General features: G+C 51.3%; 2 protein-coding genes and 1 long non-coding RNA gene across 7 annotated transcripts; 2 read left to right on the forward strand and 1 right to left on the reverse strand.

The window, feature by feature from the left end:
• Nucleotides 1–25,137: 25,137 nt before the first annotated feature.
• On the forward strand, nt 25,138–48,774 carry LOC100465807 (plasmanylethanolamine desaturase). Of its 4 annotated transcripts, none has more exons than XM_034640934.1 (6): nt 25,140–25,394; nt 32,977–33,096; nt 42,181–42,272; nt 43,415–43,559; nt 44,929–45,141; nt 48,538–48,774. In XM_034640934.1, exons 1-6 carry the CDS (start codon nt 25,271–25,273, stop codon nt 48,621–48,623), a joined length of 780 nt encoding a protein of 259 aa, XP_034496825.1. In that variant the 5' UTR covers nt 25,140–25,270; the 3' UTR covers nt 48,624–48,774. The 4 variants fall into 4 exon arrangements, with proteins under 4 accessions (XP_034496826.1, XP_034496825.1, XP_002913047.2 ...); XM_002913001.4 differs by having other exon boundaries at nt 25,142–25,394; nt 47,302–48,774; XM_034640935.1 differs by lacking the exon at nt 32,977–33,096 and having other exon boundaries at nt 25,138–25,394; nt 47,302–48,774.
• An 8,820-nt stretch (nt 48,775–57,594) lies between these two features.
• Nucleotides 57,595–87,995, forward strand: UBE2V1 (ubiquitin conjugating enzyme E2 V1). Of its 2 annotated transcripts, XM_011225015.2 has the most exons (4): nt 57,595–57,702; nt 75,463–75,611; nt 84,836–84,961; nt 86,199–87,995. In XM_011225015.2, the coding sequence occupies exons 1-4, from the start codon at nt 57,681–57,683 to the stop codon at nt 86,343–86,345; spliced, it is 444 nt and encodes a 147-aa protein (XP_011223317.1). In that variant the 5' UTR covers nt 57,595–57,680; the 3' UTR covers nt 86,346–87,995. The 2 variants fall into 2 exon arrangements, with proteins under 2 accessions (XP_011223317.1, XP_011223325.1); XM_011225023.3 differs by lacking the exons at nt 57,595–57,702; nt 75,463–75,611 and adding an exon at nt 75,657–75,798.
• Nucleotides 87,996–102,789: 14,794 nt separating this feature from the next.
• Nucleotides 102,790–110,765, reverse strand: LOC117795694. The gene is made up of 4 exons (XR_004619809.1): nt 110,284–110,765; nt 107,807–108,091; nt 105,095–105,998; nt 102,790–103,137 (listed from the first exon to the last, which is right to left on the reverse strand). It is a non-coding gene; the product is annotated as an uncharacterized LOC117795694 (long non-coding RNA).
• Nucleotides 110,766–136,833: the final 26,068 nt, after the last annotated feature.

Genomic DNA, 136,833 nt, shown 5'->3' on the forward strand with positions numbered 1-136,833 from the left:
GGCGCGGGCGGAGCCGCCTCGAAGGTGTCCGTGGCTGTGGCCGGCGCCGGGGCCTGCGGCGCGCCCAGCGGCTCCAGGTACGGGCTGAAGTCGATGGCGCGCTCGTGGTCGCCGATGCTACCCAGCTCGCCGGCGGGGGGGCGCGGCCCGGGTCTGGCCGCGGGGGGCGCCGCGGGGGCCGCCTTGCCGGCGTACGCAGCAGCCAAGCAGTCCGCCTCGTAGTAGAAGTTGGCCACTTCCATGGATTTAAAGGCAGGCGGCGGCGGCAGGGGCAGACATGCTGGGTCCCAGGCCACCAGGCGTTGCATGAACGCGGGTGCCCGGGGAGGGGGCCTGGGGCTGCCCGCTCCGGCCGGCCCGCAGGTGGCGCGGCCTCCTGGCTCCGAACTGTCGCCGCTGTGTCGCTGCTGCTGCTGCCGCTGCCTCCGGGGTGGCCGCTACTAGTGCGGGGGCTGACGGCTGGACCCTCGCGTGGGTCCCCTTCCCGGTCCCGTGCGCGGCTCTGACTCGCTAAAGTTTCTCCTGAGCCCGGTTATTTATAAAGGCGGCCCATGGCAACGGCTGCGTCACGCTGGCAGCCGCCCCGGCCCCTCCCGCCGCCGCCGGGACGCGGTGTGGCGGCCCAAGACCCCCGGGAGGGCGTCGGCGGGGCACGGCTGCCAGACCCGAGACCAGGAGTGCGCCCTCGGGGGTCGGCGGGCCCCGGGGGGGGCGGCCTTACGCCCCCTGCCCACCCCCACCCGGCGGCCCCGGGATTGGAAGCGAAAAGGGGAGGTGCGACCCCGCCCCCGGACCGCCCCCTCTGGGCTGGAGGCTGTCCTGGAAGGGGGGGGAATCCGAGGAGGGGGCAACGCGATCGCCTTCCCCCACCCAAAACACGGCCGCCGCCCGCCCCCTGCTGGAGGAGGAGGTGGCTTCAGGATCGGCGGCGCCAAGCCCGGACGCCCCACTGAGGAGGCGCTCCCCATGCCGGATCCCGGAGACCCCAACCCCCGCCCCCCAGGTCTGGCTCCTGAAGAAGTGACCCATCTCCACGGCCCTTCCCCGGGCGCGGCCCCGCCCCCAAACTTGCCCCCATCCCCAGCTCTTGGGAGGAGGGGATTCCACGCTGGTAGAGACTCCCCTCTTAAAGCCACGTCCAATACAAGGACCCTGATTGGGGGGGGGGTGGAGGGCAGTTCAAGGGAGCACTCCACTCGGGCTTCTGCTGTGGCGGCTGCGCCCCTCCCCTAGCCCCGCCTACCGGACCTGCCCACCCCCTTAGACCACACCTGGGTCCTCTCTGGCCCCACCCCACCCTGACCTGGTCCCAGGGAGGTGGAAGGGGGCGGGGGTGCTAGACTCTACCACACTATGTGACCTTGGGCGAGTCACTTCACTTCTCCAACCTCCAGCCATGAAGGTGCCGTTACAGTTATTATTAACTGTATTACTGTCTCCACCACAGATTTCCAAACATAAGGCTTCATTTTTAAGTCAACTCTGGGAGGCACATTGGAAAGAAGCCACCCCCCACACAGGGTACAAAGAAGCCCGGGGGAGGGGGGGGAGATAGGACACCCAAGGTCACATGGTCTCATGTCCCCCACTAGTCTCAAAAGAAGAGCTCTTGTCAGGGCACCCTAAGACCTATTTGCCAATCTGAGACCAAATAACCTACTTCTGATGCTGAAGATGGGGATGCCAAGCCAGATGCCACTGAGAGCCATGCAGAAAAGAAGGGACTTCCCCCATTGTTAGCAAGTCCCCGCTTTGTATTGAGGGTGGGCCTGGACACAGGGTCCACTTTTCCACCCCGGCAGGAGGATGCTTTTGCTACTCCTGGTACACAGATGGGAAAACAGGCCATGGCCCATCCTGGATTGGAACAGTGGGCTGCACGGGCTCAAAGGGCTGCTTCGCCTCTCCAGCCCCATTCCTAGGCCATTTGGGCAGCTCCTTGGGCCCACCCTTCTGCCATTCCTGGTCCAGGTGGCCCAGGCAGGAGCTCCCAGCCTGCCTGGGGATAACCCCCGGCCCACTGACCCCAGCCCTGGCCCTGGCAGGCCAGCAGGCATTGCTCAACCTTCAGTGTTATCTGCTGAGCTGGGGTGACCTCCGCCCCAGAGAGCTGGAGAAATGACATCTCCAAGAGCCCTTGGGGGGTGGGGGGAGCAAGGAAGAACAGGATGAAACACTGACCGGGCCTGCTGGCTTTCTGGGCCTTCCCAGCAGCCTCTGGGCCAGGGAGGGATCTGAGGCCCAAGGGCCACTCAGTCAGGCCTTCCAAGCTGCAAAGTGGGACGCTCATACCACCTCCAAGAGGCCCTCCTGGCCCCACCTGCTGGTGAATTTCCTTCCCAGCCTGTCACCAGCTACCATTACCCTACTGGTCCAGTCTACCTCAGTCTCCCCCCACCCCCGCCAAAAGACTGCCCATTCCATGAGGGCTGGCCCACGAATACTAGACCTCCTCCACCGGGCATGATCAAAATTTACCAGTGGTGAATGCATTTGCTACTACCTGGACCAAGAACACTGTTCCCCTAGCTCTGTCCACTCCTCAGGGCTCAGCTCAAAGGTTACCTTCAAGAAGCCCTCCCTAACCTCCCCGTCGAAAGTCCCAGACCCTCAGTCTTTCACATTCCCATATTCTTTTTACAATCAAAATCATCTCTCCTATGCATGTGGCTTTCTGTCCCCACTGCCCTGTCCCCATGTCACCCTGTCAACAGGGCAGGGATTTTTGTTTTGTTCATTGCTGTGCCCCAGTGCCTAGAACAGTGCCCGACACAGGGAAGATGCTCAATGTATGGAGGAAGCGGAGAAAGTGAAGTCACCCGTGTGCTGGGCTATGTACCCTCAGACAGGATGGCTTCCCTTTCTGAGCCTCAGCAGAACTCCCCCAACACACACACCTATCAGGGTTCTGGGGAGATTGCAGTGAGACCTGAGGGGGTCTGAAGCTAATTAGAGGATTTGCTGTGTGTCCTCAAGGATGTCTTCCACCCTCTCTGAACCACATTTTAAGGTGTCTGCATGTATTAACTCATTTAATCCTCTTGATAATTTGTAGGAAGCAGATCCTATTATCTCCACTTTACAAATGAGGAAACTGAGGCCAAGGTCACATTTAAGGGGTGGGAAGGACTAAAGTCTTTCCAGGCTCACCTTCCTCCTTTGAGTTTGTAATAAAAATGGGTCTGGGGATGTGAACCCCATTTTCTGAATAGAAGAGCTGAGAGCCAGAGGTGGGGGCCCCGGAGTCACACAGTGAGTCGAGGGGCAACCGGATCCTGGTGACCAGCCCCCAGGGACCAGACTCAGCCCATCCGGGTCTCGTTCTGCTGGCCTCCAGGATGGACTTCACCCAACAGACACTGAGCCTTTTGCTTCCTGCCCTTCTCTGCTCAAGATTCCCCACTCTGGCCTGACGGTGAAATCAGCGGCCACCGCAGTGCCACCCCAGGTGCCCGCACAGAGGCTGCCTGCTTGGGTGACGTAAGCCCTTGTTTTTACAAGCCTCGTTGCTCAACAGGCCCTGCCTGCTGCTGCACCATTAACGCTCAGCCTCCCCTCCAAGGAGGGTCTGATGGGTGCGGATCTACCAGGGCTCAGAGGCCACCAGCCCACCCCATGGCCCTGCGCCAGGGAGAGCCCAGAAGCCAGGTTCCACCTGACACCACCCACAATGCCCTCTACCGGTTACCATCCCACCTGGGTGTCTGTAGGAGCCAGGGGTGGGGAAGGGTCTCAAACGGGCAGCCAGGAGTCACATCTAACCCACAGACATGCTCAGTGTGACCCCCTGGTGTTTTGCTTTATTGTGGGGGTTTTTTTTGTCCTAATGAATTTATTGCCAACATTTAAAAATCAGGAGACTTCACATCAAAATTCCAATTTTCAGCTTCTCTTAAAACCAGAATCCGTGGGCTGGGCCTATGTGGCTGCAAGTGTGGGCAGAAACCCGGTGAGGGCTGTGGAGGAACAGGCTCTTTCCTACCCGGATACACACCCTCCTCTGCCCCCAAACCTCTTTCAAAATCCCTTCTCCCAGCCTCTGCAGCTTCTCCGCAGCCCCATTTTCAGGAGGAGAAAACCAAGACAGCTTGCCCAAAGGGAGTCCCAGTGTTGCTCCCTTGTTGGAGAATGGTTAATTAAAGGTGTTCGCAGGGGGCGGAAACCAGCCAGCAGGTAGAAACAAGACTGAAAGAGGAACCATCAGAGATGGTCCATGGAGCCGGTCTCTAGTGGCTCTGGAATGGCAGGCCTGCAGGGGTGGGCTTTGGTTCCTGTTCTTTGCCCTCCTGCCTGGCACAGTCCAATGTGTTCTCTAGACCTCATTCCCTGGACTACAGAATGGGATAATAATATCCCCTCTGTCTTGGGGATTCTGAGCCACAGTTCCCCCCCCCCACTTGCCCACTGTGGCACATGGGAGTGCATCCCCTTGGCCCCCAGCGGGCCTGGTAAGTCATGAAGCCTCACAAAGTAGGCTGATGGGAAACAGGTCCAAAGAGGGTTAGGACCTCCCCCTAGATCACAGTGAACCAGTAAAAGAGCCAGACTGAAAAGCCAGATCCCTGATTCCAAGATTTTCCCCACTACACCTCCTCTTTAAAGCTTCACTTTTCCCATCTACCAAATGGGGCTGAAATTAGATCCCAGAGGGCTGCCAAGCCAAATACCCTGGGATCCAGAGTTTTGGAGACCTAGGAGATGCTCAGGGCTGGCTCGTGAAATTGTCTGTGCGTGTGCTGCCACCATGTGGCGTGTTCTGGGAATGCAGGAGTGATTTAAGTGAATCCTCTTGCTTTGGGATACAGATGCCGGCACTATGGCTATGACAGATACTCAGAGGACAGAAGCAGGCTACTGAAAGAATTAAAAATGTCCAACGAAACAATGTCTACAGACAAAAGGTGCTCATTTGCACTTAGTCATTCATCAAATATTTTTTGGCACCTACGGTGGTTCATACCCTAGAAACATATTCATGAACAAGACAGAGCGATTCCTGTTTTCATGGTGTTGACATTCCCCTTGGGAAGACAAACAAGAAACAAGATAAATGAGTAACGTATACATTGTGTTAGATCCTGGTAAACACCCTGGAGAAAAATACAGCAGAGGAGGGAAATGAGGGGTGCGGGCAGGGCAGTGGGGGCAGGGGCGGTGGCGGTGATGTGGATTTTAACTTTAGATTAGAGTGGTCAGAGGACGCCTCACTGAGGTGACATCGGAGCAAAAACGTGAATGCAGATAGCTGTGGGGAGGGTGGGTCAGGCGTGCAGGGGAGCAGCAAACGCAAAGGCCCTACCGTAGGAGCATGCCTGGCCCATGCAGTTGCTGTGAGTGGAGTAGATGGACAGTAGGAGAAAATTATTTCAGAAATAGTGGGGACCAGCGGTGCCTGGGTGGCTCAGTCCATTAAGTGTCTGACTTGGGCTCAGGTCATGATCTTGGGTCTTGGGATGGAGTCCCACATCAGGCTCCCAGCTCAGCAGGGAGCCTGCTTGTCCCTCTCCCTCTGTCCCTCCCCCCGCTTGTGGTCTCTCTCTCTCTCTCAAATAAATAAATAAATATTTTTTTTTAAAAAGAAAGAAATATTGGGGCCTTATCACACAGGGCTTTGTGGGGCACTGAATAGACTTTGGCTTTTACTCCAGGTGAGCTGGGAGCCATGGAGAGTTCTGAGCAGACGAGGAAAAGGAACTGACTTGGGTTCTAACGGAATCCCTCTGGTTGCAAGTGGTGGGGTGGGGAGTGGACACTCCTAGCAGTCAAGGCTGAAGCAGGGAGCCCAGGGAGGAAGTAACCACAGTCCATGCAGGCAGCTGATGGGAGACTCTACCAACGGGGTGACTGTGGAGGTGGTGAGAGAAGGGGTCAGATTCTGAATCTGTTTTGAAAGTAGAACCTTCAGGAATTGCTGAAAGATCAAGTTATAAGACAGCCACACACCACATGGACCACTCCGTAGCCATTTAAAGGGATAAAGGTATATGACTACCAGAAGCACTGGCCCCCAAAAGAAAGTAGATAAGTCAGACGATGTTAAAATCAAAAACTTCTGGGGCGCCTGGGTGGCACAGCAGTTAAGCGTCTGCCTTCGGCTCAGGGCGTGATCCCGGCATTATGGGATCGAGCCCCACATCAGGCTCCTCTGCTATGAGCCTGCTTCTTCCCCCTCCACTCCCCCTGCTTGTGTTCCCTCTCTCGCTGGCTGTCTCTATCTCTGTCGAATAAATAAATAAAAAATCTTAAAAAAAAAAATCAAAAACTTCTGTGCAGCCGAGGGGAAAATCAATAGAGTGGAAAGTCAGCCCTAAAGAATGGGAGAAAATACTTGTAAGTCATGTATCTGATAGGTTAATATCCAGAATACGTAAGGAACTCCTACAACTCAACAACAGAGAAACAACCCAATTAAAAATGGGGAAAGGACTTGAAATAGACATTTCTCCAAAGAAGATATGTGAATGGCTAATAAGCTCATGAAAAGATTCTCAACGTCACGGATCGTTAGGGAGATACAAATCCAAACCACCACGAGAGACCACACCCCACACCCACTAGGATGGCTACTCTCAAAAAAAATAGGAAATGACAAGTGTTGGTGAAGATATGGAGAAACTATGCACCACACCGTTGGTGGGAACGCAAACTGGTGCAGCCACTGTTGGAAACAGTACAATGGTTCCTCAAAAAATTAAAAAGATGAACTACCCTATGATCCGGTAATGATCTAGGTATGTATCTAGTATGATCTAGCGATATATCCCAAAAGAACTGAAAGCAGGGTTTGGACAATATATCTGCACACCCATGTTCATAGCAGTGTTATTCACAATAGCCAAAAAGGTAGAAGCAACCCAAGTGTCTATTGATGTATAAATGGATAAGCAAAATATGGTCTATACATACGACAATTATTCAGCCTTTAAAGGGAAGGAAATTCGGATATACTACAATATGAATGAGCCTTGAGGACATGATGCTAAGTGAAATAGACCAGGCACAAAAGGACAAATACCGTATGATTCCACTTAGATGAGGTCCTGAGAGCAGTCAAATTCATAAAGACAGAAAGGAGTGTGGTGGATGCCAGGGGCCAGGGGAGAGTAGAGTGGGGAATTGTTTAATGGGGACAGAGTTTCCATCTGGGATGATGAGAAGCTTCTGGAGACAGATGGTGGTAATGGTTGCACTACAGTATGAACATATTTAATGGCACTGAACTGTACATTTAAAAATAATTAAGATGGTAAAGTTCACCTTATCTGAATTTTACCACAATTAAAAAAAAAAAAAGGACAAGGCAGATCTTCATATGTCAACATGGGAAGGTGCCCAAGGGCCCTATGAGGTGAAGAAGCATGTGGTGGAGCAAGATCCTGGTGAAGTTGTGTTTGTCTTGAAAACATTTGCCATTAGCTTTTAAAAAAATGTTTTTAATTACACATAGTGTTGATGGTGCAGGAAAACAAACACTCTTACAAACTTCTATGCCATGTAAAGTGGCAGAACCTCTAGTTGTACTTTGGCCCAGAAGCGTCGCTGAGCCCAGAAACGCTGGGCTTTTATACTACAAAGATACTCACAGCTGCACAAAGAAGAATGGCCATAGTAATAGCAGGAGTGTGTGGACAGCGTCAGTGGCTACCATCACCAGGGAATACTGTGCCGCTGCTGGGGAGGAAGATGAGGGAGAGGATCTAGCCCAGCACTATCCCACAGAACTTTCTAGAATGATGGCAATGTTCTACATCTGTGCTGTGCCCTATGGGAGCTACAAGCCATATGTGGCCAGTGAGCACTTGAGGCTAGTGTGATAGAGGAAATGGATTTTTAATTTTATTCAATTTTAATTAAATTTAAAGAGCCTCCTGTGATTGGTGAGTACCGCACTGAACAACACGCATCTAGAACCAAGATCTCTCATTAAGAGAAAAAAGCCAAGTGCGGGCCAGGATGCGTGGTGTGCAAACCCCCACAGAACTGAGAGGAGGTGCAGGAATTCACCCATGTGTGTGTTTGAGGAGGTTTCTCCCAATGGAAGGGCCATAAGAAACTGGCGACCAGGGGCAGCCTAGGGCCCAGGGTACTCTGAATACTGCTGTGTGATAACACACCCCAAAACTTAGAGGCTTAACACAACCGCCATTTGGGTTGCTCCCAACCCTGTGGGTCAGAAATCTGGGCAACTGTCTCTGCTCCAGTGCCAGCTGCTGGCTGGAATGTCCAAGGCGATGCCTTTACCCCATGTGTGACATCTTGGCTAGGATGGCCCGGATGGTTGATGGTGGGCTGGAGCATATGTCTGCCAGCTTAGTCCTCGGTCCCTCGGTTCCCCGTTATGTAGTCTCTCCTTCCCCACGTGGTCCTCCCAGCACAGTAGCCACCCCTCTTATACAGCAGTTGGCCTCCCCCAGAGCACAAACACGAAAGCTGCTAGGCCTTCTTTAGGCTTAAGTCCAAAACTGGCACCACCATTTGTCCTATAGGTGGGACTACAGAGGGGCACGCACCCCAGGGGCAGGTTCACTGGAAGCCACGAAAGTAAGTCTTCCACGGGAAGAGGGCTGGGGGCTGACGTGGGAGGTGGAGGAAGACCTACATTTTTTTTTCTAGCTTTAAAACGTTCATAACAGATATGTGTTACCTTATTATGTGTTTGAGTTTAGAAAGCCATGTTACATGGTCCTGCCTCCACACCTTTGCCTGTGCTGTTCCCTCTGCCTCAACACCCTTCCTTTCCACCTGCAGCGGAGACAATGCCCGGAAAAGCTTTTCCCTGAATGCCCAAGTCAAATGACTCCCTGTTTCCTCTGCACTCCCCACACTTTGTGCCTCCAGAATCTCATTCTGCCCTTACTGGAGTTAGTTTCAGGTAATCTGCCTCTCCGGGCGGCCATTTAAGGTCGGCCTAATCTAGGTCATGTCTGTACACACGTATACATACACACAGTGAAATCATGCAGGTGCTGAGTACGTCCTCAGTGATTTGGGGACCCAACCACTTGCCTGACCCACAATCTCCCCACCCCACTGGGCCTTTGCGGGCGTCTGTGGGCGCACTGTCTAGAATCGCCACCAGGTGGCAGTAGAGCCCAGCCTCCGACCTCCCCAGCGTCTCTGAGCTGAGAAAGCCCCCTCCCCCCCCGCAGGCTGGAAAGCTGAGAGGTCAGAGAGGCCAGGGCAGGGGGCCCCAAGCCCAGCTTTGAGGATAAATTGCCCATCCTTATTGCCCGCTCCCCTCCTCAACTTCAAAATTTGCCTCCCCCCAAGCAAACTGACTTTAATTAGTGGTGTACCAACTACTGGTGGATGCGAACACCTACAAAATCTTGCATGGAGTGAAAGATACCAGACACAAAAGAGTACACCCTGCATGCTTCCTTTTATATGAAGCTCTAGAATAGGCAAAGTTCACCTAGGCGGCAGCAAACATCAGAACAGTGGCTCCCTCAAACTGGGGGATGGGCAGGCTTGAATGGGGGAAGCATGAGGGACTTTCTGAGGTGATGGTAGATGTTCTGTACTAGTATCCTAGGGGGGCCATAACAAAATGCCACCACGAATTAGGCAGGTTAAAACAACGTACATTTATGCTCCAACAGTCCCGGAGGTCGGAAGCCTGAAATCAGGGCCACGCTCCCTCCGAAGGCTCTGGGGAAGAATCCTTCCTTGCCTCTTCCAACTAATGGTGGTTACCAGCAATCCTTGGCATTCCTGGGCTTGTCGCGGCATCCCTCCAGTCTCTGCCTCTGTCTCTGCATGCCTTTCTTCCCCCTATGTGTCCATGTCCAAATCTCCTTCTCCTTTCCCTTATAAAGACGCCAGTCATCAGATTTAGGGTCCACCCTTATCCTGGATGATCTCATCTTAACTCGGTTACATCTGCAAGACCCTATTTCCAAATCAGGTCACATTCACAATTACCAAGAGTTAGGACTCTCTGAGGAACTCGATTCAACCCACTTCATGTTCTCTATCTCGGAAAGAGTTTGGGCAACACAGGTAGATGCACTCACCAAAAATAATCAAAAATACACCTAGGATTTGTGCATTTCACTGAATATAAGTTTTCCAGACAGAAACAAATGTTGAACTCTAGCTAATGATAGGCATGCCGAAGTGTTTAGGGGTGAGGTGTGCTGGGGTCTGCGACTCACTGCATTCAGTTGTCCTGGCTTTTTTAATCGGGAACAATCCCTCAGTCTTTCTCATTCATGACCTTGACACTTCTGAAGAGGACAGACCGGTTATCTTGCAGAATGTCCCTCCTGTGGCTCTGTCTGAAGTTCCTCATGGTTAGACTCAGGCTCTGCACCTTTGTCAGGAACCACCCAACTGGTGGTGTGTCTGTCCTCCTCGATGCTTGCCATCAGGAGACACCCAAGAGCCATTGTCCCCTTACTGGTGATGTCAATATTGATCACGTGGTCAAGATGATGTCTGCCAGGTCTCACCGCTGTGAAATTACTGTATTTTCTCTTTATAGCTTATGGGGAGATATTCTTAAACCATCTAACTATTCTGTTAATCCTCCCACGTTCACTAATTTTTCACAGTTTCGCTGATTTTCACTAATTTTAACATCATGTATGATGTTTGCCTCAATCGGTCTATTGCTACGTAATAAATGATCCCCAAACACAGCAGCTTAAGGCAACAATCATTCATTTTTCTCATCATGAGTTTGACTAGAAGGTTCTGGCTGGGGGTGTCTCAGGAGGCTGCAGTCAAGATGTCAGCTGGGGCTGCCATTATCTGAAAGCTCAACGAGACTGGGGCCTCGGCAGCCAAGAGGAATATAATGCGAGCTGTACGTGAAAACCACATGCTTAACTTTTAGTTCTCCAGTAGGCACAGTTTAAAAAGCAGAAAAAGATAGGGGCGAAATTCATCTTTGTAATATACTGTATTTAATTCAATGGAACTCAAATCGCATTCCAACACGTTCTCAATAGGAAGAATTATTGACGTATCTGACATCTCTTTTCTCAAGCTGTCTTTGAAATTCAGTGTATATTTCTCACGGCACACTCTGATTTGGACTGGCCATAGCCAGCGCATAACAGCCATTGGTGGCTAGTGACTCGTGTGGGACACCTCAGCGCGGAGGCACTTACTTCCAAGACGACTTACTTACAGGGCTGTTATGGGAGGCTTCGGTCCCCCACCATGTGGGCCTGCTAGTTGGGCTGCCTGAGTGTCCCCATGACATGGAAGCTGTCTTCCCCTGGAAAGAGTGATGGCAGAGAGCGGCAAGGAGGAAGCACCTGCCTTTTATGGACCTCGTTCTCTGACACAGCATTGCTTCTGCAGTATTCTACCATCCAAACCAAATCACTGAGTCCAGCCCCCACACAAGGGAAAGTGAATGAGATTCCACCTCTTGAGAAGAATGGAGATAAAAGAGTAAGTCAAAGAATTGGTAGCATATCTTAAAATCGTCATACTCCCATTTGTTTATTCATTTATATCAGGAGGGACCTGTGGATTTTATGTGATCCCAGGGGTAATAAATCCATCACTACCATTACTTATTTCGATGCTCAAAGTGACCTAGATTCAGCCAGTCTAAGTCACTTTTCACTGGCTCCCGGGTCTTTCCACCACGTCCCCAGCATTCTCTGGGCATTCCCTTATTTCTGGGACAAGATGTTCCAGGCTCCATTTCTACTTGTCTTAACCCAGCCCCGGTTCCATTTACAGGAGAATGGTATTTTGAAAACAGAATCTGGGTGCTGTCCAACTTTTTGATTTTTACCAATCTCATAGGCGTAAAGGGATGTTTCCTGGTTGTTTTCATTCACATATCCTATTACTAATGAGTTCGAGCCTGCTTCATTTGCTGGTAGTTTTCCTCTTCTGTAAATTGCTCTCCATATCCATTGTCCCTTTTCCTTGGGGCTGCTGTCTTTTCCGCTGTTGTTCATTTGCAAGTTTCCTGTATATTCTGCAATGTCTTCACACTCTGACACCTGCCTATTTACTCTGTCTGTGACATCCTTCAGCCAGAATTCCTTAATTTTTATGTTATCAGGGTAATGCCTTTTATACGTTTGCAGGGTTTTTTTGTTGTGGTAAAATACAGACAACATACAATTTACCATTTTTGTGGCTTTTAAGGATACAATTCAGTGGCATTAGCTACAATCACAGTGTTGTGCAACCATTACCACCATCCATCTCTGGAACTTTCTCATCTCCCTAAATGGAAACTCTATCCTCCTCCTCCCCCAGCCTCTGGAAACTTCTATTCCACTTTCTGTCTCTATGGCTGTGACTGCTCTGGGTACTTCAAGTAAGTGGAACCATACAATATTTGTCCTTTTGTGTCTGGCTTATTTCCCCTGGATAATGTCTTCAAGGTTCATCCACGTGGTAGCCTAAAGGCTAAATAATATCCCATCATTCAGACAAACCACATTTTGTGCATCCATCCACCTGTCGACGGATATCTGCATTGTTTCTGCCCTTTGCTGTGGTGAATGATGCTGCCGGGAGCAGGTGCACGAGAATGTGAGTTTATGTTCAATTCTTTTAGGGATAAACCTAGAAGTGGAATTGGGGATCATATGGTAATTCTATGTTTTCACTTTTCAAGGAACTGCCAAACTGCTTTCCACACCAGCGGCCCCGTTTTGCATTCCCACCAGCACTGAGCAAGGGGTCCAGGGTCCTCACATCCTCACAGGTACACGTAATTTTCCACTGTTTTTTTATGAGAGGCATCCTATGGGGCGCGAAGTGGTATCCTCTTGCGGTTTTGACTTGCGTCTCCCTCATGATACTGAGCATCATTTCATATGCACACTGGCCATCAGAAGGGTTTTTTGGGGGGAGAGGTGTCTATTCAAGTTCTTTGAGCATTTCTGAATCAGGTTCTTTATGCTTGTGGTTGTGAAATTTGCTTAATTTAAAAAGTCCTTTCTCAGGGCGCCTGGGTGGCTCAGCCATTAAGCGTCTGCCTTCGGCTCAGGTCATGATCCCAGGGTCCTGGGATCGAGCCCCGCATCGGGCTCCCTGCTCGGCAGGAACCCTGCTTCTCCCTCTCCCACTCCCCTTGCTTGCATTCCCTCTCTCGCTTCTCTCTCTGTCAAATAAATAAATTTTTAAAAGATTAAAGATTTAAAAATCTTTAAAAAAATAAAAATAAATAAAAAATCCTTTCTCACCTCTAGGCATAGAGTGACTTTCTGACTATTCTTCTACCAATTGGAGAGTGCTTTTTTGGAGTAAAATATATATAATATTTATCATTTTAACCATTTGAAAGCGTACAATGCAGTGGCATTAATTACATTCACAATATCTTGTACCCATCACCTCTGTCAATACCCAAAACTTTTCCATCGTCCCCAACATAAACTCTGTCCCTATTGAACACTAACATTCTGTCCTCCCCCTCTCCAGCTTCTAGCAGTCACCATTCTACTCTCTGTCTGTATGAATCTGCCTATAATTGTTCTTCTGTGTCTGGCTTATTTCCCTTAGCATTACACTTTCAGGAGCCCTCCACGTTGTAGCATGTGTCGAAATTGCATTCCTTTTTTTTTTTTTTTAAGATTTTATTTAGAGAGAGAGAGAGCGTGCACACGTGCATGCAGGGGGAAAGGGGGAGAGAGAGAATTTCAAGCAGATTCTGCACTAAGCACAGAGCCTGATGTGGGGCTCAATCCCATGACCTATGAGATCACAACCTGAGCTGAAACTGAGAGTCAGATGCCTAACCAACCGAGCCACCCAGACGCCCCTAGATTAGTTATTGTTGGAACATCAAGTACTTATGATGGGGGTGACTGAGAATCTCACCCAGGCACTAAGTTACACCAAGCCCTGAGTCCTGCCCTCACGGGGATTACAGTCTACTGGCAGGGCAGGTGGGGGGAGACAACAGACAAACATGCATATGGGATAATTTCAGGTATTGACAATATGATAAAGGAAAATAAAGCAGGAGCTGGATCTGTGTGGGTGGCAGCATCATCATAGGGCATGTCTGAGGAGGTCTGAGCAGAAGCCAGGAGGAGCCACATCCTGTGTGTAGAGAATGCATGTAAAATACCAGTGGAAGGTGCGGACACATAGTAAATGCTCAGCTAATGGCGGCTCCTAGTCCTATCATAGAGATGTGTTTCCAGTTTTGCTGAGTGGCACAGGCCCTGGGCTACTGTAACATTTCCTCCTCCCTTGCTCCCTCCAGCGTAGAGGTGGCAATGACTTCTGCTGCAAATTTCTGAGCTTTCTCACACCCTCCTTTTTGACTTTTGGGCTCCGCCACCACCGCTGTCACCCATTCCCTGTTGGAAGGTCTCTCCGTTTAAATGCACAGTGGTTTCCTCTCCTGCTACAAGAAAGGGGTCTGAGAGCCAACTGGCAGGTGAGCAGTAGAGCAGACTTTTAAGTAGCCCCTTCTCCCTTCTTGAAGCTAAAACCCTAGTGGGCTGTAGACAGGAGAGGCAGCTGGGGGCTGGGGACCAGGCCCGGTTTTGTCCTAGCTCTGCCATTTGTCAGCTCTGCAAACTTTATCAAGTCCCGTACCTTCCCTGAAGCCTGTTTTCTCCCCTGTCCTGTGGGGAAAAGGATTACACTCGTTGACACAGTGCGTTCCTGAGGGTTTGATGGGGGGTGGCATGGACAGCCACAACCTTAAGAAAGAATAGTAAAGAGGAGACTTCCCGTACCAGCCGAAAGAGGCATATGCCAGTATAATATAAATAGTGGGGTGCTGGCACACAGAGACACAGGCCAACGCGGGGACGCAGGGGGGCTGGAGCTGACCACAGTTGCCTGAGAACCTCAGTGCATGGAACCATAGCCTGCCCAGGAAAGGGGAGATGGTTCAAGGGATGCTGTTGGGAGACTGGCCCCGAAAAAAAACGGCAAACAAAGGCAGACTCTCCATGTGGATTAAAGTCTTAACACAAAGGGTGGAAATCATAAAATTAGTCAAGTTATAGACACATGGTGGAATATTGCTCAGCCATATAAAGGAATGAGATTTGGGGGTGCCTGGGTGGCTCAGTCATTTGAGCCCTATATGCTGGGCGGGGTGTCTGCTTGAGATTCTCTCCCTCTGCCCCTCCTCCCACAAGCTCACACGCACTCTCTCTGTCTCAAATAAATAGATCTTTAAAAAAACTAATCTAATGAATGAATTCTCTCATCGAATCCTTAGTAGACATCCATAAGGTGGGCCCATGGGCCCGTATGTTATACAAGAAGAAACTGAGGCACAGAGAAAGTGCCAACTCGGCCCACGCTCCCCTAGCTAGGAAGTAGTGAAGCTGGAATTCGAACCCACCTCCTTGCCTTGGTGCCTTCCTTCCAAATGTCTCCTTGCTCTGTGGCTTCCCACGCTACCCTCACAGCCACCCTGAACCACTCTGGTTCTGGAAATTCCCAGGGCGCCCCTGTGACACCCAGGCGCCCCTCACCAGAGAATTCTTGGTGGTCACAGTCCGCGGTCAGCACCCCAAAGCATGAATGTGCCATCGCTTATCTCATTACCTTAAGGATATTTCCAAGTCTTTCCTCCACAAACGAAGGTGCAGCTATACCCTAGCACCTGTGGTCACGAGCTCGGAGGTGAGAATTTCTCTGGGAATGGATTTCTAGAAATAGCATTGCAAAGATCAGCGAACAACTTTAAATTGCACGGATTCCACATGAACTTGCTAAGCTGGGTGTACAGCTGAGGCGGGTGGGGCCCACAGAGGGCACATGGGTTACCCAGGAGTCCACGGCAAGTTAGTATGATGGCCAGGTCTGAAACTGGCTCCTCTGGCCACAGATTTTGTACTGCATTTGGTCAGACGCTCCCACCGAGGCACAAAGGCCATCTCTGCACTTTTATATGTGTACGGACCTGTATCTGACCGTTCCTTCTGTCATTCAATCATCCACTCATTCACTTAACAAATACATTGGTGAGATACCAGATCCATGCTGTTCAAGATCAGCTCAAATACACTGGCTATTATATAAGACTGATGAATCACAGACCTGTACCCTTGAAACAAATCATACATTATATGTTAAGTAATTGAATTTAAATTTTAAAAATAAATAAATAGGGGCACCTTGGTGGCATAGCGGTTAAGCGTCTGCCTTCGGCTCAGGGCGTGATCCCGGCATTATGGGATCAAGCCCCACATCAGGCTCCTCTGCTGGGAGCCTGCTTCTTCCTCTCCCACTCCCCCTGCCTGTGTTCCCTCTCTCACTGGCTGTCTCTATCTCTGTCGAATAAATAAATAAAATCTTTAACAAAAATAAATAAATAAATAAATAAATAAATAAATAAATAAATAAATGGCTCAAACAACAAGTGTCTCCTAGACAAGAAAATAATTTATCTTCCTCTCTTACATTAATCTGGAGAAAAGCAGGCCAGGGTTGGATGGTGGCTTTATGGTATCAGGGTCCCAGGCTCTTTCTTTTTCTCTTTTTTAAAGATTTTATTTATTTATTTATTTATTTATTTATTTATTTATTTATTTATTTATAGAACATGAGTGGGGGGAGGGGCAGAGGGAAAGGAGGCTCTCAAGCAGTCTCCATGCTGAGTGCAGAGACCAATGCAGGGCTCCACCTCATAACCTGAGCTGAAATTAAGAGTCAGATGCTCAACCGACTGAGCTACCCAGGAACCCTGGGACCCAGACTCTTTCTATCTTATAGCTCATCCATCTTCAACTGGCAGCTTCCATCCCATGGCCCAATGTGGCTGCTCTAACACTGCCATCACATCTACATTCCTGCCAGTGGGAAGTAGAGAAAAGGAAGCAGAAGTCAACCTCTTTAAGGGCACAAACCAGAATGTTTTGTGCCGCTTGCACTCTCATCCGATTGGCCAGAATTAGTCACATGTCCTATACTGCTGCAAGGGAGGCTGGAACAGTAGTCAGTAGCTAACATACCTGGGCAGCTATGCTTTCTGGGGTTTACAACCAATGAATATATTGTCCACTCTCTGCCACCCATAATTTTTCTGAACACCTACCACGTGTGAGAGAAGTTGCAGCAGACTAGAAATAGCCCAGACTTTGGAATTTGACTCATCTTGGGTTGACTCACAATTCTGCCTTTCCCAGCTCTGTGTCATGACCTCTCTGAGCCTTAGTGTCCTCATTTATAACATGGAGATAAGAGAGTAAGTGTGCTAGTGCCATGCGAGAGCATGTGGACTTAGCCTTGGGCCTGGCATATAGTTGGCACCAAAGGAATGGCAGCTGCTTTTCCAATGAACTAGACCCTAAGCTGGGCCCCCAGGGGCCAGAGGTGACTCAGCAGAGGCTCTGCCCTCGATTCCAATGGGGAGACATTCCCGGGCAGCCTCCTGTAAATAAAAGCCCAGAGACTGGTCAGCACATAATCCCAATGCGTCAATTGTGCATGAGTCAGAAGCAGTTATGCCCATAAGTCATAAAGTAGCAGCTGGACCCAAGACGACTGGCATCCTTCCAATCCCACCCCCCCAACCCCGTTTTACAGAAGAGCAAACAGAGCTGAGGGAAGAGCCGTGACCACAGCGTGACTCCACAGTTTTATTTTATCAGTCTTCTCCTAATAGGACACATGGATTAGTTCCAGTTTGGAGCGATCATAGAGTTTTGGCTGGGCCTCCCTATGCCTAGAGGAGTGGGGGTTTTCCAGGGTAGCTGGGGAGAAATAGAATTGCTGGGATGAATTGGAGGCCCATAGGGTGCTCCAGGTGCAGCAAAGGGAGGTGTCTCTCCCCCAACTTATTTGCAGGTCAGACTTTCTCAACCTCAGCACTACTGACATTTTGGGGCAGAGAACTCTCTATCTTGCACATGGTAGGACATTTAGCAGCATCCCTGGCTTCTCCACCCATGAGATGATAATAGCATATCACTCCCCCCACTTGTGACAATCACAAATGTCTCAAGATATTGTCAAATGTCCCACGGGGTCAAAAGCATCCCCAGTTGGACACCACTGCTTGAGATATACAGAGCCTACAAGTAGGAATTCTAAGCACAGATTCTCTAAGCAGATTTATGGATGTTAATGATTTTCTTCTCTTCGGGCAGGTGCATATTTTTTCTCTTTGGAAGGGGCACCATGACCTTGGTGGTCACTAAAGATTTCAGGTCATTATGGGTACAGTTAGTGGTATTTGAATACGGACAATAAAAATTATATTATAACCTTCTGAGAATGTTAAATTTCCTGATTTTGAAACCTGTTTCAAACGTGTGGCCACATATGAGAACGTCCTTGTTCTTAGGAAAAGCACAGTGAAATATTTAGGGGTAAAAAGGACATTGTGTCTGTGACTGACTCTCAAATGGTTTAGAAAAATTATACACACACAGAGAAAGTGATAAATCAAGTGTAGCAAAATGTGGATGATTGGGGGATCCGAGTGAAGGAGATATGGAAGCTTTACTGCACTGGTCTAACAACTCTTCTGTAAAATTAAAATTATCTTAGAAATTATGATTTTAAAAGGATCTTGTCATACTCAGCTATGTTTTATTCTAGTTTTTAAAAACATGGCTTTAGGGGCGCCTGGGTGGCACAGCGGTTAAGCGTCTGCTTTCGGCTCAGGGCGTGATCCCGGCGTTCTGGGATCGAGCCCCACGTCAGGCTCCTCTGCTATGAGCCTGCTTCTTCCTCTCCCACTCCCCCTGCTTGTGTTCCCTCTCTCGCTGGCTGTCTCTCTCTCTGTCGAATAAATAAATAAAACCTTTAAAAAAAATAAAAATAAAAACATGGCTTTAATCTGTTATTCCCGGGACTCTGAATTACTCCTGTTTCCTGAATAGTACACCGAGTACGTTCACAGTTCATGGCCCTTGATCTTGCCACACCTGCTGCCCAACATATCCTCCCTCACCTTTTCTCCCTGATGAAATCTTACTCATCTTTGGGCAAGTTAACTTTCCTGAGCCTCAATTTTTTTTTCCTGTAAAATGAAGCCAAAGAGCAAGTGTGCATAAAATATTCAGCTCACAGAGACAGCCACCTTCAAATACCAGCCCCCTACACCTTTCTCCCCAATCCCACACTGATATTGATCCCTATGCTCAGCAAGTAAGAAGGAGGATGTAAAATAAAAACAGAGGATGTATTGGTTTCCTATAACTGCGAAGTCCAGAAGAAGATCACACACAATTCAGGAAAGGTTTGCTCTGGGTATTTATTTAATGCTAATAATAATAGCTAAAATGTATCACCAGGCACTCTTCTAACCACAATTTATGTATTAGCTTATCTTCAAAACAGCCCCACAAGGTAGGCATACTCTTATTATCCTCATTTTCCACATTAGGAAACTGACATCCTGGGAGAATAAATAATTTGCCCATGGTCACACAGCACACAAGTGGTGAGGCTGAGACTTAAACCTAAGTCTGTCTGACTGGTAGGGAGGACCACTTTCAGGTAAGGCTTGATCCAGCCACCCAAAGATCTCACCAAGGACCTGATTTCTCTTGGTCTTTCCTCTCTGCCTTCTCCAGCAAACTCACCCTAAAGATGACCCCCTTATGGCTGCCAGCAGATTCTGATAAAACTTGCTTCTCATTCACATCCATGGGGGAAAAGCATCTACATCCCAAGACACTTAGATTCCTGGATCCATGAAATTCCATAGCAGGATCCTGAAACTCACTCTGATTGGGCCATCTGAAGTCACACACCCATCTCCGAACCAATCACCATGTCCCAGGTGGCCAGATAATGTCGCTTGGCTTATATTAAAGAGGCAGAGTGCGTCCCATACAAACCACAGGCTGAGAAAGCAGGCAAGAGAGATTCCTCCAAAAATTCAGGGTATTGTTTCCATGAAGGAGGGGGAATGGGCGTGGGCAACCAGAAGCAGATGTCTCCATCCCCATGACTCACACATACAATAAAACACTTTAAAACGTAGGAAAAAGGAAGGCTTAGTTTGGGGATGGCTGTGCCATAGCCCAGGCATGCGCCATCTGGTCAGTGTAGTCTGGCCATGACCCTCCAGGGAAGGCCTTCCTGTCCATAGCCACGCCCTGTGGTGGTAGCAGGGTCAAGAGGCAGGCACCCTCAGAGGTTGGCAAACAGCCTGCCCCAGTCTAGAGCACAGCATGGGGCACTTCCTTCCGGGTAGGAGGCCCTGCTGGAAACAGGGGAGATGGTAAGAGAGGTTCCCATAGACTGACTTAGGGAGCAAGCAGCCCAGCTGGGCACACAGAGCCTCTAGGGGTAGCGGGATAGCTGGCATCCTGACCACACAGCAGCAGCCCCCACACCCTTGTCTCTGAGACTCTTTTCACAGCCAGGAAACTCTGACACCCTTGGTCCTTCCACCAGGCTATGACCTAGACCTTTTAAGGCCCCTGTGGGCCCCAAGCCCACTTTTTCTTAACAGCCCACACATTCAGTCAATCATTAAAGCTCATAAGGCTCCTTCCCACCCCAGGGCTTTTGCACTGGCTTTTTGCTCTGTCCAGAACACTATTCCCCTGTAGTCCCACATGGCTCCCTCCATTCCCTCCTTTAATCTGCTCACCTTCTATCTTTAGTCTATCACCTTCTCAGTGAGGCATTCCCTGGCTACCCTGTTAACTACTCAACCTGCCCTCCATCCTCCCAGTTTCCAAGCCTCCTTACCCTGCTTTGTTGTTGTTGTTTTGCTGTTTTCCCATGTCAGCGTAGTTTAGTACTTAGTAATTATTGTCCATCTCCCCCTCCCACCCCCCAGGTGTCAACGCCAGGAGGCAGAGATTTTTGTCTTCTTTCTTTCCTGTTACGTTTCCAGTACCTACAGCAGGTCCTGCCTAGTAATACATGCTCAATAAATGTTTGATGGATGAATAAATGAACGGTAAAAATTAAAATTATAGTGAAGCTCACTTTTGCAGTCAATTTGTGTTGTTTGGAGCCTACGTAAATACGCATGAGGTAGGATCTTAAACGTTTTCCTCAACGTAGGGCGCTGTGTGTCACTAGGAACAATTCTCAGGAATGAGACTCCATTCCCCACAGGTCCCTCAGCCCCCAGCACGGGGCCAGCTCAGGGCAGGTGCTGAAAACGTTCACCCAGCATAAGCACACTCAGACGGATAAAGAGGATGCATAAAGAGGTGGGAGAAGGAAGTCTGCTGGCACAAGCCCCCATCACAGCCTCCCTTGACCTCCAGCCCCCTCAGCCATCATCCCTGCAGACCTTTCTTACTCATCTCCTTTCCCTCTAGATTCACCTCATTCTAATCCACCTCCTCTCAGCAACTAGAGGGAGCTTCTCAAAGCACAAATTGGGTCTTCAACTCTGCGGGCGCCCTGGTGCTGCCTTTGGAAAGGTCACAATTCCTGTGTGGGGCAACAAGCATGCCCGGGGCCCCCATGGAACTTCCATATCTCTACAACTCTCCGCTCATGCTATACTCCAGCCTAGCTGATCGTTTTTTCTTCAATTCAGTGAATGGAACAATTTCTCACCACTGGGTCTGTGCACATGCTATTCCCTGTGTCTGGAAGACCCTCATACCTCACCTGACTCCCCTTCCCCAGCCAGTTCTTACTTAACTTCAGATGTCAGCTCAGGTATCCCCTCCTCCAGGAAGCCGTCCCTGATTTCTCACCCTGAGGTAGGTAGCCATTATGTATGCATTCCAAAAACTCTCTGTTTGCCTCTTTCATTCATGCATTAATTCAACACTTATTTGGCCTATATGGTGCGTAATGATGTGGCTCCTTCATACCTCTCTGATCCCACCTTCCCCCATTTTCCTCTCACCCTCTGCTCCATCTATACAAGCTTCCTTGCTGTCCCTTGAGCACACCAAGCATGCTCCTGCCTCGGGGCCTCTGCACTTCTTCTCTGGGTATCCTCTTGGCAGCTCCTTCACTTCCTTTAGGTCTCTGCTCAACTGCCACCTCCTCGGAGAGGCCTTCCTGACACCTTCTGCTCCCCATCTGATGAAGCACTCCCCGTCATTCTCCACCCATCTCTGAAGCCTGCTTCACTTCTCCACATCATTGGTCCCTACCTGAAATTAGATTATCTTTTTACCTGTTTATTGTCTGTCCCTCTTCCATATCTAAGAGCAGGGCCCTCACGTCTTGTTTGCTGCTGTACCATCAGCATTTCTCAAAATATCTGGCCCACAGCAATTCTCAGTAAAGATCTGATGAATAAATGAATGGAGCGATCCAGATCAACAGGACTTGATGCAAGCCAGCAGGGTTCCATCCCCCAACACTGTGACACCTTGGGAGTGTCCATCTCCAGCAGCTTTGTAGCAAGAGGAACCAGAGAAGAGAGACCTAAAGGAGGAGAAGGAGCCAGCCACATGCCTCTCCAGGGAGACCATTCACCAGGAAGCAGGTACAGCGAGTGCAAAGGCCCTGCGGCAGGATGACAGTGGAAGATGTCAGGAGACAAGGCTGGAGAGTCAGCAGGGCCCAGATCAGCAGGGCCTTGAATGTCAGGTGAGGGTGTGGATCTCATCCTAACACCTTCATAGTCAAGTGTAACACACAGGGGAGGTGATGAACATTTCTGCAGGGTCTCCTGCCTGCCAGGTACCCTACCTCTCATTGTGTTCACTGTGAACCTTACAAAAGCCTATGACGCATCTCTTTCCATTTAACGAAGAAAAATGAACCTACATAGGCTCAGAAACAGACTCCAAGTTTCGAAAGCTGGGCTCCTTCCTTTGCCCATCACTGCCTTTGACCTTTGCCCCGCTCACCCATCCCCAGCTGAGGCCTGTGATTCCGCCTCTTCCCTCCTTTCTGGGTTTGCTCTAACTTGGTAACCAAAAATGCATGTCATTCTCGAGGCCAGAAAAACAACTTGATGCCCACTTGACATCTCTGCTTGGAACATCCACCATGCATCTCACGCGCAATACACCCAAAACAGGACTGCTGGTCTCTCCCCCTCCCCAAACATGCTCCCATTGTGTTCTCTCCCAGCTCAGTCAACAGCACTTCCACCCTCCCAGTGGCTCCAGCCCGGAACCTGGGAGTCATTCTCGACTTCCATTTCCCTCACCCCCATAACTCATCGACCAGCAAACGCTGGCCACTCCCCCTTCAAAAACACATCCAGAATCAAGCACTTCCCCCACGTCCACGATCACCCCGGTCTGACCCTTCATCCACTCCTACCTGAGCCATCACAGTCACCTCCTTCTGGTGTCCTGTCTCTGCACGGTCCCTGAGTCCATTCCTTGCGGGCAGCCAGAGAGACCCTATTAAAATGTAAAGTCAAGGTCACTGCACTACTCTTTACCAGAACTGCCCAACAGAACTTTCTGTGATGATGGACACGTTCTACATCTGTACTGTCCAATTCGCTTGCCACCTCCCACATGTGACTACTGAAATGTGCTTAGTGTAACTGAAGGTCTGAATTTTTAATCTTACTTAAATAGCCACCCTCTGTTGGCAAGGCTGTGGGAAACAAGCACTCTTGAACACAACTGTGGGAGTATAAATTAGCATGTGATTCTAATCCCAGTATCCACGTACCTAATGATGGTTTGTCTATATCTACCAAAATGACAGAGGCATTTAACATTTATCACAGTGATCCCACTTCAAGAGTGTGTTGTCTTGATCCACCTTCACATGCAACTGTGACATCACATAAAAAGTTGACAACATCCAAAGACAGGACCATCCAAAGATGGACCAAGCGTCCATCCAATAGGCAGCTAGTTAAATGAGTTATGGTCCAGCCACACAATGGAATACGATGAAGTTGTTAATAAATAAATGGAAAAAAGAATAAGGAAATACGACACCTAGGGCACAAAGAAAGGAAAAAACACAGAAACTGGACTTCATCGAAAGTAAAAACATTGTTGTGCATCAAAGGACATCATGCAAAAGTGAAAAACAGGGGCGCCTGGGTGGCGCAGTCGTTAAGCGTCTGCCTTCGGCTCAGGGCGTGATCCCAGCGTTCTGGGATCGAGCCCCACATCAGGCTTCTCTGCTAGGAGCCTGCTTCTTCCTCTCCCACTCCCCCTGCTTGTGTTCCCTCTCTCGCTGGCTGTCTCTCTCTGTCAAATAAATAAATAAAATCTTTTAAAAAAAGTTAAAAACAAAATGAGAAACAATATTTGCAGATCATGTATCTGATAAGAGTCCAGTGTCCAGAACACATAAAGAACTCTTACAATTCAACAATAAAAAGACAAATAATCCAATTCTTAAATGGGCGAAGAATTTGAATGAAAGCATTGGGCTGAGCCTTAGTTCACTCAGCAAGCGTTTACTGAGGTTCTACCATGTGCCGCATGCTGATCCAGACATGGGGATTCAGCTGTGAACAAAGCAAGTCCCGGCCCTCAGGAACTGGTTTTCTGGTGGGTGAGCCATGAACTGCAAGTTCATTGCTCGTGACAAGTGCTGTGAAGACAAAACATGATGATGTCACAGTGACTGGAGGAGGGAGCAACTTTGAGCAGGGAGGTCGGGAGGGGCCTCTGAGGAGGCAACATCACTGGTTATTAGGAGCCAATGGAAGACTGTTGACTAGCTCTTGGCCTGGCGTCTAACAGATATTAAGCGCTCACCAAATCTTACAGTGACGCTTAAGGTCATTCTCATCAGTTTACTGTCCTCTTCCTCAGGAGAACAGGAGGTCCTGGGGCTCAGGCTCGACGGTTCTCCTCCCTGGGCGCTCAACGCCAGCGGGCACACAGTAGGTGTACGCACGGTTCTCGTAACCTCTGCACGCGGTAGGGCTCAAGAAGCTAGCCCAGGCAGAGTGGGCCTCAGCCAGGGAGCACTGTTCGAAGTGTCCACCAAGCGCTGGCTCCCTGGCCCCGGCCCGACGCCCTTCTCTCCTGCTCCTTCCACACAGGAGGCGCTTGACAGTGCGTGCTGAAGAAACGCCTGTTTCTGGGTCCGGCGGCACACGACCTCGGCCCATTGCACCGGCCGGTAAACCTAGGGCGAGGTGGGCGGTGCCGCGCCGGCTCTTTCCGTGGCGCCGGCGGCTGGCCCCGGCCGGGGGCGGATCGCTGCGGGGAGGGACGCGCCGCCGCCCCAAGCTTCCGTGCCCAGCTGCGCCCAGCTGCGCTCCTGCCCCCCGAGCGCCGCGGTTGGCTGCGGCTCGGAGGCCGCTGATTGGCCATCGCGGCCCCGGCGCGGTCCCCGATTGGCTGTGACGCGCGGCCGGGCGAGGCCCCCGCCGGCGCCTCCGCCGAGCCCGGCGCTGAGCGGTCGTTGGGCGGCGTGATCTCGCCGCGATTCCGCGGCCCTGCCGCCGCCGCCGCTAGCAGAGCGCACCGGGCGGGCCGGTCGAGTGGTCATGGCGGGCGCAGAGGACGGGCCGGGGCAGCAGCCGGAGCTCGACGAGGATGAGGCGGCTTATTGCCGGCGCTGGGGCGCGCAGCACGCCGGGGCCCGCGAACTGGCCGCGCTCTACTCTCCAGGTAAGACCTCCGGGCCCCCCCACTCCAGGCCTGCAGTCACCAGCCCGGGCTACGGACAGCGACCCGGGTTCCCCAGATCGGAACCCCAGTCTCAGGCCCCGATGCAGAACTCCAGCCTCGGCTTCTAAACTTGCAAATAGCGCCCCCACGTCTGGGGACCCCACCCCGGGGCCCCTTCCAAGCTCAAGCCAGAGCTCCAGCCACTGGGCTTTCTAGATGCACAGACAATCCTTATATCAAGGAACTGCCATTTCAGCTCCCCGAACCGCATACAGAGCTCCCATCGCATGCTCAGATCCGGATCCTAACCTCTAATCATCCGCGGCTGCAAAGAGCGTCCCTAGACTTAGGGACCCCCATCCCAGGCAGCCTGTCAGCTACATGCATGCACTGCCACTCCCTCCTCTTGAAAGTCACGTCCCATCCCAGGTTCTCCAGATCCGGAATTCACACCCTAGGGCCCCATCTGTGCCCCAGCCTAGGGCCCTAGGCAGCAGTGACCTCACCCTCCAAATCTGGGCACGTCAGCCTCCCTGCTTCTAGGAACCGCAACTCGGGAATCCCCAGCTACCTAGAGCCCCAGTCGCCGCCCTTCCCTCAAGCCCCATTCTAGTTATAGCTTCAGTGGCCACGAACCACCCCCTCCCCCAGCAGAGAGGAGCCTCAGCTCCCACTCTATTCCGGTATCCCGAGTGGTGAGGGCACTGTAAATTTTCCAGTTTAAGCTCCTCCCATATGCAAGCCTCAAGTCCAGTCCTTGCCCCTTTCCCATTGCATATATTAGCCCCCTCAATTCTCCAAACCAGACCACAGTTTAGAGACCTTTACCCACCGCTCTGCCCCTAGATCATGGTCCCTGGCTCCCTCCTGCTGTGCCTACCATTTATGCTCCGGGGAGCACTAGCTCCCCCACCCTTTTCTGACTTCCAGTAGAGCCCAAGGAATCTCATTCCCTGGGCCTTCTGTCCCGAGGGGTTAAGGAAGTGCCATCGAGAACTCCAGAGTCAGGTGACTGGTTGCTGCAGGAGGCCCCTCTGCCTGGATGTCGCCATCACGCCAAGCTTTGTTTGTCAAACATTCTGACATCTTTCCTTTTGCCAGGGGACAGCCACCATGCACAGCCCTTGCCTGGGGTCGGCATGGATCCACTACGACCTTCACTTTCTACTCTGACTGGCCCGGGTTTGCATACCATCTCTGCCATCACTGGCTATGTGACCTTGGGCCATTTGCTTTCTTGAGTCCTAGGTCACCAGAGGCCCTTTCTGGGCTTGCAGTTCCATGCTCTGGGTGTGATTTTTTTTTTTTTCCAAATGACTTGGGTACCTGGCCCATGATGCCACGGTTTCTTTAGCTTGTTTCCAAAGCACCTAGCCTATGGACCTAAAACCTCCCGCACTCCCTGGGACAGGCTGGGCTTGGCATCCCGACTGCTTCTTGCTATGTGACCTGAACCAAGCCACTTTCCCTCTCTGAGCCTCAGTTTCCTCACCTCTAAAATGGACATAAAGTTTACCTGTTCCTTAGTGTTTGGGGGAATGAGATCATCCACTTTGATGCAGTGCCTGGCATACAGTAGGTGCTCCCTGTTGCTACCCCAGTAGTCTGGTGTTTCCTGTGAGTCTTGGAATAAGGTGTTCCACCTCTCTTGTCCTCAGATTCACCACCTGAGATTTGCGGGTAAGTATTCAAAAGCTTCTTCCTTTGGTGTCCAGCTCTGCCCACCTGGGTAAACCCTACCCACTTTCAACCAAATCATACTCAGGCATTCTGAGCTCCCCCAGGAGACTGCCATTTCTCCATTCCCCCATGATTGCATCTTTGTCTCGTTCTGATTTCCCCAAATGCCCTCCACCCTCTGAAGAACAGCCATGCAGGGATCTGAGGCTGCAGACAGCCTCCAGATGCCCCAAACCTTCAGTAAAGGCCTTATCTCCTCTTGACTTGGAGCTGGGAGGAGGCCAGGTGGTGAGGAGTGGAGAAGTGGAAGACTGGTCAGACTGGTTTCTCCAAATTTCATAGGGCTCCCTTCCTCTCTCTGTTCCATTCCTGTATGGCCTTGCAGAAGTACCTTGACCTTCTCTGGACTTGACTTATAAAATGAGGGACCAGGCTCAATACATATGGAACATCTTTGTCCCAGTCTCCATTCTAAGCCCTGAGGGCAAAGCAGTGAATAAGAGGAAAAATAGAGCTGGCATTTTACTAAGCCCAGTAAATAAGGAAAATAGCTCCCTTGCCCAGTGGTGGCAAGCATTATGGAGCAAATATATAGCAGAAAAGGGGGAAGTGAAATGTTGTTGGGGGCAGGAACATTTTAGAGATGGGGCAGTTAAGGCTTCACTGAGTGAGTAATATTTGAACAGAGACATGAAGGGAGGGAGGCCTGAAGATATTTGAGGAAGGATTGGTCCAGACCAAGGACCCAGCAAGTGCAAAGGCTCTGAGGTGGGAGCATGCCCGGAGTGTTTGTGGATATAAGGAGTCCCATGGGCTGGAGAAAAATGAGCAAGGAGAGAGTAGGAGAAGTTTCTGGGTTCCAGGACTGAATTCTTGATATTCTTGGGGCCAGAGGTGGATTGGCATGGTGACAGTTGGCAGCAATAATAAGGCAGTTAACACAGTTGACAATTATTTAGTACTGTTCATGCTGGACATTTCCTCCACGTGATCTCATTTCATCCTCACCACAACTGTCTGAGGTGTCCCCTCGATACTAACTGCATTTTTCAGGGGAGGAAACAGAGGCTTCCCCCACCCCCCAACTCCCCACATCTTGTAGCCTCGTCATAGCCCAGCCCCAACATGTGTTCTTCCTAAGCTTGTCCTGTTTGGGATCAAGCCTGCATCTACCCCTCCGAGAGGGCAGGGTCAGCAAGGCCAGGGACTGCTTGCGTTTGATTTGACTGGCACTTCATGAGCCCCCTGTCCATCTTGAAGACATTTCCTGAGGCTTAGCAAAGAGTAGAGACTTGCCCACAATCACACAGCCAGTTAGCAGGGCCAGAAACAGAACACTGGTGGAAGGAGGGAGATGTTCTAGGTTCCGTGTTCTTAATCTTCACTGTGGAAGGGAGCCAGCCCAGGGTGGGTGTGCAGGAGGGGCCCAATGTTCCAGGTCAGTGGAGCAGCATGCGTGCAGGGCCGGTGACAGAGCGAGTGGGCCTAGTGTCTGCGGGGAGCTGTGAGTAGTCTGATCGGGGTGGCACTGGCTGGTGGGAACAGCAAAGGGCCAAGGAGTGAGGCAGCCTCAGCCTTATCCTGTGGGCCCCAAGTGTCTGGCCAAGAAGTTGGGGCCTGGTCCTAACAGATCCCGGGAGTCATGGAGGGTCCCTTAGCCCACTGCACTCCGGGTTCGGGGTTCACAGCAGCAGCCTGCCCTGTGCCAGGATTTGTGAAGGACTTGGCGGGCTTGGCAGGCCTCATGGGCAAGCCCGGAGGTAAGGCTGGTGTCCAGCTTCCCCGCAGGTACCCATGAAACATGGGTGTATGTGGTACATCTCAGGTGCCCGGCCTCCAGGGGTGGACCCTCAGGGGTCACTAGAGCCAGCTCTTCAAACCACGCTGGCTAACACAGGTACCTCTGGCCCTGGGGGAGACAAGGATCTCTTAGCTTGGGGTCAGGGCAAAGATTCGGTCCCCCAGAATGGACCTGGGGTCCCTTCCCAGGCCAGGCCTGGTCCCTGCCACTCTGGGCTGGGTTTTCACTCTGTCTCCTTCACTCTTGTTCTTTTTCCACTTCTTTGTCTCTCCTCTCTGGCCACGCTCTGTCTTTTTTCTCTTTGTCTCCCTATAATCTCTCCATGTCTCTGTTTTTTCCTGTCTTTCCATTTCTCATTTCTCTGTGTCTCTGGTTCCTGTTCTCTCTCATCTGTTTGCCTCTCTCTCTTCCTCTGTCTCTGTCTGGTTCCTGCCTTTTCTCTACCTCCTGTCCCCCCACCTCCCTGACGCCAAGGGCCATCAGAAGTACAGGTTATTCAGGGCTTGTCTGACTGAAACAAGAAGAGTCGGGCCTGATGCCAAGCCATTGGCCGCCATGGCCTGCCCCCAGGAAAGCAAAGATGGCCAAGGCCTGGCACCTGCTCCTCCCAGCCCTCCACAACCACCACACACAAGCCTGATCTCTTCCCCAGGCCAACAGACAGTCACGGCCATAACTCAGAGCCCAAATCATGGAGCCTGGCCAGGCCAGGGGCTGGCTCAGGAAAACAAGGCCCAGCACTCTGCCAGAGGTGGCCCAAGCACTCATGTCCTAAGCAAAGCCCTTCTCTCCCCTGAGCCTCAGTCTGCCCATCTGTATAATGACACCACTTTAGACCACCTGGCCCCGCAGGCCCTGCCAGGCTGACTGTCCATGCTGTGACTTTGGGCCAGTCATTTCATCTCTCAGGCCTCGCTTCTCCCTCTGAAGGACAGGGCAAATGGTCCCCAGCCCACGGTGTGTGGCGAGGACTGGCTGAGCTCATCCCTGGCACCATAACTGGCATATAGTAGGTGCTCAGTGAGGGCCACTTCGTATTATAGATGTATTGTTTATGGGTCAAAGTTGAAGCACTTGGTCTGGGAAGGATCCAGATTCCAGAGGCCAAACATAGATGGCGTTTAGAAGGGAAACTATTCTGATTTCAGGGACATTCTCCAAGGCACGGGGAGAGAGCTGGGCGCTCTTTAGAACCAGGACAGCTCTGAACATCCAGGCTCACGTGTCCCATTGACAAGCCCAGGATCCAAACCCAGCTCTTCATTTTTACCCACTGAGCCTGTTTCCTCACCTGGGAAGTGAGATCATGTAGCTCGTCCCTGGAAGCATTGAGACTTGAATGAGGGACTGTGCATCCAGCTCAAAAATGCAGGTGACTGCGGGGCTGCCCCCAAAGGAAGCCACCCAGTAGAGGCCGCAGACAAGGGAGGAGACTGGACTGAGCCAGGAGCTCTTGCCCCATCCCATGGGGGCGCATAGCTGCTGCTGCTCAGGCCTGGGGTGCCCAGAGCCTTGTGTTCTCAAGGGAAACAGGAAATTAGGAATTGTAGGTGATTTTTTTTTAAGGTAGCTAATTTTATTTATTTATTTATTTTTTAAGCCAAGTGCAAAATGTGCTGGAGGGAGCTGGTCTGTGGCATCTCTAATGTGGGCTGCACCTGGCACCCCAGCTGTGATAGGCCTCAGTGTGTATCGGCCATTGTTACTGTTACTCCATCATGTTGCTGTCCCTGCAGGCTGGGGGGCAGGCAGGCAGGCTGGCATTGAAGAATCACCTTTTCCTTACCCCTTCCACCTGCCCCCTGCAGACTTCGCTTCGGAGTCCCAGGCCCAGGCCACAAACAGGAACCAGAAAGGGGAAGGCTGTGCTGGGCAGATTATAGTGACCCCAGGTAGGGGCTGCTGGAGCAACAGTGTCACGTGGCCCAAGGGAAATGGCCACTAAGAAGTGGGATACGAGAGGTTCCAGGCCCACATCTGCTGCTGTGGTACGGCTGTCAGGGTCCTTGCACTTGCTGGACCGCAGTGTCCTCATCTGCATAAGAGGGGACCAAGGGAATGCAACCTGGGGCATGTCCCTTCTCCCCTCTGACCCTCGGTCTTTCATAGGGCAAAGGGAGGGCCACTGTTCTGATTCTGGCCCAGGGCGCAATGTTGTATGTCCTGGCCAAGGCACTTCTTTCTCTCTCTGGGCCTATTTCCCTATCAGGAGCAGTAGAATGCCTGATATTTCCTTCTAAGGTGCTTTCTTAGAGGGGCACCCAGAGACAAAGCCTGGCAGTGGTCCTCTAATATTCTGTTTAGAAATGTGTTCATTCCATGGACATTTATTGAGTACCAGCTGTGTGCCAGGGCCCTGGTGAGCAAGCCGGACATGGTCCTGGGCCTCCTGAGTTCACATTTGGATTGGGGAAGATGGATGTCATAGGAGCAGCCCTATTCTGGGGGAGTCCAAGAGTCAGAGGAAGCATCATGGATAGCCTCCTGGACGTGGAGGCTCCAGGCCGAGGTCTGCAAGGGCATTATCAGAGTCACTCTGGATCAGAAGGGAGAGAAGGGAATAGCAAGCACTAAGAGAGGACAGACACAGGAGGAACCTCTCTCTCTCTGCCATGTCCCCTTCAGTTGTTAATCACTCACAGGGACCTGCCCGGCCATAGGATCCTAGTCTGTAGCTGACTAGCTCTGCAGCCTTAGGTTACTTCCTTGGGAGCACTCTGACCCTCTGATCTCTCATCTGCAAAATAGCATCACCTCAGCAGGTACCTGGCACATAGCAACTGCTCAGTAGATGTTTAACACTAATGATAAGAAGATTACTATCATTAAGGGTCTTCTGTGCCCTTGGGACCAGCTGCCTGGGAAAACAGTATCCCCAGGGGTCCTGTAGCACAGTCTGTACCACCCACGCAATGTTTCCCTTCCCTTTTATTTTTTTTAATTTTAATTTACAATTATGAGAAAAGATTTTTGATAGAGGAGTACATTCACAAATACTAAATTCCAAGGGGAGTAAGTGAAAGCCAGTCTTGACTAAGTAGCTTTTTCTTACCTAATGGCTGCTGCTTAGCGCTTTGCTTTCTTGCGCTCACCAGTATGTCCTGGACATCCTCCACGGCCACATATAAACAGCCGCCCAGGCATTTCTTTTCCTGACTGCAAGGATGCCGTGGACCGAATTGATTTGGCTGATCCCCCAGGCGTTGGACACCTCTGTTGTTTCCAGTGTTGAGAAAAAGACACCTCAGACGGAGCTGCAGTGAGTGAATCAGCTTGTCTGAGCTCACATGCCTTTTAAAAATATGTGGCAGGAGATTTAAAAAGATCTCACACCCCTCTCCTGATTTCTGGCTTCTCTTAGGAATTAGAAGCTTGGGAATCCTGGGTCCACACTCCCACCTGGCAGGAGTCAGCCCATTAGTGACCCTCCTTCACAAAGGGCACGTGTGCCACAGCCCACCGCCTCCACACAGCCCACCTTACCCCCCGTCGCCTGCCTGGCCCCTGGAGGCTTTGGGAGTTTGCGACCCCTCATCTCTTGTGTCATGCTCCCAGACCCCCTGCTCCTGGCAGGAGCCCTAGAAGTGGTAACCAAGGCCCATTTCTCCAAAATCCCTGACTCATTGGAGCCCTGCTTGATGGACATTGGGCGGGATCTGATCCTCTGGGGTTAAAAGGTGTTATTAGCCTCCACCTCCAAATAGTTATGTACAAAAGGGGACAAATGATCCAATGATGTCACTTAAAAAAAAAAGCTCATTAGAGTTCCCTGGAGCGTCTGCAAAGAGAGCCCACAAGGGCCCGGGAAACAAATTCTGGTCCTGTCTGCCAAAGAATTGGCCTGTGCAAGGCCAGCTTCATGGGCTGGTGCCTTGGGCGGACTCCTCCCCTTCCCTGGGCTTCAGTGACATCATCTGTGAAATGGGTAGGCTGGGGCCTGTTCTTCTCGGCAGCCCCTACGTTCAGCCTGTGCCTAGCACGTTAGACTCCTTGAACATGGTGGCAGAGCTCATATGGGTCCAGCTCTGCCTGGCTTTAGTCCGCAGCCCCGTGGCCTTCGCCACCCGGCCCGCGCTCACCTCTGGGCTTCTGTCCCCGCAGGCAAGCGTTTCCAGGAGTGGTGCTGTGTCGTGTTGTGCTTCAGCCTCATTGCCCACAACTTGGTCCACCTCCTGCTGCTGGCACGCTGGGAGCACACGCCCCTCGTCATGCTGGGTGTCGGTGAGTGCCCATGGCCCCCTCTCTGCCTGCCTCCATTTCCCCGGGGGTCAGGGACCTATCTGCTGTCTGTGCCACTGTGGTGGTAACTTGCACACATATGTAACAATGCGTGGCTATGCGTGCTCACATGTGTGTGCGTGCACCCCTGTGCATACGTGAACCAAGGACGTGCTGTGGGAACCCCACCTCTGTCTCAGTGACATTTCTGTTCCTCCTCTTACTTGGGCCAAAACCCTGGGCATCATCCTCAGTTCCTCTCTTTGTCTTCCGTTCCACACACAGACCTTCAGCAAATGCCCTTGGCTCTTCTTTCTTTTCTTTTTTTCCTTTTCTTTTTTCTTTTCTTTTTTTTCTTTCCTTTTTTCTTTCCTTCTTTCTCTCTCTCTTTCCTTTCTCTCTCTTTTTCCTTCTCTTTCTTTCTTTCTTTCTTCTTTCCTTTCTTTCTTTCTTTCTATGATTGTATTTATTTGAGAGAGAGAGTGAGAGCACAAGCGGGAGGCAAGGAGAGGGAGAAGCAGGCTCCCCGCTGAGCAGGGAGTCCAACACAGGGCTCAATCCTAGGACCCTGAGATCACGACCTGAGCTGAAGCAGACGCTTAACCGACTGAGCCACCCAGGTGTCCCTTGGCTCTACTTTCAAAAGGCACCCAGAATCCAAACATTACTCTCCACCTCCACTGTCCTCACTCTGGTCTGGCCACTGGCCCCTCCTGCCCAGACTTTTGTGGGAGCCTCTTCCCTGGTCCCCAGCCTTCCCCTTTGCCCCCATTGTCCGTTCTTTGCTGGTAGCCAGAGGATCCCGTTAGATCCTCGTTAAGGTCACACTACACCCCCATTCTTTGTGTATGTAGAATAAAACCCACTCCACAGTACCGCCTGGCCCCAGTTCATCCTCAGACACCATCCTTCTCCATTCTTCTCTGGGGCGTCCTGCTCCCTCCACACTGGCCTCCTCATTGTGCCACCACCGTGCACTGTTGGACACACTCCTATCTCGGGGCCTTTGCACATGCTGTTTCTATGCCTGGAACTCTCTTCCCACACACACCTACCTGGTTCACTTCCTCATCCAGGTCTCCACTCAGAGGTCACCTCCTCAGGGAGGCTCTCCCTGATTACCTCTCAAAAATAACAGCCCTACCATACACCATCCCTTAGCATACTCTGTTATACAGTGTATTTATTCGCTCAGTATCTGTCTCCCTCCACTCAAATCTCCGATCCCTGAGAGCAGACATTCTTGTGTGTTCGCTGCTGCAGCCCCAGCCCCAAGCACGAGGCCTGGCACACAGTAGGTACTCGATAAATATTGATTAAATCAAGGAATGAGCAAGCTGCAGCTTACAGTACCTGCTGCATGTTTCCCATTGGTCAGGGCTCCCCCATCCACAGCTGGGGAGTTGGATGCTACACTTGTCATCCTTTTCCAGATGAGCAAACAGAGGCTCAGAGAAGGGCCAGCCACCATCACACCTCAAGCCAGAAGCACAACATATTTCTTCATTCACAGTCTCCACCCCCAGGTCCTGGGGTGACTCCTTCCTGTCCGTGCACCGGCCTCCCCTGTGCCCTCAAACTCAGACACTCATCCCCTCCCCTGCCCCGGGCTCCCAGGCAGAGGGGGCGGTTGTGCCCTTGGTCAGTCCGCCTGGCCCTCTCTAAGTGTTCAGCTCCCACAATCTCATTAAAAGCACTCTGGCTGCATAAGCCAATAGTGCTCAGGCTGGCTAATTGAGCCATCTGGGTATGCAGTGGGGTGGGCCTGTGCCGGGGGCTGGGCCAGCTGGAGGAGAGGGAGTTAACCCATCTGGTGCTGGGGAGCCACACATGCCCTCTTGGCCCAGGGGTGAGAGGGATCTCACCTGCAGCCCCTCTGCCTGCAAGCACTACATTCAAGGGCAGGAATGTGGCCGGCGTGAGCCCTGTTTCCCCATCTGGGGGTGGTTACGAGCAGCCCTGGGTTCAAGTCCCAGCTCTCCTACCTTGTGGCTGTGGGGCCTTGGCAAGTGTTGTTACGTCTCTGAGCCTTGTTTTCCACATCTGTGAATTGGGGCTGCTTGCAGTACCTGCTCGTTGGGCGGCTGTAAGGGCAAAATGTGGGTGTGTGTATCCATTTCACAATGGATATTTCCCAAGTGCCTCCCGTGCGCCAAGCCACACGTTGGGCACTTTTAACTCCTGGTGCGAACCTTGTGAGGTGGCTTTGCTCACCATCCTGTGAGAGGCCGGGTGACTTGCCAGTTGGCCCTCGCTGGGGCAGCAGCAGAGTCTGGGCTCATACGTCCAGACCTGCCCAGCTCTCGAGCCACAGCCTCTCCCCACAGGGGCCATACAGCCTCCGGTTAGCGCCGGGAGGAAAGCGTATCTGCGCCCGGGTGTGTGTTGTATGAGCTAGGAGCCTGGGTGGCCCACTACCTCCTCTCCCTGGTTTGGATCAGAGCTTCCAGTCCCTGGCCCAGGAGCTCTCTGGGTGTCCAGTCACCGCATGTGACACCAGTTCCCCCATCCCACACCTTTGCCTCTGGGCCGATAAGAGCAGACAATTTCCTGATAGTGGTGTTTGCACAGTCCCTAATCGATTTAAGTAGCCACCCTGATTTGTGTGTTAACATGCAGGAGGCCAGGCACCGTGCCAGTCTGCAGAGCCTGCCTCTAGCCCAGCACTATCTCCCCAGAGGTTCCGGTGCCCCTGGCAGGCCCTGGAAACCAGGGGAGGCGAAAGCATGAAAAGGTGCCCATTTAATAAACACGGACCGATGATGCAATGCTGGGAAGCAAAACCAAGATAAGAGAACAGGCAGGAAAGGCCTTTCTGGAAAAGTGGCATTTGCAGGGAGACCTGAAGGAGGTGAGGGAAGAAGCTAGGCAGATATTTGGCGGGGGCGGGGGGGGGGGTGCAGCAGGGAACAGCAGGTAGAAAGGCCCAGAGGCTGGTGTGTGCCCAGGGAACAGACGGGAAGCCAGTGTGGCTGGAGAAAATTGATCCGAGAAAAAGTAGTTGGTGGCAGCTCAGAGGCAGGAGAGGGGGGCACAGACTGCCAGGCCGTGGTCTGGACATGGGGTTTTGTTCTCCGGGCCACAAGGGGCCATTGGTGAGCTGCAGGGAAGATGGATGGGGGCAGAGAGGAGGCGAGGATGGTGGCCCAGACCAGGTAGGGCAGTGGAGGCAGTGAAAAAGTGTCAGATTTTCGGTAAGCTGTGCAAGGTGAGCAGCCAGAGTGTCCTGTCAGATCAGCTGTGGAGGTGAGAGAGGGCCTGTCAGTGGCAACTCTCAGGCTTTGATGGAAGGGACAAGGTGGGAAGAGGCGGCTTGAGGGGAGACGCTTGAGCTGCCCACCTGAGAGCCAGGGCGAGGTGCCGAGCAGGAAATTGGAAATCCATGTCTGGAGTCCAGGAAGGAGGCTGGAGGTAGAAGGCTGGAGGTCCTCTCAGTAGAAGAGGTATTTGAAGCTCAAATGCTGGCAGAGTGCCCCCAGAGGCTGAGCGTAAGTAGAGAAGAGGCCCCGGGGACTCCAGGTTGGGAGGCCGGGCGAGGTCACAGAGGGCAGGAGGAGAATGTGTCTCCAGAAGACTTGGGGGTCAACCAGGAGTGGCCACAGAGCAGACCAGCAGGATGGCGCAGCGAGGGGACCACCGGATTTGTCCACATGGAGGCCATCAGTGACTGTGACAAGGACAGCGCTGTCATCAATGAAAGCATGAACAAATGAATTCCTCTGGGAGCCTTTGAGCTGTTTGCTGTGGCTGGGGAAAGTGGAGGAAGAGCGTGGGCGCTTGTGAGTTGGCTCTTCAGGCACGAGTAGGAATTTCTGGTGACCTGGTAAAGGGGAGGGTGTTCCAGGCAAGGGAGCACAGTGAATGCAAAGACTGGTGGTGACGTCAAATGTCACATGGCCTCAGGTCAGGTGAGGAGTCAAGCTGAAAGCTGGGAAAAGGTGGTAAAGTGGGGATTTGGCCCAGGCCCCTGTGGAGCAGCCTGCCTACAGCTGATCGCTTATTTTTGTTGTTGTTTTTTAAGATTTTATTTATTTGTCAGAGAGAGAGAGTGCCGGGAGCACAAGCAGGGGAAGGGCAGGCAGAGGGAGAAGTGGGAGACTTTACTCAGCAGGGAGCCTGATGCAGGCTTGATCCCAGGAGGCTGGGATCGAGACCTGAGCCCCTGAGCCAAAGGCAGATGCATAACTCATTGAGCCACCCAGGCATGATCCTGTCGGTCTTAGCTGCTCTCACTGTCTCCACACCAGGCCTTGAAATGGGAGGGGGCTCACAAGTCACAGCTGGGTGACCTGCAGCCAGATGAAGGCCCCACCTGCTGAGTCAGGGTAGCCCAGAGTGAGTTTTTCACCATCCTGTACCTGATTGCAGTGTCCTGCACATGGGGCGCTGACCAGGCCCAGGCTGCCCCCAGGATGAGCCGGCTCCAGCCTCGGCCACCTGCGCTGGGACAAAGACGCCCTGTGTGTTTGTCCCGGCCACCCCTGCCCCCCGTTACAGCCTCCTCAGGCAGCAGGCCAGGAGTCCTGGAGTCACTGCTCTAGAAACAGCCACTTGCAGAGGCCCGGGGCTCACAGAGTCCAAGGGGGTGGGGTGCTCCTTCTTACCAAAAATAACTGCTGACATCTCTCCAAAGCACACATCCCTCCCTGCTCAGCAGCCTGCAAGGGCCAGGTGCTGGTCATTTGACAGATGACAAGACTGAGGCCTGGGGAGGGGGGTAACCCCGAAACTACTAACTAGAGCTACCCCCGGGAGCACTTACCACATCCCAGGGACTTACTTTACGTGCGTGAGCCCTAAGTTTACTAACTGATTGTTCTTAGGAAGAGTAAGTGCCGTTAACGTCCCATTTCTCAGACCTGGACATTGAGGCTCAGCATCTCTATGAACCGCCCTCGTGATGGTCCCTGGCCACTCGCCGCAGCCCCTACTGCCCTTACTCTCCGAGTCTCCTTTGTCCTCTGGAAAGTCGGGATGCGTCAGGCCCTATCTCTATGGACGTGAAATAAGATGATATAGTTTTTCAAAAATAGACTTTATTTATTAAAACGGTTTTAGATTTACAGAAAATGAGCGGGTTGTATGGAGAGTTCCCATAAGCCCCCTGCCCCCAGTTGCCCATATTGTTAACATCTTACATTTTACATCTGTGTCGTACATATGTTAAAATCAAGATACCAATATGGAGACATTATTATGAATTAAAATCCATAGTTTATTCAGACCTCCTTAGTTTCTACCTAACGTGTCCTTTTTCTGTTCCAGGATCCCACCTAGGATCCCACTCATTTATTTATCATGTTCCTTCAGGCTTCTCTTGACTGTGACAGTTTCTCAGACTTTCCTTGTTTTTGGTGACCTTGACAGTTTTGAGGAGCCCTAGTATCTCATAGGATGCCCCTCTGTGGGAATTTGTCTGGTGTTTTCCTTTTCTTTTCTTTTAAGATTTTTTTATTTACTGAAGAGAGAAAGAGAAAGAGCCCAAGCAGGGGGGAGGGGCAAAGGGAGAAGGGAGAAGGAGACTCCCCACTGAGCAGGGAGCTGGAAACGGGGCTCCATTCCGGGACCCTGAGATCACGACCTGAGCTGAGGGCAGATGCTTAACCCACTGAGCCACCCAGACACCCCTGGTGTTTATCTTTTTATTTATTTATTTACTAGAGTAGTGGGGAGGGCAGAGGGAGAGGGAGAGAAGTAGCCTCCCTGCTGAGCGTGGAGCCTGACAGCACAGGGCTCAGTCTCACGATCCATGAGATCATGACCTGAGCCGAAATCAAGAGTCAAGACACTTAACTGAGGCAGCCAGGTGCCCCGTTCTGGTGCTTTTCTTAGACCCTGTTCTGTGTTTGGGGGAAGAAGAACTCAGAGGTAAAGTACCATTTCCATCCCATCATGGCCAGTGAATGTCTTATCAGCATGACTTAGACTGTGATGTTGACCTTGACCACCTGGCCCACGGAGGTTTGTCAGGTTTCCCCACTGTAAAGTTACTCTCCTCCCCCTGCCTTACGGTATCCTCCCTGGAAGAAAGTCACCATGCACAGCCCATATTCAAGGTGTGGGTGTTATATTCCCCAATAGTGCATTTTGACTTAGGGCCTGGCACGCAGGAAGCGTTCCGTAAATGTTAACCGCTATCATAAATATTTTTTTTCTATTATTTTTATTATTATCGTTCTTTCATGTGTAAGGATTAAATGCTTAGGACGATTAAGGAGTTAAGATGTGTAACCGGTTTAGGACTAGCCTTGGTGCAGTTCAGGGATTAAGAGAGATAAAACATTTAAGGTGCTGGCACAGGGCCTGGTACCTATAAGTGCTCAATAAATGTTGAGTGTAAATAGCTGGCATCTTTGCCCAGGGGCAATGTAGGCATATGTCTGCCTACAGGCTTGTGTGTCAGCGTTCACAGCAGCTCGACTCCTAGCACCTGCATCTGGAACCCGCCAAGACGTCCAGCAGCTCAGTGGATAAACTCACCCTGGTGCATCCAGACAGGGGAATACTGCTTAGCAATACAAAGGATGCGCCATGATAGAGATAAAGTAGGAGGATGTGACCAGGAGCACCTGCCGGGGAGGGAGCATTTAGCCAGGGGTTTGGGGTGATGTTTGCCCTGAGCCGAGGAGGAGCTAGCTCCCCGGGGATCTTCAGGGAGAGATGGAGTGCCAGGTAGAGGGACAGCAAGTGCAGAAGCCCTTGGCTGGGGGCACCTGGGTGGCTCAGTCGGTGAAGTAGCTGCCTTTAGCTCAGGTCATGATCCCAGGGTTCTGGGATCGAACCCCGCCTCGGGCTCCCTGCTCAGTGGGGAGTCTGCTTCTCCGTCTCCCTCTACCCCTCCCCCCGGACTTGTGCTGTCTCTCTCGCTCTCTCAAATAAATGGATGAAATTAAAAAAGAAAGAAAAGAAAGATTTTATTTATTTGAGAGAACAAATGAGAGAGCACAGCACGGGGTGGGTAGAGGAAGAGGGAGAAGCAGACTCCCCAGTGAGCAGGGAGCCCGAGGCGGGGTTTGATCCCAGAACTCTGGGATCATGACCTGAGCTGAAGGCAGCCGCTTAACCACCTGAGCCACCCAGGTACCCCTATATAAAATCTTTGAAAAAAAAAAAAAAAAAGCCCTTGGCTTTTATCTCCCCGGCCTCCCCACCTCCCCTAGCCCAGATCCACCTTCCTCACACTGTCATTGAGGACCAGGACTGCCCAGCCTGGATGGCATCTAGGGGTTTTTCTGTAGCCTCCAGTGTCCCAAGGCCCTGGACCCCTGTCACCAAGGAGCTGAGGACCCCAGCAGAACTCAAAGAACCCTTAAAGGGCCCCAGCTGGACCTCAGAAGATTTCACAAGGAGAATCAGTCTGGGGAGGAGGAGGGAAAGAGTTTGCCTGAAGTTCTGTGACCCAAAAGACTGCACATAATGCCACTCAAAACTGCATTCGTGGCCTACATGGTTTACAGCCCCCCCCCATCGCTCTGCCCCAGGGGACAGTGAGCTCAGTGTCTGCTGCATCTCTGGCTCTAGAGCTTGGCACACAGTAGGTCCTCACAGAATGTTGCTTGATAGACAAAACGGCCAAAGAGCAACAACAGTTGATTTGTTTGCTATATGCCAAGCACTGGACTTAGTGGTTTGCATTGATTAATTCAAGGAATATTTACTGAACCCCTACTAAGTGCCAGGAACTGGGACGCAGCCATAAACAAAAGACTAAAACCCCTGCCTTTGTGGAGTTGACATTCTTGAGTGGGAGAGACCATGAGCAAACAAGTGATGTCCACGAGGATAGGTGCTTGGAGAAAAAGAAAGACAGGAGATAGGAAATGCTGCTGGAAGATGGGGGTGGTTATAATTTTAGATCAGGTGTCCCCCGCAGATGTTTGAGCAAAGACCTGGGGGAAGTGAAGGAGTGCGCTGTGCTACACCTGGGGAAGGAATATTCCAGGAAGAGGGAACGGGAAATGCAGAGAGCAATGCAGAGGTGTGTGAGGGTGAGCAGGAGGAAAGGGAATAAGCCAGGAGGGCTGAGACAGTAGTGAGCAGGGAGAGTGATGGGGGATGGCACCGGAGTGTTCCCTTGCACAGGTACTGGGCCACTCTGCCTCAGTTTCCCCCTGTGTGCAGGGGTGGTGGTACATCCTGCTATGATAGATTTGGACCTCAAGGCAGGTTAAGAGCCCAGCTGTGCCACTTGCCATCTTTGTGGCCTCTGCCTAGTCACTTCTGTTCTCCAGGCCTCCTGTTTCCACCTCTGTAAGGGGAGCATGAGGGTGGTACCTACTTGGACCAGACTGAGAATCCACTGAGATCAAGCATGTAAAGCACTTGGGCCTGTCACTGAAAGTGCTCAATGAATGGCAGCCGCTGTGTTTTTTGTAATGACGATTCCCATCTATCTAGAGGAAACTAGGGCACAGAGAGGTTAAGCATCATGCCCAAGGCCACGCAGCTAGTGAGAGACAGCTAGGATTAAGTCCACATCTAACAGCTCTTAACCTCTGTATTATACTGAACCCTCAAGTGAGTGAATAGTTTGAGGTCTTTGAAGGAACCCCAGTCCAGTTCCGAACACATTGAGAACAAAGTCAAGGAAAACGCTGCCAGAGACCAAATCGTGACATTTATCGTGATGAAAGCTACGTTGGGGAGGAAGGCATGGCTCCTGTCTGCACCTGAGGTGTTTTCCGACACCAGACCCCAGAAGGAAATTTCCATCTAGTGACTGGCAGCCCCCAAGCAGAGCGGGCTTCCCTCTGTGGAGTGACTGGGGGTCAGAGAGAAGGGAACAGTCAGCTCCTACTAGGGAAAAGTTGAGTTGATCTGTGCATGCCCGGTTTATTTCCTCCAGACCCACCAAGCAAATGAGTCCCCACATATCTCCTTGGCAGAGCAAGTAAAGTGACAGGAGTGTTATACCTAAGGCTCCATTCACAGAGAAGTAGAGAAGGGACACCACCCCCCATAACGAGTGAGTGAGTGAGCAAGCAGGCGAGTGAATGAACGAGGGACTCCCTACTGTGGGGTGGAGGGTGGGTAGGACTGCCCCGCTTGGGGTCCCCCACCCCCACCTCACCCTCCTTTTGTCCACAGTTGCAGGCGCTCTCATTGCTGACTTCTTGTCTGGCCTGGTGCACTGGGGAGCTGACACTTGGGGCTCCGTGGAGCTGCCCATTGTGGGGAAGGTGCGTATGTTGACCCAGCCCTGCCACCCAGCAGGGGGTTGGGCTGTCTGACCTTGAGTGAGCCCCCTTACTCTCTGAGCCTCCTGTTTCCCTGTTTGAAAGACAGAAACCATTGTTCCAGCCTGACCCCATGCCCATCCTCCGGGACCAGAACCGACTAGAAAACCCCCTGGGATTTTCTGGAAGCAAAAGCATCAAGCATGGGATAGTCAGAAAGTTTTGAGCCCCCTGAATTTGGAGGCCACATCTTGTTCTCCTTTTCCAGCCCTGCTGTGCCTCACCGTTTGTTTTAATCGAGCTTTACCTTCTATCAGACTTCTTTGATTGTGACAGAAAGTCCAGCACAAGCTGGCTTAACCAAACAAAGGTACTGGTTCATGTAACTGAACATTTCAGAGTAGAACCAGGGTAAAGCGTGGCGGGGTCTAGGACAGACAGTCATACCGTGTTCTCATGACTCCATCTCTCTCCACGTCTCCCTCTGCTTTCCTCTGTTGGCTTCACTGTCACGTGGGCTTTTCCTTCATCCTGCCAGCTTGGCCCCATTGGTGGAAAGAGAACTCTCCTTTCCCACAATTAGAGCCAAAGTCCCATGGCTCCCTCCCATTGCCCCAGCGCAGGTCACATGCCTACCCCTGTCAGTCACGGTGGCAGAGAGATGCTCTGATTGGCCGGGCCAGGGTCATGTGCTTACTTTTAACTAAGGGGTGGAGGGGTCAGTCCCATGGGAACAGCTTGTACCAATGGAAGAGGAAGTCGGGGACACTGTTACCAGGAGGGGCGTGGCCACAGGGGAGAATTAGAGTGGGCCTGCCTGCCGCTATGAGGGGCGTCCTCAGCTGTATTAGAGTGGGGAAGAAGGGTGGAGATTGTCTCCAACTCCTCTCACGTCCCTGATGAGGAGACTGAGGCCCCAAGTGGGGCATTACCATCCCAAGGTCCCCGCCAAGTCATTGCAACCGTTTTCTGCCAGAGCTGCTTAGACCTGGATCCGTATCAGCAGCATGGTGGAGTGTTCTGGCATCCCAAAGGCCAGCAGGCGAGTCCGAGTCCAGTGTGCATGCAAGGTGGCGGAGAGAGGCTGGCTACCCCAGGCTGACTGGTCCGATATATCCCTTCTCCCGCCCGCACTCCCACCCCAGGCTTTCATTCGACCCTTCCGGGAGCATCACATCGACCCCACGGCCATCACCCGACACGACTTCATCGAGACCAACGGGGATAACTGCCTGGTGACACTGCTGCCTCTGCTAAACATGGCCTACAAGTTCCGCACCCAGAGCCGCGGTGAGTGTGCCAGCTGGCGGTGGGCTGCAAGGGGGCCGTGAGGACAGACTCCCTTCACGACGTTATAAAACATTTTTAGTTATCGTCCTGGAAAATTGGGATGTTCGACATAAAAATCTGTGGTACCAGCTTCTCCTAGACAATCAGCTCTGGCCATCCTGGGTCCTCATTCCCATTTGGCTCCACTGGGCGGGAGCTGAGCTGCGGCTGCCATCTTTAGCTGGTCCCCCCTTCCCCACTGCTGTCCTACACCGGGACTGCCTTGCTCATCTGCATGACCTGCCCGGCCCTGAGGGCTGCTGGCTCGGCTGCCCTGGCTTAGTAGCAAGAATAGAGGCTGTGAACTCAGGAAGTTCCGAGTTCTGATCTCTGCTCTGCCTGTTTGGGGGAAGAAAACAAGTCATTTTCACCTCTGTGAGCCTCAGTTACCTTACGTTATCTGTCAGGTGGGCAGAAGCGGGGGGGGTGGGGAGGTGGATAACTACTTCCTCTGTGCTAGGTCTTATTCTAACAGCCTGACACCTCATGGATCCTTAGAGCAGCCCCTCCCTCTGTGGGTAGATGTGAGGACTTTCAGTGGTACAGTGGCTGCTGCGGTGCCCACCCATATCCTCTTACACAGGCATGTGCCCATCCCCCAGTTGCCAGGAGTGGTAGCTGCTAAGAACTCCCAGCTGTCCCTTCTAGGAACTGCCAAAGCAGGTCTCACGTCTTCCCTTGGGATAAACCTAAAGCCTAAGGCTGAAGTGATAGGAAAAGCCTACAGAAGACCAGCCCTCTCATCTCTGGGTGGGACCAACTCTGTGGAGCCCTTAACCCTCCAGAGCTGCCCCCAGGATCAGACTGAGTGAGACAAGACCCCCCCCAGCTCCATCATTGCTTAGCTCTCCCCCTGCTTCCTTCACCCCCTCAGATGTTTTTCTGAAAAGAGGATGCCCCCCCGTTCCTCCTCATATAAATTATGAGCACAGGAACCCTTGTCTCAGGCTCTGCTTCTAGGGAATCTGGACAAAGATCTATTCCCATTTTACTGATGACAAAGTTGAGATTCAGAGAGGCAGAGGCACTGACCCAAGCTCATATAGCCAAGAAATGTCAGAGCACGGACCTGAACCCAGCTCTGCCTGACTCCAGAGCCCTCATCTGCAACTCCTTCTTATGCTTACTCCATTATCTGCCCACTGAACAGAAGAGAAGACTGAGGCCCAGAGGGGAGTCTGAACTTGCCTGAGACCATGGGGGAGGGTGGAAGGAGGCCTGGGAGCTGCCCAGAGGCAAGTGGTGAGGGCCAGGCCGGTGGCGGCCCCACCCCGTGACAACTGTGTGGCCCTGTGGGCCCCCCCCTTTCCCCCCCCCCCCGCCCCCGCAGAAGCCCTGGAGCAGCTGTACCCCTGGGAGTGCTTCGTCTTCTGCCTGATCATCTTCGGCACCTTCACCAACCAAATCCACAAGTGGTCACACACATACTTTGGGCTGCCACGCTGGGTCACCCTCCTGCAGGACTGGCATGTCATCCTGCCACGCAAACACCACCGCATCCACCACGTCTCTCCCCACGAGACCTACTTCTGCATCACCACAGGTGCGGCTGCCGGGTGGCATGGAATAGGCTGTCCCCACCTCCAGCTGTAGCTCCATCCCTGGGGTCCATAGGGCAAAGGTCACAGGAGGAGGTCCTGGGATCCCTGTCCTGCAGGAACATGCTCTTACAACACACACGGACCTACTATGTGTCAAGCATTCTAGGCGCTGAGGACACAGCAGTACAAGGGAGACAACCTTCCCCACTCCCACCTCCCACTTCATGGAGTGAGATTCCACCCATCCAGCCAGCAAATATTTGTTGAGCACCTACTATGTGCCATGCACGGTCCTGGGCTTAGGACATAGCACTAAACGAACAGGCACAAATCCCTGCCTTTATGGCATTCCCATTCTCATAGGGGCCATGCCAGACAGCACGTAAGTAGTAACATTTAACCTGCTTACTGCTGTGGAGCAAAGTTGACTGCTGTGGAGCAAAGTAAAGCAGAGGGTTGGAGAAGGAAATGAGGGACTTTACCCTTGAGAGAAGGTGATCGGTGAAGGCCTCACTGAGAAGGTAACATTTGAACTGAGGGAGAAGATTGCAGATCTGGAGGAAGAGCACTCCAGGCCACAGGAACAGCAGGTGCAAAGTGCCTAAAGGAGGAACACACGTGCCTGGTTGGTTGAGGAACAGCAAGGTGGCTACTGTGGCTGGAGTGAAGGGCATTAGGGGCAGAAGAGAGGGGAAATGACCGAGTCTAGATGTGAGAAATGCTTTGGGGGACAGAGCCGGGTGAGGGGCAGAGAGTCATGGAGTGAAGAGGCAGAGTAGCTGTTCATAGAAGAAAAGGTCAGAAATCTGAAAACAAGCATGGGAGCCGACCGTGCAGCCAAGTCAGGACAGACCAGTTCAGACAAAGGGAATAGTAAGTATAAAGGTCCTGAGGCAGGAACATGCCTGTTGTGGCTGAGGAACAGTAAGGAGACCCACATGCCGTTAGCAGTTCATGGACCAGTACCAAAGGTGAATGGAGCAGGTTTTCTGGGGCCAGCAGGCATCAAACTTCAACGTGGCAGAGCTGCTCTCAGCATCCTGACGGCAAGTCAGGCTAGCTTCGGCTCAACTGTCAGCTTTTCCATGTGTGCCTTTAGGAGTCTCGGACACCTCACTGATGTCCTTTCTCTCCCCCATGGGATGGGGCTGCAGCCCCCTCCTTCCATACCGCCTTCCCAGCCTGGCTGTGAATGGCACTATGGCAGACGCCAGGTGCTTGGCATAGGATAGGTACTTGATAAGTTAAAGCTCCTGGTTTGCACGGGGCACAGGGTACGTTGTCTGTCTGGAGGCAGAACTGAAAACCACAAAAAATATTTTTTGTAGGTCTGAAAGTCATGTTCTTTGAGGGCAGGTGGAGGGGTTAGAATTTAGGCTGTTGAGGAGATGAGGTAACTGTTCGGCCAGGCCTACAATCGATCCTGGTTTGGCCACCCACTAATTGGGAGACTCCCCTGCAAGCCTGTCTTCGCATCTGGAAAATGGGACGAATAGTACCTACCTCATGATTTGGGTGGGAGGCTGCAGTAGAGAGGAAGTAAGATTGTAAGCAATATTTATTGGGCAATATTTATTGTGCCAGGGGATCACCAGTGGAAAAACATGGGGTTCTGCTGTGTGGAGCAGGACATTCTAGTTGGGAGTTGCAGAGAAAAACCAACACAAAACAGGAAGGTGGTGAATTAATGAGAATGGTTACAGGTTATCATAAAAGCTGTAACAAAACAAAAGAGGGTGATGTGGTCAAGGAAGGCTTCCTGGAAGAGATGGCAGGTGAGCCTAGTGATAAGAAATGCTGCCACCGAGCATCGAACTTTACATCGGAATCCGGGGATGTACTGTATGGTGACTAACATAATAAAAAATCATTTAAAAAAAAAAAAAAAAGAAAGAAAGAAATGCTGCCACCGTGCCTGGCACACAGTAAGCACTGGGTAAGAAAGTGAATGAGTGAGGGGACAAAGGCATGTGTGAACAGCCCCTGAGCCCATTGGTGGGAGGTCCCTAACCCCAGATTCCTTGGTCAGCCTTTGTCTCCTGCCCTGTACAGACTTACTCCTAGGTGCTCCTGCCCCAGGCAAAGCCAGCACTTTCCTTCCATCTCCTCGACTGCTGCTCTCCCATTCAACCCCTCCGCCCCGTGCCCTGTTTCCACTGCAGGCTGGCTCAACTACCCTCTGGAGAAGATAGGCTTCTGGCGACGCCTAGAGGACCTCATCCAGGGCCTGACCGGCGAGAAGCCTCGGGCGGATGACATGAAATGGGCCCAGAAGATCAAATAACTCCGAGCCTGCCACCTTATTGCCAACCTTCCCCAGCCCCCCAAACCGAAGCCATCTGCCAAATTCCAGCCTCCTTGTGCTGGCCCCTCCAGATGGAGAGGATGCCTCCTGGGCTGGGCCGGGGCACCCCCCAGCCCACCCCTCGTGACACAGAATACTTGAGCCACTGATTTTTCATTTCCTTTTTTTTCATTTTCTTTCCTTGGCCCCTCCCCAGCCACCTGAGCTGCTCTGTCTCCAAGCCTGACTCTGCAGAAAAAGGAGCCCCGCCCTGCCAGCCATTCCTTGGGTAGAGGGGAAGCTCATCCACTCCCTGCACTCCTCCAGCCCCCTGCCTCACTGGGCAGTCCTTCAGCGTGGCTGGCGTTGGGGCCACTGAGTCGTCTTATCTGTCTCTCCTTGTTTGCCCCCAGTGGTCTAGGAGTCCCCCAGGCACACCTCTGTCCCTGGAGCATTGCCCTACTATGGCCCTGTGAACTGACCCTGAAGGCCTGGGTGGGTGGACAGTCCCAGGCACCACCTTCGGCCTAGCCTGTCCACCCAAGGATGGCCAAGTGCAGCAAGGGTCTGAGGGCAGCCGGCCAGAATAGGCAGGAATCCCCTGCCCAAGCCTGGACCCCCTTCTCCCCTGCCCCTCCCCATCTGCCCATGGGATTCTAGCCAGAGCTGATATTTCTAATCAGAGGATGTCTTCACAGAGTGCAGCCCCTGCAAAGGGCCTTGGTCATCTGGAAGGGGACACAGAATCCCCTCTGGCTAGGGGGATGTCCAAGAAGGAAGAATAGGGCTTTTTTGTTTTGGTTTTTTTTTTTAAAGGTGCTTGCTTGTTTAATGTAAATAATAGAAAGCCTTAATATCTTTTCTGTAACACGGAGTAATATTTTAATGTCATGTTTTGGATGTACATAATATATTTATAACAAAGCAGCAAGAGTCTACTTAACCTCGGCTGCCTCGTGTTTCCTGGTTGGCTGGTGGGTGGGGGGTTTAAGGATCCTGGAGGATAAGGCCCTACCCTTAGCCCATTCCTAGCTCCCCTCCTCCCACCTTGGGCGCAACATGGGAGCTTCGTCACCTGAGACAGTGAATTAATGTTGCCATCTGCTCCAAACAGTTTTGGAGGAGACCCACAACTGGATGAAGAATGGTCTTCCTGCAGGAGATCATGATGATAGAATGATGAAGGCGGATCCCTATTAGTGAATTACTTCAGCAAATGTTATTGGCCCCTGGTGTGTGCCAGGCTCTGCCTGGACACTGGGGCACACAGCAGTGAACAAACAGACAAGGACTTACCCTGGTGGAATTGACCTCCTGAGGAGAGAGACAATAAACATGAATAAATGCACATGTACATTCAGATGGTGATTTGTAAAGGAAATCAAAAATAATGTATGACATTGGAAAAGCAGGGTGGGGCAGCTTTGGTAGGGTGGTCAGGGAGGGACTCTCCAGGGAGAGATATTTGACCTGAAACCTGTGGGAGGAGATGGAGCCATCAAGGGGTAGGAGGCTGGCAGACTGGACAGCAAGTGCAAAGGCCCTGAGGCAGGAACAAGTCTGAGGTTTTCAAAAGACAGTGGGGCCAGACTGGAGTGAACAAGGGAAAAGTGGAAGATCCGGTTGGAAACTTAGGGACTTGTTACATGGAGCCTCACAGGCTGAGGAAGTTGGGAGACATTGGACATTTTAGACAAACGAGCATCTTGTTCATTTATTCATTGAACAAGACATTATAAGGCACCTCCCATGTGCCAGGCACTGAGATTCTGTAGTGAACATACAGACATTACAATCAATACTTAGTCTGGGCTAGATAGTTTCTGCAATATTAGCCCAAAAAGGTGGGCGGGGGGACAGATGATAAAATACTCTTTAGAGTGGTCACAGATAAAGCTTTTCAAAAAGTGTGACCCATAACTTAATTTTCCTTAAAGTTTGGCCACCACTAGACTTGATTTGTGACTATCCGAGGGGACCACAAAAGGAAGAGGAATTAGAGTTCAATTCATAAGTGACAGGAAATAATAGCTTAAATAAAAATAGCTAAAATAATTTGATTAACCCTATAGCTGGAAAGTTGAGAGGAGGTGGTTGTGACTTCAGGTTTGCAGGAGTCAGGGGCTCACATGATTCACCAGACCTTGGTCAGTCCGGTTCCGTTTTTCTGAGTTAAGACTTGACATCAGACCAGCTCAGCAATCTCAGTGGGAAACGTTTCCCCTCCCAGTGGTTGCAGCAAAAGCCCAGGGCAGGCTCTCAGGGGGACAGACTGGGTCTTGTGGTGAATGGTTCTGGTTGGCCAGGTTTGAAACATGCTCATCGGGGGCTGCAGGGGTGGGAACAACACTTCCCAAGCCGCAGGATGAGAGGAGGGAGAGGTGATTTGTTCCCAAAAGAAAAAGTAAGGTGTTACCAAAGGAAGTCTACAGCAGGTGGGGCAGACAGCCAAATTTCAGAAGGGTCAGATAAGCAGCCTCGGGGCTGCAGGGATTGGTTTCCCGTTCAAAGGCCCAGGTGGAGCGATCTTCCAGGCCCACCAACCTGTGTTAATTTCCCGGAGCAAGCAAAAAAAAAAACCAGCCTGAGTCCAGAGGTAAACTGACTTGCCCAAGACATCACAACTAGTAAGAGAGAGCCAGGCCTCACACAGACTTGTCTCACTGCTCCTGAATCCCAGGGACTGGAAAAACACAGAACCAGAAGGAGTTATGTTTTGTGTCTGTGTTGGGATCATTTGTGAGACTGGGGGCGGGGGGGGGGGGGGGGGGNGGGGGGGGGTGTTGCAAACAACTGCCTGGGAGGGCTGGGCAGGGGAAAATGCTCACATCCACTGAAGGCTCACCACACGCCAGACTGCACAGAGCTCCAAGCACTGAATCTGAGAAGGACACTGAGGCACTGGGGTCATGTAACAGGCCCAAGGTCGCACAGCTGATAGGTGGCAGGGGTGGGACCTGAGTACTAATCTGCCCCAGACCCCTTATGCTTTAAAACTGGCCTGTAGGCCCAGGGGAGGGATGGAGGTGAGGAGGCAGGTGGCGAGTGAGAAATGTGTCCCCTGCGAGAAAATAGCTACAGTGCAGGATGGGAAAGAGCAGCTGACACTGAAGACTGGGATGCCCTGGGGACATCAGGCCCAGAGGGCAGCTGCTGCTCACATCAGCTGATTAAAGAGGAACCAGAAATCCAGATTTTTTTTTAAACACTGGCTCCATTTTTTTAAACAGATGGTAGGCAAAATAAAACAGGTGTACGGGCTGACTTCTGCCCTCAGCTTCCCAGCTGGGGCGGGGATGGCCCGCTTTTCTGTGGACTTGTGCTGCTATCTGGTGGTGGAGTGGGGCAGGTAGCAAGCAGTGCAGGGCCAACATGTATTTCCAGTTTGGCTGGGAATGTCATGCAACCTCCCCCCTCTGTGCTGGCTTCTTCCTAGAAGGGTTCTGGACAGGGCACCTGTCCCCAACTTTAACCCCACCCCCTTTGATAAACCTAAAAATTTCAAGCCAACCTTTAAACATTTTTTTAAGATTTCATTTATTTAAGAGAGAGGGTGAGCAGGGGGAGGGGCAGAGGGAGAGAGAGAATCTCAAGCAGACTCCGTACTGAGCATGGAGCCCAATACGGGGCTCGAACTCACGACCTTGAGATCATGACCTGAGCCAAAATCAAGAGTTGGACACTTAACCGACTGAGCCACCCAAGCACCCCAAACATTGTTTAATAGGTAATGCATGCATAAGGTAAAGAATAAGAATCAATACAAAAGGATCTAGAGCAGGGGTCAGCTGGTAGCACCAAGGAGCCAAATCTGGCCCACCTGTTATGCTATGGCCCTGTAAGCATTTTTTTAAGTGGTTGGGGGGGTTAAAAAAAAAAAGAATATCACCTAACACATAGTTTCAAATTTCAGTGTGGTGGTAAAGTTTTACTGGCACATAGCCACATCCATTCATTTGCATATTGTCTAATACAGTGACAATGCTGAGAGCCAAATGGCCCTCAAAGCCTAAAATACTATCTGGCCCTTTACAAATAATAAGAATAAGAATAAATAATAAACTTTTAAAAATCTACTAACTCCTGATCTAGAGTGAAGAATAAATTGTCCCACTCGAGGGGCACCTGGGTGGCTCAGTCGTTAAGCGTCTGCCTTCGGCCCGGGGCGTGATACCAGAGTCCTGGGATCGAGCCCCACATTGGGCTCCTCCGCTGGGAGCCTGCTTCTTCCTCTCCCACTCCCCTGCTGTGCTCCCTCTCTCGCTGGCTGCCTCTCTCTCTGTCACATAAATAAATAAAATCTTTAAAAAAAAAAATTGTCCCACTCAAGTTCCTCCAAGCCCTCAGTTTCCCTCCCTAGAGGCCATTATTGCAAAGACCCTTCCAAGTCCCTGGGACAGGCAGAGAGGCATGCCCGCCCCCACTTTCACATGATAGGTAGAATATTACATACTCAGTTCTAAATTGCCCCTTTTCACTTAGTGTATTGTGGAGACAGTGTTCTATCAATTGCTTCCTTCCTCTTTTCGACAGCTGTGTAGCATTCCAACTTCAGAATGGACTTTTCATGTTTTCACTCGTCTTTTGTTGGACATTGAAGTTGTTTTCAATCTTGGGTAATATGTACCGCTCGCTGTTTGTGGGCACGGGAGAACCTAAGTCTTTGCTCATGAGGGCCAGTAGACCTGAGGGGTCAGGCCCTAGGAACTGAACTGATGGGTCCAGGATGTCTGTGTTCTATTTGAATAGCTCATGCCAAACCCATCTAAACTCACAACTTTTGAGAGTGCCAGGTTCCCCACACCCTTGCCAATGCAGCGTGTTATCAAGTGTTTTGTCCTTTGCCAATCTGATAGGTGGTTTTAATTTGCATTTCTCTTACTCCATTTCATTGAATCTAAGATATCATTGATTGTAAAATGCATCCTGATTCCAGAGATGTTTGAATGTAAAAATGTGCATCTTAGAATCACTGAAATGTAATATGTTGAGTGAGATCGGGTATCTTACCTCATTTCCTTACTCTGTACATGTCCTTTTCCTTTTTCTCTTGGGAAGCAGGGTAGTAGTGGTTAAGAGCTTGGCATTCAAATCCCAGCTCTGCCACTTACAAGATTGTGACTTTGGCCAAGTTACTCAAACTTTCTGTGTCTCTTCTGTGTCTCCAGATGTTTCCTCATCTGTAAGAAGGAATAATAACAGTACTGACCGTATAGGATAGTGGTGAAGATTAAATTAATTAATATATGCAAAACCCTATGTTCCTGGAACATAGTAAATGCTACAGAAACGTTTGCTATGATTAACATCTCTCTTTTGGAGTGTTTTATCTTTTTTTCACGATGAGTTGCAAGGGCTCTTTACAATTTAGGGAAATTCATCCTTTGGTTCCACCCACCCTGACGCCCCAGACCTCTGGTTCTTATTTATTTTTCCCTGACCACAAAAGTAACAGTTGATACAAAGTTCCGAAAGTACAGAAATAAATTGTATAGGAAGAAGCCAATGGAAACAATTCAGATGTCCGTCAAGAACGGAGTAAGTACATTGTACCATGACCCCTTACCCCACCCACTCCCATCCCTTTTGGGTTGCAGACTTCAGCAACTTCATCAAACCTTAGATAAAACATCTTAATGCTATGCTTCAGACACACCCCAGAGGGACATGATTCCATGTATGTGCCATGAAATGCCATTAGCAAATGCGTCTCCCACACCCCATCAACCACAGACTCCTCCCCTCGCATTTGGCTTTCTGTCTTCCGGGTGCCCATGACCCTTCCTCTGTCAACAATTTGTCAGCTTTACTTTCTGTAGTTTGTCTTATAAAAGCTATAGCAGGAGGCTGGGGGGTTTTCTTAACTATAAATTGGAAATATGAACATAAAATTATACAATGTTATCAACAAGCTTGCTACTCAAAGTGTGGTCGTGCATCCCCTAGGCACTTGTGAGAAATGCAGAATCTCAGTACAACCCCCACCCCCAAACACAAACACAGAATCAGAATCTGCATTTTAACAAGATTCCTAGCGATTTGTGTGCACAGTCGAGTTTTAGGAGTATTGCTCTAAAAAGTAATACTGTTGGTTTTATAAAAAGTATACTGCATTTTTTTTTACATTTTGAATATACTACTTACACCTCTCACATCACAGAGATTCCCAAACTGCCCAGATGTTTTCCCACCTTGTTGAGAATAGTTTTGAATGAACACTATGGAATAGTCCACCTCTGTGTCTCTTCACTGGGGCACTGTGCCAGCTTCCTGTACCTATTAGATATGCTTTTGACTGTAGGTAACAAAAACCCACCTTTAAAAGCAGCTGAAGCGAGGCGCCTGGGTAGCTCAGTCCTTAAGCATCTGCCTTCGACTCAGAGCCTGATCCCAGGGTCCTGGGATGAGCCCCGCATCAGGCTCCTCTGCTGGGAACCTGCTTCTTTCTCTCCCACTCCCCCTGCTTGTGTTCCCTCTCTCGCTGGCTGTCTCTCTCTCTGTCAAATAAATAAATAAATAAAATCTCCATAAAATAAATAAAAGCAGCTGAAGCAATAAAGACTTATTATCTCATGTCTTAAGAAAGCTGTAAGTAGGGGCTCCTGGCTGGGTCAGTAGAAGAGCATGCGACTCTCGATCTCGCCGTTGTGAGTTCGAGCCCCTTGCTGGGCGTAGAGAGTACTTAAAAATAATAAAATCTAGAAAGAAAGGAAAGACAGAAAGAAACCTGTAGGTGAACAGCCCCAGGATTCCTTCAGCAGCTCAACCACATCATGGGAGGTCCCAGCTCCTGACATCTTTCTGTGCTAGCACCTCGTTCTGTGGACACCTCTAGTGTTAAGTACAGGTTTTCTGGCCTCAGGAGCGCCACAGCTCCAACCATCACAACCTCCTTAGGAAAGAAGAAAGGGGACCAAAAAAGCTTTCTCCTCAGCTATTCTCAAGGGAGGGAAACTTTCCAAACATGTCTCCTCTTCAACTCATTGGCCAGAAAGAACTAGGTGACGGGCACACCACTGGACCAATCACTGGCAAAAAGAAATGGCCGTGCCAGCGATTGGCTCGGATTCACACCTGGAACTGGCGCTTCAGGCTGCTCAACCAAACTAGCTGCTGTGGGCTCACCGTCGACGGTGTCCAACACACCCGGTCTCCGGACTCCCCGCCTCCAATCTTGCTGCCGCCCAATCAATCTTCTCCAGGCAGCCAGGCTGCACTTTGTAAAAATGCAAACCCACCCACGCTTTGCTTAAAACCTCCCAGGCTCCACGGAAGAAACGGCAGGTGCCCCAGGGTTAAGAGAACCGAATTCCAAACTCGATTTTACTCCATCCTTGTTGTGTGACCCTGGGAAAGCATTCTAACGCTTCCGAGTCTCAGTTTCCTCATCTGGCAAATAGAGATAATAAAAGCTGCTTTGCAGGGTCACCGAGGATTAAGTAATAAGAAATAATAAGAAATACATAATAAGAAAAATAATACCTAATACTTATATAGCACTCGCTCTGTGTCAAGACCTTTTGTAAATTCTTTAGTTCCATTAACCATTTTAATCTTCCCAACAATCCAATAAACAGGACGCTTAGCCGCATCAGCTGAAGCTACCAGCTCCAGCGCAAGGCGGAGATGGGGCACAGGCACCGGAGGAATCCGGCTCTGGGGACTGGCTGGGACTTCCGAGAGAGGGGGCGGAGCCTCTCCTAGGGCGCTTTCGCGCGGAGGACCACAACTCCCGGTAGGCGCCGCGTCGCCGCTGAACTATAATACCCAGCATGCCGCGGGCCGTCAGGCTTAACCTATTCCTCCTGCGAGGTCGTCTGTACGGGAATTTGCTCTACTGTCAATTTTGCTTGCCAGAAATTCCCTAGGAGAACTAAGGAATCTATGCGAGTGAATGTTTAGGAGCATCGTGGATAAGAGGCTTGTGTTTTCATCCTCACTCCTCTTCCGGTTAGCTCTGAGTCTGTTTTCTCATCTCTATAATGGGGATATCCCTAGAATTTGCTGCAACCAGTTGTTGTGAGGATTAAAAACTGGATATGACGGCTTGGTAAATATCAGCTGTTCTAGTGTCCCCTCCTCGCTCTGTGCTAAAGGGTTTTATCAAAGCATTTCATCTCTCCAGCAACCCTATGAGGTTGATACTATCACTCCTCTTTTCAGGAGGGAGTACTGGTGCCCAGAGAGATTCAAATCTCTTGGCTGAAGTCACAGCAAAGGGAGTGGTGAAAGAGCGCTGGAATCCAGAAAATTTCACTCCGGGGTGAGTCCACTTCAGAGCTCAAATGCTTCCCACTTGCCACCCTACGCTTTACAACGACCCAAAGTTCAGGGCAAATATTTTCTGGGTTTTTTTAAAGATAAATTTGAATCACATGATACACAGAATATCAAGATGATTCCCTGTTAACAATGCTGGGAAGGAGACACATGGTGGCACTTGGAAAGTCAATTATAGCTGAATTGGACCTGGAGAAATCAGGGACAGCTTCCCTGAGGGGCTGATGCTGGATCTGAGAACTGAGGAGTGGGAATAGCACAGGCAAAAACCCTGAGGAGGGAGAGGACATGTACTGCGGAGGCCTTGAAAAGGGTCAGTATAGCAGGAGAGGTATAGGCAAGTCCCAGAGGTACAGGCTGTGCCAAGGACAGGGGAAAGAGGTACCCAGGGTGCAAATTTTAGGAAAATATTCACTTGCAGAATTGTGCAAGTGCAGAGCTGAGACCTAAGAATAAAAGTCTCCTTAAACGAGGCTTAAGTGAAAGCCCTAGACACCTCAGTGGCCTCACTGGTCATGAGCCTATGTACGTGGCCTTTGGTTAGGGTGGCCATCCACAGTGGTTTGCCCTGAAGAGTCCCATTGTTCTGGCAAGATTACACTAGGTCTCCTTTCAATCTGATGACTGTCTTTGTTGGATGATAATTCTATGGCCATGCAACTTGTAGAGTCTGTATTTTATCAAAATGAAATGGGGAGCCACTGAAAGATTTAACTGAAGGGTGTTTTGAGCAAATTTTGGCTGCCATACAGAGAAAGGACCACGGGGGCAAGAATAAAGGCTGTTGGGATCACTCAAGTAGGAGACAAGGGCAGCCTACCTTAAGTGGGAGAAATAGATCGAGCTGAGAAATGCTTAGGAGGCACTACTGTCAGAACAAGGTAATGCATTGGATGTGCTGGATGAGGGCTTCCCAGTTCCTTGTTCCTCTGTACTGAATGTCCCCGTCCTTTCTCTGCCAGTGTTTAGCTGTGTAACCTTGAGGCAGTCCCTTCACCTCTTTCAGCTTGTTTCTACATCCATATTAGGGCTTCTTAGATCATTTCTGATGAGGGAGCAGTCCCTTTTTGGATTTAACTTATATTTGCAAATATGTGTCTGCAGGACCTTTGCACATGCTGTTCTGTCTACCTCCTAATCATGCAGTCTCTGTTGAAATATGACCACTTTAGGAGGCCCTGCCTGACCACCCCCTGCTGCCCCTTCCCTGGTTTACTCTCTATCCTATCATAGTTATATTCTTTCCTATTTCTTTGTTAACTAGCGCTCTATCTCCAACTAGAATGTAAGCCTGTAAGAGCAGACTTCAGGGATGTATATCCATTCCCAGGACCTGTGCACAGCGTCTGGCACATAGTGGGTCTTAGTATTTCTTTGGATGAATAAATGGATTGATGAGTGAATGAATGAATGAGTGAAGGCTTTACTTGACACCTTATTGCCCCAGAATAAACCTTCTCTGGCTTGGGAGCATCTGGTGTGGGTTCAAATTCTCACTCAGCCACTTAACAGCTAAGTTTAGATAAATCGCTCAAACCAACCCCCCCCCCCCCCCCCCNCCCCCCGCCCGCCAGTTTCATTTTTCACATTAATCCCGACCTGGTAGGGATATTGTGAGGATACAACTAGATAGGAAAATGGCCGAAGCTAAACAGGAGATTTTTTAAAGCTTTCTTCTGTATCTTTTACAATCGCGTCCTCCCAAGTCTGATCACCCCTGCTTTTCTCATCAAGCAGCTCAATATCTCCTTCGCACCCCAGCCTGGAGGGACATGCGGTTGCTGGGCCCTCCCGCACGCAAATCATGTTTCCTTCCTCTGAAAAGGCAGGAAAAAGCCTTCCCGGCAACCGGTCGCGCGGTCCGCGGAGCGGGCGTCAGCAGCAGCATCTGCGCACGCGTGCGCGCCTGCGCAGAAGGGCCCGGGGACGGGTGGGGGGGTGAAGAAGGGGCCGGCCTTCGAGCGACAGCGACGCAAGATGGCAGCCACCACGGGCTCGGGTGAGCTGGGGCGCCGGGCCGGCCGGCTAAGGGGGCGCGGGCTTGGGCCGTGGACCGAGGACCCGCAAAGGTCCTTGCAGCGGGACCAGGGCCTCTGCGCTGCCTCTGTCCGCTTGGCTTCGCGGTGGCGACCCGGGCGGCCTGAGTGGGGAGGAGGAGCAGGCGGTGGCCGGAAGCACGGGCGGGGGCCTGAGGGGCCTGTGGGCGGTGCGGCGGGGCCCACGGGCTCCCCCGGGCGGCGTGAGGGCCCCGCTGAGAGGAAGGACTGGGCCCCAAGGCACTGCTGAGGGGCCGGAGCTAGCGAGGGGCGAGCCCAGAGACACTCCTGAGGAGACCAAGGCTGGTGCCTCGGGGGAGATCAAGGGGTCTCCTAGGGGGTGAGAAGGCTCTCCAAAAAGGATGAGAGTTCTTTACTGGGTGCTAGAGGTCCGAACCAGGGGGGAACCTCGGGATGTCCCTTTGGCGGGGACTTCAGAGAACCCCTTAGGGTGGATGGGAGAAGAAAACGGGTTCTCAAGGGGTGACCGAGGATCCTCCATTGGTTAAGGGGACGGCTTCAGCGTTAGTTTGGGGGATGGGGTTAGCTGAAGAAATCTCTATGCTGATTGGGAAGGGGGTGTCTTGGGGTGGCTGTTTTTGGGGGAAGGGGGATTAAGGGCATCTCTACAGGGTAAGTGAGAAGAGAAAAACGATCTCTTCGATTCCAAAGGGAAATGACCCTGTCATTATCAGGCTTTTATTTGAAGGGACATGTTAGGTTTTAGGAGGCAAGCTCTGAGTGAGGCAGTGGTGAAAGCTTTCGATATTAGGTGAAGAACAGGTGAATTGGGAGCCCTGGAGGTGTCTGTTTGGGGCGGGAGGGTCAGCTGATGGAAGCTCCATGCAGTAGGTGAGAGTGGGAAAAAGTCCGGTTTCAGAGATGTTTCTTCTAGAGAAGAAAAATCTCCTCCTCTGTTGGGTGAGGGAAGCATACTCTAGAAGTGTCTGTTTTAAGGAGATTGTCACTTCCTAGCATTCCTTTGGATATTGGTAAAAGATATGTGGGTTCAGCTCAGAAGTTCCCCATTGAGTGGATGGGCATGGGGAGAAGAAGAAATGAAATGAGAATTCTGGATGACTTTGGGGCAGGAAAGCTGAGCAAACCCCCATCTCCAGGATGCGGAAGAGGGTATAAGGGAGATATACTTTGGGGGAGGAGAGTTCTTCCAGTCCCTGGTAGGTTAAGGGAAGCAGCATTTATTTTGAGACTTGATTCCTTCTTCAGCACTCCTTAGATGGGCCAGAGGATCAAATCCTGAAGGGTCTGTTTCAGAGTTAACATTCCACAAATGGGCATCAGGGGATGGATTTAGATGGCCTTCTTGAGGGGGTGGGATAAAGAATAGTTGGGGGAGTTACACCAGAGGGGCTAATAGGCAAGAGAGATTCTGGAAGTGCAGGTTTTGGAGGAAGACAGAGTGTCCCCCTTATGGCGAGGAGGCTGTACCCTGAGGTACCTCGCAGTGATGTTGACCAAGGAGGTCCTCACAGATAGGGTGATGATGGGTGACCTCTAATGAAGGAAGCAAACTGGGCCACCAGCCTGTGTACTGAAATCCTCTGGCTAGTTACAGACACAGCATCAGCCCTGTTACGGGAGGCTTGGTGACCTAAAGGGAACAGGTGAGGGGAGTCCATCTTTCCAGGATGTTGCTTCTCCAGTATCCCAAGGAGTCAGCCTTGTTGGTTACAATGGCAATAGAATTGTAGGGAATCAGACTAAAGTGACCTATCACAAGCTGCCTTTTATACTTAAAGCAGTGGTGTCCCCCATGAGGCATAGAGGAACCCACACATCCTTTTCCTAGATTTTGGTTTTAGCTGGAATAGTGCTGAGTCAATTCATTTTTTTTTAAGATACTGCCACAGAACAGAGAGGCTGAGTCAGGCCAGACCGCTGTGGGAATCTTCTCACCGTAATAGAACCCCTGTCAGGTTGCTACAAAGTGGGGGTACAGTGTGCCTGTGGCAGCCCGCATTATGGTCGTATTGCAGCTCAGCCCTGTTTGCAGTGGCTTGAGATTGGCTACCTACAATCTGGTGTAACAGCTACTTAATTTTAACTTCTTGAAGCCCTGCCAATTGATGAGTGCTTCATAAATGCTAACGCGGTCAGATAAAACATCATCAGCTGCTGTCTAGTGTCAGGAGCACTTGGCATGGTTAGATAACATAGAACGGGCTTTAAGGTGCTCTAAATAGTGGGCTTCCCAAAAGTCCTTTGTCTGTGTATTCAACAGATATTTATTGAGGGCCTGTTGTGTCCCATTGCAGATAGTGGACAAGATGGACATAGCCCCTGTCCACGAGGAGCTTCCATTCTAGTCAGGAAGAAAGCCATTAAAGGAGTAAATAATTAAGCCAATTTCAGATAGCAATTAGTGCTAGGAAGGAAATTGTGTGATGTGATATAGTGTGGAGTGGTGATCAGGGAAGGCTTCTCTGAGAAGATGGAGTTTGAACTGCTAGAAATGATGGAAGGAGCCAAGCCTGCAGTGTGTATCACAGGCAGGGAAGGTAGGGACAGTGAGTGCAAAGGCCTTGTGGCAGGACCAAGCTCGGTATGTTGAAAGAACAGATTAAAGGCCGTACTGTGTACAAGAGGCTTGTTAAGGAGATGAGTTGGCAAGATACAGCTTTGGATTTTATTAAGTGTGAAGGGAAGCCATCAAAGTGGCCAGTATGAAGTAGGCATTCAGTAAATATTTATTGAATGAATGAGTCTGAAAATGACAGGGGAATGATGGGGTGCCTAGCTAGCTCAGTTGGTAGAGCTTGTGACTCTCAAACTCAGGGTTGTGAGTACAAGCCCCACGTTGGCCATAGAGCCTACTTTAAAAAAAAAAAAAAAAGAAAGAAAGAAAAAGGGGAATGACAGGATCTGACCTGTGCCCCTATGTAGTGAAGGAGGGTGCTGAAAGTGGAAGCAGAAGGGACTTAATTGGGTTAAGTTAAAATGAGTGTTCAAGCCCTGCTTTCTAACCCTGAGAAGTCTTTCAGGTTGGTCAGGGGCCCTGAAGCCTTCCTCAGGTTTAGAACAAGCCACTTGATTCATCTGTGACCCTAGTTGCCAGGAAACAGCTCTGAAGTCTTTGAGTTCCTGTAAAGGGCTGGCCTTCTTTGTTGTTGTTGTTTTAATGGTCACTGCTTTCAACACTTGGGTAAAACATCCCCACCTCCCTTGGTTCTGCAGTGCATGAATTCTGCATAGATCTTAGAGGGTGGACTGTGAGAAGCCCATGAGAATCCCTCAGGATGCCGGTGCTGTGACAGGTGACTTCCTCCTGCCTTGGCCAGGATTGCAGGACCTCAAGCCCTTGGTTGCCAGGTCCTTCCTCTCACCCAGCATCCCACAGGCTTCCCAGACAGTTAACCAGAGACCTGAGTGCCAGAAGAATAAGCCCTGGTTGGGCCTGATTTTATTTTATTTTATTTTTTTAATTTTTTTTAAAGATTTTATTTATTTATTCGATAGAGATAGAGACAGCCAGCGAGAGAGGGAACACAAGCAGAGGGAGTGGGAGAGGAAGAAGCAGGCTCATAGCAGAAGAGCCTGATGTGGGGCTCGATCCCATAACGCTGGGACCACGCCCTGAGCTGAAGGCAGACGCTTAACCGCTGTGCCACACAGGCGCCCCTGGGCCTGATTTTAAATTTGCATTCTCTGGATGGCCTGGTGTACACATTCAGCATATGCATATTTAACCATATGGCCAGTGGAGGTTAAGTAGTCTTCCATTCCATTCAAGGGCGTTCCCAGAGAGCTGGAGATGGGAGATGAGAGCCTGTAGTCTGTGAAGTTGGTCTTGTTCCTGTGTGTCTCACCGTGTGTCTTGTTGTGCTGATTATAGCCAGCTGCCTTTTGTAAAACGTGGGCCCTCCGTTCAAGAGAACTGCAACATGTACTTAGTGCTCAGCTGGAGCGATCTGCTCCAGGGACGGAGGGTGGTCCAGTACCATCGATTGCCCTCTTCAGGGATTCCCAAGGTTAATTTTGATGATTATGATTTTCCCCTTCGTGGTAACTTTCAAACCATGCTTTTCACTCCACCACATTTCTCTTTCTCCCTCCCCTTCTCTCTCACCTGAATTGTAGCTACAGGACTTTGCTAAAAGTGGAATACAAAATGTGAAGTCAGGAATCCTCTGTTTAATTCCAAAAGGCCGCCGTGAAGTACAGAGCAGTATATTTGGTGAAGTAAACATTTAACACTCCAAAAACATTTTGGAGTTTTCCAGGTAGTTTGACTTACCTGTTGGGTCACCTCAACCAGCACTCCACAACCCAGTGAGCTAACCAGAGAAAGTTTTGTCCCCACAGTATTACGGAGGGAGAAGGGTGGCTGAGTGGTGGCACTTAAGACTAGAGCCCAGAGGGTTTGGCTCCACCTCCCTGTCCAACTTGCTCCAGTACCTTAGGGAAGAAATGGAAAGGCATGGATTTTTGGTTTATGCTCTTCCTAGGTATTGGAGTGTTTAATCGTGGTGAGAGAAAGGGGCTTAATGAGAGGGATCTGCCAGCTGTAGCAGGGACCCTTTTTATAGCAGGCCTGGCCACTCTTTGTCTCATTCTGAGTAACCTGCTGTCCAGCGATACTGAAGTCCATTTTTAAGGAAGCTCTTTCTGTACCTTATATTCAATACTCGCTGGACTTGGTGCCCCTCGGGTCATTTACAAAGAGGTCCTTGTCCTCATTTACATGCAAGCCCTTCAGGCTTTTTTTTTTTTTTTAAGAGGGTAGGGAAGGGCAGAGGGAGAGAAAGAATCCTAAGCAGGTTCCACACCCAGCACGGAGCCTGACACAGCCTGACCTGGGCTTGATCTCACAACCCCAAGATCATGGCCTGAGCTGAAATCAAGAGTCGAATACCCAGCTGACGGAGCCACCGAGGCACCTCCAGATTTCTTTTTAAAGTGCACTTCTAGGGCCTACTATGTGCTAGACACTGTATTAAATTCAATCAAATTAAACGATCTCACTCCTCAGAGCAGTTCTTGGAGACAGGTATCTGTTGCGAAGGTGAGAAACTGAGGCGCAGATCCAGTGACTTGTGGAGCTAGGGTGCAGAACAGTTCTGCTCCAGGGCATGTGCTCTTTTCCACATTATCATTCTTCTAGCCCCAACTGCCTTCTCTCCAGCTAGGCATCTCACATTCCTTCAGCCTCTGGCAGGTCTGTTGACATTTCTGACTTGGCCAATTAGTTCTTTCATGGGTGGATAGTTGAAGCCCTCAGGTAGGGTCCTTTCCTCATCCTCACATCCACCCATCACAAGTCCAGTAGGTATAATCCAACAAAAGATGCTAATCCTCCTCTCCATCTCCACTGTTGTCATTCCTGCTGGACCAGAATCATCTCTCATCTGAAAGATTGCAGAAGCCAGCTTCCAGTCTCACCCTTTTCCAGTTTGTTCTCTAGAGTAAGGAAGCACAATGATCTTTTGCAGACCGAAAATAGAAACTGCCACTCCACTGCAGAAAGCCCTTAGAATCAAATCTCCTTGCACTTTGAATCAAACCACTCTCTTTTCTGGGGCCCGGAAGGCTCTCTGTGGTCTTGATCCTCCCCACCCCCTGACCTCACGTGGTATCACACACACCTCTGCTCCTGTTTTAACCCCTAAGGGAATGATCTGCCTTCCGTTCTTCAGGTCTCTACTCTGCAGAAAGGACATCCCTGACCACCCCATTCAATATAGTCTTCTCAGTCATTAGCACATCTCTTTTCTGTTCTCTTCTAAAGCCCTCACCTTATCTGAAGTTTTCTTGCATATTTTCAGCGCTTTTCCACCAGGGCAGGATTCTTTCGTGTTCTCCACTACTATGTGGTGGCACCCAGCACAGTCCTTGACATAGTAGGTGCTCAGTAAATATTTGTTGACTGTTGTAGTGAATTAATCCATGGTCTCACCTTAATGTAGCCAAATACATAAATTTGACATATTTGGAGAAACAATGTGTCTGATAAGGCAGAAGCAAAAGTGACTCTTCAGCCTTTCAAAAAGGAAAGCTCTTGTCTTGGTTGGTTGGTATTTCTAGAGGGACTTAAGCTAGACTTTGTCCTCTCCTTCCCTGACTGTCCTGATACGCTTCCCACATCTTATTCTTTGTCTCCACCCCTGTTGGAGAAAATCTGGTCCTTGTCCTTGGTCAGTTAGTGTCTGAGAAACCTAGTGTCTCAAATTTTGTCCCCAGCTCTTTGTTGTCCCATCATTGGGACTGTAAAGACAGATTGCCACTGTTTCTTTCCCTAGATCAGCGGCTCTTGAACCAGTGTCCGAATCTCCAGGATTGCTTGTTCAGTTGCTGGGCTCCACCCTGAAAGTTCCAGAGTCAGCAGTTCTGTAGTGTGTTGTGTTCTGGGATGGGGTCTGCGAATTTACATTTCTAGTAAGTTCCCAGGTGATGTGTAGGCTGGAGGTCTGGGGACCATACCCGGAGGATGATTGCTGAGAGGAGAGAACAGTTCTGCTCCTCTGGGCAGGCACTAACTACACAGCCAGACTGCACTTGCCAGTTGCTCAGAAATAAAAGTTACCTGCCCCTGACTTTGTATCTACTTTTCAGGAACATTGAATCTGGTGCATCACCATCCAGGCCTCTGTTTTCCATAAAGGGAGTAGCACCAGACTTCTAGTTTAGTTCACTGTCTTCCTTAAATGGGCAACCAAACCAGTTTTAACTGGCAACTTTCTTTTCAGGAGAAAACCTGTGAGGCTCAGCCAGGCCAGGGTTTTCCAGGATTGACGTGCTATATGGTAGCTGCTGCTTTGTGGCCATGACTTTCCCAAAAGGTGTTTTAAAGGGCTTCAAATCCATTTTGTACCACAAATACTTTAATATGTTGCTGTGTTTCAGATTACTGCATTAAATGTTTTACTATAACATGGTATAAAACCCTATCAGATATTCATGCTTTTTCAACCTGGTTGTCATATTTTCTTTGTAATATCCTGCAGCTGCTGACTTTTCAGTTTATATTTAGCCAGGAGAATAACTGGCTGACTTTTGATACTGACACAGATCCAGGAAAAATCTTCTGGAAAGAATTCTAAAGTAACAGGACAAACATTTTCTTAAAAAAAAAATCTTAGACTACTGTAATATTTTAGCACCTTGGTGAAGTTATCTTAACATTTTCATAATTAACTTTTTAATAGTTTATTAAGATTAACAAGAGTTCGTTTTTACATCCTCTATATTGTCCCTTGAAGCTGCTTCTCCAGCTGCCTTTTGGTGTCAGATTCACACACAAATACTAGGAATCTTAAAATTGAGGTTGATCATTGGAGTATTCTTAAGTTTTTTGACCTGTTATGCTTCTGTTCTTTGACATGTGTGGATATAATTTTGAAATATATTCACTGAAATCTCTTGGTAAAATTAATGTATCATGATTTTAAGCTTCTCTTCTCTGTTCGGGATGGGATGAAGTCCTAACTTGTGACTGATACAAGGTCTATAGGATCTCTGAACTCCACTAATATATATTTTTTAAAGATTTTATTTTTAATTAATCTCTTCACCCGATGTGGGGCTCAAATTTACAGCCCCAAGATCAGTAGTCGCACACTCCACCTACTGAGCCAGCCAGGCGCCCCCGAACTCCGCAGTATCTGGATTTGTGCCCCTGGATAGCCCCTGACATTCTAGCACCAGGGTGTAGTCAGGCCATTTGGAGTTAAATGTGCTTGCTTTGTAGAAAATACTGATATATTACCTTTGCATACAGTTTCTAAATGGTGTAGAGTATCAGTAACATGCTTTCATATATATTTTATGAAACAAAGGTCATCTTGTAGTGAAGAATCCTTTGGCTTGTGTGATTTGGGTAAAAAACCAGTTTTCTGTTATTTAAAAAAAATGTAGGTTTCCCTGAAAGTCTCTATCATACTTAATTAAAAAAGTAAAACTAGTTATCAATTTTTAATGTTCTTAAAATAGAAGACATTAGGTTTCTCAGTTACATGTATCAGTGTTCGGTTTTTGGTAGACTACGTTAGGGTTTACAGTAGGAAAGGAAGAGCTAGTGCTGTGTCTTCTGTCAGGAAACATTTATTGAGCACCATTGTATGCCAGGTAACACACCAAATTCTGGGGAGGTAGGATTGAATGAGTCATAGCTCTAGCTCGAGAAGCTCTGAGAGTGAGTCAGACAATTAAAAGGAAAGAAAATAAAATGTAAAGGAAAAGAAAAGGTCCAGCACAGACATTGTGTGAGGGTAAAGGGATGTGGGGGAGGAGTGTTCTGAGAAGACCTCTGTAGACTGCCTGGCTTCTAAATTAAGATTTCTACTTCTTCCCAAGATCATTCCAAATTCAGTGTATAACTTTCCTTTGGCTACTTAAAATCCATACTTTGATAATCTTTCTAATATTAAGACTTTCTTTTAATAGTGCTATGAATGTTCCCATGTTATATTTTCAGAAGTAAACCAGAGTTAGAATTTTGTGACATGGAGCATTATTCATTCTGAAATAAGATCCCTCGCTAACACCCAGCCACCCATTCATTCAGTCAACAAGCATTGGAGCACATACTCTGGCAAAGCACCCCTTGAGGGGTTGAAGATTTGGCAGTGAACAAAAGAGATGAAGTTTTACTCTCATGGAGCATATTTATGTTCAGATGGGAAAGACAGTAAACAACTAATGAATTAGAAATGAATATACTTAAAATGTCAAGTGGTAACCAATGCTGTGAAGAAAAACAAAGCAAGTTAAGGGAATGGGAAGTTCAGCCTTAGTGAGGAATAAGAGAGCCAGCCCATCAGCCATTCAGAAAATCCCAGGGTGAGGCAGAAAATGAGGTTGCCAGTTCATTCGGGAACTGAAAGAAGGCGGGTATGGCTGAAGGAGGACAAGGAGCAAAGGAGAGCGTGGCAGGAAATGCTGGAGACACAGGCGGTGCTCCAGAGGCACAGTAAGGGGTTCAGGTGTATGTTGGGCCAGTGGAGGGCTGGGTGAGTGACAAGAGCGAACTTTTAAAAAGCTCACCGTGGAGACTAGACTGTAGGTGTAGGCCAGTAGGCTGAGCAACCAGTTAGGACGCTGAGGGGGCACGGACTACAGGGATCACAGTGGACATGGCGAGAATGACCATATTTAGAATATATTTGAAAGTAGACTGAGTATGGGGTGTAAGGAAAAGATTTCTCTTCTTGACTCCCAAGATACTTGGCCAGAGTAATCTGGTAAATGTTTGTGGTATATACTGAGATTGAGGAATGGGTAGTTTTGGGGGGCTGGGGGTTTTTTTGTTTGTTTTTTTAGTTTTTTTGAGGAATACAAGGAGTTCTGTTTGGAAGTGTTTTAAGTTGGAGAGGCCTCGTAGAGATGTCAGGGCGGCAGTTAATTGGAAATGTAAATTGTAAAGTCACTACCAGCCTTCTTGGTCTGGGTAAAATCGCTTGGGGATGGGGAGTAGAGTAGACAGAAAGGAGAAGGTCTGAGGGCTGTGACCTGAGGCCAGGCAGTCGGTATTTGGAGGTCAAGGAGGTGAGCCCAAGGAGCCAGTGGGCAGGAAGAGAACCTGAGGCTCGGGGAAGCCCCTGGAGTTGCCACTGGAGCTCTAGGGGAAGTGGGGGTGGGGGCTGAAAATCTGCCCCAGAATTTGGCTAGAGGGTGCCCCTGGTACCCCTGACCAGTGCAGTTTTGGTGAGTGACTAGACAGAAAGGCTGATTAGGATAGGTGTAGGGAGGGGCGCCTGGGTGGCACAGCGGTTAAGCGTCTGCCTTCAGCTCAGGGCGTGATCCCGGCGTTATGGGATCGAGCCCCACGTCAGGCTTCTCTGCTATGAGCCTGCTTCTTCCTCTCCCACTCCCCCTGCTTGTGTTCCCTCTCTCGCTGGCTGTCTCTATCTCTGTGGAATAAATAAATAAAATCTTTAAAAAAAAAAAAAAAAAAAGGATAGGTGTAGGGAAGATGGAGAATGGCAGACAAGGAGTCTAGACAACCCCTTTGAGGTTTTTTACTAAGAAGGAACGAAGAAATGAGATGGTAGCTGGAAGGGGTATGGGATCAGTTGAGGGGTTTGGGGTTTTTTTTTATGATGGATAATACAATGTACTAATGAAAGTGATGTGATAGAAAAATTACTCTGCCAGGTATTACACACAGTGCTTTACAGGTTTTATCTCATCAATTGTTCCTTGCCACCCATAGCGTCAGGGAGTGATGGTATCCCTCTTTGGCTGAGGCTCAGGGTAACTGGTACAGTCACACAGCTAGATTGCTAGGAGACTGTGGAGCCAGGATTTGATCCCAGGTCTTGCTCTTAATCCTCTGTGGGGAGATTATAGAATTTTCTCTAAAGTGCACTCTGATTCTTTTTTGTGGAAGATAACTTAGCCATTGCTCTGATGAGCATCTAAGAAATGGAATGGTATGGGGCGCCTGGCTGGCTCAGTCAGTACAGCATGCGACTCTTGATCTTGGGGTTGCAAGTTCAAGCCCCATGTTGGGTATAGCAATTATTTAAAAATAGAATCTTAAAAAAATAAATAACAGAATGGTAGACCAAGTATTCTCATGATTGTGTGTGTGACATATAAAGATCATTATACCATACAAGGAAGCATGGATGGCCTTATGCCTTTTTATAGGGGAGAGGGGCAGAGAGAGCATTCAAGAGAGAGAGAGAATCTTAGCAGGCTCCACGTGCACAGTACAAAGCCAGACACAGGACTTGATCCCAGGGACCCTGAGATCATGACCTGAGCTGAAATCAAGTCAGGCACTTAACTGACTGAGCACCCAGGTGCCCCTGTGCTTGTTTTTTGTAAAATGGGGTTTGCATACCTTTTATCCTCTTCCCCTACCTCCACTTTTGGATTTTTCAACAAATACTATGTAAAGCCTGCCATGTACAGGCCAGTTGTTTTTATGTCACATTGTAAGAATGGGGACCACCGCCACAGTCATGCAAATTAACATGCGCTGCCTTAAATCTCTTAACAGTCTTTTTTTCTTTTTAAGATTTTATTTTTTTATAAAAATAGAGAACATGAGCGTGCACAAGCAGGGGGAGTGGCAGGCAGAGGGAGAAGGAGAAGCAGGCTCCCTGCAGAGCAGGGAGCCTGACATGGGGCTAGATCCTAGGACCCTGGGATCATGACCGGAGCTGAAGGCAGATGCTTGATCGACTGAGCCATCCAGGCGCCCCCTTACCATTCCTTCGGTTTCCCACCCCTGACCCCTTGATAAGATGTTCTGCCACAATATTTGCTGTAAGCAAATGCTTCTGGCTTTGCATCCTGAGACATTGATGGTTGCACACCCATAACCTGGCCTCTCATCCTTCCCAGCCCACCCTGAATGTTGCTCTGGAGATTCGCCTTATCTCTCGTCCTACTTGGAGCCTTCTGCAGGTCCTGCCTAGTGACCCTGGGGATAAAGTCCAGTCCCTCTTGGTAGCATGGCCCCACCTCTTTAGCTTTCATCAAATTCAGAGAGGTCTAGGACCCCCACAAAGGTTAAGAAACATTGTCTTGTGATAGGTTATATTTCTCTCATCCAGTTTTGATACTGTTCTGTTTTATTGAGCTTTGTATGTGTGTATCTTATTTTCATAGTGAGACTTCATACTCCAGTTGGGAGACTTCTGTTTTTATTTCTTTGATAGCCCCTCAAAAGTCTAGCTTGGTATTGGATAAGTATTGGGTATTATCGAACAGAAAGAAGTTGTGTACATATATGTTACTGACAAATTTATGTATAGGGAAATTTTGACAAGCAGGTAAAAAGCCTAGCAAACTTTTTTTTTCTTTTAAAGACTTTATTTATTTATTTATTTATTTATTTATTTATTTGAGGGAGAGAACAAGCAGAGGGGAAAGGCAGAGGAAGAGGGAGAGGGAGAAGCAGGCTCCCCACTGAGCAGGGAGCCCGACGTGGGACTTGATCCCAGGATCCTGGGATCACAACCTGAGCCGAAGGCAGACGCTTAACCAACTAAGCCACCCAGGTGCCCTCCTAGCAAATTTTTTAAATTGCAGTCCTGAAATGTGTGGATTTTTTGCTTGGAAGTATGGCGTGAGCTCAGTTTTACACACATTAAACATGGTGAAGCCCAGAATGGTGCCTTACCAAATAAAGTTCAGTAAAACAGTTAACCAGGTGCTAATTAGCTACTCCTGTATAAGTATCAGAAAAAACTAAATGAACCACTCCATAATTTTATAATTCCTGATTTCTGCTAGCTGTTATTATTCTCTGCTTTTAGTCAGTTTTTGAGTGAAAATAAAAGTTTGTGTCTTAGTAAAAATGAATTCAAAGTGGCAGTTTCCTTTTAAAGCTATACAGTTTGTGGACTTCAACTCTTCAATATTTAGCTAAATAAAGGTTGACAGAGTACTTAGCCACCCGATGCCAGATTACCACAGTGTTTATCAAGCTTTACTCACCCTTCATATAAAAGAAAGGGTTTTAAATACCCTCTGAGCTGAATCTAGCTGAATTGGGGATCAAAGAGATTCTTGAGAACAGTTAGGTGTCCCCACATGTGCAGTGGTGGTCCATAAGCAGAACTTGACCCACAGACCCTTGGCTAGACCAAAGGCCTGACTGTATCCTTTAAACAGGACATGTATTCTCCAGCTCATCTCAGTTCTTAACACTCCCTATTTTAAGCCAGACATTAAAGAAAATTTGTAAAGCCATCCTGCTGTTCTCACTAATTTTCTTTTGTTCTTTGAAAACTAGTTATGTCATTAGATGTGTTATTTATCTCAACACATGATGATTTGTTGTAGTTAGTTTTAAATGAATTAAATATTTTTTAAATTTCTAGGTTTTGATTTCTGATTTGGCAAATATCAGTAGCTATAACCGACATAGACAAAAGCTCTTTGAAGTCTGCAATAATTTTTAAGAGAGTATAAAGGGGTCTTGAGACCAGAAAAACTTGAGAATTGCTGTTCAAATGGAATGAATGCTTACTGTAATTAGTCACTAATGGTACAGTTATTCTGATATTTACATGTATGTTCCAACTCCCTCTTGGAATATATTTTGACTGCCTAATAGATATTAGTCAATCTAAAGTTCTTGATTTTTTATTTAACTTTTTTTTTTTTTTAAGTAGGCTCCATGCCCAGCCTGGGGCCCAACACCGGGCTTGAACTCACAACCCTGAGATAAGACCTAACCTGAGATCAAGAGTTGGATGCTTAACCAACTGAGCCACCCGGGCACCCCTTAAACTGTTTCTGAATCCTGTTTTATAACTTGAATCAAATTGAATGACCCTGTGATGTTAGTGCTGCCAGAGCTGTACACTGCTCTGTGCTGCCCTGTGACTGTTCCAAATGCTAACCTGTGACTGTTCCAAAGCTAACCTGAAATAAGGGGAACCGATTCTTAATTTCTTTGGTTCAGTTGTGTACATGGGCTTTAACTGAATGTCTAATCCAATAGAAATGTCTGTTGGAAGTATAGGATTAAATAATAGGATACTTTTCCCTATTTCACGAGTAAAAATCAAACATCAGAAAAATATAACTTGAATTCACTATTTGAAACTAATACATTGAGCTTGTGATCTTTGGATTAGAATTCCCTAATCAGACCTGATTGTTAATGAAGAAGTAATATTTCCAGCTACAAAGTTTTGCTAAAGTTTCCAACAGAGATAGTTGTACCAGAAATAGTTAATCCAGCCTGATTTAAATACCTGACACAAGAAGGCACATTTTTCATCTTTCCAAAAAGAGCAACTTGAAATAGAGGTCACACACATAGCTTCCATTCAGTAATGAAGGGCTTAGCTATGGCAGCCATTGTACTTTGCCATTGTGCATTTGTCTTGTGAACAAGTTTTAATAATAAAAGACATGGACCACTTACTTAAAATTAGTCACTTAGGGAAAACCATTGAGATTCCTACTCATGTGAATAAGGCCCTGAGAAGGTAAGGGAACTTGATGGGAATTTGGGGGAAGAGTGTCCCAGGCAGAGGGAACAGCAAATGTGAAAGCCCAGACATAGGACCTTGTCTAGAATATAGTTGGCATAGTTCGTTCCTAAGTGTTGTGTTTTGTTTTGCAAATAATGAGATCCTGGTAAAAGAAATCAGAAAATACAGAAAAGATAGGGGATGGAAATTATAGAGTACACCTATCATGATGAAAAAAAGAAAATGATTAAAAAAAGAAAATACAGGAAAGGGATTGGAATCACCCATATTCCTTGCACCTAGAGATAACTGCTGTTACATCTAGGTCTCTAACCTTTTCAACTTTGTTAAGCTTCTTAAAATGTCACCTAGCATCTGTGTTAGTTTCCTAGGGCTGCTGTTAACAGTACCACACACTGGGTGGCTTACACAACAGGAATTTATTTGCTCACAGCTCTGAAGGCTAGAAGTCCAAGCTCAAGGTGTCAATAGGTTTATTTCTTCTGAGGCCTCTCCCCTTGGCTTGCAGAGGGCTGCCTTCCCCCGTGTCCTTACACAGTCTTTGTCCATGCACTCATGCATCCCTGTTGTTTCTTTGTGTGTCTAAATTTCCTCTTATAAGGACACCAGTCAAATTGGGTTAGGGCTCATCCTAATGGACTCATTTCATTTTTCATTTATATATGTGTGTGTGTATTGTTTGTTTGTTTGCTTTTTTAGAGAGCAGGTGCACGGGTGGGGGGGTGCAGAGGGAGAAAGAATCCCAGGCAAGCTCCTTGCCCAGCGAGGAGCCTGACATAGACCTTGATCCCACAACTCCAAGATCATGACCCAAGCCAAAATCAAGAGTCAGACGTTCAGGGGGCGCCTGGTTGGCACAGCGGTTAAGCGTCTGCCTTCGGCTCAGGGCGTGATCCCGGCGTTATGGGATCGAGCCCCACATCAGGCCTCCTCTTCTATGAGCCTGCTTCTTCCTCTCCCACTCCCCCTGCTTGTGTTCCCTCTCTCGCTGGCTGTCTCTATCTCTGTCAAATTAATAAATAAAATCTTAAAAAAAAAAAAGTCAGACGTTCAACCAACTGGGCCACTCAGGAGCCCCTTTTATTTATATTCTTTAAGAGATTGTGTGTGTGTGTGTGTGTGTGTGTGTGTGTGTGTGTGTGTATTTAAGTAACCTCCACCTCCAACATGGAGCTCGCAATCACAACCCCAAAATCAGGAGTCACATGCTCTACCTTCTGAGCCAGCCAGGTGCCCCGATGGACTCGTTTTAACTTAATCACCTCTTAAAGACCTTATTTCCAAATACTGTCACGTTCTGAGGCGCTAGCAGTTAGGGCTTCAATATATGAATTTGCAGGGACACAATTCAGCCTATTACACCACCTGTGGTATTTATCAGTCTTCCTCTCCGTGTGATTCTGTGTTCCTTTGGTATTCATTTTCATTAGTGCAGGCTTATACATTAAACACTAGTAATAGCAGTAGTTCTACACAGTGATCCCCCTCCCTGCTCTGCTGCCCAGGCAAATGAGTTAGGATTACTAAAGATTGAGATTTAACTCTCTCTGGACAAAAGACATTGTATTGTCTGGCATTTTGCTTATAACGTCACAAACATCCTTTAGTTTTGTGTTTGCTAGAGAACACAATCCAGTATAGCTAATAATCCAGTTGACTATTTGGATTAAAAATGCCAGTGTTTTACCAATGAGCTATTCAAGTATGCTTTCCGGTTTATGCTATTTCCTTTAAAGTACTATCTGTGTCATTTACTGTTACCTTCAGTCAACCGACTCTTGCTTACATTTATGCTAAAAGGAAATTTTTTACCATCGTTGTACATGGGAAGTTAGTATAATATTACTTGCCTTTAATTATCCTTAAAAATGAATCCAGAACTGTCAAGTGAATTGCTCACTTCCTGCCCCTAAAATCCTCTAATGTGCCTCTAAGCTGCACCCTTCCACTTGCTCAGACAAAAGCCTGGAAGCCAGATTAGTTGACTGCTCTTCTTCTATGCTTCTCAGGCTGTCTCACAGCAAATCTTACCAGTATATTCCTCCCAAATATCTAGAATTTCTGGAACTATTTCTCACCACCTTCACTGGTCCAGGCCAGTATTTTCTTTTGCCAGGATGATTACAGTAGGCCATAGCTCCCTTCACTGTATTCTGTACAAGGCAGTCAGAGGGATCCTATTTTAAAAAGCAAGTCAGATCCCATCACTCCTCCGTTCAGAACTCCAGTGGCTTCTCAGGTCAGTAACAGTTGAGTCCTTAACCATCCACTGCTCTTCTGTCTCAGTGACCCACTTCTAGCTGAATTGGGATCTTGGTGTTCTTCAACATTCCAGGCAAGGTCTTACCTGAGGGTCTTAGCACGTGCTGTTTCTTCTTTGGAAGATTGTCCCCTCAGCTGTGCATAGCTCCTTCGCGTCAGGTGTTTACTCATGACTGCCTGGTCGCAATAATGCTTTCCTCGAACACCCCATTTAACATTGTAGCTCCTCCCCCGACTAGTCCCTGCTCCAGAACTCCACCAGCTGTCATCCTATATAATTTTTATTTTTGTATTGTGACTAAATGTTTCCCACTAGAATGTAAGCTCCATGAGGGCAGGCATTTTTGTTCTGTTCACTACTTATTCCCCATTGCCTAGAAAAGTGCCTGACCTACAGCAGATGCTCAGGTATTTACTCCAGTTGAAAGAATAGTAGCAGGAGTCCCACCTTGGGAAACACAGATATACTGGGAACACCTCCCAGTCTGGAGTCCCTCCAGCGGGTTTTTCTCCACAGCTTCGTGGTAAGTGCTGCTCACCTCAGAGAGCCTGGCCAGCTGGAGGCTCAGCATTGAAGGCAAAAGAGAGCTTATAGTCTGTCTGAATTTGAGTTTTTTCCCAGAGGTAGTAGTTCACATGCCAGGGAGGGAAGTGGAGGAGGGGAGAGGCAGTCAGGATTGTTTGGGAGAGCATCCCTGGGAGAGCTGCTTGGTGCCCAAGCACAGGAAGAAGATTGCTCTCCCTGCCCTCCCACAGCCTCGTCCCCCACCTGGCCCCAATACTTCGGTTCTGTTCTGGAAACACCCAGAAATGGGTCAAGCCTCAGTCTGAACTCAGGTATAGTAGCTTGAACCTATGAGATGTGTTTGTGTGATTTCTTCCATGAGCTACTTGTCAGGCTTTGGGATTTTTGGAAACAAATCAGAGAACCAACCGCCCTCTTTTGGCTTTTTCATAAGAGAGAAACTATGGCTTGAATAATTGAAAAATTTTCCTTGGCCCCTCCAGTTGACTCTTAGCTGATCAAGAGGCCACTGTTCTTATTTCATGTGGCCGTGGCGGCTGGCTGTTCCTCCTGAGGTAGTTTGAGCATCATTCCAACAAATGCACACGCCCTTAACCTCAGAAATGTATAATGAGAAGGAAGCAAAAGCAGTAGCCTCTTCTCTTCCGAGGCACTTACTACTCTTGATACTGATATTGGTGGTTTTCATCTGTTGTGGACCCAAATTGGTCAACATTTTGACACGTAAACTCTTGATGAAGTTTATCAAAGCTATGAGGCCGGGGTGGAAGGGAGGGTGGTCTTTCTATGCTTGGTTTAGTTGTCACTTCACCTGAAACAAAACCACGTGGCCCTTCCTTGTGGGCGCACTGGTCGGTACCAGAAGTTCTGTAAGCAAGTTTGAGGGACGACAACTTTCAGCCTTTTTTTGCATGTTAGCATCTTTATTTCCACATAGTAATAACAAGCAGCTAGATCTAGGCTTACAGGTTCCCCTGGAGTTGCTAGTATCTTGAATTTCTTTCCATTTATTTTAGGAGTAAAAGTCCCTCGCAATTTTCGACTGTTGGAAGAACTGGAAGAAGGCCAGAAAGGAGTAGGAGATGGCACAGTTAGCTGGGGTCTAGAAGATGACGAAGACATGACACTTACAAGATGGACAGGGATGATAATTGGGCCTCCAAGAGTAAGCGTCGAGCTACGGCTATAAATGTCAATGTCTTAAATTCACTGTGCCTCCTTTTAAGAAATATTAGCCTTATCACGGAAAAAACTCACCAATGGTATATTTTCTGAAATGTGGCTATTCTTTTTTGACCAGTTTCAGTTTATATATTTGAACCTCCTCTGATGCTGTTTAATCCCTCTACATGGTAAGCAAAAACCTGTTTAGACTCATAGTGTGAATTTACATGGCAATGTAGACAGGGAGGTGTGAGGTCATTGCACCCTCACATGTGTTTTAGAAAAAATTCTCGGGCTTATCAAATAACAAGTTTCCAGATACAGCCAGCATTCTGAATGAAGACAGCGTCCAAACAAACTTTGGAAAGCCTTCATGGTTGTGGTTTTCATTAACGCGTTCCCAGGTCTGCCACGCACCCATATCCTAATTCATTGGGCTGTTCAGCAAAGGCTTATTGCCTGCCTGGTTGGCCCTGGTCTCTTCCAGACACTATGAGACCCAGAGGCCTTTGCATAGAAAGCAGTGACAACGGAGATGAGATTATTGACCTCTCTTTTAGAGCTTCATGATTTATGGGAGTTCCCAGGCTTTGTAGTGCCAGCTAACTTTTTGGTGTACATAGTAAAACCCCCAAGAAATGTCATCGAATTCTCACAAGAACTTGTTGTTAGGAGCTGCTGTTGTGTCGTCATGTCCCATTTTACAGGTGAGGAAACAGACTCAGAGAAGTAAAGTTACTTGCCCAAAGTCACATAGCTGATAGTTCCCGAAGGGGTTCTGATTCCAGACCCTGTGCTCTTAACCCTGTGCTGCATTATCTCCTTTCTCTTTAGATTTTGAGTTTTCATTTGTTCCCATTATAGAATTATCCAGAGTGTTAAGTAGTAATGTGAGATAGGAGTAAGGAAATAGATTCACATAATGTTTCAGACAATGGCAGACTTTGCCTGAATGTAGCAGGACCTCTCCTGTGTGTGCTTGTGTGCAAAGATGATGGCAGCTGTGCATTCTGTTCACTGCATGCACAGGCTCTGCACCAGCCCTGTGGGAAGTAGAGAGACAAGTGAGATACGGCCCTGGCTGAAACAAGGGAGAAAGTCATGCTTATTAAGTGTTAGGAAAATCTACTGTTCATCTTGGACCGTTGTCAACACTCACGGTGAATGACTGGCTTTGCCATTTAACGTTACTTCTTGAGTCATCTTTGACCCTATGGTTTTGGTTTTTGGGTTTTAAAAAAAATGTTCAATTTACTGTTTCTACTCATTTCTTTATCTTTTTTAAAAAATCCCTGAAAACCAGGATTTCTGGATCTATTAAATACTGGGGAAAACTTGATCTAGGAAGTTTGTTTCTTCATGAAGATCATTTCTTGCTGTCTCGGAAAGCCCACTGTATGGTGATGGCTTCCTTCACTGCATTTCTTCTCTGCCTAAGAATGGTTTAGGTTTCTTGAGGATGAGAACCATCCTTCCTTCCTCCTAACTCACCAGAGCACCTGGAAATGACTCAGCATGAGGTAGTTGTTCAATAGATTTGTTCTTAGCCGACATTTTCAGGTTCTAACAAATTAAGAAGGAACCAGTGTACAACATTGCGAATACACTAAAGACCACTGAATTACACACTTAAACAAAATGAACCACCAAATTCCATTGAAAATAATTCTCTTCTACCTACAACACCTTGGATTACCCTGGGTTTCATTTTAACTCTTTCCAAAGGGAACTCCCTTTTAGTGAGTGGCTGCAGTATGCAAGGTGTTTTCTATACATTTCCATATATAGCATATATATATAGCATACATATATACACATATATATGTATATAGTAGCTTATCTGAGATGTAATTCACATATCATAGAATTCACTTACTATAGAATATACTTGCAAAGTGTACCGTTCAGTGGTTTTTATTATATTCAGAATTGTGCAGCTGTCACTAATTTCAGAACATTTTCAATACCCCAGAGAGAAACTTCCTTCCCCGTTGGCATTCGCTCCCAATCTGTCCCCCACCCCCTCTCTCACCTCTGACAACCACTCATTTACTCTGTCCCTATGAATTTGTCTGTTCTGGACATTCCGTATAAATGGAATCACACAACATGTGGTCTTCTGTGGTAGCTTTTACTGTTTTCAAGGTTCATACACATTCTAGCACTTACCAGTAGTTCATTCCTTTTTGTGGCTGAATAATAGTCCATTGTGTAGATAGACCATATTTTTTTTATCCATTAAGCAGCTGATAGACATTTGGATTTTTTTTCCGTTTTTTGCCTGTTATGAATAATGCTCTGTGAATATTTGTGTACAGGTTTTTGTGTGGACATATGTTTTCATTTCTCTTAGGTGTATACCTAGGAGTGGAACCGTCTGGATCATATGGTTAACTTTATGTTTGACATTTTAAATAGCTGTCAGACTGTTTTCCCAAGCGGCTGCACCAGTTTACCTTTCCACCAGCAATACGTGAGGGTTTTTCAGCTTCTCCACACCCTCGCCAGTGCTTGTCACTGACTGGTTGTTTTACCCCTAGAGTTATGCTTGCCCTGCCTCCCCAAGGTTAAAAGCAAAGTTGTAAAAGGAACTGTCTGCTTCTAGGTGCTTCCTGTGGCCTGTCTGCTTTATGACTAGCATACAAGGCACATGCTGGGCCTCTGGAATATCAACGTAATTACTGAAGTATCTAAGTAGAGCATTTGAGTAACTCGTCTGCCCATTGTATTTTTGTGACTGTATGACTTAAAAGAAAATCCTCCATCAAAAGTGATGCAGCAATTCTAGGAATTTAGTCAGCTTTTTTTAATGTGTTGCCCAAAAGCCTGTTATGTACAAAGTTACTGAATGCAGTGTTTTCAGTAGTAGTAAATACTGGAAAACACTTCAGTGTCTTTCAGTAGACCATAGTATGTGCTGTTAAGCTGTTGAAAAGAAAGACAGAGATTAGTGTGTGCTGAAATGGAATGATCTCCATGATATTTAAGTGAGAAAAGGTACAAAACAGGACAGGATATGCTGCCACTGGGGTGGGGAGGAGTGGGGGGAAGAGGAAGAGGTCATATATATACTTGGGCTTCTGTGTGTTTACAGTACTTTTGGGGGGAACATGAAAGAAGTTGGTGACAGTGGTTGCCTCCTTCAAAAGGGATCTAGCTGGCTGGGACCAGGGTAGAAAGGAGACTTATTTTTTACCATATACCTTTTGTACTCTGAGTTGCTTTAATTATATGTGTGTTAGCTATTTGAATTTTTTTTTTTTTAAAGAAAGCAAATTCTCCAAACCTGAAAGCAGAGTTTCTCATCCAAGTGCCCTTTGCTAAATTCTGATAAACGTCCAGCTGTCCACAGCATGAGATGTGGATTATTTCTACTCTGACCACAGAGGCGCTAAGAATAGCCAGGTTGCAGAGCAGTTTCTCAGCTTCAGCGCTGTTGACATCTTGAGCTGGATCATTCTTTGTTGTGGGGCTGTCCTGTGCATCGTAGGATTAGCAGCCTCCCTGGCCTCTGCTCACCAGATGTCAGCAGCACCTCCCTCCCCCAGTTGTGACAGCCATTAATGTCTCCAGATGTTGCCTAATTCCCACTGCCCCTTGAGGGGCGTGGGCAGAAGTTGCCTTGGTTGAGAAACACTGTGTCTCTGGGGTTGTCCAAGATAATGTTTTTAGGGGCGGGTTAGAGCCTGGGTGTGTGTTTATACACGTACTTATCTAAAAATACTGTATGCATGCTTAAGAACAAAACATAATTACAGGAATGTGTGAGGTGAAAGGAAAGTGATCCTTCCCCCATTTCATTATACTCCCCACAGAATGAGTGTGTTTCTACTGGCTTTTGCTTTGGGTACACAAACATAAGTACATATCCTTTTCAATAAAAATTGAGACCTTGCTATACACAGTGCTTTGCAACTTCATTTTTTTCACTTAACAGATGGAGAATGTCTTTCCTTATCAGTGCATATTGATCTGTTTCTTTTTAAAAGGCTTTATGTGGCATGTCTGATACTTGAATATATCCTCATAAAAATTTTCAGACAATACAGAGTTTGTAAAGTAAGAAGTTCACTTTGTTCCCTTTAACTCTTTGTGTTAGTCAGGAAAAGAGAATCCATGCTAGGTATTTCAACAGAGAGAATTTAATATAGGAAGTTGATGAAATTAGTGTTGGACTGAGAAAGCAGAGAAGGCACACTGTGGGACCACAGATAACACTGCAGGAAACAATAACTTAACCCTGGGGCTGGGAGGACATGGGGAGCACAGCTGTCAGAACCATCAAAACTGGGAGGAGCAGTCCTAGGAGGCAGCGATTATGTTGGGGTCACTGAAAGACACTGGAAACCAGAGCAGCTCTCATAGCCTAGATGAGGGGCGTGTGCAGGCTGACATGACAGGAACAGAAATCGAATGGAAAGGAATAAGTGCTTCCTTTCTCCTTTTTATTTTATATTAGGATTGTGTGGAGTGCTTCCTTTCTCCTTTGTATTTTATATTAGGATTGTGTGGTTAACTGGACAATTTAGTCTTTAGGTTCTAGAATATTCTAAGTGGCACTAGCATTGACTTGGAGAAATGAATAATTAATGTTTCCTGAAGATGGTCCGGTGGCTCACTCAGCAGGATACCCTGACCGGAAGAGGGAGAGGCTGGGTACAGAGGAAATTGTGTCTTGTTGCTGTATGGAGGGGTGTTTGCAGGTGCCCACTGAAGCTCCAGGCCCAACTTCCTCAGCTCTGCTTTTGGATCCTGGGACTGGGACTCTGCAGACTACGATTTTCTTTACCAATTTGGCGCCCTGTTAGGTTCCTCCAGTCAGAGACACAGGCGAGCACCTGAGAGGCAAGGAGAAGGGACTTGTTCCTGTTTGCCTATTCTTTCTGCGCCACTCTGGTAATGGCCCTTCATCCAGGCATCAGCAGTGGGTGCCAGCCTCCAGCTCTTGGGGGCACTTCCAGAGCCGGCCTGCGGCGCCTCCTCCTCAGAGGTCTGAGTTCAACTCTAGAGACCTCTGGCCCTGAACCTCTGGGTCTGAAAGACCGTGGCTTATTCCCTAGGTTCCCCCAGCCTCAAAGGGTCCCACCTGTTTTCTGCAGGTTACCTCTGGGTTAGCTGAGGTTCCTTTTTTGTGTTTTCAGTGCAGTGACACCTGTTCAGCCAATTCCTGATGTTAAATTCTCTGTTAAAATGCCTAGTGCTGTGTCTTGTTTCCTGGCTTATTCCTAACTGCCATGTCCCCATCTCCAGATGAACTGTGAGCAACATCCGGTCCCTCTCCTTCCACACCTCTTCCTGTGCATTTTCCTCCCTGTCTTCATCTAGAGCCATTTAGACTTTCTCACTTTTTGAAGGGCCCACCCCTCGTTCTCACACAGTACATGCCTACCTTGGACATCACACATAAGTTGTGCAAGATTTCACTTGAGTGGCAGTCGTCTGGCTGACCTGAGTCACCTTTTTATATACTCAGAGTTTGTGATTTTCTCATTTTTGCAACCAGTACCTTTTCCTTTTCTCATATCTCCTACATTTTAAAGATACATTTATTTCACAATACTTTTAGACTTATAGAAAAGGTGGAAAGGTAGTATGGAAAGTTGGGTGTGTACCCTGCCCCACTTTCCCCTGTTGTTAGCACCTTCTATTGGGATAGTACATTTGTCACCACCAGTGGCTCCGTATTGATACATTACTATTGACTAAAGTCCATATCTCATTCAGGTGTTCTTAGTTTTTTACCTTGTGTCTATTTTCTGTTCCAGAATCCTGTCCAATGTATTACATTATATTTTGTTGTCATATCCTGGGCTCCTTTTGGCTGTGACAATTTCAGATTTTTCTGGATTTTGTTGCCCTTGACAGTTTTGAGATATACTGGTCAGGTATTTTGTAGAATGTCATGGAATTTATCTGATGTTTTTCATCATGATTCAGCTGGGATTCTCTCATATAAATATATATATTCTCTCATATAAATATATATTCTCTCATATATATATATATATGGCCCAGGAAAAGTTTGTCATCTTTAGGCTCTGGGCGTGTAGTGTCTAGTGGATGAAACAACATGTGTGCACATTAACATAGTCTCAGAGGGGGTGTCTGTCTGCTTTTATAGGTTGTACATATTCTGTAACTGGCTGGCTGTACCAAGACCCGTGCCTTGGCAGTCTTTCCGTGTGTGTCTGGGCCTCAGCCTTTGAAAAGGCTACAAAGTATCCAATTTTATGAATATGCCATATTTGTTCAGTCAGTCCCTTGCAGGTGGACATTTAGATTGTTTATAGTTATTTTTGCTATTGCAGACAACGCTTCACTTTTTTTTTTTTTTAAATGCTTCACATTTTTGTGCCTGAGTACAAGTCTGGCTGTAGGAAGTTCCTAGAAATAGTCTTGCTGGTTTAGGCATGCCTGTTCCACATTTTGATAGGCGCTGCCAAATTGCCCCATGAAGCTCAAGCCACGTCAACAAAGTGGAAAGTGTTTCATGATCAAATAGTGACTCTTGATCAGTGTTCCTCATACACAGAATGTTCTAGCAGTTCTTCTCCAGGCATAATTCCTTTCTTCAGTGAAACCTTTTTAGCAGGTTTCTGGAACACTAGTAAACAAAGCAAAAGAAGAACCCTGTTTTCTACAAAAGTCCTGCTTTGTACTTTTTAATGATCCTTCAGGTGTTTTTATGTTGACTTGACTTGAGGCATTTTTTACTGTGTTCCAGTGAAGTTGCCAGTTGAACATCAGTAGTCAGAAATGTAGTATTTCTTGTTTGCTTTCTAAGAAGTTAGTCATAGAATGCACATTTTTAAATCAGACTTCATAGTGTCAGGAATAATATGATTTAATGTATGTAATAATCAGAATCCTGGTACCAAGCTGTTCACCTTAACCATTCTGATGCTGTTGTTAATAGATAATTTTTTCGAGACTGATAAGCCACAAAACATACTGGCTGGCAGGTGAATACAGTGGTGCATCAAAACCTCCATATCAAATATCGAAATACTGAATATTTTTTAAAAGTCTTACTGATTTTGATATTTACCACAAGCCCATGCCCCCAGGGACTATTTTATATAATATGTCTGAAAACATTGAGATGAATGCAGGACAGACGTCCGGAGATGAACTTGGGATCCATGCAGTCAACAGATACTGCTGAGTGCATAGCTGCTGATGGAGACTGGGCAAGGTGCTGAGGATAGACCTTTTATCATATTTTTCATAAATCCCTGTTTGCTTCCTTCTTGTGTTGATTGAGTGAATTTTTGTCTTCTGAGGGAGCACCTTAGTTGCCACAAGCTATTCATTTTATAAACTTGTAAAGAGCAATATTCAAGTCAAGAAACATTTGAGTACCAGTTCTGTTGAGGCCCCCGTCCTCCTTGTTCTTAGTTTATCAGGAGAGGTCTGACAGGAGACTTCAGATGGGGAGTCAGGAGGACTTCTGAGAGGAAGGTGCCCTTGAGCCAAAGAGCTGCAGGATGGACACAGAGCGGCAACTGGTTTTGGGGCCCCAAGGTAGAGAGACGTTGGGGTTAGATGGAGAGGAAGAAGAATAAAAAGAGAGGAAGGCAGGGGTGCTCAGGGTCTGATCCAAGAACGTAGGCTTCCTTCTCGGGTCACTAGCCACCATTGGAGGGGTTAAGTTCTTGGTTTTGAAAGATCGGTCGGTCAGGCTGCTGTGTGGAGAACAGATTGTAGGGGGAGCAAGAGAGAGCAGAGACCTGGGGTGATTGAGACCAGGGGCATGGTAGAGGGAAGAGGGTGGGTGTGAGATCGCTCTTGGAGGTGGAAGCTGAGACTTCTTTTGATTAGAAGGTAGAGGGTAAGAGAAAAGGGAATTGTGGCTGGCTGCTAGATTTTGCTTTAACTGCTAGATGGTAGTGCCATTTTTAAGGGAAGAAGAGAGGAAGAGCAGGTTGAGGGTGGGTGGAAATCCAGAACTGAGTTTAGGTTTGTCACAGTTTGGAGTCTCTGTTAAGTGGATGTGAAAGGTTTCTGTGGGTATATAATGAATGCCTTCTGAATTTTAAGATATGTTCCAGTTTTTTTCTTAGGGGTAGACCACCTTGTTTAGACAGTAACGTTTTCACGGGTTTAAATCACATCATCTGTAATTTATTCCCCCCAAAGACAGCTAGATGTCGCTGTTTACACAGGAGCCATTACTTGTGCTGGAGACACTGAGGAAGGCGGGAGTACTGGTGCCCGAAAGGGGGACCCATTGGAGGGTGGGTGTCCTCTGCCTTCAAGGGGCCAATCTAATAGAGACACGTCACCTTTCAGGGTGATCTCTAGACATGTAAATAATAACATCGCCACTTCATATAGGACAAAAGGCTGTGTACTAAGCCGTCCTGTAGGATGACTGAACTCGGTGACATTTGAGCAGGTGATGTTTGAATTGGGTCCTAATGGATGTGTGGTAGTTCAGGCGGGGGCAGGGCACTCTAGGCAGATGGAACAGCCTGCTATCGACAGCGCATTTTGCCGTTCATCAGGTGGAAGTTACAGTGAAAAGTTCATTGCCACGGGGGATTAGACTTTCCAGTGTCTTTCTACAGAACCACAATTGGCATTTGAAGAAGGACAGTCTTTTCCTCTGCGGGCCTGGCATCCTTGGCTCCTCACCTCACCCACTACGTGCCTATAATCTCTGAGGCCAATGTAAAGTCTGCAGGGAGAGATGGTGCGGCACAAAACCCCAAAGTGATGAGGAAGTGGGAAAGCGGCTCTCGTGTGTGCACCCACACCCCCTAACTCATGTTTCATTGTGAAGTTCTTCTAAAGAGCTACCTGTTCTGGGCTTTGCACACAGTGGTGGTTAATGCACTGGCTGCTGACCCTGGCGTGAGTAAACGTTTAGTGTGGCTTCCCAGAGTGAAGAATGCCTCTTACACACCATTGTGCAGAGCACGGGACGGGTCTGCAAAGTAGAGGAATCAACATAAAAACAAGTCCATCTGATTGGACTTAAATAACACTAACTTGAAGCTTCGGTGATTCTGTTTTAAATTTTCTTCGTATTCCCCCGAGACAAGAGTTCATAGACACTAATGTGGGGACTCATCACTGCAGACCTAACAGATAACAAGTAGACTCTATAAAGGAAGCGGACGCCCGAGTTCTGCAGGCAGAGTAAACGGGGTTTCACGAGATCTGCCTTTTTGAATTCATGGTTTGTAATTGCCTGACGTCTCTGTACCTTTTTTTTTCCAGACAATTTATGAAAACCGAATATACAGCCTTAAAATAGAATGTGGACCTAAATACCCAGAAGCACCCCCCTTTGTAAGATTTGTAACAAAAATTAATATGAATGGAGTTAATAGTTCTAATGGAGTGGTAAGTTGTTTTTCCTGCCCATACTTGTTCCTTTGGGTTGAGAAATGCTTTGTACTTAAACATCAGGGGCACTGTGGCCCTAAGTCCGTATATTTCTTGGTTGTTTGATGCTGAAATATACTGCAGTACGAACATATGCAGACTCGGGGTGAGGGCCTGTTCCCCAGCTATATTTAAATCATCGTCCGTGTGACATTCACTCTGGGCCAACACCGTGCTGCTCGCTTGAGAGAGGAGCTCGTTCTGTCTTCATGATACACCCTCCTGAGGTAGAGATGAGGAGCCTGAGGCCCAGAGGTGCAAAGTCCTGTCCAGGGTCATAGTTGTACTTCCTGAGCCTTATTTATGGTACATGCTATTTTTTCCCCTTTAATGGCCTTGCTTTTTAAATTTATTTTTACTACCATAAGTAGAAAACCAGTCTCACTTGTCATAAGAAGGCAGTAATGGCAACAGTAAATACTACAAAATCAAAGTGATGTTAATAAATTCTTCCTCCATAGGTCTCTTGCCAAAGGCTTTGAGCCTTTGAGATCTGCTCTCTTGTTCAAAGGGGAGATCAGCAAGCGTTGAAGGGTTTTACACATTAGCATCATGTGAGCTAAGCCTTTGTTTTGAGATATTCAGAAGACGTGAAGGAAAGGCAAAAAGAGATGAGCCTTGTTGCTCTGTGTTCAGGGTTTCATGTTGCATCTGAGTTCCATCGACAGTCCTGAACCCAGAACTCTACCTACGCTTTGGGAGATTTCTTTTAGGAATTGCTGCACTACCTTGAGAGAGTGTGACTTGGAGAAGGGTCCTTGTCACAAGAGTGTTAATCTGGGCCACCGCTTGCCTTTGCTCCTTACTGCCCTGTGCGTCGTTAGCATCCACCACCTGGGTGTGGAGTCGGGAAGGGACCAGCCCTGAGCAGTGGCAGCCAGTCCAGGAGAGCAGGTCACTGTTCTAGAGCCAGCTGGACTCTTGCCAAGTGTCAGGGCCATTTCTCTAAGGGTGGCTTTACTTATCCGTAGTTTCGTTCTCCCAAACAGTGAGGGTTTGGGACACAAACAGGGAAACACAGACTGACCGGAGGGAGGGAATCACGCAGGTAATTCTGCATGTCAGATACCACTGTGTGATGTGATGGGCGTGTTCAGCTTGAAAAATGCATTTTACTCCTATCTGCCACTTTACTCCAGCGTATAGCGATTCATTTGTTTGAGAGCCTGACAGTTTTTTGTTTTCCTTTTCGTAGGTGGACCCAAGAGCCATATCAGTGCTAGCAAAATGGCAGAATTCATATAGCATCAAAGTTGTCCTGCAAGAGCTCCGGCGCCTAATGATGTCTAAAGAAAACATGAAGCTTCCTCAGCCACCCGAAGGACAGTGTTACAGCAATTAATCAAAAAGAGAAACCACAGGCCCTCCCCCTCCCCCCCCACTCGATTTAAGCAGTCATTTTCCACAGTAGTACATTTTCTAGATACGTCTTGTAGACCTCAAAGTACTGGAAAGGAAGCTCGCATTCAAAGGCAATTTATCTTAAGATACTGTAAACGATACTAATTTTTTGTCCATTTGAAATATATAAGTTGTGCTATAACAAATCATCCTGTCAAGTGTAACCACTGTCCACATAGTTGAACTTCTGGGATCAAGAAAGTATATTTAAATTGATTCCCATCATAACCGATGGGGCACATCTAACTCAACTGTGAAAAGACACATCACATAATCACCTTGCTGCTGATTACATGGCCTGGGGTCTCAGCCTTCTCCCCTTCTCCTCCTCCCGCCTCCCTCCCTGCCTCCCTCCCTCCCTGCAACAGCCCTCCAGCTTGGGGTGGCTTGCTAGAGTAGGTGTGAAGGTTTCAGGTCGCAGCCTGTGGGACTACTGCTGGGTGTGCAGGGGTGCTCCAGCTGCACCCCTGGTTTCTTTAAGTCTTAAATGATGCCCTCCCCCCCCCCAAGCCATTATCCTTTCTTCACTTCCCATGACCACCCTTGGCCGAAGCATAGATTGTAACCCCCTCTGCTCCCCTCTGAAATTGGCCTTTGGTGAGGAATTCAGGGCTTTCCCCATATCTTCTCCCCCACCTTTATCGAGGGGTGCTGCTTTTCCCTTCCTCCTCCTCAAGACCCTTTTTGCACCATCACCACCCAGCACTTTCCACGACACTTCCTTGCTTTGGCCAGAAGCCATCAGGTAAGGTTGGAAAGAGTCTCTCACTTCCCTCGTTTAGTTTTGGAACCACATTTACTCACTCTCCACCAGCCTGGGAATGAATTTTGGGTCCTCAGCCCTGCCGCCCTCTGCTGTCATCGTCAGCTGATGCAGTTTTTTAGCTCAGGTTTTGATAAAGTGAAAAGAACAGTCACCAGGGGTACTCAGACCTGCCAGCTCTCAAAGTGCTTGGTGGTTAAACTTGGAGAAAGGCCACAGAAGACACTTGTAAGCACACACGATCCCTCTGAATGAATTGTTTTCCTGTAATTGCTTTTGCTTTTAAAAATTGAAGTTTTAAACAGGGTTCTCATATGGTCATCTTACAATCCATTTGGGTCTAGTTTGGAATCTGACAACTGGAACAAAAAAGAACCTTGAATTCGGTGCGTACTTTGGTTTTGGTGCTGCTGCTTCTCACGGTCCTCAGCAGGGATTCAGAAAGAACTCGGTGTGCACAGCAGATCCCCGAAATTGGCGGGCTTGACTTCCTGGCAAATTGCTGCATTTTTCCACTTTCTGTTCAGGACCACTAAATGCTGAGATGTGGATGCATACCGAAATAAAAGCGATTCATTGTGTTCTAAAGGTTTTTTTTTTTTTTTTTTAAATTTAGTGTTTGTATAAAACCACCTTTTGAAGCAGCAACTATCAAGTCTGAAAAACAATCGATGTTTCCATTAATCTTTTTCTGGGGGATACCTTAGTTCTAAGGATTTAACATCCTGTAAGTAAAGTTGAACATAACAGTATTCCATAAGCAGCCTTTTTATTGTCAGACCATTGCCTGATTTTAATATAATAAAAAAAAAAGTGTGCGTTAATATTTAAGAAGCTGTGCTCTTCTTCCTCTTAGCATATAATTGAGGAACAGAATTTGATATCTTAGATGCTTTGGGATTCAAATTGATGTCTTAAGTCAGGGGTCGGCAAACCTCCTTCCACCAAGGGCCTAAGTCAGTAAATACTTGGGCTTTGTGGGCCAACAGGCAGAATTGAAGGTACTGTAAATATTTATATAGTGAGAGAAAACAGATTTCCACAAAATTGTTTATTGATGGAATTCAAAATCTAGTGATTGAGTATCATTCTTTTCTACTGTTACCAGGTCTGATGAGAAGAGTAGAATTCTGTTTTTAGAGGATAACATTTTGCTTACTGGAATTTAAAGTTAGTATTCCTGATTTATCACATCCATTGTAAATGTTCATCTGTAAAAATCATTCTTCATTAGGGGCCGTATACAAACAGGCAGTGGGTCAGGTTTGGCCCGTGGACCACAGTTTGCCAACCCCTGTGTGACAAGATTATGGTGAAAATGTGGGGAGGGTTGGTATTTAAGTAGCTTTGTGGGACTCTAGCTATTAAGTCCCTTCTAGTACCTGCTTACCAGCTGGATTTAGTAGTCTATTAGGAAGGGAAAAATGGGACTTCCACATGGATTTCTGGTGTTTGAGATAAGAGTTTTGCCTGACAATTGACAGTTTGACTACTACCTACTGTGTATGGAGTGGAAACGTGTCTGTGGCTGTTTGTATCCAGGATTTGAACTTCCTGCTGTGGTCCCAACCACCAGCAGACATGACCTTGGTGTCCTGTGGCAGGAGCCAGGCCATTCCTTTGTGGCTGTTGGGGCCAGCTCAGATGTCAGAACCTGGTGCCTGGGTAGAGCCAGATTGTTCCCACCAGGCCACCCTCCAGAAAGCACTGTCCAAATTTCTGCCAGATGGGCCCCTAGGAGGCCTCCGGAATGAATTACTGCCTTTTTCATGAGTGGGTTCTTCGCCCTTAGTCCTTAGCTCCCCCAAGGGAGGGAAAGGACAGGGGAGGTTCTAAAATTATTTCAAAATGCTGCTGGAAAACCCCAAGGCAAATTCAAGGCTAAGGCTAGAGGTGGCAGCTCTAATGTGCTGCGTGACCTCCAGAGAGAAGAGCCATCAAAATGCTGGAGTGTGCACCCTTCCCCTTGTCAGTGTGCCACACAGCCTGACCTCAGAGCTTTGGGAACGCAGCTGGAGCCGTCTTGTGATCACGGGGTCTGATCTGTGGTTATGTCCCATGGTCCTGTGATTTGCTCCTCATTGTTGCGGATGGGTTTACGGGTGGTCTGCAGTTCGGGCCTAAGTTTAGGGCAGAGAAGAAGCGTTCGGGGGGCTGAGCGTGCTGCTTCACCAGGTGGCCTCGGCTCACACGCCTCCAGTCCCCACTGCCTGCCAAGTCTTTGCTCTTGAGAGAAGATACTTGGGTTCTTTTTCACTGTAGACCTGCAGGGTGTGGGGGTGCACGGAGCTCTCCAGGGTGATCGGAGTGGGAGAGGAAGCACCCCCTCTGATACACCAACAGCACATCGTGGTGGGTCTCTACTACCCCGTGACCTTGGACCTCGATCTTCGGATGAGGGCTGGGCTCTTGAGCTTGTCCCTGCCCTGCTGGGAAAGTTCCTGGAGCCTTCTGGATGGGGGCAGCACTGGGGCACCGGTGCCGCGAGTAGTGATGGTGTGGAGTAAATGGCACAGACTCCACGTGCTGCTGCTCTGTCCGCCCTGGCTGTCAGGGCTCCCTGCTTGGCCTCTTGTCCTTCTGTGCTCCCTCCCTGCCCTCAGGGAGCTAGCGGACACAACCACGTTCCCCTTCCTTGCTTGTGCCTGCTCCTTATTACTCCGTCATCAGAGTACCTTGGGGCATAGCATCAGGGATTTCCCCTTCCTTACTCAGCAGCGGAGGAAATTCTAAGGAAGGCCGCTTGTGAGAGCCCGTCTCCAGCCTGCGAGTTGTCCTCTGCCGGGCTGGGGGCCGTACAGACTACATCATTCTGCGCTGTGCACGCAATACCTGGACGCACCTTAAAGGCTTTCTTGGGATGACATGAGGTTACCTGCTTTTGCTTTTAGTCCAAACCGCCTCACGTTGCCTGGAGGTGACCTTGGAGGAGGGGAGGTCTTAGTGCTCGAGCCAGCCTCACTGCTGCTGCCAGACATCTCACCGTGGACAAGAAGGCACAGGCCACGAATGGAGTTCCGGCGTGTGCCTGATGCCGTGCCGGTGGGTGGGAACCGGTACGTGTGCTGGGGAGATGGGCTCAGTGAATGCCAGCTCTTTGATTTGCAAGACAAACTGTGAATGCAGATTTTTATGTGAAATCTCCCAACATGAGTGTGTCAACTGACCAACTTTTCATTCCGTGTGTAGAACAAAGTCCCAATATAGCTGGCAAGCCATGGGAGAGTTCTGCATACCTAAGGCTCTGTCACCAAATGCACCTTGGCCCTCCCAAGATGGTGACCATGGTGGCCTTTGACCCCTGGGACAGACACGGGTCCTCAGAGCAGGGGCAGCACCACCTGTGGCACGGGTGGAAGGTTCTAAGAAACCAGAGTTGCTGCAGGACCCACGGGAAACAGACCCAGGTTTCACTACATCAGATGATGCGGTCCACCGAGCTGTACCATTATTCTATGTACCACCAAGAAAACATGCTGTCAGTTACGAGTGTGAGACTCCACCGATTGGGGCGCCTGGGCGGCTCAGTCAGTGAAGCGTCTGCCTTCAGATCAAGTCCCAAATCGGGCTCCCTGCTCAGCGGGGAGCCTGCTTCTCCCTCTGTCTCTGCTGTTCCCCTGCTTGTGCGTGTGCGTGTGCGTGCTCTCTCTGTCAAATAAAATCTTTTAAAAAAAAAAAAAAGGCCCCTACTGATAATAAGGAATGTCCCAACCCAGAAATGTTCAGATGTGAAAGTGTCCAGTTGGTGAGAAGCAGACTATATTGTCAGTTGTGATAAGGACAGAGGAGGTGGCCACGCTGGTGGCAAAGGACGGACAGCACATCACATCCCTGCAAAGGACGTTCATCTGCAAACCTGAGCTGGAGACTCCCACTTCTGTCTTGATAAAAGAGGGAACACATGGACCTAGAAAGTAACCTCAAACAGTAGAAAAGGAATAGGATGGAAGGTGAGGTTCTCTCCCGCTTCTGACCCCATCCTCTCCGGACCAGCCCCTGGGCTGTGGGCCCTCTGAGAGGCAGTACACACGTGCAGACCCGTGCTCCTGTGTCCTCTCCCTGTCTCTCCTTCCCACCATTGTGTTTAGCGTAACTGGGAAGGTGGCCTCCACTTTGCTCTTCCCCTGGATGGTTTCCTCCCAAACAGGCCTCTCGGGGTCCCCGCGGGGCAGCACCGAGGGAACAGCTGTGTGGTTCTGAACAGCTGCCGAGCACCCAGTACACGGTGTGCCCCCACCCAGGTGACCCAGCCCTCATGGACACGGAGGTGGTCTCTGACGTTTTGCAGCACTTTTGTGTGTGCACACGCGTATGCAGACGCACATCTGTGGAGTCAGGTCCTGGGAGTGGGCTTCTCCATCCAAGGACATGGACACTGGCTGTCATTTCAAGCTGTCTGCCAAAGATGTATCAACTCACCCCTCTTCCATCAACAATGAGGGAAAGGTGTCCCCCGCTGATTGTACCGTGAGGCCCCCCGCTGCTACATGACATGGGCCAGTTCTCACCTGCTGCCCTGAGCTGAGCGGCCGTCCCCTAGTTTCGTGGGCATGTTCCCATGTGTGAGGCTGTGTCTTCTCAAGGTGAAAAGTCCCGTTTTTTCCTTTGGACCGTGTCCTCTTTGTTCCTTTTTCCTACTGATCCATGCGAGTGCCTTACATAAAGGAGTTCTCACTGTCTGAGACAGTCATCTGAAGCATCAACAGATGGGTCTGGTGTACTTGGCAGGTTGGCTGGCGGGCGGCCCCCTTCACCAGCCATCAAGGGCCCTGCGGTACAAGTAGCTCAGCTTCCCTTGTGGTCGGCTGGGGACGTTTTCAGTCCCTGCTCAAGGCCTGTCCACCTCAGAGTCCCATAGACGAATAGGGATGAGGATAGGCATGTGGCCAGCAGCGTGGCCTCCTGACCCCACCCAGAGCTTGCTGCGTGAGGGGTGTGCGTTCTGATGTGTCCTGCCCCCTGGCGTCGCTAGGAAAAGCACCGATCTCATGCCAGTGAGTGGGCGCACTAAGAAACTTCTTCCAGAAGCCAGTTCTCACATCCACCACTACCTTCCCAGTGCAAGCCACCACCAGCTCCCCGGGCTCTCAGCCGTGCCCCGCCTCCACACAGAAACCCAGCCTAGAGTGCTCTTCCCTCTCTTCTCCGTGTGGCCGGCTTCCCAGCACCAGGACGGCAGCTCACAGGTGTCCTCGAGAGAGAGGGCTTCCCAGCCCCCATCCTTCTCTGCCCACATTTTGCGTTTTGTTCTTGGCAATTACTAGTATCTAACAATCTGATGTATTGATTGAGTTATTCCTCTTTCCCTCACTGGAGGGGATCTCCCGCAGGCGAGTGCCACCTCTGGTGCGTTCCCTGCTGTGCCCGCAATGCCGAGAAGTGGTGCCCAAGTTAGAACACATTAAATGAGCAGGTGAATGACTCTCCAGAGCTGGGCCTGGGCCTTCCTCTCTGGGCCACGGACAGCGAGAAGGTGGGCGGCATGGGGTCTTGATGGCCTGTGACGCCTCCGCCTGCCTCTACCATGAACTCACTAAATGACATTTGGGCAGCAGGGTGGGTGGGTGAGTGGGTGGAGGGATCAGCTGCGTTTGGCCGTTCCAAGTGAAGCTTGTAAATGGTGGGTAGATGGAAGGACAAGCAGACGAGTGCGTGAGTAGAGGTGAGATCTTCACGTGATCTACGTCACCGGACCCCAGTGCAGGGCGCCGGGGCCAGGAGTCAGGTGGGCCAACCCCAGCTCATCCATCTACCCGGTGTTGCCCTGGGCTGGCTCCTTAACAACTCTCTGTATCCACTCCACAGGGGTGCACTAAGGATTACCAGAGGCTTTACGTGTAGTGGGATTCTCACAGTCCTCAGCACACAGCTAACCCTCAGGAAACATTAGTTAGCTCCTGAACAGAACAGAAAAGAGAAATTTCCCAGGTCTCTGGGCCCTTGGCGCCCAGTTCGGGCTCAGAGCTGCAACCCGCTATGGGCCAGCAGAGGGCGCCCGCGCGCTGCGGACCGCTGCACCGGCTCTGCGGGCCACACCTCTGTTCCCAGCCCAGCCCTAGGGACAGATGTGGCAGGGAGGAACCACTTCCGAGTTGGGCTCTAGGCGTCTGCATGTGTGCATTTGGCAAAAGGGGCCCTGCAGGGAACCCGGACAGGGCGTGCAACCTCCTCCCCCATACCTGGAGGAGCTCTACCCCAGACGCCTCAAGGGCCTCTGCGACCTGGAAACCTGACCTATTCACCCTTGGAATATGGACTCAGGATGACCACATCTTTTGATTTTTCAAGAGAGAAGCCAGATGCCAGGATTTAGTAAAATATCGCAATTTTTATGATGGCAATGGATTAAAGGCTTTTTTTTTTTTTTTTTTTTTTTTTTTTTACATTTAATCACCAGTTGCCACCTCTGAGCTACATTATGCTGCCTTTGGAGGAAGGCATTTTGAGATAAAACCATTCACACCTGCTCCCCAGGCTCCCTCCTGGCCCCATTCTGCAGGTCACCGAGTCCTCTGGGTTAGGAACCACCCCCATCCCTGAGTTTTCCCAGGAGAGCATTCATCTAACAAGCATTTATGATAAGTGCTTGCTCTGTGCTGACCGCTATGCTGGGGATACAACTAGGGAACAAAACAAAGATTTCCTGCCTTCGTGGAGCAGATGTTTGAATGGGGGAGTTGGCCAATGTCATTTTTGAAGCATTAAGCACATACCCAAGTAAATGAAGGGGATGGAAGGGCAGCAGCACTGGGCAGAGAGGGCCTCTCTGAGGAGGTGACTCCCAAGTGTGTGGAGGGCCTGCCTGGCAGGGGGGACAGTTCCGGGTGAAAGAAACAGCAAGAGCAAAGGCCCTGGAGTAGGAAGATGTATGTCACATCATTGCATTAAAAGTCCACAATGCCTGAATGGATGGATAAGTAGACACACGGATATGCTGTGCCAGGTTCTGTGTTGGGCATGGGGGAGGTGATGCCTGATGAATGAATGAATGAACAGACCCAGTCTAGCTGCTCCTGCCCCGGTTTAATCAGCTTGATCCCAGACGTCTCCCACACATGCTCTGGCCTCATACGTAGCCTGGCTGGGAATGATTTTCCAGTTCTACTTCTGGGTGTAAGGGCTCCTGCACAGCCCCAGACATTCCCCCACATCTGGCCTGAGCCCCCTTTTCTGTGTTCTGCAAACTGGCTCAAAGTCCACGTGGGCTTGTCAAAGGGCATGGGGTGAAGAGGGGGAGCGGAGCTGAGATCTGACTTCCCTGGGCCAGAGTGGGCAGGAAGTTCCAGCAGCAGCTACAATGTCCTCAGAGAAAGGCGGTGATTCAGGGGCCACAGAAGAACCCCCAACCCATCCTGTCTTGGAGTCCAGCCGGGGTGAAATGAGATCTTTCCTAAAAGGTAGGCTTGTTGGCGCATCCAGTCATGAGAGAGGCACAGAGAGAGGACATGTCTGTCTGACACTTGTCCATTCAACATATATTGGGACGGCTTCTTCTGTGCCAGGCACTGGAGTTGCAGAAGAGAATAGGGCAGAAAAGTCTCTTACCCTCACACTGCTGTCGTTCTGGGCATGGGAGACACAGAGTAAGGAAATAATGAGTATACAAGATAATGTAACAACTGGATTGGGGCAATAAAAACAGTACAGTGAACTCACGTGCTAGGAGAAAAGGCAGGGAACTGCTTTAGATGTGTGGTCAGAGAAGACCTCTAAGGAGGTGACATCTGAGCTGAGTGCTGATTTAGAGAAAGAATTGGCAGAGGAAAGAGCAGGTGCAAAGATCCTGAGGCTGGCATGAGTTTGATGGGATGATGAAACAGCAAGTAGGCCAGGGTGGCTGGAGGAGAGTGTGTGAGGATCTGGGCATAGGGGTGAGATGGAGGCAGACCCCACAGGTCCTTGGGGACCTGCAATGGCAACAGGGTGACCTCTTCATGAGGTAAATGTGAGGGTAAAATAAGACAGTACAGGAAAGTGGAACACATATGAGCTCTTATCAATACTGTTATTACCAACCTCAGTCATTCTCCCCAGGTCTGGGCCTCAGGACCATCCTTGGAAGGGCCATCAGGTCTTTGGGGCCCTATCGGTGGCTTGCAGGGTCACTAGCCCGCTCTGTGGGCCCGGTTGCCCCCACCAGGATCTGGGGGATGGGAGTGGACACTGCCTGGTGTGAGGTGGCAGCTTAGCCAGCTGCAGGGTTCCCGAGCTGCACCCCAGCCTACAGCAGTGGTCTCCCCTCCCCAGGAGCTGTGCCCTGGCTGCCATGCCCAGCCATTCACAATTTGGGGGTGCCTCCCCTGGCCTAGTCCAAATCCTAACCATCTGGGGTCACCCTGACCTGATCATTTGACCTCTCTGAGCCTCAGGCAGGGCCACCACCTACCCAGGCCAGCCCTGCCCCTCGCCTCCTCACCCCACCCCCACGAGTGGCTCCGACGCCCAAGCCATGGGTTCCTTGGAATGTGATTATTTTTCTTCCCAGATAATTCAGGCCAGAAGACTGGGCCGGCCACTTCCGGCCACGCTGACCCCACTGCCTTCCTGATCTTTCTTTCCACAAACTTGACACTGTGGTCAGAGGCCTAAAGCCAGACCCAGGAGCCCCCTTGTCTCCCCTTCTTGACCTGGCTCCTGATCAGGACGTGGCTCTGGGAATCTGGCTGTAAACACCAGGACCCTCAGCCGCCCCTTTCCCACAAACCCCCACTGAGAACATGCTGACCCAGCCGTGGTGTCTGGGGAGGATTGCACTCCACCGTTTGCAGGGTGATTCCCAATCGTAGCACTCCCTAAAGCTTCCCAGATAACCCAGAGATGTGTCAGCATCCCTACCTCCAAATTCATTCATTCAACAAGTATTTAATGAGCACCTACTGTGTGCCGGGCTCTGCCCCAGGATCAGGGAATATAGCAGAGAACAAAACAGGCCAGAACACTTGTCTGTGAAACTGCCATTCTGGGGTGGCGGGTAGGAAGAAACAAAGAAGTAAAAATTCAATTATGTAGACTATTGGTTGGTGATAAATGCTATCGACATTAAGCAGGGTAGGCAGAGGGGGCTGATTGCTGTGGGGCAGGAAAGACCTCTATTTGAGAAGGGGGCATTTGAACAAAGACCTGAAGAAGCTGAGGGAGTGAGTCATGTGGATACCTGGGGGAAGAATATTCCAGGCAGAGGAAGCAGCCAGTGCAAGGGCTCTGAGGCAGGAACACGCCTGATTTGTTGGAGAAACAGCCAAGAGGCTGGGTTGGCTGGAGCAGAGTGAGCAAGGGGATCAGGGAGAGGATGAGTTCCGGGTGACAAGGGACACGTCATGCAGGACCTTGTCAAAATTTGCCTTTTTCTCGGAGGGAGCCAGAAACTGCAAAGGAGGAACAGGATGTGACTCTGGTTTTCACAGAGTCCTTCTAGCTGCAGGCGGAGGACAGACCAGTGGGGGGGTGAGGGTGGAAGCAGGGGACGGGAAGGTGACAGAGATGGACCAGGGTGGGGAGGGTGGGAGGAGAGCACGGGGCTGCCACAGGCGGTCCCAGGAGACCGGGTAAGGAGTGCTTGGCTGCTGGACATGGCACTTCACTGACTCAAGGATGCACATTTTTTCCACATTGTACGTCTCTCCAGTTATTGTCCTGGCCTCTTAGAGTCACGAAATGCAGAACGATCAGACGGTGAGCCCATGGAGTGGGTGCAGGGGAGGGGTGGGGGAGAGGAGAAGAGAGGCCTGGTCCTAGGCTCAGCCCAGGGAGACTGGAGTCGCCTTTTCCTGACCCAGGCCAGGGGGGTGCTTGGAGTCAGGTGGGGGGCACTCAGGACTGGGTATGCTACACGGCCTGCGACTCCAGACAGAGGGATGGAGGAGGCTGGTGGGGCCCAGAGCTGAGTGAAAAGCTGGGGCTAGGGACAGACGCTGGGGTGGGGGACAGATCTGCAGTGGGCAGTGTAGAAATGGAGTTTAAGGCCCAAATCTGAGTTTCCCGGGAGCAGCATGGACAGGAAGAAAAAGACCTGCTATTGCTCATGCTTTCAAATTTGGCACAGGTCCCCCTCCTGCAGGCGTAAGCCCGCCGGGGCCAGGGACCTGGAGCCATTGGTGCCCTGCGCCTCTCCTCATGGGCACGGAGCACAGCTGGGACTAGACTCCAGGCCCCACTCAGCCCTCTGCTGCATGACCCTGGGGTCTTCTGATGTTAACAGGATTAAACTGAGGCCCAGAGAGGCTGAGTGACTGGCCCAAGATCACACAGCTCTGAGCCACAAAGTGAGAGTCACTCTGACCATGTTGGCCTCCAACCAGTCACACAGCCTTAAGTGCCTACCCCCAACCCCACCATGACACTTGTTAGCTCCTTGACCAGCCTGGTGAGTTCAGCTTATTCAGCATGGACTAAATCCTGGGGCCTGAAGTGCATCATACCCCCAACCCCCAATATTACTTTTCTTCCCCACTGTCCTGTGATGTTGTAGGTGCCCCCATTTTACAGATGAGGACACTGAGACAGAGAAGTTAAGTCACTAGGATAGGGTGGCCCCCCCAGACCCGGGATCTGTACCCAAACAGTCTTCATCCAGAGCTTTCCCTCTGGGCCCCCGAGAGGGCAGAGTGGGGGGCCAGGTGACCCAGGAACTAAGAATAACCGGTCCCAAGGAGCATCTTCTTTCTGCGTGCTGGGCACATCACGAGCTATCTTCCCCCAGCCCTAAGAGGCAGGCACTATTTACCAAACCCATTTTTACGGAAGAAGAATTCGAGACCTAAATGATCGTCAGAGGAAGTCCGCTGGCCCCCGCAGCTCCTGCTGCTGCCTCGTCCCCCAACCTCCCCACAGGCCCCGAGATGCTGAGAGAGGCCAGCCTCCTGGGTGTTTGCTCATCCCTGAGCCTTGCTCCCCTCAGCCTGACCACAGACTGTGACTCAGAGCTCTGAGTGCCCCCCGCCACCCCCAGGAATTCAGCCCTAGGAGGGAACCGCCAACCCCCTGCTCACCCCCAGCCCAGGACCAGATCCACTGGCCTGAGGCCCCTGATGCTTTTATCCAAGGCCAGCACTTCTTATGCAATCATAGATACATGACCCTCAGGCTGACAGAAGAGGGAGTCCGACCCCAGCCGGCCAGCCGGGGACAAACCTGTGTGGCCTGTGGGGGGGGGTCTCTGCACCCCCCAAAGCCCTGCTCAGCTAAATCACAGAATGGGCTCTGCTGACTGGGCGCTCGGTTCAGTGGAACACCTGCTGGCCCAAGTTCCTGGAAACAGCACAGCCCCGGGCTGGGGGGGAGAGGGCAGGGACCCCGAGGAGCAGAGAGGCACCACTGGCCCAAAGACACACAGCTGGTAAGTGGCCAATGCGGGCTCCCAGAGGGCCTGGAAGACGGGTATAGGAGTCCTTGAAACTGGGGAGCAGCTGAGACTGTGCATGTGTGTGTGCGTGTGTGTCCACAAACCGTATAACACAGCTGGTGGGTAAACATGGGCTCTGAAGCAGACAGCCTGGGTTCAAACCCCAGCACTGCGACATACTGCTCTGTGAGTCTGGGCAAGCCACTGACCTCTGGGCCTGAGTGTCCTGGTCTGTGAAATGGGAATGATAATGGGCCCTCAGTGTGGGCTTCACTGTGTGAGGGAGCTGTCAGCCCTCGGCCTCCCTCGGCACACAGTGTTGGGGGGGGGTCTTCTGCAAAGCCGATGCTCAGGTGGCCGCTGATGGGGCCAGTGGTGCAGGGCCCTGGCCTCAGGGCTCTAGGCATCTCCCTCCCTTTGCTTCTCTGCTCAGCATGTCTTGATTTCTTCTCCCCTGCTCTGGAGGCCCTGGACTGGTCAGAGGAGGTCCAGACAAGGGGGTACCCCAAGGAGCCGTGAGCCCCTGAGTGACATACCCCAGATGTGGAGCCACACCTGGGTTCCAGAGCTCTGGGCCTGGAACTCTGCAGCCCTGGTCTCTCGCTGAGCCTCAGTTTCCCCATCTGTGCAGCAGCAAGAATGGGGCCTCCCTGTCAATCATGAGTTGGCCTGGAGAGTGAGATTAGGCTGGGTCCTGCTACAGAGAAAGGGAAAATTCTGGAAGCTCAGAGTGACCAGGAGAGACTCAAGGCCCCCTGTGGTACAGGTGGGGTGCAGGGTCAGGGAGAAAAACACCCCACCCCCACCCCAGGTGTGGTCACAGTGGCCCCTGAGAGAGGTCCCAGTGAGAGGCTGCAAACACCCCCCACAAACCCGCCCCCCACTGTCCCTCCACCCTAGAATCCAGTCAGCTCTTTGCTGCACCTCACAGAGGATCTAAGAGCGTGTGGGTTGAAAGCCTAGATTTTGAACTTTTGGTTTGCTCGGCACAGCAGGGTGCCCACGGCCCAGGCCAGCAAGTGGGCACAGCCCACCCCCACCCCCCCTCCTGCTCACGGGCACCAGAGTCACCCCATTCTTCCTGCACCAGCCCCCTCTCGCTCCTTAACCCCGCTCCCAAGAAGACGGATTTGCCAAAGCCAAACGCATGTGTGATTGTCACCCAGCTGAAGTTTTATGGGAAAAGGTAGGACTTGGCTGAAACACTCATCTACTTTTTTAAGTGTGTCTGTGTGCGTGCGTGCGTGTGTGCGTGCGTGCGTGCATGCGTGTGTGTAGACAGGGAGGAAACGCTCCAACATTTAACACCCTTCTTCCAGCTCTGCTGCCAGCAGGGGCTGCCCCCTCCCTGGGACACGTGGCCGAGCCTGGAGACATTTTTAGTCGTCACAGCTCAGGGGAGCTACCGGCCTCCGGTGGGCAGAGCCCAGGGGTGCTGCTGAAGAGCCCAGCCCACACCAGGGGATGACCCAGTTCGGAATGTCAAGAGTGCGAGGTGGAGAAGCCCTGCCCCAGCCTGTGGGAACGTGGGGGGGCTTTTCTCTTCTCCCTTTAGCTCCTCAGATTTCCTGAAGGGAAGTGATGAGGACGATGGACGGGGCAGCCAGAGGACTGGGCTTTACATCGCAGCCTGGAGCCCCACCAGCTGCGTGCCCCGGGCAAGAGTCCTTCCTCTCTGGTCACCAGCTGCGGCCGGGGGGTGCGCACAATACCCCCTCTTCTGCAACCATGGGAAGATTCGGTGGGACGATGCCTGTGGAGGGCCCAACACATAGGAGGCCCTCGGTTCAGGAGAAGCTGATGTCTGTGTCGTTAGGAAAAATGACAATGGTTGGGCCTGAGCACCCACCATACCCAGGGGCTGGGCCAGCATGCCACACAGAACCACTAAGGTCCCCCACAACGCAGCCCTGTGACGAGAGATGGTTATCTCCCATTTGGCAGGTGAGGAAATTGAGGCACAGAAAGGTCAGGCGAATTGCCTGAAGTCACACAGCAAATTAAGTGGCAGGGGAGGGATTTAAGATCCTTGCTTCGGGGCCCAACCGCTGGCTCCCTCTCTGCCTCTAACACCGGAAAAGGGGCGTTTCCAGTTGAGTTTTCCCCATCGTCTTCTCTAAAACTTGGTATGATCAAGACTTTTTTGGAATTCAGATGATTGCTACAATGACAGATGCCCCCTTGTACCTGGCCGCTATCCTCCTACCAGGGGCCCCCATTTACGCTGGTTCCCAGAGAGGGGCCAAGACCGCTGGGAATTTCACAGCCCGTCCTGCCCTGAGCCAACTTCAAAACCCTCCGTGTCTCCAGCCCTGCTTTGATTTCAGGCATTTTATGGGCATGAAATCCAAGCCTTGGTCCTTCTAAAGATATCGAGCTCTTTGGGGGTGGAGTGGCTTTGTGGGGCCACCGGACAGGCCATGGGCCAGCGACTGGGGCTCTGAAAGGATCCGAGGCCAGGAAGGGCTAACCCCTGTTAGGATTCAGGGCTGTGTCCTGGGAGGGCAGGACGCCGGGCCCAGTTTAGTGAGCACCTCTGGGCCAGGTGCCCCCCCAGCCCAGGACCAGCTTCGTCTCATCCACCCTCCACAACAATTTTCTCACAGCCAGGTGACATTCTTCCCATTACAGATGGGGAAACTGAGGCGCAGAGAAGAGCAGCCACTCACCCCATCACTCAGGGCAGAGCCAGGGTTCAGGTTTTCCCCCTGCATCCCACTGCCTCCTGACCCCCAGAGGCCACAGCAGAAGGACCAAGGGTGGGCAGATGGAGAAATTCCCTCCTGACGGCCTGGCTCTGGGCTCTAACTAAAGGTGACGAGAGTCACTTGGGTGGACAATCAGAGGAGCGTCCGTATTTGAGGATCAGCACTTGCTGCAGCGAATCTGAAAGGCATCAGGAGGGGTGAGGTCCCCAGAAGCCCGGTGTCCACACCCTGGGGAGGGGGATGATGTCTATGCAACCTGATGGCCTTGTCACCTCAGCAGCTCCTCATGCCCACCCCCTCCCTTGCTGCACCACCTCCCACTTCCCTAGCCCCGCAGCCTGAGCAGGCACCCCAGAAAGCAAACCCAGTCATAGGGGATGAGGGTGACTGGCCGGGGACAGCCACCAAAGCTGCTTTTGGCTTGTTCCTTCCCTCACCTGTTTGTCCATGTGAGCAAAGTCTGTTAGTGTCCTAACGCTGCCATAACCAAGTCCCCCAAACTTGGTGGCTTGAAACAAGAGAAACGCAGGTCAGCAGAGCCATGCCCTCCCGGGGGCTCCAGGACAGAATCCTTGCCTGTCCCAGCTCCTGGGGGCTCCCAGGCAGGGTCCCTTGGCTCACAGACACATCACTCCGGTCTCTGCCTTTGTCTCCACGTGACCTACTGCGTGTCTGCGTGTCCTCCCCTGTCCTCAGTCACTGAGGTAGGCCCACCCCTGATCCAGTAGGATCTCATCTCATCCTTAAACAAATGACATTTGCAAAGACCAGATTTCCAAAAAGCCACATTCGGGGCTTCTGGAAGGACATCAATTTTGGTGCCTGCTGTGAGCTCTGAGCCCTGGGGACAGAGTGGGCTCTGCCCTCACAGGGTTCCAGTGCAGGAGTGCCCCAGGGGGACAGACTGGTAATCACAGGAACAAGACTGCAACACGCTCCACCAAGGAACACTGGACTCAGGGACACACAGCAAGGGGCCTAGACCTCGCTGGGCCGGGGTGCCAGACCATCAGCACCCCAGCTGACCGGCTGCCTCCCCCCAGGTCTGGGCAGCAGCCTCCCACAGGGTGCTTCCTGCCCACACACCCCAGGGCCTCTGCTAGAACTCATTTCCTCCTGGAAGACTCTCCCAGGGCCCCCCAGGTACCCCCTCTGGGCTCTAAGGCCTCTTGAATTTCCTCCCAGCATCGGTAGGTGGTAGGGTTGTCTTTTTTCTTACTTGGAAATTCTTTATTTATTTACAAAAAGATTGCTTTTGTTAAAAAAAAAATTACACAGAAATGGGCACTGACTTTCTCCCTCCCTAAATCCACGGTCCAGTTTTCTCTCTCCTGCAGGCAGTACGTTCGGTATAGTCACTGGTGCACAGTAGGCGCTCTGTAAATTTTGTAGTGCTAGGTCCTGAGGACAGGGAGATGGTTAAGTCACCACCCCTGGCCTCCAGGAAATCACTGAGATACAATCCCTATGTTGTCCAATCCAAGGGGGGGCATACAGTTGGTGCTCCATAAATGTTGGAGGTGGTTCAGGAGTTGCCCTTGGAGCCCCCTCCATCTTTCCTGCTGTCCCTGGTGAGAGAAGCTCTGGTGTAATGAAGCCAGGACCTGAGTGACGTGGGCCCAGGGGGCGAGGGGCACAGCTGCTTGGAGGGACTCGGGTGAGCTGCCGGGTACAGGAAACTCCAGCCGGTGGCCTTGGGGGCCTGCTCTTCCCTCTGGCCTCCCCCTCGGTGGCCAACTTTCAGCATCTGGATTCTCTGTCCCCAACTGCTACCCAGATATCAGGGCTTTGGAGGGTCCACTTTCCATCTATCCGCAGAGTCCCTACTGTGTCCCAGGAAGTTTTTGCCTCGGACGAGCCTTGTCCCTCCCTCTTGGAGCTGGTGTTCAGGGTGGGAAGCCTGGCGGACGAGTTAGTTAGACTTCAGGACCAGGTGCCAGGGAGAGAGAAGGCAGAAAGGATCAGGGAGGGGCAGACAGTAAATAAGGAGGTCAGGGAGTCCTCCCAGAGGAAGTGACATTTGACAGAGACGGTGGTGGGTGGCACGGAGGCTCTGAATGAGGAGTTGGTGTCCTGGAGCCCACAGAGGGAGGGCGGGGAGGCGATGGGGCACGGGGAGGCGATGGGCCACGGCAGGGCCTCGTGGCCGCTGTGAGGACTTGGCTGTCCTCTGTACGAGGTGGGAGCCATGGAAGGTCTGAGCACAGGACAGACGGCACGTGACTTGGGTCTAATGCGGGATTCTCAGCTTGGGCACTGTTGACATTGGAGCTGGACCATTCTCGGTCCTGGGGCCAGCCGGGGCACTGGAGGCCGTTTAGTAGTGGCCTCCACCCATCAGATGCCCATAGCACACCCCCTGCCAGCGTGACAACCCAGAATGTCCCCAGCATTGCCACATGTCCCGGGCGATGGGGTGCAAAACTACCCTGGTAGCCTGTAAGGGACTGCGGGGGAGCAAGCCTGGAAGTGGGGACACCGGGGAAGAGGGGACTGCGAGAGTCCCACCAGAGAGGCTGGCGGTGGGCGGAAGCCTTACTTTCGAACTGTGATCTTTCTGTACTTCCTGAAGTTTCTGCAGTGGACATGCTTCTCTTGTGCAATCAGGAAGAATCAAAACCAAGAAAGAGGTGTTTTGGTGTGTTTTTTAGGAGAGACTCACAGGATGCTATTTCCACTCACCCTTAAGAAGAGCTGACCGTCTGTGCCTCAGTTTCCTTGTGCGGGGTTGCACCGCTGGTGAGACAATAGAGGACACCAGACCAGCCTCAGAGAGGACAAGTCAGCCATGGCTCTCGGAAGACTGACTACATTTACCCTGCAGCGCTGAGCAACCAGAAAATACTCCCAAGCCCCCAAACACAGGTGCAAGGTGGGGGGAGCCCACCACAGCGTGGTCTCTGGGAGCAAACGCAAGCCCCACACCCGTGGAATATGACACAGCTGTGAAAAGGCACGAGGCTGCTGGAAGCCTCCGACAGACTGTTAAATGAGAACAGCCAGGCACCAAGCATGTCTATCTGAATGCTATCAGCAAATCGGAAAGAGAATGTGTGTGGATCTGTTTTGTGGGTTCTCAGGCAATCTCTAGAAGGTATCAGAAGACAACTCTGAGCAGGGGTAGGGCTGAGGGTCCGAAGCAGCAGGAAGTTTTCGTTTGTTCGATTTGCTCTCCAGTTATTGTTATTTATGAATGCAAAATCATTCTGGGCACCAAAGAAAATATAAAGAATGAGACCCCCACTCCCACCCCCAGCCAGGAAATGCTATGGGGGAGAACGGAGCCCCTCCTCGTGACTCACCTCCCGCTCAGGGAACCGTCGCTCCGAATCTGTAATTTATCCTTCCCACCAGGGCCTTCGCCTTGGCGGCGCCCTTAGCGCCCCTCGAGTTTTACTGAGTTTTGCACTTTTTTATTCTGTGTGGGTTACCTTTCCCCTTAGGGATGCAGAAAATGCATTCAAAAGACATTTTTGTGAACTGCCACCCCTCCGGATTCCTCCTGGAGCTTTGGTTTCCTGGCAAAAGGGGCTGCACCCCTGCGCTGGGGTCCCCCCGGGGTCCAAGCACAGCAGAGCGGCCTAGCGGTGGTGCGGATGAGGACCCCGGGCACAAAAGCCCGCGTGCGGCTCGCCTGGCTTCTGCAGGCCCGGGGCTCGGAGCCAGCAGGCTGGAGCCAGGCGGCCTCCCGGGCCTCCTCACAGCCGCTTTTGATAAAGCCCCTCTGTGCATGGGGTGGGGGGGCCCGGCCGGCTGGAGCCAGCACACATCTGGAGGCCAGCACAGGCCCGGGGCAGCCGGCGCGGCTGACAGCGGCGCCACCCTGAGCCACACGCCCGGCCCTGGGTAAACACGCCCGCGCCCACCCAGCGGCTCACCTTTCGCCCACAAGGCTGCCTTTCTTCTCGGACCCGGGCCGAGGCCACCACGAACATTCCTCCCGGTTCAGGGCAGAACGGGCTGCTGACCTCGAGGCTGGGCCGAAATCTGAATCCAGGCGCTGGGCGATGTGGGGGGGCAGGGGAGGCAAGGAAAAGCACCTACTACCTGCCAGGGGCCCAGCTCACTGCAGGCTCCCTGCTGCCCTGGGAGTGGGGACTTGTGGTTAAGAGTGTGTGCTCTGGAGCCAGAAGCCCTGGGTTCAAAGGCCAGCTCTGCTGTGTGATCTCGAGCAAGGCTCTCTACCTCTCTGAGCCTCACTTCCTTATCTGTAAAATGGGAATAATAGTAGGCCCTCCCGCAGTGGCTTACGTGAATACTACAGTTACCATAAGTTCATCGCTCCGAAGGATGCCAGACCTGAGAGTGCTGGATAGTGTGACCACTGGGTCACTCGCTCAACCCAGCTGCACTGAGGGTGTCTGTGCCAAGCACGGGGTAAGAGAGTGAGAGACAAGGGCTTGGCTGTTGGGGATCTGCGTCCTTGCTCCACTGAGCAGGGAGGCACGATCGCCAGGGGATCCCCCCAGCTTGTCCCGCAGCCTGCTCCCCTGGGACGAGGCTACTGCCCAGCCTAGGCTCCAGGCTGGTGTGAGGACAGGGGGCCAGGCCAGGGCTCCACACCCTTTCTCTGAGGGATCACAACCCAGAACCAACCAGGGCAACGGGAGGCCTGATGCGGGCTCTCAGGTCAGAGGGCAGGGCCAGGAGCAGCAACCGCATCTCCTGACTTGGGACCAGGCGCTGTGTGACCAGGGGAAGCGGCTCCGGTACACACCTAGCTCAGCCTCTTCCTGGCACGGTCCTCAGCATGTCCTGCCGCCTCCGTGACGTCCCGTGTCTCTGTTTACAGGGCGAGAAGGTAGAGACTATAGTCCAGGCATCTCCTGACCTATCCCCTCGTCTGCCAAGGAGCCATAGCAGGGGTTCCAGTGGGGGACTCCGTGAGAGAGGCCGTGGGAAGGGCACAGTGCTTGGCACAGAGGGAGAGGTCTGAGTGGAAGTCAGGGGGGCTTCCTGGAGGAGGCCACTGTACTGTCAGAAGCAGGAATGAAAGGCTTATCAGGGAGAGTAGGAGGGAGACTGAGGCATGTCCGAGGCCCGCACGCGGTCTGGCAGTACAGGTGCCACATCACGGACTCTTCCAGCAATGCGCTGAAGTCCAAACTCCTGTCACCCCCATTTTACAGTTGAAGAAACTAAGGCTCAGAGAGCAAAAATAGTTTATTTGCTCAGGGAGTAAAACCCAGAGGCAGAATGTGAAAGTAGGAAACAGCATGCCTCCTTGTCTCCTTCTCTCCCTCTCTCCCTCTCTCCCTCCCTCCCTCCCTCCCTCCATCTCCCCCCCTTCCTTCCCTGGATCTTTACTGTGACCCCACTGTGTGCTGGATTCACAGAGACAAAGCAAACCCAGTGTCAACCTCAGGAGCCCCTTCTTCTGTCCACCTCAACCTTGAACCGTCCCTTGACCCTTCTGGGCTTCAGTTTCTCTCCTCTTAGCAGTGGGCTCCAGCTTCAGCCCCTTCTGGCCCCACGTCCCTGACGCACAGCAGCATGGATGAGCGGCAGCCCGGGCCGGCTGCTTGGGGCCTCCTTGTCCCAACGAGACGGGTGGGGGTCCTCCACCTGCTGCCACCCCCCAGTCCCCCGTGAACCTGCTCGCCAGGCTGGAGCCAGCCGCCATCTGGAGCAACGGGCTGTTTATGGAGCCAGGCGGCGGCGGCCCTGGCCCTGACCCGGCCAATCTGGAAGCGATTAGCAGCCTGGGCTGGGGAGCATTTGGAGTTCTCATCAGTCGGTCGGGAACCCCCCCAGCCCCCACACCCCGCGCCACCCGGAGCCGAGGCCGCTCTGGGGGTCTCCAAGGAGCCCCTTTTCTTGCAGGGCACTCCAGCTCGGACCTGCTCCAAGGCCTAGAGCTCTGAAAACCAGCAGCGGGGAGGCTGGGCCACACACAGGCCAGGATGCGGGGGCGGGCTGGGGAGGGTGGGGGTGGGGGGATCTGGGGCCTTCCCGAAGGAAACCTCTTGCAGAATTGCTTTCTGGTGTTTGGTTTTGAATATACATACAAGCGCATAGGAGAAACACACACACACACACACCCTCCAACTGCACAGAGGGTGGAAAGGGTGTGGAGTGAAAAGTCCAGGTCCCTAACCCCCACCTCCCTGGTCTCTACTTCCTCTATCCAGAGAATTTGATGTTGCCAGTGTCCTGGGTCTCCTGCAAAGTTGCAAGTGTTTGCACACACACCATCTACTTACTCTTCTTGACTTTTTCTGCAAGTAGCAGCGCACTTCACATTCTGTCCTGCCCCTTCCTTTCCTCTCCCTTGGATTAATCCATATTTCTAACATGACTGCTGCTAATCACCGTCATGTTGATAATAATAGCCACAAAGGTTTCTGTACCTCTGACCTACTGTATGCTGGGCACAATTCCAGGTGCTTTACATGGATTAATTAATCAGCCATAAGCCTGAAGTGATCCTATTCAGAGGCGCTATTATTCTCATCGTCCCTATTTTGTAGATGGGGAAACTGAGGCACAGAGCAGCAAGGCACCTGCCTAGCACCGCAGCAGTGACTGGCAGAGCTGGGTTTTAGGCCTGGGTTGTTAGGCTCCCAGGTCTGTGCTCCAAACCTCTGTACCATTTTGCCTCTCTCAAGGCTCCAGAATATTCTGTCTGGATGGATCCTGGTGAATTTGATGAGGCCTCGGGTGATGCATCATTGGGTTGTTTCCATCTTGGGCTGGTGCCAACTATGCCACGAACCCTCTGGTGAGACGTCATGCTGCACGGAGTTGGGGCGGGGCGGGGAGGGGCGTCCTTCCCCGAAGGGCCTGGCCAGTCATGGGGGTTAGCAGTTGGAGGGCCAAGGGCCATTGCCCAACTGCCCTCGTGGTGGAGGTGTGCTGACGCCCGATCTCGTACCCTGGGAGGACAGGGGAAGCCTCATTAGCAGCTGTTTCCAGGGAAACCCAGATCCGGGCCAGCCCATCCAGGGTTTTTAGCTCCTTGGTCTGTCCCAAGCCTACCCTCCTGTTCTCCTCTGATGGGTGGACAGGACTCCAGCCTCCCTTCTGATCTTCCCACTTCCAGCCTCACCTCTCCACTTCAGGCCCCATGCTGCAGCCAGAGCAAACCCTGGGAAACATAAATCCAGCCGGGCGTCTCCCAGCTCACCACCCACCTCTCAGAGTAAGGTCCAACCCCTCCCCATTTTTCCCCTCCCCTCCATCCAGGCCAAGCCACAGACAGGTCCCCAAATTGCCAGGCCCACCTCAGCCTTTGCACAGTCTGTCCCTCTGGAACACACTCTGCACCCTTCCTCTGGCTAACTTCTCACCCTTCTTGTCTGAGCTCACCGCCTTCCCGAGCCCCCAGACTGGGTTAAGCAGGTACCTCCCCTGGTCCCCCCTGCCTGGCCCCAGTGAATCTTAGCTCGGGTGACACTGTTGTCTGATGGCTGTGTCCCCTGACAGAATATCAGCTCCAGGAAGATAAAGATTTTTGTCTGTCTGATTCATTTCGGTATCCCCAGATCCTAGAGCTGAGTCTGGAACATAGCAGGTGCTCAAAAAACAAAAGAACAAACAAACAAAAAACCGTGTTGAATGCATGCGTGCAGAAATGAATGCATGAATTTATGAATGAATGAATCAGTGGAGAGCCTGGATCAGTTGGCACCATGGCTGCCCTGAGGGCAGTGGGGTCCAGCACTAGCCCTGGGGGGAGGAGGAGAGGAAGCACAGCTGGGAGAGGAGGAAACCAAGAGTTTACAAAGCACCTACTGTGCATCGGGCCCTTTCTCATTCCTCTGATGAGACCCATCCTACAGATGAGGAAACTGAGTTCCCTTCATTCACTCCACAAACCCATCCTGGGAGTCTCCAGACTCTGGGCTGGGACCTGGGGTGACAGTAGGAAACAAGGCAGGCATGGACCCTGGGTTTTGCAATCCGATGGGGGAGATGGACCCCACAGGAAGTGGAGCAGAATGAACCAGAATGAGAGCCTCGGCACCGCACACCACCACGGCAGCCAGCTGTGGGCTCCACCACGAGAGAGCTGGCTTAGAGGTTACATTCCTGACACAGTTGATGGCTGCCTCCCCCGGTCCTGGGTGTTCCGCCACAATAATGAGCTGACTGTGCACCAGGACCTCATCTACGCACTTCACACAGACGAGCGCGTTCAAATGTCACCGGTCCTCTGAGGGCGGAGCATGGTTACTCCCATCACACAGATGAGCAACCCGAGGCCCAGAGAGGGTAAGTGCCTTGCCCAGGGACACACAGAGCAAACCCAGGAAAGTAACATTATGAAATCACACACAAGGTCATGGACGCCAAATTCAGGATGAAGTCACCTCTGAAGGGGGGCAGGGCACGCCCAAGGTCTTCCGAGGTTTCTGCCACGTTGTCTTTCTAAGAGTGGGAACACGGACACTCAGGTATGTGGACCGTGGTCCGTGACAGCATGTAGCCATGTCACCACATCACACAGAGTGACTAACAGTGGGCACCGGGCAGGCTTTGCCCCAGCTCTGCGTGACTCGAGGCTGAAGCCAGCTCAGCCGTGGGGGCCCCTCCCACCTGGCCTCCCCATCCCCCCACCAGCCCTCCCAGCTCTCAGTGACGCAGCTGTGGTGGCATTTGGCAACCCTGGCTGCCCACAGTTACGACAGCCCCGCATCTGCCAGCAGGGGGCAGGGAACCTGGGGCCTGTCCCTGCCTCTGCGTCCTCCCAGCAGCACCCCCCATAGAGCCCAGACACCCTGTCTGCAGCCCCTCCCGCTTTCCCTTTCCCCATAGCGCTTTTCACCACCAGCATCACAATTGTTTGCAGCGACCAAAAAGTCAGTGCCTCGAGGGCAGGAATTGTGTCTGTGTTGGTCATGTTCTGTCCCCAAACCAGCCTGCAGCTGGAGCTCAACCAGCATTTGCTGAATGAAAGGCTGAAATGCTGGCTACATGAACTGCAACTCCTCCCTCCCTTTCTCCATTCCTTCCTTCCTTCTTTCTGCAGATCCTGATTAAACACCTGCCATGGGCCAGGACCTGTACTAGGTGCGGGGGCCACACCGTGCAGGGAACAGGCAGAGATCCCCGTCGGGAAGCTCACGTTCTAGAGAAGACGATGCTCGTCAGCAATGCAGTCATCCCTCCAACGAAATGCAGAAGTGCAGCTGTGGAGGAGGGAGGAGATGTTCCCAGCCGTGTGCACCTGCAGTGGGGGGGGGGTGTGTCTCCCTGACTCGGGGCCCCTGCAGGGGCTGGTTCACACACACATGGCACAAGTCCTCAGCGCCAGGTAAAGCCGGGAGAGCGGTGGGAGCTGGCAGGGAAGAGGTTATAGAAGAGGAAACTGCTGGGCGCTGAGCTGGAGTGTCAGGGCCTGACCTCGCCCTCCCAGCCCGGAAGGGTCCCTGAGGAAGTGGCGCCTGAGCAGCGAGCCAGCCGAGCGAGCGGCAGAGGAAGAATATTCCGGCAGGGGCCCCAGCTGGTGCAAAGGCAGGAAGGCGGCCACGCCCCTGGGAAGCTGGCCACTTTGCCCAGGAATGCCCCTCTCTGGCCTCACTTTCTCCTTTGTGCAAAGGGAGTGGTGCACCCCCTCCTACCCCTTCAGGGATGCTGGAAGGTTCTCTGGGGGACTTTTAGGGGTAGGGCAAGACCCTTGATTGAAATCCTGCAGGGTGGGTTGCTTTTTCCATCCTCCGTCCTCCCCAGCAGGCCGTGAGCCCCATGGGAGAGGGCCCAGCACAGCCCTCACACAGTAGGTGTTCAGGCCATGTCTATGGATTTAATGAGCCATCAGGTCTCAGTTTCTTCATCTGTGTGATGGGCACGATGCTGGTGTGGCCGCGGGGTAGGAACAAACCGCTCTCCAGACTTTAGTGTTGACTCCTGTCCCCACCTCCCAGTGGAAGTTCCGGCCTCTGAGGATGCCTGGAGCCCTGGAAAAAGACCCTCTCTGGGGCTGGGGCAGAAGGACAGGGGAGGGTGGGCTGAATAGTCCTCTAGCTCCAGACCCTGAGGCGGGACCCTGAGGTGCCTACAAGGAAGTGACAAGTGGCCTCCTGTACAATGGAAGGAAACTGAGGTACGAAAACAACAATAGTGTGGGCACTTCTGACTCTGACCAAGCACGCACTCCAAGCCAGGCACCATGAGAAGCCCTCTGTTCCAAGCCGTGTCCTTCGGCCCTTTCCACGCCATCGCTGTAGGAGGTGAATACTACCGCCGCCACCTCCTGCGTGGGGAGGCAAGTCAGACCACGCCACCAGGCAGCAGGGCACCTGGGACGGGAAGGCAGGTCTGGCTCCAGAACCCAAACTCATGAGCCTGGCACTTCCTGTGGGGACGTGGAGGTAGGGGTGGGAGGGAAGGGGTGAGGGACACTGGGAGAGACAAAGATAAGCCCTTATCTGGGGGGACAGAGGGACTTGGAATACATATTTGGAAGAATGAGGGGTTCCTGGGGCACCTGGCTGGCTTGGTCAGTAGAGCGTGTGATTCTTGATCCTGGAGTTGTAAGTTCCAACCCCACGTTGGGTGTAGAGATGACTTAAAATAAATAAATACATACATAAATAAAATCTTAAAAAAAAAAAAAAAGAATGAGGAGTCGCCAGGTCAGTCCCATGTCCTTCCTACCTTGGATCGCCCAGGGCAGCTTGGAGAAGCCCCAGTCTCCAGCAATCACAATGTATTTTGTTTTATTTATTCATTCATTTGGTCAGTCAGTCAACAGAAGACAGAACAGAGGAAAAAATGAGACCAAACATGTCCATGTAAACAATAAATGTAAATGGGTTGAATGGGTCTATTTAAAAACAAAGACTCGGGGGCACCTGGGTGGCACAGCGGTTGAGCGTCTGCCTTCCGCTCAGGGCGTGATCCCGGCGTTATGGGATTGAGCCCCACATCAGGCTCCTCTGCTATGAGCCTGCTTCTTCCTCTCCCACTCCCCCTGCTTGTGTTCCCTCTCTCACTGGCTGTCTCTATCTCTGTCGAATAAACAAAATCTTTAAAAATAAATAAATAAATAAATAAATAAATAAAATAAAAACAAAGACTCTTACACTGGATCAGAAATCAAAATTCATTCATTTATTTATAGGACAAATACTTATTATTTGTCCTATAAATAACGCCTAAGATATTCTAAGTCCTATTTTAGATTCTAATGATAGAAGCTAAAAATAGAATCTGTTAAAGTAGGGGAAATGTGGGGAAAAGGGAATCTGGGGAAAAAGACCTGTACGTGCAAAGGCCCTGGGGCTGGAGCGAGCTGGGAGAGCAGAGGAGCAAAAGGGGCCACGTTGGAGAACAGCACTAGTGAGCAAGCGTGGTTGGAGTGTGGCAGGAAAGGTCAGCAGGGCCAAGCACCCGAGAGCATAAGAAAGGGCAGCCCCAGCAGGGGTAAAAATGCAGAAGAGCCGGATCCTGCTTACACAGAGCAGAGGGTCAGTTACCAGCCGCACTAGCTGGACTCTTGACCCTTTCCAGCCAGGGGCCCTTCCCGCCCCGAATGGAGCCAAGATGACCCAGCACAGCCTCCCCTCTGGGAAGACCTACCATGAATTAAAGGTCTACTGGGTGCCGGGCTCTGCCATTGGTGGTTTACGTGCTTAATTCGTTCAAAAGTCCTGCCATCAGGTTAGTTTTCTCACCATTTTGCAGAAGAGAAAACTGAGCCTCAGAGAGGTAGACTGACCTGCCTGAGGCCACAGAGTGAGCGGCAGGGCCGGGGTTTGAACTCAGGGTGTCTGACACTACCGTGTGCCTTCCTGACACTGCATAGCATAGCTGCTTCCTAGGAAATGGCAGGGGGGAGCCCTCCGCTGGCTGTGTCCTTGTGTGAGTCCCTTGACCTCTACTGCCTCAGTTCCCCATCTGGGAAACCGCGTCAGGTCAGTGTCAGGACCTTGATGACTCCCTCCTTCGGGGCAGTGTTGTTCCCAAAGTGCTGAGCTGGCATTCCCCATTCTACCCTCACAATGACTCCACTTGACAGAAGAGGAAACTGAGGCTCCGAAGGGGGAAGTGATTCTCCAAGGTCATGACCTCGGCTCTCCTGAGGGCTGGGGACTTTGGCTGAGTCTACTCATTAGATAGTAAGAAGGGGACACCCGGGGTGCCTGGGTGGCTCAGTTGGTTAAGCGTCTGTCTTCAGCTCAGGTCCTGGTCTCAGGGTCCTGGGATCCAGCCCCACATCGGGCTCCCTGCTCAGCGGGGAGCCTGCTTCTCCCTCTCCCTCTGCCCCTCCCTCCAACTCATACACACTTTCTCTCTCTCTAATAAATAAAATCTTAAAAAAAAAAAAAAAGAAGAAGGGGACACCCAAGGATGCAGAGACTTTGGGGTGGGGTGGGGTGGGGGGACAGGGGCAGGACACAGAGACAATGAGGGAGAGGAGGCCTGGAAGCCAGGACACGAGCCCCCAGCCTCTGCCCCCCTGACTGCATCCTGAGGGAAGGTGGGGGCTTGGCCCCTCAGTCCGGGTTATTGCCTAAGAGAGAGGAGGGGCCGTGGGAAGTCTCCCCACAGCTCCTCACTCAGCTCTTGCCCTAAGTCCTGCCCAAACAAACAGGAAATGCCAGGCAGTGCCCCCCTCCCCTCCCCCCCACAGGGGCCGTGGGAAGGCTTGGCCTGAGATCCCGCTGCATTAGCACTAGCCAGGCCTCGCTGGGGATCTAGGCCCCCTACCAGAGCCCTCATGACCTTGGACAAGACCCTTCCCCTCTTCGGGCCTCAATTTCCCCCTCTGGAATCACGGGCTCTGAATCGGAGTTTTGCCATTTCCTGGCTGTGTGACCTCAGGCAGGTGGCTGTCTCCCTCTGAAGCCCAGCTCCCTCTTCTGTAGAATGGGGGACAGTGCACACTGCGCATGCTCCCTCAACAGAAGCATTATTACCCCAGGCAGGGGCGTGACAGGGAAGGCTGGCCTTTGGAGAGATCCCTGCGGCCCTCTGGGAAGGATGTCCTGGCTTCCTTGAACTCAGGACCAGTCCAGGTACCTCTCTGCACCTCTCTTTCCCAATCTGTAAGAGCTGGGACACTGGCCGAATTGCAGGGATTGAATGACAGAAGGGATCCCGGGGGGTAGGCAGCAGTGGGAGACAGGGGAGTGAAGTGGATTCAACACAGGTACCGCAAAGGGCTCTGGGGGCCTGGAGAATGTGGCCTCCTTGTGCTTCGCTTTTCTTTCCTGGTGATGAAGGGCAGGCCAGAATGGGTTAGGTGGGACAAGTGGACAGGACTGGCCCCATCTCTTGGGGGCTTGCAAAGCACTTACAGGGCACAGGGTGGGAGGTAGAAACAGGCCTAGGACAGGAATGAAGTTGGCTCTGTTCTCACTTCTCCCCGGACCCTGGCTCCAGATCCCAGCCCAGAGCCTTCTGAGCAAGCTGTGACTCCATGGACTCAAGAGAGGCTGGCAGCTCAGAGAGGCACAGCAGCTGGCCTGAGGTCACACAGCAGAGTTGCCACTATTTTTCAGCCTCCCCCCACTTCTCTGCCCAGAGACAGTGGGAGACCCAAGTATGAATGGGAAAGAAGCCACCTGCCCAGTCCGTGCTGGGTTGGGGGGAACCCCAGACCCTACAGAGACTTCAGGGAACTAAGGTACTGGCTTTGAGGCACCAAATGAACAATGGGCTTCTATGTTGGGACCTGTTCACCTCCCAGTGCAGACAGGTCCTGGAACAGAACGTGGAAATGAGCTCAAGCTCCCTCACCGCATCTTACCGCAGACACTAAGGTGCTTCTTGGAGCCGGGTTTCCTTGCTGTAAAGTAATGGAAGACATGGTAAAGGTGAGAGGTACCGGGAATCAACCCAGTGTCCAGAACACAGCTCCATAAACTGGCTTGTTGTTACAGCTGTTTTGATTAGATTAGCTATTTAATCCCTCTGAGCCTTGGTTTCCTCATCTGTGAAATGGGTGTATCAGTCCTCTCCTCTGCAGAGAATCCCACTGAGGATTCCAAGAGTAGCCCCTATAAAGCACTTACTACGTGCCTGGCTTTTTTTCTCCACTTCTAGTCCAACACCCATCACAGTGCCTGGCATAGAGCAGGGGCTCACCATGCCTGGGCTGCGACTGTTGCTGTTACCATGACCCTGACTTTCCCACTCCCCAGCTGTCTGAGATCTTGGGCAACTCACCAACTTACTCCCTTGCTCCATTTCACTTTCCTCCTTCATTTATTGAAATAACAATAGTGCCTACTGCCCAGAGCCCTGAGCGCCCATTCACGCATTCCACAAATACTTATTAAGCACCTACTGTTTTAGGAACCCCGGGAGGAAGGGGGGGTGGGGTACAGCAAGGAACAAAACAGAAAAAAACATTAACAGCCCTGCCCTTAGAAAGCTGATGTTTGTGGGGGACAGACGGGGTCCATCTGTATTTTGTACAGCATGTGCTGGAAACGGAAAAGACCGGGGAAAGGCAGTTCTGCCGAGCAGGTTTGGAGGAGGGGGAGTGTGTAACAGTTTTACGTGGTGTGGCCATGTCTGAGAGTGTGATGGGGAGGGGTGTACAGGGTGGGGGAGGCTGTGTTGGCCCTGTGGCCCTGGAGCCCCCCACCCCGGGTCCTAAGGCCTGGGAAAGGCTGCTTCCTCCCCGGGTCCTTGGGCTTCAGGCTTTGGCCCAGACCAGCCTCCACTTGGCCTGGAAATCCTCAAGTCCCGGGCCTCTCCTTGCCCAGACCCGTGCAGAAGAGCCACCGAGGGGCCTGGACTCGGATTTGCTGCTCCTCGGACCTTGGTCAGTCCTGCTGCCTGCGGCATGACTTCACCAGGATGCCCAAGGATAGCTACCATTATCATTAGATAAACAATCAACTGTAATTATAAATTATAAATTATACAATACAACTCCACAGCCTAAGGATTTTGCAGCAGATACTGTCATTAGCCCCATTTGAGAGCTGAGGACGGTCTGGTGGGGTATGTGTGTGGGGTCACTGCCTGAGGTCACCCAGTGGCAGCACTGGGATTTGAACTCCCAGACCTGCGGTTCCAGAGGCCAAGCTCTTGTCAATGCCGGGGAATGAAACGGGCTGTCCAGAGGTTCCACTCAGCCCTCTTGTGAGGTAGGTGGGAAAACGGAGGCACGGGCAGGTTCAGCGAGCTGCCCCCAGGCACACAGGGACCCCAAGGCGAGTCCGAGAGGCCCCTTCCCACGAGCTAGGGGGCTCTGGGCCCTGCAGGAAGTGGCCAGAGCTCGGACAGGCTGCTTTGATCTGCTTTACGAGCCATGGCTGTTTATGGAGGCCCAGGCCCCCGCCCCCTGCCACCCGGGGCTGGGTCTCGTCACCGGCACTCGGGATATTAGCAGTCCCGGGAGAGGCTGCTGGCCAGGGGCTTGGCCCCATTTCCTCCAGCCTGGCCCTTGCCCTGCCCCCTGGCCTCAGCCCCTGGGAACAGGGCAGGAGGGTCCCCCAGGCCAGACCCCTTCCCAGAGGGGCCTCCTTACAGTTCCTCTGTAAATGCAGAGCCAGCTCGGCCCCCAGGTCAGGGCATTGGCCTGGCAGAGCCCACTCCCCAGCTCTTCTTCGGCCTCTGCGGCCCCTCCTCCAGCTCACTCCGTGTCACCTCCGCTAAGAGGCCTCCCTGACCTCCCGGGGCTAAAGTAGCTCCCACCCTTGGCCCCCTCCAGCACCCTCGTTTAATTCTTCATCACCTCTACCAGTGTGTGGAATTTTCTGGCTCATTCTTTTCCCCATGGATTGTCTGCCTTCTTCCTGGGACAGGACCCTCGCTTGTCCCTCTCCTGTGTCCCCAGTGCCTGGCATGGTTCTGGCACACAGTAGGTGCCCAATCAATGTTTCTTGAGCGAAAGAATGATGAAATCTTTGGGGGGGGGTTTGTAAGCAGCCTGAGCTCCCAAAGCATTTCTCCAAGCCTCCCAACCCTCGGGCCTCACGTGTGCCTGGAAAATTCACAGAAAGGAGTTGTAGCCCCATTTTGTGGATAAGGAAATGGAGTCAGAGAAATGAAGTGACTTGCCCGGTGTCCCCAGCCTGAAGGAGTAGGGCTGGGATCCTATCCCAGGTCCCTCTGCTCCAGACCCTCCACCCCCCTCACCCAGGGCCTGGCTCATGCCTGTGATGGTTCCTGACAAGAAGCAGCTGGGGACAGGCGTCTGACCAGCCAGGCCGGTTCCAGGGCATGTTTGGGGGGCACTCCCCGCCCCACCCCTCCCTCCCGCCGGTAACGCCGAGGGACGACAGCGGACACCTGCTCCCACACCTGCCCCTGCCTCCTTGCCCCCATTCAGGCCCTGAGGGGCCCCCACCACCCACAATGCCACAATGGATGGTTTGTCCTCAGAGACCCCCATGATGCCTGCGCCCCACCCCCTCAGCTCCCTGCCTGTGCTCTGTGACCTGGGACAGGTGCACCCTGCTTTGGCTTGGGGAGGCAGCAGCAGCAGGAGGAGACTTCATCCTTCTGCATTGACACCATTGGCTGCTGCCTCCCCACTCATCCTGGCCAGCTGGGGAAACTCCGGGCACGCACGGGGGCTGGGGGAGGGGAGTGTGGGAGCACCTGCTGGGGGTGGGCTGGTTCCGGTTTTTACAGAATTCACCAGGCTTCCCAGCAACCTTGGAGACAGTCGCGGTGGTCATCCCTTATCCTAACTGAGGTGTTAGAGGCCCAGGAACAGAGAGGGCAAGGCACCTGCCCAAGGTCACACAGCAGGCAGAACCAGAATGCGAGTGTTTTTTCCTGTTCCTTCAACTTGTCCCTCCTTGGGCCATCAATGTCACTATAGCTTTTGCTGAAAACCTACTGTGTGTCAGGCATTTAGTCAGGCCCAAATTCATTGAAAACATGTGTTCAGCAGATAGGGATTTACCAAGCGAATCACTTCATTGTCAAAATTACCCATGAGTTCGTTACTTGGGAGTATGCCCCTTGCACAGATGAGGAAATGGGCTCAGAGACAAGTGACTTGTCTGAGGACTCAGAGACAGGTCTGGGCGTTTGTAATTTACTCCACAAAGATTTACTGAGCCCCTACTGTGTGCCAGGCCGAAGTAGATGAGCAGGGATCAAAATAGACACACTCAGCTTTTATGGCCTTCATAGTCCCCGGGCAGAAACAGATACGGAAACATGCAAGAAGTGTTATGCCCCAAGCTTTGCAGACAGGCCGGGGTCTTGGCTGTCGCTTGCTAGCTGTGTGACCTTAAGCAAATTACTTAACCTCTCTGTGCCTATTTCCGCCTGTATAAAATGGGAGGTAATAGTAACACCTACCTCACAGGGTTGGTTATAGTTCTTAGCATAGGGAAATTGCTCTCTAAAGCTATTGTTTTCTATTCTTTCATTGTACAAAAACTTATTGAGTGCCTACTATGTACCAGACTCTAATCTGGGAGCTAGGGACACAGAGGGACCAAGATGATACAGTCACTGCCCTTGTGAGGGTCTGGGTGGAGCCCAAGTGTACTGACTCCCAGGCCAGCAGCCACAGAACTGCTTCTAGCCCCACCCCCTCCTCCAGGAAGCTTTCCATAATGACCCTGCCCTGCGGGAACTCTGGGACTCTGTAGGCTGACTGACACTGACTCCCTCTGTCCGTGTGCCCAGAGCCACTCCCCCAGAGCTGGCGCCCATCTCAGGATGGAGGGGGAAACTTAGGCACTGGCAGGATGTTTTATCCATTAAGGTCCCGGCAGACGCCAGGAGACGGGCGGGGTGGAGGTGGGGGTGAGAAATGACTTTTGCAGGCAGGACAGAGCCTCCTCTCTCTGTCCAGGTCTGGCTCTTCCCCAGAGTCCCAGCTCTCTACCGGGTGGGTCCTCCCCCAGTCCAGGCCCCGGGAAAAGCGAATGCAGAGAGGCCTGGGACTTCTCTAGGGCATCCAGCAAGTGTCCAGCCTCTGGCCTCAGCCAGCAGGCTGAGACCACAAACTGGGGGCCGTAGGACCCAGCCAGACCCACGGAAGGACAGAGGAGTCATTTTGGCCCCCACAGGGTTTAAAACAAATGGAATTCCTTGCCTACAGATTTCCATCAAAATCCAGACTTCTCGTGTTTCCAGGGCAATGGGCCCCCTTTCCTACAGGACAATGAATCCCCGCCCACCACAGTCCCCACCAAGCCCTATTGCCTGGTCTCTGCTCATTTGAGTACCTGCCTGGCATCCGTAGGCAACTGGAGTCATCTGCCCCTTGCTTAATGCAAGGGAAAGAAGACCAAAGGTGACATTTTAGGCAGGGGTCAGGGGAGGAAGGGTTTGGGCTCCCCAAAGCAGCCCCTGAGGGCACCAGAATTTGCAACCCGTGCTGAGAAGGAACAATGCTCCGATCTTTCCCGGCACTGCTGACCCCAGGGCCTTTCTCTAGCAGGGCCCTGCCCGTGAGAGTGTGCAGAGCCTGGGGCTTCTTCCAGGTGGATTCGTAAGCTCAGCTTGCATATTTTGCAGATGGGTGTGTGTCTGCAGGCACAGAAAACTTTTGGCGGCTTCCAATCTTGGATCTGCCATTTCCTGGCTGGGTGGTCCTGGGCATGGGCCTCACCCTCTCTGGGCCTAATTTTCTTTCTTTCTTTCTTTTTTTTTTTTTAAGATTTTATTTATTTATTTGACAGAGAGAAAGATAGCCAGTGAGAGAGGGAACACAAGCAGGGGGAGTGGGAGAGGAAGAGACAGGCTCCCAGCAGAGGAGCCCAATGTGGGACTCGATGCCAGGACCCCAGGATCACGCCCTGAGCCAAAGGCAGATGCTTAATGATTGAGTTACCCAGGCACCCCTGGGCCTAATTTTCTTATCTGTTAAATGAACCTAGGACTAGTGCCAGAGAAGAGGAAGAGGGCTTTACTCTGTGATGTAAGGCCAAGTGCTTGGCATGTCCTAAGAGGCGAGGAGACCAAGGAGGTGGAGCCCATGGCCCAGAGCCACTGGCCAGCAAGGACAGAAGGAGGATTCGAACCCAGGCCTCCCAGCTCCTGGGGACACGTGCTGATTCCCCCAACACAGAGAGAATGTGGCTCTTAGTACAACCCTCACTCTTCTCATTTCATTGTGGCTGTCGAGTGTGAGGGGCACACATTATCCTCAGGGGCTCCTGAACTCGCTGGGGCTCAGTGTGCCTGTGTGAGTGGTAGACTGGTCCTTGCACACTCGTGCATGAGCATGCGTGTCCGTGTGTAGTGTGGGCACGTGTGTGCAGGGAGAGCTCTGGCACCCGTGGAGGCCAGTCTCGTGGTCCCATTCATGTCCACACGTCCATCTGTGCACCTGTCCACCCGTGCGCTTTTGTCCATGTATGCGTGGGTTTGTCCCTACATCCATGTGTCTGTCTGCGCCTGTGGAGTTCTGCCCTCAAGCACACACTTATTCTTCCGGCGAGGCATGTGTCATCCATGCACACGCACGATCGTGCCGCCTCCTCCCATGCTCTGCTGTGGCCTAGGTGCACGGGGTTGCCCCGACCATGCGTGCACAAACCCACATCCGCCGTGGGGCCCAGGGAGGCCAGAGCTGCCCCAGTGGCTCAAGCACCCTCAGGCTTGCGAATGTCCACGGTCCCCCCAGTCCACGTTGCTTCTGGGGGCTTCTGATCTTCCTGCTGCTGTGGGGTTGCTGGGGCGACATGCAGGAGGGTGCTCATGGCGGGACCTCAGCCTCCCGCCCTGGGCGTCCCTCACCTCTGCCCCCCAGATCTGTCTGCTGCAATGGGGAGCCATTGCTGCCAGTCTGGGGGGTGTGTAGGAAGTTCCCACAGGACCACATCACAATCAGAGGAACACAGACACTCCTACCACACTCACAGGTGCATACACAGCAGACACACACAACACACTCAACTCACGCAGTAATACTCCGCACACATGTCCGAGCCCCTGACACAAACACCAGACCTGTGCCGCACATCGACCTGCACGGATACAATCGCTCGAAACCCCAGACACACCACACACACTCACATGAACACTGCACACAGCCACGGGCGCCGACACACTCAGAAGCACACACGGCCCCAGAGCAGACACACAACGCAGATGCGCAGATGGACAGACATGGGTACGACAGACGCACAGCCTCACACAGACACGCCTGCGCGGGCACACGAACCACAGACACACATTCCACGTGGGCCTGCCACTCGAAGCCGCCCCAGCCAGCCTTGGACGATGACCAGCCTGTCCATCTGAGATCACCTCACGTCCCTCCCTGCCCCCACTTCCCCGCCGTGGCTATTCAGGCTGCGCTTGTGATTTATCAATTAAAAATAAATCGTTTCCTACCTAACAGCAGCATCCACCTGCCCATCAGCCCCCTCGCTCCACGTGCGATGAGCAGCCCCAGTGGGGTACACCGAGCGCTGGGGGCCTGAACCAACCACCCAGGAATACAGCCAGGCTCTGCCCACCCCGCCCCTTCCTTCTCTGTGCCTCCTCTTCCCCATCTGTGAAATGGGGGCAGTAAGAGATGTGAGAATCCACGAGCTGGTCCAGTAGAGCTCGGTCCTCATTACTCTAGGAGCAGGCATGAATTCCCTCCCCAGAGGCGGCTGGTGTTTCCAGTTTTGCACCAGGCCTCCTGGGATCCTCCATGTGGGCTTCCCCTGTTGGACTTCAAGCCCCCAGCAGTGGCGATGGTGTCTGTCTTGCTTCTTGCTGTTGCAGCTGAGTAGACGCCTGTGGATTGAATGAATACATGAATGAAAGAATGAAGGAATGAATGAACCAGTCCCAGGCCCTGTTACAGCTGGCCCAGCTCCAGAAGGCAGTGGGAAGACTGTTTGGCAAGATCAGGTCCTAAACAGGGAAGGCTTGGACCAAAATGCCTGCGGACTCATTTCAGGAGGTGAGGTTTGCTGCTCTGTGCGCTGCAAAGGCAAAGACATTCTTGGAAATCCTTGAATTGCTCCAAATCCGCTGAAGACTTGTCCTCCTGCCCCGTGTCTTCAACTGTCCCCGTTGGTATCTGCTCCAGCCACACTGGCCTCCTGGCTGTTCTCGGAACACATCAGGCACAGTCTTGCCCCAGGGCCTTTGCACTTGCTGTTCCCCCTGCCTGGAATGCAATTCCTGACCCTAGATAGCTGCATGGCTCCGTTTCCCCGTCTGTGCCATGGGGAACACAACAGTTGTGGTGAGGAGCAGCGAGTAGTCCCGTAAAGGCTCAGAAAAGAGGACGGGCCGTCAGTGCGTATTGCTAGTGTGAGAACGGGTGTTATTTCTCTCCCCAGAGGGAAAAAACTCCTGTTTCCTGTCTCTGCTTAAATGTCACTTTCTCTGTGAGGCCACTCCTGACCCCACCCCACCCCATTGCTGAAAGTAGCCCACCCCTCCCCATGCAGCTCTATTCTACCGTCTGTCTTTTGGCGACTGCTCTCCACAGCTTTCGCCACCGCCTGATGTTCTTGTATGTGTCGCTAGTCTCCCTGTGAACTCACTGGGGAGGGGTCTTGCTTTATGCAAAGTTGTAACTCCAGCACTTCAAACACTACCTGGCACATAGTAGGTTCTCAATAAATATCTGCTGAATACATACATAAAGAAACCCAAGAGCATGGAAAGGAATGGAAGGCTCTAGAACAGACCAGAACACACAATAGAACAGGAATAAGGCAGCGGAATGGACATGATACACCAACCGTAACCCAACATGACCCAGCAAAGCCAGGATGAGCCTCAAGGCCTCAGTGGACCTGGAGGAAGTCCCAGGTCCCCACCTGACAGAAGCCCCGCCTAAAACTATGACCCAGGCCCCCGTAGGCACCATCGGGTACAGGTGGCTAAGAGCTGCATCTGGACTAGGGGGTCCTCCCATGCCACCTCCCTCCAGCTATCCTAGACCGAGGGCTTTTCCGCCCACTTGGTCTCTGTTCCTGTCCAGCTGGACAGGTCATGGGTGGTTTCTGGTCTGGGCACTGGGGCACTGGCTCCTGTCTGGGGTGATTCCTGCTGAGTCACTGGCTGAGGCTCTGAACAAGATCCCATGGGCCTAATCGTGCTGGGGGTGCAGGCCAGGGCCAGAGGGATGAGACACTAAGTCTATGTGAGGGTGGGTGCTGGGCTGGCCACAGCCTGCTTCTTCCCCTCACTGCTGGCTTCTGTTTCACCTCTCCCCACTGCAAGGCTCTGAAAGGACCCAGCCCCCTCCCAGGCCTGACCAAGACTCTGGCTAGCCTGCTGGTTATGAAAGAGAAGAAGAGAAGACTTGGGGTACCCCCCCCACCCAGAAGCCCTCCATGGGGAAAGCCTAACTAGTGAGAAGCTGTTCCCTACCTGACACAGATTCAAATCTGACCTTGGAAGCCTTCATTCACCTGGTGGGGGTGGGTGTCCTGGCCCAAATATTGAGCCTCCTGTCAGGGCAGGGGGCTCCTGCCTGTCTGCCTGGAGGGTTGGGTGGTCCTGACTCCAATCGGAGCATTATCTTGGCACCTCTCTCTCCCTAGACTTCACCGCAATCCATCACTGAGGTAGGGCAGTTCTCCCCCTAAATCGATCTAGAATCTGACCCTGTCTCAATACCTCGGTTGTCCCTCTGCTCAGGACCCTCCCCAGGGGCTTCCACCTCTCAGAACAAAAACCAAATCCTCACAGTGGTCTGCTCGATTTGCCCACCCCATTCCCTCCATGACCTTATCTTACCTCATCTACTCTGCTCCAGCCACAATGGTTTCTTTGCTGTTCCTTGATTATGCCAACTGTATTCCTGCCTCAGGACCTTTGCATTTGCTGTTCCCTCGGCCTGAAACTCTTTTCCCAGATATTCACATGGCCCCCTCCTTACTGCCTTCGAATCTTTGCTTGGCATCACTTCCTGAGAGACAACTTCCTTCAACCCTCGCCCAGCACGAAGACCACTCTCTCTGGCATTCTGGCACCCCCCAGCTGTGCTTGAGTCTTCCCTCCTGACCTTTACCACCACACATGGTATGACATACTTGTTGGTGCTTGTTTATCTCCCCTGGTACAGTGACAGCTCCATGAGGGCAGGGAGATTGTCTTCTCTGTTCACTCTTTTATTCCATGTGCCCAGAGAAAGGTCTGGCCCACAGCAGGTGCTCAATATATTTTGGGCAGATAAATGAGTGAATGGTTGAGCTGGAGAACTTGGGAAAGGGAAGTAGGAAGAGCACATTTTAAAGCACATGTGTTCAGGGAAAGTCTCTCTGGGGACGTGACGTTTAAGGTGAAGCCTGAGGTTGAAAAAGTGCCAATCCCTCCAAGCGTTCATGTTCAAGGCCAAAGAGTGGCAAGTGCAAAGGCCCTGAGGCTGGAAATTAATCAACAAACTCAAGAAACAGAGAGAGGATCATGAAGCTGAGTGTAGTATGTGTGTATTCTGGCGGCGGAGGTCCATCAAACAAGTTTGGGGGTTGATGTTGCTGCCTGTAACCCAGAAGGTGCAAGGATCCCATTCTGACACCCCAAGATCCCCTTAGTATCTGACTTGTTCCTGCCTGATGGTTTTCTGTCTGTCTCACCCAACAACGGCCACAATTGGGATCTCAGCTCTCCACCCACTCCCCCCCCTTCCTCCACCCACCTCCCCCCTTTCCCGCCTGGTGCTGCTGGCAGAACGGGAAACTGTGACTCAGGAGTCTGGAAGACAAGGGGCCTCCCTCCCCCTTCCCTCCCCCTTGCCTCCCTCCACATCCGGGCAGGCGTCTGGGCGGGTGGCCGGGCAGGAGCCAGGCTTGGCTGACACTGAGGACCCTCCCACCTGACGTTCAACTGGGCTCAGGCCAAGGGTGTCCTCCCCTGGGCAGGGCCGACACTCCACGTGGATTCCGATTGGCGGCGGCAGGAATAAGGGCAGCCGCTCGGACCATGCGATCCTGCGGACTGTGTGTGGTGATTATCCCCACTTTCCAGGGGAGGAAACTGAGGTTCAGAGAAGCTGTTACACTTGACGGGTCACACAGCAGACCTGGCGCCGTGGGGATATGGTGCCAGCCATGGCAGTGTCCGCTTGGCAAGTCCAAGGCTGCTGGGAGGCTGGGTGGAGCCGAGGCTTCACCAGCAGAGACAGACCACACACTTCCCCAGGCACCTCCCAGGCAGGGCTGCTGACCTGGCCTCGGATCCCAACGTCCCCCAACTTCAGAGCCGGGCTCTCCCTTCTCTCACTAATCCCCCAACCCACACACACTCACCAAGAAACAACTTGACCAAGAGTCCAGGAAGGAAAACACCCAGCAAATGGGACACAGGGCACTTCCTGGGGTGCCTTTACCCCCTCCCCATTTCCTCCATCAGCAGCCTCCTGCCCATCAGGCAGTGACCTCAGCCAGACAAGGTCACTTAATTTTGCAGAACACGAAACAACATTTTCCTGGCCTTCTCTGAGAAAGGCTCATGGGGGCTCAGAGTACGAGCTCCAACTGGATCCTGACTGTCTGGGTTCAAACCCCAGCTCAGCTGCTTCTTAGCTGTTCAATCCTGGGCAAGTGTCTTCACCTCCCTGGGCCTCAGTTTCTCCAACTGTAGAGTGGGGTTCATAATACCTTCCAGTGTTGTTTTGCATCTTGAATGAACCAGGGCACACAGCAAACGCTCGGCAAATGTTCCCATGGCTCCCCATGTTTGCAAGCCTGAGTCTGCGCCGAGTGGAGCAAAGCGGCTTGGGCACCCCACCCCATACCCACACTGAAAGCTCATCTGTGAAACTCCTCCATCACCCCGTCCCTCCCACTGGAGTTACATGTCCAAGTTAGAGTTTTATTCTCTGGCGTCCATTTAACAAGCCATAGTTATTATTCTTTCTGGCCTAAAATGCAGTGTGGTTTGGGGAAATTAATGGACCCAGGCTACTTTCCCTTCTGATGAGGTGGCATCCCTAGCATTTCTGGGAAACTAGGCACTGTTTCCCATCCAAAACATCCAGTGTCATTGTGGACATGCGACTTTGAGGTGGATGCCACTTCCAGCCTGGGCTGCCCACCTCTGCCAGCCCCCCAAGCCCGACTGGAGAGGAGATTCTGGGAGCCCCTGACTCCCTGCTGTCCCCCGAGCCCCACCTAAACCAAGAGCCTGAGATCTCACTGCTGGAAAACACCCTCCCCCTTGTGTCAGAAAAAACACAGTGATAACAGCAGAGGCTGATTTCTCGGTTCATCCTTACAGCCACCGTTTGAGGGAGTTTCTCTTCTTGGCCCCACTTAAGGGGGAGACAGAGGCTGGAGGGGTGAACCAGCTTGCCTGAAGTCACACAGGCAGGAAAGAGCCAGGGGGACTGACACCCAGACGAGTCTGACAGAGAAATGCTGGCATTTACCTTGTTCCTCGGCGTCCCCTGCACGGGGATGGAAGACCGCCTTGTTCTCACACTCCCTCTCTCTCCCATTTCAGCTCTGGGCTAAAGGGCATTGGGAATCCAACAAACTCAACTTCATGACTTCTCACCAGGGTGACCTTGGCTCATCAACTCCACTTTCTGAGCTTCAGTTTCCTCATCTGCAGAATGGGGGCAATGCAGAGCCTCCTTCATGAGCTGATGGTGAGAATTCATCAAGGTCGCGGACACTTGAAAACGTGCTTAGCTGGCACTTCCTCAATAAATTAAACGGAGAATGACCACGTGACCCAGCAATTCCACACCTAGGTATAGACCCAAACAAACTGAAAACTGATGTTCAGGCAAAAAATTGTACAGAATCATTTATAGTAGCACCATTCACAATAGACAGAGAGCGGAAACGAATGTGATCAGCTGATGAATGGATAAAAAATGTGGTATATCCATACAATAGACTATTATTCAGCAATAAAAAGGAACAGAGCTCTGATACATGTTGCAACGTGGACGAGCTTGTGAAAGAAGCCAGACTCAGAAAGCCACACGCTGCGTGATTCCATGAATGTGAAATACCCAGGGAGACAAATCCGTAGAGACAGAAAGTAGGTTAGTGGTTTCCAGAGGCTGCAGGGAGGGGGAATGGGGAGTGACTGTTTAATGGGTACAGAGCTTCCTTTTGGAGTGATGGAAATGTTCTGGAACTGGATAGTTGTGGTTGCACAACACTGTGAGTGTACTGAATGCCACTGAATTGCACACTTCAAAACGGCCCATTTTCTGTGTATTTTACCATAATTTTAAAAAGTGCTTAGCACAGTCCCTGGCGGACAGCAAGTATCCAATGAAAGTCAGCCACGATTATTAACATTATTTCAGGACAATCTCGTTGGACTCAGGGCTTGGGTTCCAGAGTTGGCGTGTGAGACCGAAATCAAGTCAAAACCACAATCCACAAAACACAGGACCTATTTTCCCAGCTATCCGTCAACGGCACCCGTGCTTCAGTCCCAGTGGCCACATTTTCTGTGCCACGTGGCAGCCAATAGGTGACTCTGGGTCCCTCTGCCCAGCTGACATTGTAATTATGGGGAAAGACAATACATCCCATACACCCAATACATGGAGACTGTGATGCCGCATAGCAATGAGTGTTAGGAAGAATGAAAAGGGGCGAGTTTAGCCAGGGTCGTCAGGGAAGCCTCCCTGGAGGAGGTGACTCACAGAACCGAGAGGATCTCCGGCTGTGACCTGCACAACATTGCATGCTTCACACCCAGCCCCCTTGGCCCCACCAGGCTCTCCCTGGTTCACTGAATTCCAGCAACACCTTCTCTCATTGTCCAGCTTGCTTTGTCCCCAGGGCCTTTGTAATTGCCCATCACTTTACCTGAAGCCCTTTCCCTGTATCTGCCCCAGACGAGCTGCTTCTCTGCTGACTTCTCACTCGTCACCTCGTCACCTCGTCAGGGAGGCCTTCCTGGACTGCCCTGTCTGAAGGGGCCCCTGAAGTCACGCTCATCACCACCCCCTGCTTTATTTCCATCTTAGTACTTTTCCCACTCGAAATTATCCTCTTTATGTGTCTATTTTCTGTCTTCCCTGAGAAATCATCAGCTCTGCGAGAGCAAGGCTTTTTGTCTGCCTTGTTTTCTGGTGTATTCCCCCGGTGCCCCGTACCTCGCAACTAGCAGGTGTTCCAGAAATATCTGTGGGAGTAAAGCACAAATAAATGAATGAATGAACATGTGAGTGAAGGAATGAATGAATGCCTCTTTGTAGAGGGGACAGGCCTCAGCCAAGAATTCCCCAACAGCATACAGAGGGGAAGAGGGCTGACTCCAGGGACCCTTCTCAACCCAGGCCACACCCAGGATATCTGTGAGGGGCTTGTTGATGAGGGGCTGTGGCCAACCTAGTCCTGGTGACCCCAGGCCCATCTGTTTCCCTCCCTTGGATGTCCCCTCTGCTCACACATCTTGGGGGTCCCGTCCCCTCAGCTCCGTGGCCCACATCTTGATTGTGACAGCCTCCAGCACTGGGGGACCCACAGGGACTTCCCCAACAGGGGACGGCTAGGGCAGGGGGAAAGTGCGAGGTAGCTGCCAGGCTGGCCCGGTATTCCTGAAACTGCCATGTGGGAATTGAGCGGAGGGTGAGCGCACCCACGTCAGCTCTCACCTAGCACGTGAGGCCCCGGCCCTCCATCAGGACGCCCTGCCCGGGTGATCCTGGGCAGGTGGACACACTTGTCTGAGCCCCCATTTCCCTGTGGGTAAACATGGGCGATCACTTTCACTTCACAGGACTGTGCGAGAAAGAAATGGGGCAGCGTGAACAGGATGCCTCCCACGGGGCCCGCCATAAGATGCACTTACACTAACAAGTGTATTTTTTTAAAGATTTATTTATTTGTTTATTTATTTGACAGATTGAGAGCATGAACCGGGGGAGTGGCAGGGAGAGGGAGAGGGAGAAGCCAGCTCCCCGCTGATCAGGGAGCCCGATGTGGGGCTCGATTCCAGGACCCTGAGATCATGACCTGAGCCGAAGGCAGACGCTTCACTGACTGAGCCCCCCAGGAGCCCCCACTACAGGTATCACATAGGATATCCTTGTATTAAAAAAATTATTTGTTGCTTATCTCAAATTCAAATTTAAGTGGGCACCCTCGGTCTTTCATTGTTGTCGCTCTTGCTTTTGTGTTTGCTCAATCTGTTCGTTATGGTTGCACTTACGGTTCAAAAGTTCCTGCCTCTGAGAACATTCTTGCTGCTGTCTCAGGCTCAGGCCGTTGGGGGAAGCCGAGGCTTGCAGAGGGAAGTGACTCACCCAAGGCCCTCCGGGCCTGTGGCCTCTGAGTCCAGGCCCGTCCTCACTCCCAGGAAGCCCCTGTACTCCATACAATAAACCGCACCCCAGCTTGACATGTGAGACCCCTCCGAATCTCAGAACAGCCCCGCCGCACTAGGACAGCTGCCCTTCCATGATGCCAATGGGGAAACAGGCTCAGAAAGGTGATGCGGCTAATCCCAGCTGACAGGGGCACTTCCTGGACGCTGCTTCTCATCCTGGGGCAGAGTCTGAGGCCCGAGGGCTGCGGCTGGCCGAGCTCCAGGCTCGGCTCTCGCTGGTGAGTCCCACGGCCCCAGGCCTGCCCTCCCAGCCACCGCTGGACAAGGACCCAACGAGGAGTTACTCAGCCCCAGCTTAACTTCATGAAGGAAATTCCTCCTCCTGGCAGCCTTCCCACGATCCCTGGCCCCATGGCCGGGAACTGCCTCCCCCGAGGCCGGCTCACCTCCTGGCAGCGCCAGGAGATGTGGAAACTCAGGCTGGGCTCTGAGCTGGCAGACAGTGGGTGGTGGGCGGGACTGTGCCAGACGCGCAGCCGAGGTAGCCAGCTCAGCATTTCGTTCTGTCATTCAACAAACATCTACGGAGGTCTATTCCGGCCCAGGCGGCGGGGCCCCTCGCTCGGGTGGGTTGCACGGAAAAGTGGGTTGGATGAGAAGTATTTCAAAAGCCCAACCCACAGCTAGGCACTCACGCATCTGTCCTCCTCTGAGCACCTACTGTGCGCTCAGCCCCAGGCTCTGCCCCTTTTTGTCCAATGGGGGAGACAGGATCACCCAGGAAACCAGAACGAAGAGACCAGGCAGTCGATCAAACTGGCTAGCAACCATGGGGCACGTGCTATGGTGCTAGAATTCTCTCATGTAATGCTCATAACGACCCTAAATGGCACGGCTGTGACGATCTCAGTCACACCAAATGCGAAGAGAGGATCGAGGCTCTGCCACGAGGATCAGCCCAGCTTTCGTATCGCCTACATTCAGGGAGAAGGAGCAAGGACAGATATGCACCAGAGGCATATACCAGGCGCCGGGGACACGACAGTGACGAAAATAAAGCAAAACCTCTCCTCAGTGCTGGTGAAGGCACACCTACCAGCTGTGTGACCTGGGGCAAGTAACTTGACCCCTCTGAGCCCGTTTTATTTTCTGAAAAAGTAGTAGCAGCTGAGGATTTAACACATTCCTCCACGTCAAGTGCCCAGCACAGAGCCTCGTACACACTAGCAGCTCAACACACACCGAGGGCTCTCTTTTTAATCTCTTCTCCGCTGAGTAAACCAAGACTCAAAGAAGTTCTGACACCTGCCCCGCAGGACAACCTAGTCCAGCTGGGACTTGACTCCAGATGTCCAAAGGACTGAGAAGTCCCCTTCTTCAGAAGGCCTGAATCCTCACTCAGTCTATGCCAGCTTGGAGGGGTCCAGCTCCCCAGCCCCTGCCCTGCTCCTGGCACAACCTTTAATGTCAGTCTTCAAGGCCCACGAGGACACCCTCATGCCGTGTCGGGTAGATGACCTGTGTCCGAATCTCCGCTGGGTGTTGCCTCCATGGGCCCCACCCCCAGCAGGCTAATGCCCCTGTGTGCATGCTGGGCCCCGGGGTCTGCCTTTTAATAAATGTTGCTGATGGCTGCTGCGCGGGGGCCTAACGTGGCCATCCAGGCCTGGAGCAGGGATGCCATGGAGGTCACCCAGGCACAGGTAAGGGCACCATCCAGGGGTGAGGTGGGCTGCAGCAAGCAATGCTTTATTTCAGACAGGAGGGGGGTGGAGGAGGAGGGAGGGCAAAGGGAAGGAAGGAAAGAAGGAAAGGAGGGAGGGAGGGAAGGACGAAAGAAAGAGAAAGAAAAGGAAAGAATTCTCATCTGGCCCAAGCTTGCCCAAACTGAGTTTGGGGCCAGACCGCACGGCTCTCATTTCTCCCCTCATTTTTCTGCCAGAGGCAGGAAACGTTCTCCCTTGGGATGATCAGAAATAGCTGAGTTCAAACACTAGGCTGGGTGAGAGGACTCAGGCAGGGGGAGGGGCTGACACCAAAGGGCTCTCTGCAGCCTAGAGGGTCAGGGCGCAGCCGCTGGCGCCAGTCCGCCTGGGTTCAAATCCCTGCTCTGCCCCTTCCCGGCTGTGCGACCCTGGATTTGGCCTCAGTTTCTCACCCACAAAGCAGGAACCATCATGGCACCAGGCATGGCTGCATCTGGGTATTTAGATGTCATTCCCCAGGACTTGCTCTCTGTCCATTTTTGCTGGCTCCTCTCAGTCAGACTCCCCACTCATGGAGGCAAGATGAATGCCACACTCCAGGCTGCCACCCAAGCAGCCACCCCAACAGAAAGAGAGGGCTTCATTCCTTATGGCTCCTGCTAAAATCCCAGGCCAGCCTCTCATTGGCTGAGAAGATGCAGGGCTCTGATTGGTCAGTGCTGGGTCACATGCCCCCCCATGGCATTGGCTCCGCCCACAGCCCCTGGACTGAGGAGCAGAGGAGGGGAGTGGGTGCTGGCGAGGAACCAACACCAGATTCCCCTACAGGGGTCCATAATGGGTACAAATTCGAATTGCCCTGCCTGTGCCACTTTATTATTATGTGCTCCTGTTAACTTTTGGACAATCGCCTTTGAGGATGCTTGGAGGGGGTGAACTGACTGGGCCAAGGCTACCTAGAGCTGACCTCACTTCCCCTCCACCCCTGCCCCTCTCCCATCTCAACCTCCAGGAGAGGAATAGTACCAGGATGATTTATACAACACTGCAGTCAGAACAGTCAGTTCCTCACCTCAGCCTGTCTCCCTGTCCTGCACCCCCGCCTCCCATCTCCTGGGGCCCTGAGAGGTCCAGGGACTTGCCCGGGGCCACATAGCAGGGAGAGGCAGCCAGGCTCTGGACCTCACTGGCCCTGCCTGAGTCCGCTCACGCTGGAGGTGGGGCTGGTTCCTGCCAGTAGGGCCTGGGCAAGGGTGGAGGGAGCCAGCCCTCCTGAGAAGGTGGTCAGAAGGGTGGGCTCTAGGGACAGGAGGCCTGTGTCTGAACCCAGCTCTGCCCCTTCCATCCCTGTGACCCCAGGCAGGAGTGAGTGTTTCAGCTTGCTGGGTCTCACCTGCAAAATGGCCCTAAGCTCAGGAGCTACCCCTGGGGTTGTGGGGAAGCTCGCTGAAGATCACAATGAGCACTTAATAAAAAGCTGCGCCACACAACTCCAGGGCTGACCACGGGCTGAGCACCCTGCCCGGACTACAGTCCAGACCGTGTGGAGGGAGGTAAGTGCTGTTGTCACGACCTCAGTTTTGCAAAAGAGAAACAGAAGCACAGAGAGACCTGACTCGCCTGAGGTCACACAGCCAAGGAGGAGGGCAGGGATCAGAACCCGGGCCGGGCTGGTTCCAGAGCCCACCTGGTAACCACTGGCTGCCCGCACGCCGTCAAGGCTAGCTGTCAGGGCTTACTGCCGCCCTCACTGTTGGGATCTGGCCAGCTTTCTGCAGTTAGGGTTCTACCCTGGGTTGGGAAGTAGGGTAGGCCGGAACTTCACAGAATCCCATCCCAAATGGCCACCCTGTTGTGACCCTGCTAGAGAAACTGAGGCACAGAGGGTGTATGCAGTGCCCAAGGTCACACAGTCCCGGAGGTTAGCTATGGCTTCTCAGGGCAGCGTCCTCGCCCAGCTGGCATCTTCTGGACCACACCCCAACACACACACACACACACACACACACACACACACACACACTCTCTCCCCTGTGGGGCAGGGGCTGCTCTCCCTGCCCCCCCCACCCAAGGCTCCATGCTGGCTGCAGGACATTTGTTACTGTGTCAGTTCCAGTCCCCACCCTGATGGGGGGCCGGCAGGCAGGGGGCTTCCTGGCGGCTCTGGAAGGGAGGAATGTGCCCCCACCCCCAGCCCCATATGGCCTCCATCCCGGCCCATCTGCTTCCCATTGCCTGACGCGGCCACTGCGGGGCCGACGGAGCCCGCCCGCAGGGGTGTGAAGTTTATGTGGCCAGGCCTGGAGCCGGCGGTGACAGGGCCACACACGCTCACACAGACACACATCGGACACCCCCCACCAGCCCTGATGTGAGTGTGCATACACAGTCCGCCCTTCCATCTGCCCCCAAATCCACCCACGTTCTCACACTCACACCAGCACCCAAGACTCCCAACCTGAACACAGGCAGACCTCCATCAGAACGCATCCCCCACCAAACCCTGACACGCACACACACACCCTCAACAATCCATTCCCAGAATGGACCCCCCACACACAAACAAACCTACTTACAAATATACACACAGACTCACACATCCAATCACACTAGATTCCTCCGCTGGCATGCAAACAGCCACACCCTCCAGAAACATGCCCCCCCCCCCCGCAAATACACACACACACACACACACACACACACACACACACCCCTGCCCCCACCCAGACGACACAAAACAGTGACTTACACTCAGGCCCAGGTCCCAGCGAGGCTGCCAGACCAAGAATAGAGGCCCCCCTCGCTCAGAGCCCCGTTCCCGCCCCAGCAGCTCCCACAGCCCCCACAGCCCCCACAGGCATCTGACACTGGCTGTCCTGCCCCCTTCCCTCCGAGAGGAGACGCCAAGGGCAAAAGGCCTAGGAGCCCTGGGGACCGGCAGTCACTGCTGAATTTGGACTCAGACCCATGGGACTCTGCATTCAGTGCCTTCTTTAGGACACCTGAGGGGGTCTCCCGACTCACCTGGGCTCCTGGACGCCTAGACTATCCTGGAGAGATCTTGTCACTCACCACCGTGACCCCACAGGGCAATTCAGGAACCCATGAACTTGGACTGGGGAAGAAAAGGACATCTTGATTTCCACTAACCTCCAACTGAAATTTGGCATTTCCTTGCCCTACGGGCAGGCATGGGAAATGAACCCCAGCAGCAGTAGCTGGACGGGGGCTTTGTCGGTCAGAAATCACCGGTGTTTCCATGAACCTTTACAGCCTCACAGAAAGAGAGTTTATTCTCTTCCCGACTTCAAAATTACTGGAGTTGTTAGTTAGGCCTGCTGGCAGATCGTTTCATTAAATGCATTACCAAAGAAGTGCGGCCACCAACGTACCAAGCATTTCACTGTTAAATATCTAAATAAACCTAGCCCACTATAACTGGTTTTCTTTTGATTCCATACACTTTATAAATTTAAATCTAGATTTATAAACATGAAAGGGGGTCCAGAGCACAAAAGCAAATCACAGCTCCTGAACGAAACCCAGGGACTATATTATTTCACATTTTCACTACTGTGATACCTTTTATGGGACACAGTGAGGTTGGCTAGCTTGCCCAGGATCACACAGCTCCAAATGGCCGGGCTGGGATTTGAACCCAAAAAGGCTGGCTCACCCTTGAGCTCTCGCTATCCCGTCTGTGGAAACCTGAGACCCTTTGCCCCACCCCCAGGAAGAGACTCCCAGGTCCTAGGAGGCCCCACCACACACACCACCCAGCAGGGCAACCCAAGGCAGATCCACCCAGCTGACCCAGCCAGAAGGGAGCCGAGCTGGGTTTACAACGTGTGAGATTTCTCACCGGTGGCAATGACAGGCAGAGCAGTCTCCCAGCTCCCAGGCCTGCCTGTCCTGCCGCAGCATGGTGAAAATGAGCTTCCCACTGTGGGGCCTCAGGAGAAAGGAACAGCCAGTGGGCCCTAGAGCTCTCTGTCCCCTGTCCCTCTATTCACCCAACCTTCTGTCTGCCTCTCTGTAGCTCAGAAACCTGTCCCCCACAAGCCAGGAACAGAATTAGCAGAAACAAAGGGGAGGATTTCTTTGTCCTCCATTGCCTGACTCCTTCCATTCATTCATTAGTTCATTCCTCAGTCATTTATTGAGCACCTACTGTGTGCCAAGCTGGGTGAGGAGGTTACCGCTGTGAACAAAGTCCCCGTCCTCATTAAGCTCACGGGCAAGTGGAGGATGCTGATGAAAAGCATGAACAAAAAAAGTATATAAATATAATAGAAAGAAATAAATCATGGCCAGGGCAAAGAGAAAGGCCTGGGCTGGGAGTGTGTTTAGATAGTGGTCTGGGAAGGCCTCTCCGAGGAGCTGACCTTTGAGGAGAGGCCTGGAGGAAGCCAGGGAGGTGATACCAGGTGAAGAACCGTGTTCGGGTGGAGGGAGGAGCCAATGCAGGCTGCTGTCTGGCTGCCTTGAGCCTTGCTTTCTGCCTTCTTTGAGTCTGAGTCCCAAGTCAGGCCTCTAGGAACCCACTTTCCAAGTTCCCCATCCTGGTCACCTGCCTTCCCTTCCTCTATTCATCCATCCATTCCTTCCTCCCTCTCTCTTTCCAGCCCAAGGGCTCAGGGTGTTCATTACATCAGCTCCTGCGCACACATGTTTTCCTCTTTCCTCCCTCAGTCACCCCCACTGGGGCAAGCCCAGGAGTCCAGAGGCTGGACCGTCCTGCTCCCAGCTCTCCCCCAGCACATGGCACGGTGCCTGGCCCAGGCCCACTTCACAGATGAGAAAACAGGTCCCGAGACACCTTGGCTGACTCAGGCCAGCGCTGGGGCTGGCCACTCAGCTCGGTCCCCCTCCAGGTGTTGACCCATAACCTTGACCTCGTGGCCTTGTCTTCAGGGACGGTCTGGATTTCAAGTCTGACTCAGGCCTCACCACAGGCGGTGGGGACTGGCCAGGAAATCCGAATGGGCCTCCCTCTCCTATCTCGGCCTCGACCTGCCGCTGATGAAATCGTCATGTTAACAGTCTCCATACAGGACTAGCTTTGTCCAGGGCTTCCCACGTGCCGGCCACCACGGCGCAGGTCAGCTCGTTTAATCCTCCCGCTCCCCCCGCCCAGGGGTCGGGCCCAATTCCCCCCCCCCTCCGCCGGGGGAGGGCAGCGGAGGCGCGCGCGCGCGGGGACGCGCCCAGCCGCGGGCGCCCCCCTCCCGACCGCGGCCCCCCNATAAAGGCCGCCGTGTGCTGCATTCGTCTCGCTGGGGGCCGGCGGGGAGGGGGCCGCGGCCTGGAGGGGCGCCCGCCTGCGAGGCCGAGGGCGGGGCGGCCTGGCCCGCTCGGTGCAGAAGGGGCCCCCTCCCGGGCCGCGCCCGCGAGTTCCACCTTCGTAAACATGCCCTAGAAAACACACGGCGGGACAACCGGCCGGCAGCGCGGGGCCCTCGTGAGAGGTGCGGGGGGAGCCGCGGCAGCCGCGCGCCCCCAGACCCCCCAGCAAACCCCGGGGGGAGAGGCTTCTCCCAAACCCAGACCCGCTTGGCGACAGAAAACCGCGCCGGGGGAGTTGAGATAACTGTCCACGGTCACACAGGGAGGGGGTGGCATCATCGTGAGGCATCTGAGCGGAGCTCTGGCTTCTCTGTGGAGCACCCACGAGGTGCGGGGCGCTGTCCTAGAGAGGGTGATGTGGGGGCGACGGAACCAAATTCCCCTGCCCTCCCCTGGCTGGCGGTCCAGCGGGGGAGCCAGACGGGGGCAAATAAACACCTCCCAGAAAGTGTCAGTTGGTGGTGAGTGCTGAGCGGTGGGGGGGGGGG

Source organism: Ailuropoda melanoleuca, chromosome 13, assembly GCF_002007445.2.
Source record: "Ailuropoda melanoleuca isolate Jingjing chromosome 13, ASM200744v2, whole genome shotgun sequence".
Taxonomy (NCBI): Eukaryota; Metazoa; Chordata; class Mammalia; order Carnivora; family Ursidae; genus Ailuropoda; species Ailuropoda melanoleuca.

Coding starts and splice junctions, on each gene's coding strand:
- UBE2V1 (XM_011225015.2), top strand. CDS start 57,681: ATGGCAGCCACCACGGGCTCGG. Junction 57,703..75,462: donor GGCAGCCACCACGGGCTCGG/GTGAGCTGGGGC, acceptor CATTTATTTTAG/GAGTAAAAGTCCCTCGCAAT. Junction 75,612..84,835: donor TGATAATTGGGCCTCCAAGA/GTAAGCGTCGAG, acceptor TTTTTTTTCCAG/ACAATTTATGAAAACCGAAT.
- LOC100465807 (XM_002913001.4), top strand. CDS start 25,271: ATGGCGGGCGCAGAGGACGGGCCGGGGCAGCAGCCGGAGCTCGACGAG. Junction 25,395..32,976: donor GGCCGCGCTCTACTCTCCAG/GTAAGACCTCCG, acceptor CTGTCCCCGCAG/GCAAGCGTTTCCAGGAGTGG. Junction 42,273..43,414: donor AGCTGCCCATTGTGGGGAAG/GTGCGTATGTTG, acceptor CTCCCACCCCAG/GCTTTCATTCGACCCTTCCG.